The following is a 122,507-nucleotide window of genomic DNA, read 5'->3' on the forward strand; positions in this document are numbered from 1 at the left end:
GTTAACTGTTATAAAATAAAAAAACCATCATAGACTTGTTAAAAATATCTACTGCTGCGATGGATTCAGATTATTAATTATAATATAAGAATATCTAAAATTCTAAATTACCATAATATTATTATTGTGGTGCATTGATTATTTATATTGTACCTACTACTGTTGAATTCAGAAATCGAGACTAAAGTTAATAAAGTTATTTAATCCAATACAGCGATAGTTAGATTGTTTTCATACAGAATTTTTTTTAGATTGATGGCTACACATCAAACAACTAACACCGTAATAAAAATGCTTACTAGCTGCTCAACTGACTACAGGAGTACCTATTATAGGTCACTGAGACATTCTGCCAGTTCACTTCCCTACAGTATAATCCAAATAATATATAATATATATATATTACGAGTATTGCTGATATTCACTATGAAATAATACAAAATAATACAATAGGTAGGTACTTTGTATATATATATCTCAATATAACCTATTTAAAATATATCTTTCAACCGTAGTATGTATACTGGTATATAGATACTTTTTGTTGAATTAACGTAAATTATTTTATTCTTAACTGAATACGCATAATAACCATGATAGACATAATGACGTCAAATTTAATATAACTATCTAATTATATTAATACAATATTATCGGCCATGCCATAGTCTATAGTAATTACAATAAGTACTCTTGCTCATATGTCAATGCCAATGTCAATAATCAATAATTTAGCATTTGTTTATAAATTTTCTTGTGTATAAATACTTTTAGCTCCTTGAAATTTCAATCATACCATATATTGACCCAACGTCTGTTATACGTGTTTTGTTATTATGTTTGTGGATGAGATTAACATGATGGTTTAAGCTTTAAATATTTGTTGTATACTATATAATCTAACAATCTAGACATTTAATTAGTCAATAAGTGTATGATTATAAATTTCAAACAATTAAAAATTGAACGTAAATATTTGTATAAACATAACTTTTACTAACATATGGCTCCACAAAAATGTATGTAACTACGCAATGTCAAAAATATGAAAAAAAATGTAAGTTTGATAGAAATTTCTAAACACATAATTTATGATAAACATAAAATAAATGTCACAGATGTGGTTTGACAGTTCGAGTAATTTATAATAATACATACAACATATTAGATACTTGTAATAACAAATTCTTACGTCTGGTTCTATTTTTTTTTTTTCAATATGAATTAACAATAATATAATCATCATAATATACATTTTCTGTTTACTAAAATTAAAATTATATTTAATTAATGACATTCAGATTATTTCCAGTTTTTATAAATAATTAATTAAACAGCACAAATGTTTAATTGCCCTGAATGTTAAATTTAGTATTACAATATTTTTAATTCAATTTTAATAAGCCATATATTTTATATTTTACTTACCTTTATTATTTTACTTTTTTATTTGTACTTTTATTTTTATTTTATGGAGAGAATTGTTCGTACGACACCCAATTTCTCACTTTATCCATAATAATATTTACGATATTATTTTAAATCAAAAACGGTATGATATAGGCAAAAATATAATATTTTATCTGTGGATATACCTATGTTACTCGGTTCCCAGTTGTGACTTCTATTAATGATGTCCCTCAGTTTCGTCATAAAAATGATATATTAACAACGTCACAGTGGATTGATCATGTGCAATATCTTGACGCTATATCAGGACGCCAAAATTAATATCACGTCTTAAATTCACAATAACGAGTTCAATTGGGACTTGGATTTCATTGTCATTAATCGATCTGAATATTGATGATATAGTCAATCAAATTCCTTGAAATTGTTAAACTAAAAAAAATTGAAAAAATAAAATCAATAAACGTAATATTATACAGTATGTTCAACGAAAATTTGACGAGAAATATTTCGAACACATAACCATGAATTTAATTTAGGTATTTTATAAACGATTTGATATTAGACATATTTTTGAACAATAATTTTAATGTTCAACAAAATTGTTTGGCTTGGTGTGATGCGATCGTACACTCAACTGCGGAAACGCTCTGCCGGTGTTGCTAGTTCCCGGATGGGTGACCACCCGGGATTTTAGTGACAAATCCTTGCCACACATATAAAAAAACGTGTTTCCTCCCCTCTACAAATGAATAAAAATCATCCAATGGCCTTTGTTGCCCTGGATTAATTAATGAAAAAAAAAAATTGTTTATAATTTCATAACCTCTTTTTAAGTTTGTATTTGAACTAAATTAATTTTTTTAACAACCTTGATTTAAAACATGTTGACCATCTTAAAAATTAACTTATTGAAAGTGAACTGTGTTAGGTAATCAAATCAAGTTTCGATTTATGAATGTTATATTTATTATAGTTTTTAACAGTCTATCTATAATTTTATAATGTTTTTTATGATTTTGATTGATTTTTTTTCAAAGCTTAGTTGTAGTTTAGAATAAGTACGAAAATAGGTATTAATTAATATAATAATATGCAAACAAGAGTAACGGATTGAAGAGACTAGTCAATGTAGATACTTTGTCAAGAGATAGGTCAATTTTTAAGTTAAAAAAAATTGTATGAGTATAGGTCATAAAAAAAAAAAACAGTTTAATATGAATTCAAACACATACAGAGGGTGGGTGGAATTCAACCGTTTGTTTCTTGGAAGAAAATTTTGATTTTCCAAAAATAAATGTATTGTTAAGCCATATGTGTAGTAAAAATCCCCGAATGAAATTCAGAGTCATGCGTTCAAAATATTTTGTATTACCTTTATTGTTACTGTCGAACAAATGTACATTACGTTGAATACTATAATAGTCACACATAAACAGCAGAACTATATCATTTGAGAAACGCGTGAATCACTACCGATTTTGTATTAAATCGACGCGAGAAAAGCAATTCATAAATTCGAAATCTTATACCGTACACTTACACTTTTAATACCCCGGATGTTTGCTCACTTGGCGCATTACGAAAATAAACTGAATACTATAAAACAGTTTTGTGGGCCGTTTAACGATTAAAACATTTCGCCTCTCATTATCTAAACATTCGTAGCTCTTTTTTAATATATTAATGCATTTACCAACTATTCATTAGTATTTTTAATATGATATTATACTGTTACACAGACCCTAATTTATTATAGTCCTCCGATAGGGAATTTATATTCATACGACGTGTGTATATAGGCGGTATTATACCTACCCAAGTAATATAATAATGATAACATATTTTATTTTTACGGCTGTGTTAAAAACATTTAAACCATTTTATCACGCCATTGTTTACAAGGCCATCATGACGAAATGGATGATATTTCGAAAAAGTTTCAACTAAATTAATGCCTCTGTAATGCAACACAATTTAATATTTATTCGTTCTTATAACACGTATAACGTACAATACGATCCGTGATATAAAAATAAATAGTTTTCTAGGTATCGATTTCGTATTTATAATATGGATAATATCGATTATCTACCATGCTATGAGAGTAAAATTTAACTATGAATATATTTTTTATATTCAACCTGTTATCTGAATTTGAGTCGGTTTTGTGTTCTGATTATTCCAGAGCATTTCGTCTTATATTATTTGTCATAAAAAAAATCAAATCGCCTTAAAAAAGGTTAAGGTTTCTATTATTATTGTGTTAGTGTTGAATACTTTAAAACAGGCGATACCACTGTTTTGACATGGTCTTCTGCAGTTTTCTTTCCTTTGATGCTGGTTCAACAGAGTATCCATGCACATATGCGTGATATTTGTTTTTTTCTTTAATTTTAGCTTCGTTAAGTTTATATTGTATAAGGATTACGACGATACTTCTATTTTTATATTGTTTATTGTGATTAAAAGGAGTCACTAAGAATAATATACTTGTGATCTTTATTGATAATAATTATCATTTATTTGTAAGGCTTATATAATGGCTAAATTTCAGCTATGTAGCTTGAACACTCATCAGGTATTTTGTATGTAGGTTAATTATTTTATTGATTATCATACATAAGTAATTTCGATACATACCCATGACCTATGTACAATATTATTTACATGTTTATATATATATATATGTATAAATAAAAAAACTATTTTTCAATTTATATTAATGGATGGCTTCTCTCTTCGCCGATTGTCCCCTTATTTACATTTGTATTTTACTTATGTATAAAGTATCTTACCCGTATTGTCACTCACTTATTATGTTCTCACAGAAATTGTTTTATTCGACAAATCAAATTGATCTCAGAGATTTTTCATTTTTATTTAACAGATTATTTCAATATCCAAATTACATGGTATACCTAGATAGCATACCCCTGATAGCATTAGGTAAATAGAATAACACGTATCATCTAAAATTTGTGAAGAAGGTACACTAATTGTATTAATTGATTACACAAATAACTAAGACGTAGTGATGGCAGTCAGAGGCTTTTTTCACAATTTTAACGATAATTTAGTGATTAGTCAAATAATTACAATTAGGTACCTTTACTAAAAGGAACGCGGAATGGGAGAACATTTTAGAAACTGAAAGCTGGAACAAGATAGCAAAACAGGGGAATGAATTTTATCTTTTTTTTATTACCACATAGGATGGAAAAATTGAGACGCTGCAGCACTAAATAACTAAGGCCCTACATTAAGAATTTATATAAAAAATATATATTTATTAATATTAAATATAAATTAATAATATATTTTATGCCAATACTTTATCTATAAAGGTACTTTTACCATAATTAAAACTATTAACAATAATGAATCACCTCAATGAGAAAAAATGTAACGTTGTGTTTTTACTAGCCGTTTGTCACAAAACCGTTGGGTGTGGTGCCTAACTGCATATTAAAATGTTATTTTTTACTAATAACGACTAACGTATAAAAATGTCACTGAATGTGATCCAAATTTTCGACCATAAAAATGAATGAAACGTGATTATTTTAAATTGCCAGTGATTTAAAAATAAGAAATGAAATAAAATTTATTATGAATATCAAGTGTTACAAATTAATTAATATTTTAATAAACCGATAAATAATTTTCCAACATTATAATAATCGTAATATAATATACAAATTTTGTATTCAGTAAACACAACAATTCAATTATGATAAATTTAATACTACGAGAATAATAAATAAATATAAATATAAATTAATAATAATATAATTTGTTTTGTTCGTTTTCTTTTTACTTATCCTATACAGTATTACTGTCTTATAAATATAAACTTACGTGCTTATAATTTCGTCTAAAACTCTGTTTCGTATTATACTACGATAAACAGTTCAAATATAATAATGTGTTTGGTCACAAATAATGTATACGCGCGCAGAATGTTGTTTCGGAGGTATTATAACATGTATAAATGTTATAAAATTTAGTTTTATGATTCAGAGTTATAATATTTATTTCAAATATTTGAATTTTTATGCCTACATCAGATTTCTAGCATAATCCACCGAGATTTTTCCCGTCAATACAATTTTTTTTTCGATCCAATATATTTAGTAAATACTGAATTGAATTAATAATTGGATTATTTTTCATTTATAACCATTTTTTTTCTCATAATATTTAAAAACTGTATTGGCCAGGTCTATTTAAAAAAGATTATTTTAAAAACTTGAATATAATAATGTACAGGGTCATATAATACGGAGCATTTGAGCAACTATACCCTATCATCTCGATAAAGTTATATATAACATGTGTAGGTACAGTGTAACACCATTGCAGTGGTAATATAGTTAATGTGTATCTAGTCTGTATAATAATGTTTTATAGCATTATTTTATTGTGGGCAGCCAATAGATGTCCAGCAAAAAATGTCGTTTACGCAATGGCTCTTCGTCAATTTAATAATATTACAATATTACTTAATTGATACTATAAATTTATTATACGTTAGATTTGACTAATTGTAGTACAACGTTATTTCATTTTTATTACTTATTACTAAGGTTCGGAAGTTTAAGAGCTAAAAAAGACAAAATATGCATGAAACAATGTTATAAATATACAAAAAATTATTTAAACATATAATTTCTTTATTACTTATTGACTATTGTTACTACTTAATAATATACAAATATATATATATATATAATATTATGGCGCGTAACTGGTTGGCATTTTGAATTTTATTGAACTGAAAAAATAGTATAAAAAATATATTATGATTATTCATGATGTTTTTTATAAAATATTAAATATGCACATGAACATCAAGAAATATGCACTTTTTTCTTTAAAATTGATAAAATATGCAAAATATGCATTTTTAATTTTCAATTTTTAACTTAACATTGTATAGCTCGTATTTCTAGTTTGGTCTGCTACAAATCGAGAACAATATGCAACTCCGATGACTTCCGAATTCTATACATATTAATTATTTACCCAAAAATATGATTGTATTGTATGGATTATGATTAAACTGTTTATCGATGATATAACGAGACAGGTTAGGCTTAGACAAACCCACTAATTAGGATTAATTTATTAAATATATATTAATTATTTGTTAGTCTTAATTTATTGAATATTATTCCGAACACATTCGCCATTTTTGTTGGAATTTATTTTCATCAGTAGAGCTTTATTTCATTTTCACGATTCGTTTCACCAGCAGGTACTACACAATACTTTAAAATTAATTTATCTCGGGGAAACGATAATTATCTACCTATATATTTGGTCATTAACATAATAACTAGTGATTGGTGAATAATGTTATTTTGCGTTTAACGTTATTTATCGTCATGTATACATTATTATATATAGTGAAATTGTTTATTATACATGATTTTTAGTTGTTACACATATAATAAATTGATACCTAACCAACACAATCATATAAGTTTAACGCATAATAATATATGATATGGTGTAATTGTATTTACTTTATTCTGATGAAATAAATTAACAAATGCTAATTAATATAATTAAGTACCTCCCACTAACTTAAGACTATTATTCTTATTTAACACATTAATTAAAAATATCGAAAAAAATAATGAAGAGCTGAATAATTTTACAAAACCGGAGTAGGGATGGAGGGAGATAAAGGTACTGGCTTTATTATATTGTCCAGTATTACGTGAACATGAATGATGATCACATAAAATATTTAAATTTTAAACCGTCGCATAATGCATAAACTATATAACCCGTCTATAAAATATGAAACATCGTAACAGGACCATAATATTGTATAGACTGTACATGGGAATTATAAAAAAATTAAAACAAAAACGTCCGATCCGGAAATCGGAAATCGAGATTCACCTACGGCCGCGTATACCATTCGTATATAATAAATGTATGATATACGTATAATAATATATTATATTACAGTGTAATATCGTCATATAATATACTATATAAAGTTATCGCCATATCATTATTGTATACGTGTAATGGCGACGAGATGAATTTTCGATTTTTTTTTTTTCGACAATGATGTAATTCTCGCGGCCTCAGATCTTGTCGCTCCGGTCCTCGGCCGTGCACTCCGCTTTTGCCGCGTCGCTGCTGCACTCCTGCGCCTGGTCGTTGCTCACGCTCGTGCCGTTTTCCTCGTCCTCGCTGTTCAGCGTGATGTCGCGGATCGACGGTCTCGGGCCGCGGCGCCACTGCTCGTTGCTAGGCTTGGCCTTGGTCAGCAGCTTGGGACCGGACAGCGAGACGATGATCGCGCCCGCCGGGGCGGTCAACAGGATGGAGATTATGCACACCATCACGATCGTCCGGGAGTACCCGATGTGTTCCGAGTTTTTGTTGTTGGTAGCAACTTCCAGTATGGCCGGTCCCAGAGCGGCCTGAAAACGACACCGCGAGCGTTTTAGAAAAAAAAAAATGAAAAAAAGAAAATAGGTTACCACTTTGATGTGTTTAGGATAAAGTCACTGTATAATGTACATAATATTATGCGTTAAATTTAAATTTAATGATAAATCATTCCATACGGCCTGTCACGCTATATATACTGTATTTTAAAATGTCATGGTGTGTATAAAATATAATAATAAAAGTTTAAGTACCCACGAATAATATTATTAAATTACAACACATTAATTAAAAACCTATGATTATAAACTTTTTACATTCATTGGTCACAGTGTATGATTTACTTCTAAGAAATCTTGTATAATAATATGATGTTCTATCTTTGACTATAAAAATTGAACATTTTATAATATTTTTAAAATTAAAATTTTAAAGATAAAACAATGGATTATTGTAGATGTGACCTATTTGAACTCGATTTCACTAAAATGGGTATAAACAAAAAATAGTTGATTTTTTTTATATAATAATACAATATTATGGTTTGAGGGTGTGTTTTTATTTTTTATTTATTCACTTTTTCACTTGAAATTAATTTGCAATACATTTTTTTTCTCAAAATTTTCTATTATGCCAACAGTTAGAACAATAAGGTTCAATGATAAATAAGATAAAATAGTGACAGAAAGACAGGAAAAAAAGACCCCACAGTGAAGATACTCAACGTGAATATATTTTTAATAATTAAAATTAAATTACCTTCTAGCTTTCGGTAATAATTCAGTTTATTTTTGAATTGTGAATATCTTAGTTCGATGAGCTAATATTAGATCAACACTACAAAATAAAATAAACCATTATTTACTTGAACAGATGCTTTGGCCATCCACGATAACGCGATAAACAGTTTTTCTTTAAAATTCAAAGAACTCCCGGACGCTGCTATGATCGTTATAAAAATCCGTGACTGAAACGAATAATGAAATGCCATGATTATAAATTATTTGGCCCGATTTCGTATAGTGTGCAAAATATAGAATAAAAATAATAATAATAAGACCTATTTTTGTTATTTATTATATTGAATGAAACGATAAAAACTCGTGTGTCACATTCAATTTTAGGTATTAATATTAGTTGCAATAAATAGTATTAATACACGGTCGACGACCACTTTATTTTTACGTACCACAAAAGCGATGGCGACACACATAACCGTTACTGTTACGAATTTCAGGTCGAGTTCATTGAGTACAATTTGTGTGCCTGTCAATCCAAACAGTATTGGTTCGCAAATCATCCAAAATATTTCAAAAGCCGTGGCCACTGGGTTCTAGTATAGGAATAATCAACAATGTTATTACGTTAAATATTACTTGACAATAATAAATCAATTAATTTAAAGAAATCTCAATTTAAATCCGACTAACGGTCAACTATATTATACTATGTACAAAGCCACATCTTGTGCAGTCATACAGATAATATTTTACATTTAGTTAACGTTTAATAAACATTTTAGTGTTTATGCAACTACTTGACATTATGCATTTGCAGCGAATAAATAGTTTACATTTAGTTATTTAAAACGATTAAAACTATTAGTTTTTGTACTGCATCGACTGCCTGAGTAATATTATCTATGTACAATATACATTGGCCTTGATTTATACAAATATTATACAGAATAATGTTAAACTATTAATATTCAAAAATTGTTTATACTACAATACAGTACTTTTTAAATATTTACCTACACGATGAACAGAATAGTCAATTTTTTTTTAAAATCGGGAAACTTGCTTTACTGCAAAGTAGAATTTGAATAGGTACGTATATTTGATCATTGATTAAGCTCAATGCAATGTATAATGAATTCATCGAGTTAAATAATTGGAATCATACCTAAATCATTGCATATGCGAAAAAATATTCTGAGTTATATGTGATCTATCAGTATCTACCAGCTCTACCCACTATTTCTTAGGATATTTTTGTATTTATTTATATATATATATATTATATATATATACATATATAATAAACGGGAAATAACCGTTTTTTTGTGAGCAATATCAGTTTTACATTTTTTAAGTATTATAATACAATAAGAATTAAAATTAAAACAATAATAATGAAAATACAAATACAAAATAATAATAATTTGACAGCGGTAAATGATAATAGTACCTAACAAAGAAACAAACACTAAATTAATAATAACATAACAATGGTAATTAATTTACAAATGAGTTTAAACCGTTTAAGGTTAAGTATATATTTCAATTAAAAACAATACATGACACGAAGAAAATATCTATCAATAATATTATAGGTATAATAGGCTATAGTTGGCATATTATATTCTGCATTTAATAAATAAAATATTTTTGTGTTTGAAATATCTAATATTGCATGTTCTTTAACTCCATTCTTAGTTTTTTCTTCTAGTTATTCTGTAGTTATAATTTTGAAGTGACATAGTTAATATTATATCAGTTTAGCCAGTTTAGGTCATAATTGGAAATTTATTTCATTTTATTAGTGTGTGGGAAGAAAAAAACTTTATGCCGTCAACTTTGATGATTTATAATTAACACATAAAATATTTTGCAATAGAAGTAGACCAAAAATATTTTTAAATTATTTATGATATGTATTTTTTGGCAAAAAAGTGAAATTGTATATTAATATTCCTTTATAATCTACAAACCATAATGATTTTCCATTCACTGTACAGACGCAGAATGGTAGTATAGGTACTTGTAAAAATAATATCAATTTTGTATGTGTGTCTATTGATTTTTATAGTTTAACTGCATAAATATTTCAACTATTTAAATTAAACGGAAGATAATTTGTCGCGAAATACGCTATTTTTGTATATTGTAAGTTAGGTATTAATATTATAAATTGCATATTAGTGTCGAGTATAGAAGTATTTATAAATCCATTCAAATTGGAGAAATTATTTTCTTAAATATTTTCATCATGATTTGTACTTCAATTAATAACATATTATTTATTTATATAATATATATATTATTATATATATTATGAGTGATTCTTTTATCAAACAACACTCATTGTTTCAAAAAGTATTAATGTTTTTGAAAATATTTTTTTACATAGTTTCAAATTGTCACCCGCAAAATGTTTGTCCACTACTCCGCTTGTCTAAACTTTAAATAAGTATAACTCATAAACTACTCACACTAAAATCGATTTTTTTATAATAAAATACTCAAAAAATTATGCTTTGGAATATGAAATTAAAAATCTGTGTTGTCATTCAAAAAGTAAAAAACTTAAAAAATTATAAGGATATAAAATATTTAAAAATATATTTTTTTAATAAAACATTGTTTTTTTTAACAATTTGTAACTATGTAAAAAAATATTTTCAAAAACATTAATACTTTTTGAAATAATGAGTGTTGTTTGATAAAAGAATCTCCCTGTATATATTTAAATATCAAAAAAAATCCCGTGGTTTAAGATTATCTAATTTTTATTATTAGTATTAATGTAGATATTTTTCCCAAAAACATCATGTAAAATAAAACAAATTGTTACTATATTTCTTATACCATATATATTTTTATTAGTTTATAAAAATATCACGGATGTAAATGTCCTAAAAATTATCGAAAATACTTTTTAAACGCAATAATACCCTTAAACAATACACACATTTTTCTGATATACGTAATGAGAAAAACGCCATGGATAAACTTTCAAATATTTTTAAAATTCTTTAAATAAACTAACAGTAACGCTACAACAAAATACGTAAATTTTAACTTAATACTCTATATCATATTGTCACAATGTCACCAATGGTTATTAATTACTTTTTAATTACTAATTATTAATGAATTTCTAGATGTTTATAATTTTTTAAACCATTATCATTAGTTATTACCTATCCAATTTTTAAATTATATTGTTTTGTACAAACATAAACTTTTATATATACAGAGTGTCCCGCGAGGATTTACCCATTCCAATATCTCCTGAAACAATGGAGATATCATAATTCTGATTTTTTAATAAGATTCACAGGGACAAGAATTACAAATATTTCATGTTTTAATTTACTTTTATGTTTTGGTAAAAAAGTTAAAAAATATATTTTCTTATTTAATTATTTTAAAAAAAAGTTGAAAATAGCCATTTTGTAGAGTTTTTTTTCTGAAAATATTGATGTTTTAACATTTCAATTTCATCAATTTCCTGGTTTTTAATATTTTTTCTAGTTTCGAAAAAACTGCGAAGTATTTAATACGATAGTGCCATACTGGTATCATTGTATCAAACATGTGACCCGCGTGCTCGTACGGCTGGCGAACGGGTTTCAGTGTGGCTCGCAATAAACGTCATATTTTATTTCTTCAACATTGTTAAGTTTTTAAATAAAGTTAATAACTATTGTACAAAACATCAATATGTACATTTTTGTTATACCAAGTATTAAGTACGTTTATATTATAATAATTATAATAAATAGATAAAACAAATGTATTTTGTTTACTTTAAATTTAGTAAAAAAAGGTGTTTTGTCCGCCAACGTATAAATACGTAATAGTTAATATTTTATGGCTTGTTGGTAATTTGAGTATGGCATAGTCCACAATTTAAATACCTAATTTAATGTTTTGATATTATTATCTTGCCCCATTTTTCGGCAAGACATAAACATAATAATAATTTTGCAGTTTTTTCGAAACTAGAAAAAATATTAAAAATCAGGAAATTGATGAAATTAAAATGTTAAAACGTCAATATTTTCAGAAAAAAAAACTCTACAAAATGGCTATCTTCAATTTTTTTTAAATAAGAAAATAAGAAAATACATTTTTTAACTTTTTTTCCAAAACAAAAATAAATTAAAACATGAAATATTTGTAGTTCTTGTCCCTGTGAATCTTATTAAAAAACCATAATTATGATATCTCTATTATTTCAGGAGATATCGCAATGAGTAAATCCTCGCGGGACACCCTGTACGTTATTTCAAAACTATTATTAATTTTACTTAACCATTAACATACATCCTCAATATTCCACCCTTGTTTAGTCCAAAAATAAATTGAAGTGAACGATGAGATGATCACAGCTAATGGACCGGCGCCTTCTAAACTTGTACGTTCAAAACCCAATACAGCTAACAATCCACCTCCAGACAACATTAAAATGCGCAATGGTACCACAAAAGGCTGTATAAACAAAACAATAATTACAGACAATAAATTAATTAGTCAAGGAAAAATTAAACTTATTATTTGTACATTTATAAATAATAATATACTTATACAGTTATTAAAATAATACTATTGATTGATATAAAACAAAACAAAGTACTAGTAAAGTATTAGAAAAAATACCATATATTATTGTTCACAATTTTATTTGTTACAAAATAAATAGATAGGTACCAAGCTCTGTCCTAATCTCTTGTTTAATTAATAATTTATAAATACGTCACAAGGAGGAAACATTACACGAACAAAAACATTTAAAATTAATTTATTATTCTCTCTACTTCTAAAGGCTTTAGCGACTCTAAAAAATCAGTAAAACTATTATTTGATGTATTTTTAACAATATTTGCAGTAATAATACTTACATCAGTTCGTTCTGGAACGTATTTAACAATAAAACCCCAAACTAAACCGTACAATATACCAGCTGCTATTGACACCGGACTTAACAATAAATCATAAGTAACTGAATCTGAAAAACATAAACATTTATTAGGTAATAGTATTTAAGAATAACGAGGAAAAAAATTGTAGCACAGTTATATTTTTGTATAAAAATAACATTTTAAATAGCAAAATGTAAATTACGAGTTTACTTTAAATAGCATGGAATGTGAAACCATAAACAAAATATATTGATATACAGGCACACGCGATATACACATATGACATATAATGAGCAATGTCTAAATTAGATTTAACAATTAAATGATAATATTTTACATTTTTACAAGAAAAATAAAATTTATAAAAAGGCTATAAATTGCTTAAAACATATTTTCCAAGCTGGTACCTACAGCGAGTTAATGAATTTCAGTTATTAAATATATTATGAATTTAAATTAGTTAATTACATAGAAAATAAATAATATTGTGACAGTTTATCCAGTATATTATCATTGCAATTATTTCATAGATGTACGTACTTGATCCAAAAAGCATACTGGTACCCACTCCAAAAGCTATGACGGATGCGGCGTCGTCAATCCCAGCGACTGCTATGATCAACGTCGGGATTCCTTTGGCCACACCGTAGCCCTTCGTTCTCAGACGAAAAAGGCAAGGGACCACTACTGCTGGAGCCACGGCAGCGATAATCGATCTACGACAGTGGAAAGGTGCCAAAAGTCGTGTTATAATTTACTATTTAGGTAATACGATCAGTATGCGATTACTGTGTCATCGTGTTGAAATAGATAGGTACGCATAGAACAGAAATATTTAACCGAATATAATAACGTATAATAATATATGATACTCACCCGCAAAGTATAGCGAACTGCCACGGAAGATCCAATAGATAGTGAACGGTGACCGCGATTACGGCTGCTTCGGTACACCACGGGATGAGAGCAAGGAACAACACTCTACAGTATAGTTTTTTCAATGCTACCGGGTCCAAGTCCAATCCTGCTCTCGTGAATATCACCACTAATGCAATTTTTCTGCAAACGAAATTCCACGTTACAGTCTACACATGTATTTATCTTTCTACACATCGTGTGGGTGTGTCAATGTATGAGACATGCAGCTTCAGCAGTAAGATTGGGTGGCGAACAAACAAAATCATCACAATCGAGCCCAGTGGCGCAACTAACGTGAACGTAAAATACAATTGATAAACATTTTTAAAAACATTGAAGGCGTTTTAGACAATCACCCTACTAGTCACCTACCTAAATTGCGTGTCGTCGTTCAAAAACGAACACTAGCTTTTCATAATCACACATTTTATACAGTTCAATTCCATACACATTTTTTCTGTTGTTAAAATAACAATTTGGAAGGCTAATAATTCAAAACCACACACGTTCGATTGATAGTTAAAAATTAAAAATGTATTTTTATTAAACGAATCATTGTAAAAATAATTCAATATATGACATCTAATAATTTTAATATCAATTAAAAGTAATTCAATAAAATAAATTAAAGTACGTTTAGTATAGATAATACTTAGATTGGAATAATGTTTAAAGTATTCTATTAAATTACTTGAATTTTTTTAAGAGTTGTGTGATTTTAACGACCACCGAATTTTGCTACTGATTGAGCGTAAACTATATAATATATTATCATATTAGTGTAACTTAACTAGGATAATAACGGTAATAGCTTTAATTAGGAGTACAGTACTAAAAAACAAGCCCGGATTAGGTCCACTATGAAGTCCCAGGGGCCGGGTACCTACTTGGTTACGTGGGCTCACGCCGATGAAAAAACAAAAAACACAGTCCTGTTCTTATCGAGGATTTGAACATTGCATAACATTGGAGTTCCTACACATAAATTTATTATTATTATATATTAATGAAGTAAAACTATACTTAGTACTAGTGGAAAAAAATCATCATCTTCACAATTTAGTTGAGTGAATTTACAACACAAGAATTTTGTATACGATCGAATTCATTATTAATTAAAATTTGAGTGGTGAGATATTTAAAACAATATTAAATTATTAACGAATCAAAATCAAAAACTTAAAAAACGTTTTTAATCTCTGAATATTAGTAGACTCACAATAATTATTACAGGATAATGTTTGCACTAATAAACGTATAAACGATCACTTAATAATATGAGATGAAAATATTCACGTATGGATTAACGATTACTGATTATTGAGTATATAATATGTGTAACGGCACTTTTATTCAGTACAATCGTTTTCTTATTTATTTATTACGTTTCGAAAAAACCGCAGTGTGTTTGTGTTTTTTGACCTATTTCAAATGATTTAAGCCGTTAGGCACAAATAATTTTGTGAAATCGGTTTGTTTGTCCATCACATTTCGTTACTAACTCAACGCCCACAACAACAACAAATCTTTGTAGGTGACCCGATGGTCCGAAATAACGGAGGCACAATTCGAGCGGGTCACGGTATTTTATACACGTACCTCAACATGGACACGAGCTCCGTGTAGTGACCTTCTATGTGGATGAGACCGACGTTCTTGTAGACGATGCCGACCAGGAGCATGCCGACGAGTGCGGGCAAGGTGAGCATGCGGAACACCCATCCGCCCAGGTACGCGAACACCACTAGCACGGCGATGCTGAACAGTTGTCCGCCCGGTTTGGCGTCCAAGCCCATTACGGTCAGCACCACGCCCCAGAAGAGCGCGACGGTGACGAGCAGTGCGAGGATCCGGGCCACGTGCCGGAACGACGGGCAGTACGGATGCGGGCACGTCTTCGACCAGCATCCCGGCTCCCATCCGGGCCCCACTTCCTTCTGACGGCATTTCAGACAGAATATGTACCACCAGGAGCTGAAACGACAACAAGACCATCATGACACCGTAAATTATTGTATACCGGGTGATTGCAATGGATCACGCGTTAACGTGACGCTTAATCGACCGTAAGGGCGACTATACATGCCACACCGGGATTCCCGAAAAAATATCGTTTTAAAACGTATGATAATTTCTTTATACGGTGAAACGTGTAACGAAGTCGAATAAACAACAACAAGAAAATCGTAATATAGAGGAATCCGTAAAATATTAGCAATATAAAAAAAAAAATAGTTCTTAAACGTTTTTCGTTAAACAGAAAATGTTGTAAAATGGAAGTTCGTTATATGAAATTTTCACAAAATGGACATAATATGGCGTGGTGGTGTAGCTAATTTGCCGATACGAAACGCCGCGTGATTATTAGATTGTATTTTTTATTTTTTTATAATGTTATATAAAAATCGAGGTGATATATTATGTCTATTTGTACAATTACTGGAAACCATTAATAAAAAAATATTAATAGAAGTTCACACTCGATTTTTTCACACCTCCAGGCTCTGTCCAAAATAGCCTCCTCGGAAAATATAATAAAACAAACGTATCTTTGTCTAAAATTATTAATAAATTCTCAGCTCCGCTCAAAATCTAAAATTATTATAATCATAAATATATTTTTCATAATACATATAATTGCTGATAACTATCATGTAATCTTATGCGTTTAGACACAAATTAAAAAAAAAAAATTATAAACATAATAAATCATTCTTACCGTATGATATTATGTAGGATTGTTTTCAAAAGTGTATTGCCTATATAACGGCTATAACTGAAATTTTTATATCATCTACTATAAAATCATTGACGAAGAATGACAAAAAATAACTTTAACAATTTAACTTCATATTCTACAATAATATTTACTAATCAAAATCAAACCAGCTCACATAATTTCACACTCTTTAATTAGGTCGTTTCGATGACATTGTCTAGTGTCTATCAGTATGAGTAGTTATCAATATTCGTTTCATATATGCCAAAAAATATTTTATAAAATTATGACAATAATTTATCAATACAAATGGCCACTATTCTATTGTCAAAAGTTGTTTTATTGTTTTATTATACTCAATGTTCACCTAAATCATTTCTAAACATATTAATCAAGATGGTATAATAATATATAACATAATATCTTTTTTTATACTATCACGATATTATCTAATAAGCTGTCACGAATATAATATTCTAAATATATGATTGATTTGTTTATTTTCATCAAATTCATAGAAAATAACATAAATATCGATCAAAATTCTGGTGTCTTTCACTAGATGAGAAAAGACCTTTTCTTGTTAAATACTATTGAATTTATTTGAATTGTTAAGTCTTTTTATTGCAAATTTATGGATTTTAGAAATTGAAAAAAAATAATGTAAGCATTCAATATTGACGATGTTACTAACCATTTTGCGTCCACGCATCAATACCATCTAATTATTTCAAACGACCTCATTAAATAAATATCCTTCATATGACTAATCAATTGATAATATTGATAAATTGTTATTCTTAATATTATAATGATTTAAAAATAGAAATAAATAAACTGAATTTAAACTCATTAAATAAACGAATAATTAAAATTGTAAATAAAATATAATTATGAAGTGTTTACTATAATTTGTCGTTGGGTACAGTTCGATACTATCGTGGTCGACGCTCGTTTACGCGAGTTTGTGAATACATTACAATAATAAGTATTTGATATTTGAAATATTTCTCCTTACAGTGAATGATATCACAAATATATGAAATCATATAGGTTTCCTTTTTCCTATTTTTGTAACTTGAAAGTATTCAAGGATACAAAATCTAGTTCATGTCATATTTTTTATTACCTATTAATAGCTTATTAATTTGTGATTGTATTATTTATATAAACTACATATTATAAAAAAAATTAAAATGTATTGTAATATCAAATAATTATGTATAATATAAACTATAATACATTTGTTTATATTAATTTTTTATTATCTATGTATTAAGTTATTTTATAAATTAAAAAACAAATGAATATAGATATTGAATGTTTGATTATAAATTATGTTACTATTACATTGTCTTACCAATAAATAATAGTGTGTAAAATATATCCTAAAATTGAATATAATATTCCAAGGAGAACGATTAATGTTTTGATTTTACAATGTGTGTGTGTGTGTATCTAGAGACACATTTTATAGTAGAAAAAATACTTCCAATTTCAACTTTAATATCTTTATAGTAAGGTAAAGTAGAGACCACTTTTACGCAAAATCAATTTTCTTATTTTGTTGTAATTTAAAAACAAATAGTTAAATTTTAATATTACCATTTTTTATACGTCATATAATTTTTTAAATAGCTTGATTCTTTATTAATTATAATTTATACCACAAAGTCATATGTATATTGATCAAAAGTAAATGTAATTTTTTAATAAGTAAATGATACATTTCTCAACATTTGAATTTTTGTTTTGTAACTTAATTAATATGAATATAATATTATTTAGTCATACATTTTTAGATTTAGTAAAAATATAACTATAACTTATAATAGTTACTAGATACAGGGTTCTAGTTACAAGGATAATATTATTTCATATAATATATATTCGTAATATATATTATATTATATTTTATATTGTTTATGACAATAATAATAATATTAATAATAATACAGTTTATTTTTAAATAATATTAATGATTATTTTTTTTCTCTGTGATATGTATATTTATGTTGTTAATATATACGTTTGATGATAAGATTGCAAAATTACAAAACTTATTTCATTGAAGAAATAAATAAACAATTTAAAACTATCTCTGTAGGAACAACCTTATTTACAATAAAATACCCTTATACAGCTTTTCAAATTGTAAGTAGGTATAAATCGAACACAAATTATTACCAATCTAGCTACTTAATAATTACAATAGATTTTTTAAATTAAATTAAAAAGAAATATTTTTATTTTGCTGTAGTAATTCTAGTGTATGTACCGGAATGAATTATTTACGAGCCCATTCTACTAAAAACTAATTTTAATAATTAAATAAACATAAAATTGCAATTATTAAGTTATTTTTTTAGTATATGCTATACGATTTGGCATTTTTCAGTTTATACAAATAAATAAAAAAAATTTGCTTTGACTCAAATCATGCTATTAAAATTGAAACATAATTTTTTTTAATTGCCATAAAAAATATATCTCAGTTCTAAGAATATCAAATGTGTATTTTTATTATTATTATACTATTAATACCTTATGTTATGACTGTAAAATATATTTTAAGTTCATTCTTACGAATAAGGCCTAGTCATACAAAGTTTTTCGAATTTCGTAAACGGTAAAAACACTGAAAACAGTTTTGATACTCTTGCTAATATCTCATCAAATATAAATTGTATATAAAAAATGTTTCGGTAAATTTAACAGTAAAGTCGAGGATTAAAGAAAAATTAGTTTTTGTCCCGATCCAATTCAAAGGCCATAATCGCCATGTCTTACGGTACCTACTTAGTTTTTGCTACACCACAACTGACATATTACGTATGATTGTAAAAATATAATAGTAAAATGTCTTATGAGTTATAACTAATCATTAAATGTATGAATACCTACTAAAATTATTTGATAAGCCAATAATCCATACAATTGTATATACTATAAATGAAATAACTTGACACAGCGATAATTGACGAGATATTATCGAGATTGCTATTATATAATCTATCACAGTAATTTTGATATTATACAAAACAGGAAAAGTAAACAATAGTTTCATAACGTAACATAACCTATATAAAAATATTTAAGCAACGTACTAAATTAACAAGAAACTCAGGTTTGATTAAATTACAATTTGTTTTTCTTATGTATAATTTAAGTAACTATTGTTGTTATTAATAGTAAATTTGGTATTGCCAATTCATTACGGCCAATGTTTTACACTGTCGGGCAAAACATTATTGTAAATGGTTGTAGGACACTTTGTACGGTCACCCGGGAAAATGAAAACCGCGGACAGTTTGTACTATTTCAGAAAGTAATAAAATGTATATGGCGGACAGTTTGTACTATTACAGGTAAAAAAAAATGTTGAGACATAAAATGTTAGACATAATTTGTTATTACAAAACACAGGTAGTTAACAAAGTTAACATACATAAATAATAATAATAATAATCAGGGCTAGGATTTGTATGCGATAAAAAATTGTAAAATATGCATTTAAATTGTTATAAGATAAACACAAAAATAAAGTTACAAAAAAAATATTTATTTTTTGAAATACATCAGTGATTGGCTGTTTGTCTTAATATTATTAAGATTATTATTATAATTATAATTTATAAATAAAATTTATAATTCATATTCAATAGTGGAAATATTTTTAATTTTATGTTTGAAAAATTTGAAAATTTATGTTTGACAAAAATACCAAGTTTTATACTTTAATCAGCAGGGCTAGAATTAAATACGTAATATTAGTATTAAATTATAAATATTAATCACGAATTATTCTATAAAAACATGCATTTTTTGCAATAATATTCATTTTATTTAATAAATGCATATTATTTTATCCAAAGTATGCAAAAACATGCAAAATAAAAACATCACCGTTTACATATCGTACAAAACGTCCGCGATCGAATTTTACCAATTTTTTATCACCGTACAAAATGTCCGCGATATGCAACTTAAACAATAGATAGTACAGACTGTCCGTTTGCCATTTTAATTAGTTGTCCAGTCATAACGAGCAAAATATACATAGACCGAGAAATTACACGATTTAGCATATATTGCGAGTAGGTAACAAGCATGTTATGTATTATTAAAATGTATTTAACAAAATAATATACAAAATAATTTGCTAAAATATGCATATCATAAGCATTTGCGAAAAAAATGTATATACAAGAATATAATGGTGTTTTATTTATCATAAAATTGTCATTAATATATCATAATATAACTATTACAGTAATAATTTACTCATTTTTAAGCACACAACACATGACGGCGAGGACGTTTCATTTCATTTTCATTAAACAAAATAAATATGTGTTTATTTCAGTTTGTTAGTTTACTATAGCTAGTTATATCAGATAATTAATGTGAACTCAGCACTGTGTTATGTTATATAATTTCGTATAATTCATTAATTTTCGTTTAAACATAATATTGTTATAACCATATCGTGCATATCTACAGTTGCACACACATTACATGAAATGTACCTACATTATATAGGGTGCATCATCTCATACTGTTATACGAATGGTTTTTTAATGATTATACGAATCAATAACATTGAATAACCTAAAAAAATAAAAACACGTGTTTTTTTTATTTATGACAAAAAAAAATTTTTAAGAAAATTTAAACATGCGTTTATACTAACAGCAAAAACACTTAAATGATTTTATTTTTAATGAATTCTAGTGCTTAGTGTTTTTCTTCTGAATATTTTAACGGTTTAACTAAATTAATGGAATACATATTTAATATTTATTCATTGATCATCCATCTAAAATGTATCCAAATTGTTGATTCCATTTTGATTAAAATTAGGTATGTAATAAATTATTAACTATTTAAAATATAAATATTATGTATATTTAAATCTAGTCTAATTTATTCCAGTGATTTTAATCAAAACTATTAAAGAATTTAATTATGACTCAAACATAAGAATTTTTGGAAAATAATGACTACCAAAATCCATCAAAAATAGTTTTGAATATTAAAAAAAAAAATGAGTTAATTTTGTTGTTAGTGCCTTTGTACGCAAAAAAATGTTAACCATCATCAAAAATAAAAAAAAAAACAAATATATTAATTTTTTTAATTCTATGTTATTGATACGTAATCACTATATTATAATTATTTCAAATCTATGTATACGTGGACTTAAAATAATAATATACATAATATAATATAATAACATAATATTATACATCCTATATATGATAAACTGATACTAAACATAGGCACAATGGTACATATTGTTTTAAAGTATAAAATATATAACTTATCTATACATGTTTTAATACTCGTATTTTTACCTACATAAAAAATGCAATCAAAATTACTTATTTATTACTTTCATATATTTAATATCAATGAAATAAAATCAAAGAAGAAGTGTTGAACGAAACAAAAATATAAAAAGTGAATTACCCACAGACATTAAATAACTACCTACTATTATATACTTAGTGTCGATAGTAATCATATGCATATTATACTATTATATGCAAAAAAAATAAAAATTAAGAACTTTTCAAGAAAAAAATAAACATTTTAGGCAAAAATAAATTCTTACGAAAAAATAAAATACCATTGTATTTAATAAATTTAAAAAATAATAAATAAACGTCTTTTATATAAATTATCAATTACATTTTATGAGTTTTAAAAAACAAAGTACCTTAATATACGCTAATACTCTTCGTTAAATAATTTCACTGTTGAGTCTTTATTATTTATACTCATGGCTTAAGAAAATATGTGAAATAAAATGCAGAAGATTACTTTTTTTCTCTGTCGTTATTTGTGCTGAAATTGAACTTGTAAACTTCTTCACTGGTTTGCTTTACATTAATAGCAGATATGTATTCCGTACTATGTTTAGGGGAATTCATTTAAAAAAACAAACTTAATTTATTTAATTATAAAAGTAAACAAATAAAATTATTAAACTTATTGTTTTAATTATTGCATTAAACTAAAAAGCAGCGTAAGTGTAATAATATACATGAACTGAAAACGGGTGTAACACTGTTTTGCGTTGAACGCACACAATATTACTAATACCGTGTGTAAGTGTAATAAACCAATCATTTCACATTTTTTTTTTATTCCAGTCAACTGACTTTATTTTTGTATTTTTTTTTTTTTTTTTTTTTTAAATAAATTATACAACAAAACACCTGTTTGTTTTATTGAAATTGCTTCACGTAGTGCGGAAAAATAACAAATGGGTGTTTGTAATTATCATAAAATATTACCTGTTTCTTGTCATGTACACTACTGTTACAGTCTAACACATTTTTGGCATTCGTTTAGTGAATTTTTCATTTTAACATTATTGCTGCCAGTTCTGAGTATATTTCTTAGTTTAGCAGTTTTATGGTGTTCAGTTAACTAACTCTAATCAAACGATATAGTTACACTATATAGTTATCGTTTCACTACAATTGTACAACCATTGAACGTTTTAATGACAATTTAAAAATAATACAATAATTAAACATAATTTAATACATGCATTAACAAATATCTAAAATATTTTCACTTATATAGACATTAACTTCGATACTACTGATAAGAAACTGATAAATTTAAATAATATGATAAATTAATGGCTAATGAATAAATTTCGAAGACCCGCTCGCAGATGATGGTTATTCTTCTAAAATGTATCACAAAAAAATAATTAATCAAGTGAACTTTCGAAATATCAAAAATATAATTTATGCGCGTTTGATGATGATACGAGTATTAATCAAGTAACCTCACCATATGCTTCAAGTTGTTGTTAAAATTATGAACATAATATCCAGTCATAAATATTATTATTATTATGTGCAAAAATTATGAAAACTTAAAAAAAAACCTTAGAACTCTAAAGACTCAAATTTACTAGATTTCCTGGTGAAATCTAGGATAAATAGAATAAAATAAATATATGAGGATATCCCGCAGACCACAGAAAAAATTAAATAGTTATATAATATAAAACCTATACGAGAAACTAAATATCCATATAATTTTAATGTCAATGTTAATCTAGCAAGTCTTATAACAAAATTAATTAATTCAAAAGATAATATGATTTAAGATTTATCAAGCATTGTTATATATTAAGCAATTCATTATGCATTGTAAGTCGTAAGATGCTCACTCTGACGCATTTGTAGTCTTTTTCAATCTTCGAGATAAATAGTACATTTTTCATAAATATAATTTTAAAGTTAATTGATAATTCACATGTTCACATAACTTTCCCGAACACTGGTATTATAATATATAGATTATATATTAGATAATAGATGACTAGCACAATAGCACATAGTAGGTACATTATAGTTTTTATTTGAACACATATTATAGTAGCAGTTAATATTTTGTTTGCATAAATTATTTAGTTAGATTATTGTCAGTGTGGTTTTAATTCAGCATCTGGGTACACTAATCTTCGTAATTTATGTAATATACCTGCATCATACAAATTACAGTATAATGTTTGCACTATATAGGATACTATGATAATAATTTATAATTGTATAACATACCTACTATAATATTTTACTTATTATACCGATATTTAATTAATTACATTATTTTTAAAGATATATTATACCAAATAATATGGCCCCCCTCCCGTAATATTGTATTTTATGTGTGCATATTATATATAATATGCTATATAACTATGGACACCTATAAATATTATGATTTAAAAGATATCTAAACATATATACGATACCTATTGTTTATTTTTAGTCACCATATTCACTCGTGAGTTAAATAATAGTTAAACGGTATATTTTATTTTTTTTTAGTACCTTAATGTTTCTATGGAAGCTATATTCTTTTGAAAAATATTATGCCACGACGTTTATTTTTGAAATATATTTTCTTTAGACCATATTTATTTGGATAATTATTTCACTGGAAAGTTTATTTCAGAAACCATATGAGCTTGAAAAAATATTTTGACGGAAATTATTTCTGATGTATTTACTTGGAAAAATATTTCATTGATAAGCATATTATATGCGAATATAAATATTGTCGGAACCCTATTTTTTATTTGGAATCATATGAGTACGTTTCCGGAAAACATTTCCAACGTTTTATGGTTCATGGAAAATATAAATATCAAATTTCTATAAAAAACTATGACTGTATTTTTGATTTTTAGCACTCCGCTGATGTGTGTTTTATTTTTAGTGTATGTATGTGTACATGATAATTAATCGATAAAATGATTTGATTTTCTGGTAGCGGATTAGATCTAGTTTTTACTTTAAACAAGTCAAAATAAAAAATTCCCAGTACTTTTTTTATAATTGGGAAAAATAAAAACCAAAATCCCAAAAACGGGAATTTTTACGTAAATTTAATTTTTGACAAAATCAAATTTGTTTTTTTGGATAAATATTGCTTAAGAACGAATAACCGTAGATGCTTGAAATTTTCATTAAAAATTTGTATTACTATTTTATATTTAGGTAAGATCAAATATTACAAAAAATATATATAATATTTTAAAAATATTTCAAAAATTGCAAAATTAACAAATTATTTCGTAATAAGAAATTAATAAAAAATGTTGTGTTCTATGATTTGAAAATATAATATAAGTTTCTTTATAACTTTATAATCTATGTAAAAAAAAAAAAAAAACAAGAAAGCCGAATTTTTATGAGCATTTCAAGTTTAAATATTTACAACATTCGATATTTAGGTACCCGTAAAATATTTATTTTTCCTTGCCCAATTGTGGATATTATATTGCACTTCAAAAAAAAAAATAGATACTTGAAAATTTCATCAAATTTTTATATTATCGTTTTCACTATATGATAAATTTTCCAAAATTGTTTAACTTTTCTGCGTTATTTAAAAAATTTGCAATAATTTTTTAAGTTTTTTTATAAATTGTTAATAAAAAATTATGCACTGAATTAAAAATGTTAAAAATATTAAAAATTTAATACTAGATCAAACATAAATAATTTTCATATCTGTAAAAAAATATTAAAAATATATACATTTTTTTATACTTTTGAAGTTAAAATTTTAACAAAATTCATCAAAATCGTAAAAAAAATAACTATTATTTTGTATTTAGAAAACTTTTCTTTTTATATCTATGTTTTGTAATGCAATGCTTCCCTCATGATTAAACCATAAAATCTAAAACATATACAAACACAATTATTGTTTATTGATATTTTAAGTTCAAATTTGAATGAAATCACTTATTTAAGCAATAAATAATGACGTTGATTATTTTGTCATAATTATTTAAAAACATTTTTTACAATACGCGATGACCTTTTTATTTTTTTTTTTTATTCCCCCGGGTACCTTTTAGATCTAATGTTCTATCAAAAACTATCCTCAAAGTTGAAAATTAAAGTATTTTTACTGGTCTTAAAGGTGACGTATGATATATATATATATATATATATATATATATATATATAAATGTTTGTATACATACATATATATATATATATATAAATAAGCGCACATCATTACAATCAATACATTCATTGCTTGCTCAGAATCTAAAACAACTATAAATATTTATTATAGTCGATTATATGACCGAGTATACAATTTGTATAGGTAGGTACTATTACTACATATTATACAATGCAATATTTCGTAATTAAAACATTTCATACATATTTAGGCATAGGTAATTTTCATTTTAAACGGTTGACCTAGTTTTAAAGTATATTATAACTAAATTATATTTTGTTGTAAAGTTTTTAGTAGTCATAACTCATTAATGCATAACCAATACCAATATTATTATGTACCTACAGCACTCTCAGCACTCACTTGAGCTTAAAAAAATCTACTTGTTAAAAATTTAAAATACCTTATACCTACCGAACTGGTTGAAATTAAATATCTTGTGCTATACTTACAGCTGTATACTTGATGGTGACTCGTTATTGTTTTGAAATGTTATTGATTTTCTACTTTCGCCGATCACAGAGATAAATTCTGTAATAATAAAATCATAAAATGTATAAGTCGCAGCCTAAAAGTAATATTTATACAATATGAAAATGTTATTTAAATTTAAAAATAATATAAATGCAACTATATATATATATATATATATAATATATAATTAAATATTAAGTATAAGTAATTTCTGTAAGGCATGAACCAATAACGCCTAACACAAAATTTGTGTTTAAGGTCAGTATACCAATTACTTGTATAACACATATAGATACTAAAATACTTGAAAATTAAAACTTATTTATTGATCAATTGATTACTGGTTAAAGTGACTGAGTATAATACATTTTATAACAGTATCGGGAATTTTATGAAACGAATTATAATGTAATGTAACAGGTATTTAATTTTGAATAACTGACGATCAAAAGATAACCTGTAAAATGCGAAAAAAATTATTTATTTATTTATATTATATTATGTAAATATACTCACAAAAAAATTGCAGTTTAGTGTTTTCAATTATTATAAATAAATAATAACTAATACATTTTCCTTAGGTATTGTAAAATGTGTTGAGCGCAATTGGTCTATCGATCGTAAAATGTTTAAAGCCCAATTATTGGTAAATAAAAAAATAATTTTAGGTGCAATTGTTAACTGCCTTTCAGCAAAACTTTTGTTTCAAGAGTAATTAAAATGTTTAAATTGTAAACAGATACGAATTTAAGGTGCTAAAGTAGTGCCAGACTCTAAATTTCAAAGAACTAAAAAAATGTTAAGATATCATAAAATAATAAAAATAGTATTAAACGTTTATACCTATCATGATTTAACGATTTAACCTATTTTGGAGGAATCGAAACCGTTTCAAATTTTAACGGTTACAGTTTCCGTTTTTGAGAACGATTTTGGTTTTTGAATTGGTTTTTTGAGTTTTTTCAAATTTTCATTATATTTTCCTGTATCTAATAGCTGAACAACCAATTTTTATTATCTATTAACTATTAAGGGCTCCGGGTTTAAAACCGAATTCGATTCCTGCTATTTTGTCATTATTATTTTTTTATAATTGATAAATTATCACGTCATTTTACTCGTATTTTTACACTTTACATGGACTTGTATAATTTTATTTTCAATTTTTTTTTCTCATTAAACGCGTTTTTTTAATCTTGCATTCTGACCAGTCTCTGATACTCTCTCTATGCATCTTAATCCTCGTGGCCACCAATATTCATTCTAGTCACCAACAGATATTTTTCCAAACAAAGTTGCTTATCGCATTGCAATCTAAAAAATATTAATAATAGACTTCAAAATTTTACTCATTACTTAAGTATAGTACTATTGTATCATTTCTCATACAAAATTATATTTTAAAAATAATTTTAACTATTAACTTTAAATGTTTATTGTACCTTAAACAGACTGAATCTGTTCACTCTGTTCTGTGGTAATTTGGTTACACGTATTTTAATTAACATGCATTCGAAATAAGTTGAAAATCAACACAAAAATTATTTTAACATGTTTTATTATCATTAAATTGTTACAATATTATGATAATTATTTTAATATTATCAATAATACATATTAATTTATTATTTTTATTTATATATTTTATTATTTTTATATGTAATGCATGAACATAATTTTGATTTTCTGAAATACCTTGTTCCGTGGAGGACCGTGGATAATCGATTATTTACTATATAATGTAAATTATCCCTAGATGATATACCCATTAAGATTGGTCTACTCATTTCCTTCGTTCGAAATCATTTTTACGTATAGACCATAGATAAATATCTTTAAATTTAAATTAAACTTATTCATTACAAATACCTACTCAGTGACAAGATATCTACATTCAAAGCCTATTATTATACAGCAGAAACAAGTTTGCCAATATTATTTTACGATAACTAGTTATAAACAAATAATGTGATTTACCTATAAAATTTTATGTAAATTAATGATTGGGGATGAAGGAAATTTGTATGGCCCCAAGTCGCTAAAATCCTTAATTCGTCTTTACATATAGTAACGAATATACATTCAACATAATGACGACCATATAGATTTAATCAATTCCACCTTCTTTTATTTGGGAGAAATATACACCGATTCCATCAATTTGAAGTTATGAGTTAAGTAACTCAGAATTTTTAAAAAAACATTTCCAACTTATTAAACTAGGAAAGTATAGGGAAATATAAGCTTTCTGAAGTAAAATTACAAATTATGATTTCATTGGTCATTTTTAAATTGACATTGAGAAAATATCCAAGACACTTAATTGTATTATATTATAATAATATAATATTATTCACAGCTTTACCTATTTATATATATATATAATATACTATATTACTATATTTATTTCTAAATAAAATTTCTTAGGCTTCTTGACTTTTGACTATTAAATTCGACTCTATGAGCAAGTATATACCTAATTGTATTAAATTAACTATAATGTAAGTACTTATTTTGTAAATACTTAGATTTTCATTAAACACATGCTTTTAACTATTTTTTTTTATTTTTAACAAGAAAATAACCATGGTATGGTTTTAAGGGGCTTGGAAGTATAGTGGAAGTATAGTATCTCTGTTTATCACAATAAGCTTTATACATAAATTCAGGCTTACTATTCCCGAGATATACAGATAATTTAGACTAAAGCGAAGTAATTTAAAGTTCTCGATATTCATTTCATTTTTCCAGTGTAGTCAGAGTAATATCCATTTGTACCTTAGAAAATTTCTACAGGAGATAAAGGATAACATTAGAAAATTTTTTCTTGGCCGCTTTGTTTATGTATCAACAAAGACTCTGGGAGCCAGAAGGACTCTGACTTAGCCAGTATGTTATTTTCAAGCTTACATACTTGATATATTATTACGTAATTTAAAAATACTCGTACGGAAAAATTATAACTTCATTTATATTGATTTCGAAGCAAAAACATTAATACCTATCAAAGTTTAAAATAAATAATACTTCTGAGACAGCTAAATATCTGTTTTTCGAGACAATTGTTATTTTTCTATAACCAAATAACCAATAATGTATACAACAGTGTAAACTATTTTTTACCAAAAACAAATCACATGAGTAGTGTAAATAGTTTAATAACAATTAACAATTATGATGTAGTTTTATAAAGTATTACTAAATATTATTCTTATATAAGTGAATACTAACGTACCACACAACGGCGTGAATAGCTTTATGGTATAAAAAACTTAAAAGTAATTTAAATAATTTTAAACTTTTTGTGTATAGTAAATAATACGTAATTCCAAAAGTTTCAAGTTCAAATTTCGTCAAAATTCTAATTTTAAATATGTACCTATAAAAAAAATATTGTGACAATATATTTTAAATATTTTTTAATTGGTAAATAAACAACTTATGAAAAATCACGTATTACATTTTAAAGCTTTTACTCAACGAAAAATTTTTATCAACAATAATTCAAAAAATACTTCGATAATTGGAATTGTAAATAAATAAAAATATCATATAAATATTTGGTAAAAAGTATTTACAGTTATTCATTTTTGACAAAATTCTAAAAAATCCAGTTTTTCTTTAAATTGTTATTTGTTTTTCCCTAATATTTTGATATATAATAGAAATATTAAATTTTGACCTCTTAAAAGAACAAATTAAATCTAATTTTCTATCATAATTCACCCTCAAAGTTGATGACACACAAAAAAAAACCCATCTCATAGTACAATTAATTTGTTCATTACTCTGCTCAGAGTCTTAAACTAAAAAAGGTGAAATTTTAAAATATTTTTAAATAGCTCAAAAAGAATAGAAATATTTTGAAAATTGTACTATGTCTAGAAATTACTAATTTAAATATTTGCTAAACCTTACAAATATCTATGATTATTCGTTTTTAAATTAGAATAATAGGGGAAAATATACGTATCAATCGACTGGTACGCTAGAAATAGCAAAAACATTTTTAAATTCCTAAATCACGTGTATGAACTATAAAGAGCTAATATACAATAGTATAACTATATATAATACAAAAGCCAGTAAATTACTGTTAACCATCCACCTTAGGTGGTTGGAAATGTTGGAATGGAAGTATTTTAAATAACGATTTAAACTTAATTCCTAACAAAAATCGCGTCAGACTTCGTTCCATGGCATTCGGAGGATAACCATATTTTCTCATACAAGTAAAATATAAACTATACTTAATTGGCTATCAAAAATCAATTGTCTTATAATTATTACTTTCTAAATACTTTGATTATAAACCACGATTTAAAATGATAAAAAAATATGCACAAATGGAAATTTTACAAATATTTTAAATTAATTTTGATTTGTTACAAATTACAAGTTGGAGTATAATAGTATAGAGTATGTGAGATAAACCAAAATATAGGGGGTACTAGCTCCTGTTTCCCCCTGGTCACGGTGTAGCACTAACACAGGAGGTCATCATGGAAATCAATGGCGGCGTTTAAATTAAAATTGCGTTAAAGTAATCGTATTGATAATTATTATAATTTATTATACTTATACATATATACGCTCTTTACACAACAATATATTTTAACAAGGGTCGGCAATAGGTGGCCCGTGGGCCAAATCCGAACGTGGAGGGGAAATATCTGAATCGCCAAAAATAATATTTTTTTAATGCTGGTTTTCCGCACATAATAGATATTTGATCAATATTTTTAGTATGCATTTTTTGAAGATTACAAAGAAGTTTATCGCCGTTTAAACTGTTGTCTACAATAATAGTCATTATAAAGCAACAATAATTATCAACTAATTTTTTAAGTTTTTCTGTCCCTCTTAAATTTTTTTTCAAATTTTCTGGACCACCCCCCCAAAGAATTTAATTACCGACCCCTGCACTACACTATATAGATTATCAATATCAATCTACCTTGTTGAAAATGGTGAGTTGACTGCAGGTCGTCGTCGTGTACGGGACAGTTGTGCCTGGACTTGGTGAACTGGACGACTGCCCCGGGCTCAGCCGGCAGCGGATTATTGCCAAGCGGATCGACGCTGCTGCAGGGACCGTTCACTTGGTACGAGTCGGACCGCCATGGAAATGCCGCCACCGCTGGAATCTGCTGATTTCGCGAATGCGCGGCCAACGACGATGACGGCGAGTCGACGACGACACTTCCGTGTCTCCGGATGTACATGCTGGCCATTTTACCGTATCGTACACAAATATATTATTAAGACAACTGTAGCAATCTCGCGGCGGGTGAGACGGCGAGAATACGCGGCGATTTCGCAGACTTATACAACCATCGGAATCGAGAAGACGGTATTAAAAGTTAGGTAACGACTGGCGAGTATTTTGAAGACGGTTTTTTTAGTAGTTCGGTGCAGATTCGGCAATAATGACGGCGATTCGACCCTATTGGATCCAGCTGTCACACGGTTCGTGAAATATTACCATAATCAGTGTACCTACGAGTAAATACTTATATGGATATAATATAGGTACAGACAGAAAACATGCAGACTTATACAACCATCGGGATCGAGAAGACGGTATTAAAAGTTAGGTAACGACTGGCGAGTATTTTGGAGACGGTTTTTTTAGTAGTTCGGTGCAGATTCGACAACAATGACGGCGATTCGACCCTATTGGATCCAGCTGTCACACGGTTCGTGAAATATTACCATAATCAGTGTACCTACGAGTAAATACCTATATGGATATAATATAGGTACAGACCGAAAACATGCCGAGTTTTTATACATAATATATTTATTATTATGTAACGGAGCTGACGTAGTACTTTATTCTATAAGAATATAAGAATTGTAATTATTATAAGTACTATATTTACCGTCGGTCGTAGTGACTAATGTGCTTATTCACAGCGTGATCCATTCCACTGACTGCGATCTTAAGTAATCATTTATAAGTTTTAACATTACCTATATTATGTCTTTTCAAAAAATATATATATAATATTTTTCTATTTCTCATTAGACTTTTAAGTTCCTTAATGACAACTTATTATTTTAATTTTTTTAAAAGAATCAAAATAATTTTCTAAAAGTATTGAGATATAAAATAAATATAACGCTGATCAAGTATAATTAATTGGAGTGTTAGACCATAACTATTTCCATTTTATTTCACTCGTAGGTACATACATTTTAAATACCTATTATTAAAAAAAAACTATTTATTCAATGTTTAATATTATACAAAATCGTTTTTTTAAATTATTCTGCTTATGATTTAAAAATAAAAATGTAGGTTGGCATCAAAAATTTAAAAAGGAAAACACACAAAATGGCTTAGTAAATTAGTTTAGCCACATAAATAGATTAACCTGTATGCATACGCGTGACGGCCGAATGCATTAACACGCTTAAAAATATTTGACAGTAAAATATATAATATGTCTTAATTTCGATTTGTTTGAGTACAATGCCTACCGAAATCAGTTAATGTTGAATGACGATGTATATATTTATGTATATTGTATATAGTATTTTTTTTTTTTTTCATAAAAACATATTGCATCTTTAAAACTATTATACTTCATATTATACATTAATAACTATTACAACTACCTAAATTGTCTATTTTTAAAACTATACCTTTTATAACCGCCTAATTGTAATCTTGGTCAAAATTAAAACTAAAATTCGTAATAATATGAATATTCGGCCACGCGATTGTCGACAGACATGACAGACATGACAACGTACTAAATAACCACAATCCATCCAAAACGTACAAATATAGAACAAAATTAATGTATAAAAAAACCTTCATCAAAGCTTCTGGAAATACTTTCTAACAATAACCAATTTATTTGATACGTTTAAAAAATATTAACAATATACCTAATTATTTTTTTCCATCTAGATTTATTGTATTAACTGTTAGAATATGTAAAAATGTAAATTTATCGTAACTAATCGACAATGCAGTCGAAGTTTTTAAGATCGATAACGAAACCACACTTAGATAAAAAATTTAACGATGCCAAAGGAATATTTTCATATAAAAAATATTCCATAAAATACAACATAGGCATAAATATTTATAATTAAGCAATTAATGTATTATTTTTTCAGTGTCAAACTCATCCTAAATATGCCGATCACATGATCAAATAATAAAACAAAATAAAAATTTAAATAACTCAACTTATTTTTAAGCTTAAGTTTTTCTAAGTTAATTTTACTAATCCTAAATACATATGCCATCCGTCATAAAGTAAATATAACCTACCGACTACCATGCTAATACCTCAAGTCTTTAGAGCTCACTTTCCCGGCAAATTTGAGCACGGGTGCCCATTTTCATTAGGAATTATCATAGATCATTTGAGCTTGCTTTGTATTGTTATTTGAAAATGGATTTTTAGTGATTGGTGTAAAATAAATATTGCTATAATTGTAAAATAAAAAATAATGATAATAAATTATTTTGTTCACTTATATCTGTGTATAATATAAACCAATATTTTTATTTCTGAATAAAACAATCAAACGTAGGTAATATTTATTTAACGTGTTTAAACGGACACCATACCCACATATGTTGTCTTCGTCTAATAAACATACAACACAAGACATGTATGTTCAGTACTTTAAATGTTATGTAATAATGTTTAGTTAGTAAGTTATGAGATTTTTAGAATTTTAATATTTTACATACTAATAAATTGCTAAAAAAAAAAATTAAAATATCGTAAAACAACTCATGAGAAAATATAGATTAATAATAATGTTCTTACCTTTAAGTTTGATAATAGGTCAATTCATTCTATTTTTAATGGTTATAATAAAAAATGAGAACTGCTCAACACGAATTTGATATTTTGCGTACTCCCATATATTTCACAAACGGAGATAATACAATTTTAATTAATCCAAAATTGTATCAATTAAACACTTTTTCCTGTTGTTACTATACATTACTTTTTGCACTTCTATCGCGAACTTTATTAATACCTAAAATGAAGAAAAAACCTGTGGCGACTGTGTTTAAACTACCAACAACTTTGATATGTTTAAATTAAACAAATTATACTCATAATATGTAAACATTGTTACAATATGAATATTAAGATAAACGATAAGCATATTTAAAATACAAAATTATAAACTTAAATTCATCAAAATATTTTATAATCGTGTTCATTTGAACTGTGGGACTTACCCAGTATCTACCCAAATAAAACCACTATAGCGCTTTAAATGGTAATTGTAATTGCACTCACACGTCCTAATAGATATGATCTGAACACGCTCAAATGTTCCACTCCCCTAAATACTGATAAGCACCAGTGCTCAGAACATCACCCTAATTGTTCTAATGATAAATTTATAAAAAAAAAAATGTGAACATGACCCTCGACTACAGTAGATACGTTACAAATTATAATGCTGTAATAAGTACACATATAATTAATAATATTATTAAAAGGCACAATAATTAATTAGTACTATTAGTAAGTTAATTATATTTCCATCTATTTTTTCGAGTTGGTTGATATAACAATTTTAAATTTAATTAATTATAATGACTTAAATGCTTAAAACAACTATTACACAATTATTAGCTTATTTTTATTGTAAATGATACTACATAAATACGTAGTATACTCATAAAATACATTTTAAATACAATAAATGTTTAACCATTTAATAAATTTATAATAAATGGAGAAAAAAGCATTTATATTAGATATACCATGTAGGTACGTCCTGCAGGAACTACATGAAATAGAATTTAAACTTGGTATGACATTTTCAGTACATTATGCAAAACATAAATTTATATCTAAAAAGTAATAGGTTTCTCATTTCACACATTAATAAATAAAAACCCAAGTATTACCTCACTATAGGTACTTAAATAAACTATCGAAATAAATGTTTATTATTATTATTTTCTACTCGCAACTGAAAATTGTATTTCAATTTATACGCATAATAACATAATATATAAATCAATATTAATTATAATTAACATCTTAAAAAATTGTCATTGGTAACTATGAATAAAAAAAAAAACAATATTATATGTCTAATTATTAATCATAATAAAACAATATGTAGACTACAATCTGCAAGGCGTACTGGAGCTTAGAGTGCATCAAAATATTACTAGAAAATATAATAATAAGTACTTAAAATTTTTTCTAAGAAATTAGAAAACTTTTTTTATATAATAATTACTTTAAAATTAAAAATAATAGTAAAATAATTTCAATGGTCAATGAAAACGAGCGCCTTGACAGACACTTATGTCTACAATACGTCTATTATGTAGGTATATAATGATTTCAATCGTGTTTTTAATAAACTGAAACTTCAAACTATTGCTAATATCGAATATTCATCCCACTCTCAACATATTTCATTCACTTTGAACAGAATTAAGTTGTGTGGAATTACCGTTTTCCATAAATCGTTTAAGTCGATATTTAAAATAGGATAATGTGATTAATTTTTACGGTTTTTTTTTTTTTTGAGTTAGACTAAACTGTATAAAGCTTAACCTGCTTAACTTGATAGTCAAGAGATAGTTAAAAGTGTTTTAAATGCATTAGAATAGTACTTTATTGGTACTGACTACTATAACTCTGATTAAACATTACAATTTATAATAAATAATAATAATAATAATACTTCAGTATTTAAGTTTCAAATATCTTACATAACATGGTCTCAAGTAACAGAAGATGCGTCAAGAAATAAAATTCAGATTACATCAAGCACAATGTGCATTTCAAAAATAGAAGGGCCTACTTACTTCCAGGAACATGGATTTAAAAATAAGAAAAAATCTACTGAAAGCTTATGTCTGGAGCGTAGCACTTTACGACAGTAAAATATAGATATTAAAAGTTTGAAAAAAAGAAATTACTAGCATTCGAAGCTTGGTGCTACAGGAGAATTTTTAAAATAAGTTAGGTAGATCGTAAAAAAGTAATAATAAAGAAATTTTTCGTAGAGAAAGAAAAAGAATATGTTTTTTTAAAAAAGACTGGGAGATTAGAAGAACAAAACTAATTGGAAATTCGCTACGACATTATAATTTACTAAAAAGAATAATATAGGGATCCATATTCCATGGAATTGAAGAATAGTATAGGAAGATCGCTACTAAAATATATAAGACAATTAGTGAAGGATATATTAATGTGGGAAACATACTATAACTTAAAGAGAAAAGCCGAAAAGTCACCAAAAATTGAAAAATGCTTCCAACCAGCCCCTGGGCTATTAACAAGAGAGATGTTCTCTAATTTTTTACAACAATAGCAATACATCATAAACATGTAGTAATATTAGGTATCCACTTTTTATAAAATTAACAAATTAGATATTTTAACAAATACAAATCCAAATTTTTCATCTAATTTTCTATTGATCAAATATTGTGTTGTAAAAATGGTAATTATATAATATTACATTATATATATTGAATATGTATATTATGCATATTTATGTAAATTTTCTATAAAAACTTTCAAACCCTACTTTAAGTATTAAAACAAATATGTAAAAATTAAAAATAAAGATTTTATCAAATTAATTTTAAATATTATTTAAAATGTATGAATTAAGAATTTTTAAATGTGTTGTCTTCGTTTAAACTTTTTTTGGTTTTTAATGCATACTACACAGTTATATTCTTACACCATTATCACAACTTAAATTATATTATAATAAAATAAATATTTATTTTTATTTACGTATATTTATTTACCATTTTATCAATGAAATATTCGAGAATATATTTGTTTATTGTTTATTTTTAAGTTCCAATAATCCCCTATCATGGGATGCATTACTGAAAAATATTAAAAATTATAAACCAATCCATAATAGTTTCTATATCATTTTATTATGTTTTAATTATACATTTATATGTATTCATTTGAAATTTATTACAGCTACTAAAAAATTGTATTTTATACGCACTCACCTAAATGTACGTGGTCAAATTTATAAACGAAAAAAAAACATTTAATTTATTGATGTCCAACATGATATAATAAAATTATGATTCTTTAAACTTTTAGTTATGATAGAAGTATTAAAAATAACATGTTCAAAGTTAAGTATTAAGCTAGTTTGTTCGTGAAACTATAAAAACTGATTGAAAAATAAATATACAAAAGTGAAGATTTACAAAATTCTTGAACAATATGTATGACGTACATATATTATTCAAAAATGAAGTAGTAATAAATAATATATTATTATACTACTTTTAGATATGTATCTCAATATTATCATAAAACGGGCGCAATGTTCTATTAATACATATTTTACTTGTATTATCCATTGCACCAATCATAATATGTCAATACTATAATGTAAGTATTATACTAAATATTCTAAAAATATAAAAAATGGAAAAAAGAAAAGAAAATTATTTTTACATAATTTTTAGTATTATTATAATTATTATTGTAGTAACGATGGCAATCGTTATATTCACAAGTAACTCCTTAGAAATAATATATAGTAGGTACTATAGTATTTTGTTTGTGCATATTCTTGCACATATATATATATAGTTGCTTCTATTTACTGTTGTAATTAGTATTTAATAGTAGGAACAAAAACTTTATTATATTTCTAATTAAATACAAGATATTATTTCTTATATTTTTTCACTACGGATAAGTTATTTTGAACACAATTTTATGATTTAAATTAAGTAAAAGAGATAACTTTATAACTTTTACGAAAATGTATGCTTTTTATCAAAAACGCGTTTTCGGATTCTGTATAGTGTATACTATAAAAATGTAATACAGCAAGTCAATAATATTGTACTTGTATGAAGTAACTTTTTTACAAAAAAAGAGGTGAAGAAAATGAGAAATCAACTACTTTATATTGGTATTAACTATTAAAATTATAAAATTTAAGTGCATTACGATAATATTGTAATATAAGCTAGTACTTACCAAAAACAGTAGAGACAACTTCACTGTCGTGTAGATAGGTAAGTGAATTATTCAAAATTACGTAAATGTTCAATAAAAAAATAATATTTATATCTTATATTGCATAATCATTAATTTTAGGTGCCTATATAAGTACCTATAATCTGTATAATAAAACACATTTCGAAAAATAGGTATATACCTACCTATAATATAATACCTATAGTTTTAACACCTATGATATAAATATAATATAATGTAGGTAAAAATTTTAACTTTTCCATCATAAATGTGTTTAATACAAATATTAAACAACTACTGTTCCAAAAATTGATTCTATTCAAAGTTTTGGTCATAGTTCAAGGGCTACAACCTGCGTACGATGCTCATTCATAAAATGTATATAGGCATGTTATACCTATAGGTGCGTAATGTGTGTAGTTCCTTCCTATTTACAACGATTTGTTACAGACCTTTTCATTGAAAATTAACACTGTACAACATATTATACAACGATTTTTTTATTGTAAAAATCAGAACCACATTCTTGATTTATAGTAAAAAGTAAATATGAATACCTACATACATTTATTAAAATAGTGAATAGGTACAATGCAATAAATTAGAAATATAAAATTTTAAGGTTAAAAAGTATTTTTTGAATTTGTATTTAAACAGTTCCTTATTGTTTCGTAAAATTTTGTTTGAGCGGCAATACAACGAACTCATTAATTTTACTAAATTATAATTTTTAATATGTATATATGTATCTACAACAACCAGATATATTAAATTTTAAATCACACCGTCATCTTAAGCACATAAATAAACTTAGGATTCTGAAATACTATTTTAAGTTATTAAAATCATTGTGTAGATCAAACTACTTTTACACGTATAACATAGGCGGTTGTTCAGTCGTCGACTCTATGACGTCTCTATAATCATTTTTTTAACTTCGGATTTTTATCAAAACGTTTTCCATTATGTTGACTACAATAATACACCAATAAACTTAAAATTAAAAAAAAAATTATTGTTATGAATTATGATTATAGTAGCAGGTACAAAATTACAAAGATATTAGTACTTGGGAGATGGTAAACTGCGACAAAATGAATAATATACATTATACAAACTGTGACAATTTATTTCATATATATATATATATATATATGTGTGTGTATAGATAATATGCACATAATAACCGATACGATAATATACGTTAATTATTTAATTATATATATGAATATATGATATAGCTATAGATTATGTACTAAAAATGATTTTTCTTGTAGAGTAATAGATATTCTCGTTGTTTAAGACCAATTTGACTCTGCATGTTTTTTTTGAGCAAATCCATGTTGAATAACCACTTATTTTGGAATTGTATTTAAATTTAAATTTTAAATTGTTTACACCAATAATTGTTTGCCGTTTTGGCTAAACATTTTTGTAAGTTCCATTTTAAATACAATATTACACGACACAGCACGTACTAACTTAACATGTGATAATTTTGTACTCATGAAGGAACCAATATTTAGTATATTGCGCTTAAGCTTAAAAATAAATTTAGATTTTCCTTACAAATTTGTCGTAATATATTAATTGAATTACAAATGTACATAATAGTACTTAGGTATGTATGAATATATGATGCATTTATATACCTATATATGTTATTATTGTATCTATCTATATATATATATATATATATATATATAGGTATATAAAGTAAATTGTAGCAGTTTGTATAATGTATCTTATCGGTTTTGTCGCAAATTGTATAATGTTAATTTTTTATTTGTCGCAGATTACATATCGACTTTTAGAAAAGCAGGAAAAGGTGTAATTTTGTCGCAACTTACATACAGCCAGTACTGGTCAGTACTTGGGTCAAACGATAACGATTTATTACTTGAACTATAGGTCTTTGCAAATAATATAATTGTGTTCTAATCAATGCCTCTCAGTCGTAAAAACCTGTAGGACGAAGACCTGAAAACCTCAAACCACCCAACTTAGATTAAATGAAAAATAATAATTTTAACGTTAAAATTCATAAAAAAAATAGTCCTACTATTTTATGACATTTTAAATATAGGTTACTTTTGAAAATCAAAAGTTCATAGTGATTTTACTATTAAATATAAGGGTTAAAAAAATTATAATATTATATAGTTTTAAAAAAGCATGAAACTAAAAATTTTGAAAAAAAATCAACACGTTTTAAAATAATGAGTTTTTAATGATAAAAGAACCACACTGTATTTTATTTTACCCACCCTTCTACAAAACTATAGTCTATAGTCTGTGTGATAAATATCTATTTTTCATATTCATAATAAACCGTGTGTCCCAGAAAACAGTGTACTCTGTTATCGCTCATTACTTTTTAAATATTTTTCAATTCTGTTTGCAGAACGTTAAGCTAGACAAATGAATTATAAATTCCTATGATTTACAATTTTTTAACTTATGTATTTAGCGCATGCACAACACAACTTCATTTTTTTTTTAAATGACAACCTCTATTTTTAATATAATTTTCGAAATGATCAATTTTTTTCAAGAAATTTTGATCTATCAACATGTATTCTAAACCCAAGATTGAAAAGTTAGAGTTATGAAAATACATGTTTCTTTTAAGCCAAGGACTTTCGTTTGTACTATGTTGTTATATATGTAAATATAATGGTAGTACTGACTACCGATTATTACAAATCAAAGGTTATTGAGCAATAATAACCGTTGTATAATGTATATAAGATACTTAACTACCTATGTATATTTCACTAGATATATTATAATATGACCAATGACCATACAATGTTAAAGTAAGTTTTCTATAATTATTTTATCAACCTATTAATTTACAACGCATAGGAAATTAACACAATACCTATATAGCTTCTTTCCCACAGTCATACGGAACTGTATGGGAAAATAAATTTCTTTTTTCACAACAGAACGGTAGCTATTTGAAGTGTATTGTAGCTAATCGTTTGTTAAGTCATCGAAGCGTATTTTGATTTTAGACGACTACGAAAGTGGTTTAACTTAATACCTACCGTGTATAAAAATACTGCAGGTGAGTATTTATCAACTATATATTATTTCAATTTTCAATGAACGTTTCAGACTATATATTATACATTTTTTGTAATATTACTTGTTGGATTTTCAGGTACCAATTCAAATTTTTGCATCCACGGTAAATTTACGAAAAATCATATCAAGTAGGTACTGCAGTCTACGAGATTGTGAGTATGACCATTTTAACGTCATAATCTATATGAATATAAGAGGAATAATATAATACCTGTTCAAAATTTTGTTTAGTGAATTGTGCATGATAGTACATTTTTTAATTATTTTTTTTGTTTTATAGAAATTGACCAATTATTGTCGACGTTATGATGAATAATTCGATGAAGTCAAATAACAAGAAACATAAGTTATCGAGTAGTGAGTACATTTTATTATGTTAAGTGTGACATATTGATTTCATTGACTAAAATAAATTTATACTAAAATCTAAATAGATACCCTACAATTTTTATTTACCTATTTATTTATTTTTTTAAATAATATATAAAAATATTATATTGGCATAATTTATCAATAGTTTATGCCCGTGATTTAAGAGCCCATAATATATAGGTACCTACCTGTAACCGAACTATTATAGATGTAAGATTCAAGTCATTAATTATTATTTTTGGAGGGCTAAATTATAGGAATTTAGGGAAATGTTTGGAATCATCAAATTACAACATAAAAATTAATTATTATTAAACTACCAAAAGCATCGAAGTGCCTATATATGCAAAATAAAAAATCCAATTGAAAATTATTATTACCTACAATGGATTCACCGGAATAAATTGTATCACTTGCGATATTCGTGTTATGCGAACACTCGGAGGAGAAATCTAACCACAAGTCCAGAATCCTGGTGGCGCCATTGCCCAGATTTAAAATCCAGCATACGTCTACGCCATTGTAACTGCCGTATACCTGGATAATGAAGTGCAAACTCTTGTACTCTAGTCTCGAGACTCGGGTCCCACTCTAATGACGAAATAACTCAGATCACTACTAAAATTATGTTATATTAGTTATATTATTATATTCCGTATTCGTCATAGACGATAGACATATTAATAATAATATTATAGCCTACAGCCGGCTATAGGTATGTGATATGACGTATTAATTATAATATACAGTCATCAATGTTATCACACAGCTGGTGTTTTCTTATCAAAAATGTGACATAATTTTTCGATAAATAAATAGTTACTTCTTAAATTTATTACGATAATAATTTGGATTTTTAAAACTTTTCTGGCGTCTTCGGTGAATGCGATGTCATGACATAGTTATACGATACTATAACATTACCGGCGATACAAACGCTTGTGTGCGGACGACTGGACACTGTACGAAGTGATTGAACGACGCGTTGATCATTCACCAATAATATACCTATTAAATTAATCTTTTTCCGCGTAATCTTAAAATTTTCGTGTAATTAATTTTTATTTGCATAAATAGTCTAGTATTTTAGTCAGCTTTGTCTGTTGTCTGCCATTCAGACATCCAAATCACTCTGGTCATCTTACAGTTTGTAAACGTTTCGCCGAGAACTCAATATTATATTGTTAGTACTTAGTAATTATCATGTAGAAAACGCCACATTACAGTAGTCCTCTTTTCTTTTCAAGTATGGACTCGATTGTCTCTAACAGTAGCGGGTACGATCAATCCGTTGACTGGGTACCATTGTCTTTGACATTTGTTGAATATCCAAAGGGTGAGTGAATTAAATAGTAATTGTACACTGCATAAACTGTACTTACTGATCATAATATATGTTCACACTGATCCTGGTAAATTTTTCGTATCTCTAATTAGTGTTACAGAGATAAAACTCAATACTTCTGTCACTAAGTTATTTAATTTATTTAAGTCCTTTAGAAATGTTTATACTGCGAGTCATTGTAATAGAGAAGCCAAGTCACAAAAGTATAATTAAAACTACACAGTCAACTTGAATTTATTTAAATTTGAACATCTTACATTAGGGTAATGGTTTTAAAACCAAATATAAACATTAAATTTTATTAATTAATAAATAACCAATATCATTGGGAAATTAGCAAGTATAATACTAATTTAAAAGTACTGTTTCTTACATAATAAAACTGTTATTATAAAAATAAATTAAAGGTTGTTTACAAAAACTGCTTGAGTACTTTTTACAAAATATTTTCAACATAATGAAAAAATTAAATAAATTAAAATATAATTATTTAATAATTGATTTAATATATATAAAGCCTAAACCTATATAGTAGATTTTTTTTTCATGTTCAGCACAAAATAAACTTAAAATACACTGAAATTAAATTACTTTTGACTCATTTACAATTAAAATTGCAATACATTTATAGATAAAATAAACTACTTGAAGAAAGTATATTAAGTATAAACTTAGCAACAATATAAGTAAAAAAATAAATCAAAACAGAACTATACCTATTATTTTGAAATGTATAACAATCATTTGTTAGCTTGCAAGATTTTTGTGATTTCCTTATGTTTCAAAAATATTAATTTGTATAATCTATAACTATTTGTATTTTTTTTTTTTTTTATTTACCTACTTTTATCCTTATTTATTTACAAATTCATTTTATGTGAATAGTACCTACCTACCTAACAATTTTCTTTTTATATTTAAGGGGATGTATTTGGAAAATTATTGGCACTTTTTAGTTTGACACCATTTGTAATTCTGTCTGGCTTTATTTCATTAATTTTATTTCGTCGAGATTTACACACAGTAAGTAAACATTTAAATTAAAACTATTATTGCTAATATTTTGTTTATAGAAAATTTTTATTTTTAGATAACTTTTTTCATTGGTGTGTTACTCAATGAGATATGCAATACAATTCTGAAACATATATTACGTGAACCTAGACCCTTAGCTAGAAATACAAATTTATTGTACTCAGAATATGGCATGCCTTCATCTCATTCTCAGTTTATGTGGTTTTTTGCATCATACATGTTTTACTTCACATTTATAAGGTATATTAATAATAAATATTAATAGTAACAACTATTAATAATGTACATATTATAAATGTTAACTGTATAGGTTACAGTATGCTAACAACAAGGCATTTAAAGAGTTTTTCTGGAAAGTTGCTGGAGCTGTATCATGTATTGCTATTGCCTGTATAGTTTCTTATAGCAGGTATTTAGACGACTATTATATTATATCTTTACAATTATATTTTTTTTAGTTCATGAGAAAGAAGAAGCTTTTATTAAATTGATAGCTGCATGACTTATTAGTTATTTGATAATATTATCATTAAAACAACAATGGTTGTTGTAACGTTTTTTAATAATTATTATTTATATCATTACTCGTACTTTATATTTTATTAAATATCATGACCAAAAAGAACATTTTCTACCAATTACCTCTGAAGCTGAATATTAGAACTCAGACCACGGTCTTGTATGTTTACTGACCTCTTAATAGTAAAACAAATAAACTTAGGAATATAAAACAATTTTTTTAACAATGAATTCCTTTTTTTTTTGTATTGATAAAAAAGCTTATATTTCCCTTGTCCCTTAATTATAACTCCATTCTAACATATTGTTATTTTATGTTTTATATTATAATTTTTTCATTTACTTAATGATCTTTCAAAAATGTTAATAACCAGAGTTTGGACCTTGTAACACTAAATTACACTAAATATGCACTTATATGACCCAATAAACTGAAAAATTAAAAAAAAAAAAACACTTAAAGAATAATTAACAAAAAGAATATCAGGTATGAAAAAAAAAATGTTAATATTATTATTATTAATTTATACCTATAAATTAAGTTTCTTAAAAATTGTTATGAACATTCTGAAAAAAAATATGCATATATAATAACTATAATATAGGTAAATATTTACTAAAATTTTATTGTAATTAATAAAATTTTTATCTTTATGATCGCATTGAACTATTAGATGTTTTCAAACATCTTCAAACATAAAAGCTCATTATCAGGATAATCCCACTTGGATAACTACATTGTTTTTGATCGTATCAAATTTCTTTTTTTGAGTATTTATAAATCACATTAATGTGTAACAGTTTTGTGATAATTAACTACTCAATAGTATTAGTGCTCAAAACAAATTTTTGTAATTAATCATACAACATTTTAAATAATTATATTATCCACAAATTGTTACAAGTTGTTGAATATGCGTCAATATAGTAAAATAATTAAAAACAAGCAAAATAAAATTTTATATGTGAATAAATTCTTCATACTATAAAATAAATTGTATTTATATATCACTGCTATGTTTTACTAGTTTTTACTATATTTATGATGGATATTAAAATGCTAAGTACTAATCTGGCTAATCCATATTATTAACAATTATAAATTTTAAATGATAATACATTTTATGATTTGTGTTATGAAATATGTGTATTTAATATGATGTTTCTTGTTAAATAATATTTTAATATGTTTTTATTATCACCAATATAATAATGGTTTTACTTTTTTAGAATATTTCTACAATATCATACATGGAAGCAAGTAATATATGGAGCACTGTTTGGTATTATTATAGGTACTGTTTGGTTTACCATAATTAATGTGGTATTGACTCCTTATTTTCCAACAGTTATATCATGGTATGTTTAATAATACATTTTTCATATTATATGATTTTTTTTTTTAATTAAAAAATATAAAAATATGTTTATTTATTTAATGTTTTATACAAAATAACACTAGTGATTTTTTTTGTAAAAATTATAGACATATCCTCAATATGTTCATTCTGGAGTATGGATTCTACTACTGTGTCCAACATTAGTTTAATTTATTATAATTATTAATTTGCTTCAGCTTTGAGGCTTGAGTTCTATGAAGTGCTAAGATAATTTTTGTTTGTTTTGCTTTGAAATATTTCACCTATCTACATCTTTATCAGCACATATTATGATATTAAATAGTTTTAAATGATACATTTAAATTTAAATCATATTCTACCATTCAAAAATGTATTGAATGTCGTCTAATTGTTTTGTTGCTAAAGTTTAGTATTGAATAACACAAGCATTATACATACTAAAAGCTTTTTCATAGACATCTTGTAAAAAAGTTAAATTTAAAAGAAAAATGATTAGGTAAATAAATATGATAGGTAAATACTATTTATTACATTAGAGTAATGAAGCATTGTCAATAAATAGTGTAAATTAGTTAAGATATAATTTTTAAATAATATTATGATCATATAAGATTTATATTATTAACTATTAAGTAAAATATAAGTGCTTTTGTTTTATCCTTTAAAAAAAAAAAAAAAAACAAACCAAATAATAAAATGCATATAGTTAAAATCAAATACTTTAATTAATTAATGAAAAAAAGTTCATTATATTTAAAATTCATCAAGATATATTACTCTAATAGTTTTGTAGTAAATTATAAAAATAAATAAAAAATATGAATTAATAATAATGAAAATTACGATTTGTGATCCTATTAGGTAAGATTAGGTTGGATTGTATAACAATTTTCATATTTTTACTGGTCTATCCTACTATAATTAACTATATGCTAAGTAAGCATAAAAATTGTTTCATGAAATAGTAAAGTACAAATAAATTTAGATTATATTTCAACATTTTACCGTTTTTAGTGAATATTTCATAATTTTAAGGTTACCTTTAATCTTTTTATGATAAATTGCACTACTTTGTTACTTAATAAGTTAAAACTTTCCATCCGATTTTGAGTAAAGAAAAAACTGCCAATTCAGTAGAAGCTAAAAATATGAATTCAAAGTTTACCTATTCAGTTATTATTAATTTAGTTAGTGTATTATTATTTTGGAAATTATTATAAGGTATAGATTATAGAATAATAAATTAATTGATAATTAAACCTTAATGTAATTTGTTTTACATTAATTTATAGTAAAAACCATAGTTTGCTTTGAAAAAAATATATGGTCTTATGAGCATATTTAGTGTATAAACTCATATTTTCTAGAACATATACTATATTTTTTTAATACATTTAAATCCAAAACCTATTTATTTATATAAAAAAAAAAAAAAACAATTAAAAGTTAGAGGCAGTAATGGAAGAAAATTAAATAAGTAAATAATATAATATTTAAAATTTTCTGAATGGATTAAATGTTGTTTTTCAAATGTACTACCAAACTTGTGATATTTATGTCTTCTTTATTTTTAATAATTAAATGAAAATGAAAAATAAAAAATTCATATAAATACTTGATACAATAAAAATAAATTTTTTACTATATTCCTAAAAACCACTTAACTATCAAATAACTTTCAACATTTGAATATTGATAAGTTAACCATATTCTCTGTAAGTCAAACTATTAAAAATATTTGAAGTTTATAATAATAATAATAATATAGTGTTTATATTTATTCACAAATATTTCTAAATACTAATAATAATTACTTATAATTTAATATCATAATATTGCATAGTCTGTTTATGTATTCATGTATAAATAAAATTTTAAAAATTATTATTGAATTTTAATATAACCAATATTATAATATTTAAAACTAATTTGAACATATTTAAACCGTATTAACCATTTTTCTTGGTTTGTAATTCAATAAATTATGTATAAATGTACTATGCTACTTATATTAAATTATTTGTATCACACAAATAATAACCAATGATGCTCTTTTTATATCTTAAATTATTTTTTTTTATTTAATAAATAAAAACCATTTATCTTTTATTCTTAACGTGCCTTATTGTTTTTATTGTATTTAATAGAGCGTCTATTATCTGAAAAAATTTATTTTATTTTATTATATTCAAAATTAATTAATGTATTATGAACAAATTAAATACCTACAAAATCCCTTATTAGTTTCAATTAGGTTAGATAATTGGCGCTCCGCTATTGCTTGTATTAGTGGTTTAAAAAGAATGAAAACTAGATTTAAAAGTTTCCTATCTTTTTAATACACTATATAACAATGTGTGTGTGCAATATTGAATGAACATTTTTAATTTTATTGATTGATTTATTTTCTTCTTCTGGTAATATGGGTAAAACTATGCTTTAGTGTGTTGTTGTTAAATATTTAAGTATTTGTTACAATAATATAATATTATTTTTTTAGGAAAATATCAGAACTCTTTTTGTTAAGAGATACTACTTTGATTCCCAACGTTTTATGGTTTGAATACACAAATATTCGTCATGAAGCAGGAGCTAGAGCCAGACGCCGAAAATCGATTTCTGCAAAATCTCAATGACTAATATTTTAAAATTATTAAAATAATAATTATATAACTAACCTGTCCAAGCATTTATAATTATATAAAAAAACAAATACATAATATACTGTATTTTTATCCAGTATAATGTTTGTGATGTGTCTAAGTGTGATTATAACAGCTATATAATTTTTCATTTATATTTTATAATGTCTAATACTGTTTTATTAATATCATAATGAATGAATTGTTTAAAATCTTTATACCGGGTTGCATAGAACAATCACTGAAGATTTAATGAATCAATAGTATGCTAATTGCCCCTTAAACATTTAATGATTTGGCCCGTGATAAGTCCAATAAATTTTATTAAACCATTAAATTATTCAATTTTTTATGCAACTAAACTTGGCATTAGTGTGTTTATTTTAAATAATATGCACACAATAAATACAATATTATTAATTTTAATATAAAAATAACTCACATAAGTACAAAAATGTATTTCAATTATTTCAAATGTTCTGTTATTTATTTTATTGTAGGATGATTGAATACATTTAACTATTAACTAATTTATTTTATTTTATGTTTTTAAAAAAGCAAGTTAAACTATAAATGTTAATTCAAACTGGTTTAATTTGATTTAATTCACATTTCAATACTGAATAGTCTAAAACTACAATTAATAGCATTACTTTCAATTTCAATTGTTGATAATGTGTAATATATTAATATATACATACTATATTTAAGTTTGTTACTTATTTTAATGTATTTATATATGCAATATTATTTTAGCGTAATTAAGTTTAAAATGTACTATAGTAAATTTTTGATTAATCACATTAATGTATTGTAATTGAAGAAAAATCTGGTTATTACTTTGTGTGGATAATCAAATAATGATTAAAAATGTACTATCTTTATTTAATTAAAATGTTTTATTTATACACATTTACAGTATATTAATATATTCTATGTTTGGTATACGTCAACATATATATGATTAAGTATATTATTTAAGTACATAATAATGTAAGTGTTTTGAAATTAAATGTTTTTATTCAATAAATTGAAAACTTATTAATTAAAGTAACAAAATATATATTGAGTTTGATATGTCTAGTCAACATTATATTTTATTACATTTAATGATATAAAAGATTATGGATAATAATGCAATAATATATATCATAACTAGTAATAAATGTGATATGTATTTATATACATATATATTAAGAGATCACTGTAAAAACAGTCCCCTTATTGGCAGTTCAAAATGAAAAACTATAGATACCTGTGTTAAAGACATTTTTAACTAACTAGTTGATTAAGAATATTCTATTTTCAATAAAAAGTTATTATGTTAACAACAATATATTATGATTTATGAATAAAATAGAAATAAATATACCTAAGGTTAACTATTTTATTTTAAGCTCTACATTTTTTTGTGTTAAAGATGTGTAATTTTTATTTTATAATCAGATTTGAACTTAAATAGTTTAACTCATCTTGTATGTGATTGGGTCTAGGTGAAATCTTAAATATTAATTTAAAAAAGTTTGAACTAATGTTAAACCATGTTAAATATAAAACAAAAACTGAAATGATGAAATATCTTTTTAGCTATCTATATATATATATATATATAATTATAATAATTTACTTAAACTTTAATCATTTAACTTTTTCTTCTTTACTATTTATCTTTATCTCTATTACTTGATAAAGACCATATTTGTATTTACATAGGTAACATGAACCACAAACTACCACTGTACAACTCTGTAGCTACTTTATTTTATATGAGTGTCCGGTCCTATGTTGTAGTCCGTGATCAACTATTTTAAGAATATTTTATAATATCACTATGTATGTTTAAATATGTGCAGTGATTTACACAGTGACAATCATTTAATGAAAGTATTTCAACTGCTGCAAAAGGCAAGGATAAACAATTTTAAAATCAAAATATACACAGATATGGATTTAAATATATAAGGCACGCATCACACAGCATTGTGAAACAAAAAGTCAAAAATATTCTTCGATCCGTTTAAAACTGAATACATGTAGATATGAATAATAATTATTATACATTTAAGTAGGTATTGTAATTAGTAATTACCTATTAATACTCTCAACTCTGTATTATTAGTGTAATGAGCAATTACTGTGTTTTAATTCATAAACTTTTAGACTGTAGCGTCATTTTGCATTCTTATAAACAATTTTCTATAAGAAAGTAAATACAAGGTGATTCATAAAGCGTAAAACATGATCTCAAAAAATATTCACTTTTTTCCAAAATTTTAGTTCTATACTGTTCTAGAAGTATATAGTTGTTTAATATTTTTCACCCTTATATTTATTAGGTAAACCACCATCAACTTTTGATTTTCAAATGGCAACCCATACTAAAAATGTCATAATTTAGTTAAGCTTTTTTTTCTTATGAACTATCACGTTCAACATTTTCATTTTTCCTTAATTCGTTGACGAGATAGAGTTCCTCAAAGTTGGATGGATTTGGGAGGTATTTGTGTGTAAATGTGTATTACCTAGTCGGAAGATACCTTACTAATTAGGATTGTAATACCTTGGGGTAAAAGATATTACATTTTTTTATATCAATTCAGTAAGTACTGTAAACTTAAGTTGTGCCCCTAAATGTATTTTATAATGCCTATTTGGCAAGGTTCACGCAGATCACCCCACTGAAGGTGTTTGTGGCACTGGTTATAATAACACTTATCAATTACAAAGATCAGGAGCTATAAGCATGAACATTAAATTTAAATTTCTTGAAAATTTTTTTACATCTCTAATGTTCATGGCTATAAGTAACAAATTTGATATTGATCAACCAGACGCCGGTATGTCGGTGTGTCAGTGATAACTGATAATCGGTACCTACTTGCTACAATCAAGGTGGATATATCCACCTTGGCTACAATAACTTATTGTCATAGTATCATATTGTAAGTAATTGGACCATTACTGTCGCATCAAGATAATATATTATCTTTAAACCTTGCTGTCGCATGACGCATGCTTGCGTGTAATCCCCTTGTGCCCACTACAAAATACCAACGGGCACGGAACCATAGACATAATACAGATGGACTGCGCGTTTAGCCCTTATCGTGTCAACAATAATAAACTTACGTAGAAGGTAAATAATAATGGAATAATGTTTATCTCCACATCTCTACATAGGTATATTTACATTTTACAAATATTATCTTTTTTTTTTTAAATCCCAATAATATATGTTTTTTCCATGATATTTTACCTTCTCCGTTCATATTATTATGGCTGAATTTATTGATGGTGAGAGGGTAGGAACGCGCAGCCCGCCTATATTATGTCTATGCGCGGAACAATATAAGTAGTCCTTGGTCTTAAACCGTGGTTCCAACGCTACCGATGACGTTGCATCGATCTTATGTTTACGTACACCGTTATTGATAAGAACAATCAAAACGTGTTATTACTCATTAATAAGTAATATCCAACGAGTAATGTGAAACAATCAACGTAGCACATATTACATTGTGAACTCTTCGTGAAACGACCCCATTTATTCACATTTCACTTCTCGAATTCTCTTCTGTGCTGTCACTCGTCGTTATCACAAGTATACTAAACGCAGGTATATGATTGTCGTCCGGTATACTAACAGAAGTTTTGTTTAATTCACAGAGTACACGCAGAAGAAAATATGGATCAAGTTAAAAAAGTGTTGGAACCCGGACGTCAATTTTCCAAAGACTCGGTTAGACTGATAAAAAGATGTATTAAACCTAACCGAAAAGGTAAACGCAATTTTCATTCCATTCAATTGTTCTTTGTGCTTTACGTAACTAACTTTTATTTTACAGAGTTTCAAAAAATAACAATTGCTACGGCCATTGGTTTTTGTACTATGGGTTTCATCGGTTTCTTTGTTAAACTTATTCACATACCCATCAACAATATCATTGTGTAAGTACTGCTTCTTCAAAGAATTATTCACAGTTAATTTTACATTATTATGGGTTTTTCTATTATTGAGTTAAAAAAACTCGCATACCTGTGATAATTTGTTATTGACCATTTGATTTCATTTATTTAGATAATGAAAATACCCTACAATATTGAAAAATATAATAATGTCATTATTCAATATCTGCATGTCTTATCCGTTTTACGTATGGACAACATAACAAGTTTGCGTTCAGTAGAAATCCTTTTTTTGTTATTAATTCAAATTCTATATTAACCTATATTATTAAATTTAAATGTGAGAATATTATCAATGTTCTCTTTGTTTTTTTATATCTAAGTGAATTTATAAAATGTAAAGTATTTAATTGTTTTACTTTAAAATTTAAATCCAAAAAAAAGAATTATTCTATCTTTAAATGTATAGGCTAATTAAAACTAACATAAACTAAATTTTACTGAAGACTGACTCAAATTTATTAAGCTGTACGTTTGGAAGATTGAAACAATATATGTGTGTATCACATGCTCTTAATATGTATTTATATGATAAACAATAAACATGAATTAAATAGGATCATATTAAAATTTTCTCACATTTTTAGGAATTATATATTTTTATATTGTTTACAATTATCAATAAAGTAGAACTAGATTTCTATTATAAACCAATGTATTTATTTTTATTTTTAATGAACTATCAATTAATTATTAACTAGTTTAAATCTTAATTATAATTCAGTATTCACCCAACTTAATTTAAATTATTGATCTGAAAATTGAGAAAAGCAAGGAATAATTTTATTTTAATGAACGTATGAAAATTAAAAATAAATATACTAACAAAGATGATATAAATAATTATTTATTTGTTTTAGTTGTAATATATGTTAATATATCTTATAAATATTAATATAATATTTGTTATATTTCATTAATTTTTTTTTTTAATTTTTTTACAGAGGATCATGAAGTATTGACAACTCAACTTCTCTACTTCCTGAAAACCTTTTTTTGAGAAGATATACATAATTCACAATTTTGTTTTTATATTGTGTATTAAATATTTGTGAACATCATTTGTGTTTCCCTTATTCATTTTAGTACATAGAATTTATATATTTATTTAATGTTTCTAAATATGAATATCAAAATTCACAGAATATTAATATAAAATAAAATTAGTTCAGAGCTAATTTATTTATCATAGTTAATGTAATATTTACCTGTTAAAAATAATATTTATATGTGTTTGTATAAGATGGGGAAAAAACTATAGGTACAGTATAAATTAAATATTATTAATTTCCTTTGTCCAACTTGTTCACAACATCTTGTAAATTATTATTTATTATTTCATATGCATACATTGCAATTACCTACTTAATTATATTATATATTTATTATTGGATCAACGGTTAAATAAGATTTGGCAACACGATAGTGCTCCAGCTTATGTTAGCCACCACATTCTCTGGATATGACTGTCTTTGATTTTGATTTTTGGGGGTTCTTTAAAAATGACGCATATAAAAAGGAATCAAATAACATCAATGTTTAAAAAACAATATTATTAAAATATGTAATAAAATACTTGCATCAATTAAAAAAAAAAAATTACAACACTTCAACTTACAACTAGTGAGTGATAAAACGGTTATAATTTTATTTAGATATATGGATGTCATCATTTTGAACACATAATAAAATATCAATAGTTATTTAAAATGTATTATTTTAATAGGTATTTATGTACTTATATATTTGAAAATGTAATTATAATTAGTACCTAACTGAATTTAACTTACAAATAAAACTGTTTAAGTATACTCTAACATGGTCTGCATATACTTAAGTTTTAGTAACATGTTTATAATTTCAAACATGTTCACATTGTTTAAACAAGAAACTAAGAATTAACTAGAATTATTCTCTGTCCATGTTCATAATTTATAATAATTATTATTATCAATTAGGTATCACGCACTACCCTAACTTTAAAAAAAAATAATAATAATGAAATCCGTTGGTCCACACCTATCAATATTTAGTAATACTAATAACTATACTTATTAACAGCTGAATTCATATCATAAGGTTGTCATCATCACAACTGAACATTTAACTTAACAGCTGATTTAAATAAGAAACTGTAGTGTTAATCTACAGATTAGGGGTACTATCGTAATGGGGATTACATGCGACGAGACGTGACAGTCTAATAATCCAATTACTTATAAATTAAGATATATAACTATAATGATAAAAGTTATTGTCGGAAAAGGGTACACTGATAATCATGTATCACCTTCCTTGGGGTCGAACGGTATCGAATTTATTACTTATAACTTCTAATCTTCATAAATGATAAGTAATATCAATAATATTATGACCAGTGACACTAATAGTCTGGGTGAGAACTGTAGAACATACTGCTAAATGAAGTATTTTGGGGCACAACTTAAGCTTACCTATTGTACTTACTGAATTGATTTGAAAACTGAAAAGTGTATTATCTTTTACGCTGGAGCACAAAAATCCCAATTACTACAGCATGCGGTACTGACTGGGTATATTACATTTATTACATACATAAAACATAAACCTCTCTAAACCATCCAACTTTGAGGAGCTCTATCTCGTCAACGAATTAACCAAAATTGAATGTTTGAACGTGATAATTCATAAGATAAAAAGCCTTACTAAATTATGAAATTTTGCCATTTGATAATCAAAAGTTGATGGTGGTTTACCTAATAAATATAACGGTGAAAAATATTAAACAATTATATAATTTTTGAACAGCATAGATCTAAAATTTTGAAAAAAAAAATTCGAAAAAAATGATTACTTTTTGAGATAATGAGTGTTTTACGCTTTAGGAATCACCCTGTATGCTGAATAGAATATTAGAAATAATACATTAGAGAACGGTTAACGTTACATAATATTAATATTGATATAAAACCATTATACTATAACTTTATTCGGCAGTACTTAAATAATTTTAAATTGAGAAGGCCGTTGCTTGTAAAAGTAATGTTTTATGTAATAAAAAATAGCATCAATAGCTAGGAGAGGCATCAGAATTCCAATGAGATCCTCTAGAGAAGGTCTCATTGGCGCAACACGATTAATCAGAATAGATCATATAGTTGCTTCATCATATGAAATGTAATGGTTAAGTTGTAACCACTACTGATGCAAATGTACAACGCGTCGCCAGCGTATTTATGCTATAATGTTCTGGACACTAACACCAGTCTTGCGTTTATGGTCATGGTCACTTTGACGTCCTAAGGTGATCGGCAGACGGCGGTCCGTGATTTAAGCCGATCGACAAGTCGTAAAAAGACGTATCGTCACACGGTGTAATGGGTGGCTGAGACGGAAGTCAACGGTTCGCTTTCGATGGGTCATCGATACACCGTCGTTTAGCCAACGCCATGTATCGGTGCTGATGATCGTCGCTCGAAACGATTCAGTGTCGCGAAATGACGCGACGTCGCGACGTGCCATGGTACTCGCATTCGTGCGTGGATATAGTAATTGTATTATTTAATATAATACAGTAAAAACTCTTTATAACCAAATTCTTTACAACGAAAAACTCTATACAACGTAAACATTACATAATAATGGTTGGTTTGCTTTATAACCCATCAGTCAATTCATTCTCTATAAAATAATATAGTCACTCTCAATAACGAAACAATATTTTATGTTTCACAACACAATTTACCTGTTGTATTATAAATTATAAAATTAATCGGCAAAAATGCCGAAATTTCCAAGAACGGTTACATTCTTTCATTATATACTTTGAATATCGTAATGATACCGTTATTATCGATATCGAATATATTAATTTTATTATCGACGTAATTTCTAACCAAAATTTTGTTTTTTTTTTTTTTTTACACTCTCTTTAACGAAAGAAATCTCTTGGTCCCTTCTGATTCGTCATAAAGAGTTTTCACTGTATTCGAAAGCGTACGGATGTCGACGGTCGATTACCTACTCGCTTTTTAAACAAAAAAACGAATCGATTCCATAATCAATAATCATGTAGTAGTCCGTGTGTTACTGTGTTAGTAACCAAAGTTGTTTCATTTATAAAATGTATACACGTGATATATTTTTTTAATAATTTAATTGTGTAATATTAATGGAAGAATATTTTTCTAGTCGTAAGTTAGTTTTTATCATTGACTAGGTACAAAGTCCATGGTTTTTATTCATATATTTATTTTGTGTAAGCAAAAAAACTGTAGTTCTACCCATAGACGTATTAATATATTTATTAATTTGTCTATGGTTAAACTGGTTCGACACTGTCAGTAGTCACTACTAAAAGTAGCGATATTGTTTACGGATTTCATAATAACTATGGTACGAACGAAATGTATAATCTGAAATATAAGTAATATTTGTAGTAATTTAGTACTTTTACAATAATTGATAAAATAAATTACCTAGTTAATATAGAAATATGAATTTAAGTGATAACGTGATGAAGTATTATAAATTATAATTTATAAGTTTACCAGAACTATACATACATATTATACAGTATAAGTTATAACTAAAAACCGGATTTTTGTGTAGAGAACGCCTTAAAAACGTGCAATTAAAATTTTAAATTGTGCAAAATCGTGCAAAAACAAAGTTTTCATTATAGGTATTAGGTACTTCAAATTTTATTTTTAATACTACTTTTTTTTTATAATTGTATTATTTATTAGTTAGTATTAATTATCATATTAAAATATAAAAATAAGATTTAAAAAAAAATGTAATTTAAATAATAAAATAATAATAAACTGACATTACAATATTTGATTAAAATGTATAATGATGTATATTTCTAAATTTTTTTCGGTAAAATTATGTCTTTGCTCACTTAATATGTGTTTTAACTGTGAAATACACGTTCTTCGTCGACAATTGTTATCGGGCATTGGCGCATTGTTAATAGCAGCTTATAATGGCAGGATCTTCTTTTAAATTTACGTCATTTCCATTTATTGAATCGTTGTATAGCTTTAAAATATTGTATTTTGGATTTTTATCAAATACTGATTTGAATTTTTCATAGAGTATTTGTCGCCTTTCATTCTCAATTGTCTTAAGTTCATCTCTTACTGTTTCAACTACATCTATATGATTATTTAAAGTAGAATTTTGTTTTTTAAGTTCTATAATTGAATTTGGCAATTGGGACAAATGTGATCGAATAAATAATAAATTAGATATAATAGATGTAGTATTTAAAATGGATTTTACTTTTTTGACAGATTGGACGTCATTTTCTATAGTGGATACCAATTCTTTAAATTAAAAAAAATCCGAAATGTACAATTTTGTGCAAAAACCCAAAAACGTGCAACTTTATGCAACATAAAACTTTCTTTAAATTAATTTACATCTCCCGATTTCGATTTGTAGCTTGTTTCTATAGAATTTAAAACACGCCATAAAAAGATAGAATTGTACGGGAATCCGGTCTTTAGTTATAATATAACAATCACACTATTTTATTTTTACCTAACAAATGTTTTATAACTTACTTTTTTTCGAGATTTTTACTTTTAACATATATTTTTAGTGCGTACTATTATTGATTATAAATATTATATACTATAATATAGTATTTATAATCAATGGTACTATGTATAATATAATATTACACGTTTTTAATTTTTTTTTAAAAATACCTATAAATGTGTTGATATTTTATTTTTAATTATAGGTACCTAATCTATTCTTATAATCTATACAACTAATATTTAAAGTATATTCATTTAAAAAAAATTAATTGTTATTAAAGAGAGGCCTGAATTTAGTCTGTATATACCATAAGTCTATGGTCTTATGTTGCCTACATGTCTGTGACATCAACTATACTACTACTATGTGTTAAATGTTTAATCCTTAGATATACTGAAAAATGAAAAAATTTTCAGAAGTTTTACCTATGAAATAATTAGATACTTGACGTTTTCAATATACTGAGAATTTTCAATTTTCACGTCTTAAAAGTACTATCTAGACGTCTAGATCTAATTCGTTATAAAAGTAAACCTCCGTCAAAGGGCGCTGGCTCTAGAATTCGTGGTACAAAGCATCAGCGATTTTCGACTATGGCTCAACTGCTTATTTCTCGGTAAATTTAGTTGCCTATTTGCGCCTGTACGTCACGGCCCGTATCCTTCGACTAATTAGATGATTACAAAAAAATATCGTTAAATCGTTTTTACTTCGTAATTGTCGCGACTCGTGCAGTAAGATTTACGATATTATTATCGCTGCTGCCGTCGCTGGTAATCTCATAATCTGTCCACGGCACACGTATCCATCTAATATTAGATGATTGCGTCTGACCGTATGGGGTTTCCATAACATTATTATTATCGAATATCGTTGCGTTGCCTCTACTCCGCATAACGACTGAAACAGCAACAGCCATAATAAATTCCGATAAAAATGATAAAATATTATTACTTTCTCCGCGAAACGATTTGCAACAACACCTCAACAGTCAATTACCGAAGATCGCAGTGCTAATGTCTATTTGAGTTTCGTCAAAAACATATTATTATTATTCAACTATATATATAAGTGCATATATATTATATATATATATATATACATAAATATTCATAAACCAATATTATTTTATATACATATATAATATATTGTATACATAATAATATCGATTATTATTTATTACTCGTTGTAGTCGGGTCCGTCGAAAAATAATCCGCGCTCGCTCGATATTATAATAATATTAATTAATGTAACACGTTTCTGACGGAATAAAATCGACCGATCGGCATAATCGTAGTACACGGATCGTTATTGTTAATGTTACACCGATAAACGTGTTTTTATGTTTTTCGATTTATATTAAACCGTTAAGAAAAGTGTGCGAAACGATTAAAATATTCATATAATAGGTGTTTGTTCTGTGATAATACTATAATACCATGTCGAGTCTGGATAACCCGACAGCGACGTCGGTTTACGACGATTGCGGCAACACGACCTTGGCAGTCGAGAACGATTTTTCGCGTCGGCCGTCCTGCAGAAACGACCAGGTAAAAGAGGTTTCGAGTTTCCGCTGTTACCAGAATTAATAAAATTCGTGTTGGGTACTTGGAAATGAAAACGTAATCGGTTACACGAGCTATTAATAAATAATAAAAAAAAACCATTTAACGTTTTTAACGTCAAGTCCAACCTGATCCGTAATCAAAATTATATAATCCTATTATTAATTCACAATGATAAATATTTTTACATCGCCGTGATTATGAGTTCTGATCAATATCTCCAAATAGAATGAATATTATTTAAATTTACCAAACCTGTTGTCTCAGTCTTACAAAATATGTTCCCGTGACAAAACAAATTTACATTCAATCGAATCAATTTTGTCTTGTTAACTTTAATACTAAAGCGAATAGATCTTAGGCTTTAATCAAAATTCAAAAGTAAAAACATTCATGTTTGTACAATGGCGTTTTATAATATTACTATTTTTCAACGAGTTACGAGTAAACATATATAATATTAATATTATAATATTTAAAAAAATCTTAATTCTAACGACTAACTAGTAGATAATAGATATCTACTCATAGAAAATGTGCCGAGTAGTTCGACAATTTTGCGGTTGTTATTTGTTGGTACAATGGTACGGCGTACGTTTGTAAGACAACGATAACACATGCACGTATAGATGTGTAGTGAAATCTTCTTAGCAAATAATAATTAGAGATGTTTTTTAATTTAAGTAAATCATAAAGTTTGATATAGGTATCTAAAAACTAAAAAGATTAAAGTCCTCGCAAAACTAATAAGCGTTTTGCGCAGATATGGGTAATTTTAATACGCTATTTATTGAGCGAATTAATATTATGTTGTTTTTATTTAATCGTTAATTTTGATGATGGTAATTATCTTGTATTTAATAATTATTTACATTAGATTAGTTTTTATTCATTTCCGGTTTTTTTTTTTTAATATATTAATTTATGTACATATGACAATGGTTCGATTGAAAAGTGTTTACTGATTAGGTATAAACATGTAGACTGTAGTGTCATATAACTATTATAATTATATTGTTTATACAAGGTGTGTCTAATTTCGTTATTGCTTTTTAATAATTATGGATCGATAATATAGAAATTCGTAAAAAGGAAAAAAGACGTTTCTTATGTTTTTAACTGGCAATTTTTAAACTCTCAGTTATACTAACAGCAAAATCATTAATTTTTTTTAATGGTTACAACTATATTTTTAATAAATTCCATCAAAGCTTTTTCTAAAATCTAATGGGCAATTTAATATTTATCAATTTTGTTAGCTAGTTTATTAACTACGATATCGACCACGATCCTCTAAAGCTTAGTAAATTCATTAATAGTTTTAATTGAAATAATTAGTCTAAATTTAATTTACTATACCTCATTAATTTTCTTTTTATAGTTGTGTACTCTTTAATCGGTTAACTAACACAGTTAGTAATCGAACCACAAGAAAAATAATGAAATTAATTTTGGACAAATGTCTACAAGATAATTGGCAAATAAAATTCATTATTTTTTATTAATATTCTATCTCAAAATAAATGCTATTGATGTATAATAATAATAAATGGTTACTTTATATTACACATTTTAAGTCAGTACCTAAACATAATGTGTGTGCTGTCATAAATTATTCATTACACGCACAAAAATTGTGTAGGTACTATAATAGTATATACTAAATTACTACATTATTACAAAAATAAACCCCGATAAGATATGTATAGTGTCCCATGCAGAATAAAATATAAAGTTTGATAAAATAAAGTACTTATTTTTCTAGATTCTGAGCGGAGTAATGAATATATTAATTTCTCAATGACGTGTATTGTTTATATGTTTTTTTTTGTCTGTTACATGATAAGTATTTTATATAAGTCTATTTGCACTTTTATTGTAGTTTCGGATAGAAAATTGGATCTTGTTTGTATTTTAAAAAGTCAAAATTAAAAATTCTTAGTATTTTTACTATTAAATACATTAAGATATATTATTATTAAAAAAAATTAAGGAAAATGGGAATTTATGTAAAATCTGAAAAAAAAATTTAGAAGTGTTTGAAATTTACATTTTTAAGATATATGAGATACATGGGATTCAACCGTAAAATAACAATTTCTCCTTAAACAATTATTGATATTTTGTCGTACATTATTATGGAGATTATTATATTTTAAACACAATAAAATTTTCAACAAATATTTTATGTTCAATGATGTATCATCATTGGCGGAAATCGGGGAGGGGGGGCTTGAGGAGGTAAAGCCCACCAAGCCCCCTCAAACATTCTTGCAAACATAAAAATTTTGTATTTTCATTTTTATATTATATATTTGTTTGTATAATATTTTACATAATATTTTAAACGAAAATTAAAATTATAAGTTGGAACACTGTCCTAAAGTGATTTTTTTTATCGTCGGTCGAATACTCGAATATAACAAAATATATAAAATTATATTAATTTGAAAATACAATATACAGTGATTCTTTTATCATAAAACACTCATTATTTCAAAAAGTATTCATATTTTAGAAAACATTTTTTTATCCTTACATTTTTTAAGTTATTTACTTTTTTGAATGACAAAATAGAGTTTTAATTACAATTTTCATAATCCAAAGCAGAATAATTTTCTGAATATTTTGATACATAAAAATCGCTTTTAGGGTGAGTAGTTAATGAGTTATACGTATTTAAAGTTTAGACAAGCGGAGTAGTGGACCAACATTTTGCGGGATAACTCCGTACCACTCCATTCCACGCATATAAACTTTAAATACTTATAACTCATAAACTACTCGCCCTAAATTCGATTTTTATGTATCAAAATACTCAGAAAATTATTCTGCTTTGAAATGTGAAAATAAAACTCTATGTTGTCATTCAAAAAAGTAAAAAACTTAAAAAAAATATTTAAAAATATAATTTTTTAATAAAAACGTTGTTTTTTAAAAAAATTGAAACTATGTAAAAAAGTGTTTTCAAAAACATGAATACTTTTTGAAATAATGAGTGTTTTATGATAAAAGAATCACCGTGTATAATAATTTTTCACAGTTAAAAAAAATGTTATTTTTGCTAGATTTTCATTTAGAGTGGTAGATTACTGAAACTGTAGAACGGGTTTTGTTATTTGGGGTCTTGTTAGATTCACTTAGTCTAGGAGAAGTGCTGTGAAGATTTTCAGAACTTTATCTTCAATCGTTAACTCATTACAAAACTATAAAGCTGAAAAACATAAAAAAACTCCCAATAAAATGTGTTTTAATTTTTTTTTTTTTTGAAGCTCTGTAATGAATTAATTATAAAATATAAAGTTCAATGCACTTCTCCTAGCCAATATGAATCTAACAAGACCCCAAACAACAGAATTCGCTCTCCAGTTTTAGAGATCTATCTCTAAATCCATTATACATACATATTGCATACAATTAATACATTTCTAACGGCTTTGGTTTATGAGAAAAATCGTAGCCCTCCCAACTTATTCAATGAATTTCCGCCTATGTGTATCATTATTAAATTTAAATTTAACTCATCAATTACTTAGATTTCACCCGACACCACCATATAGCAAAGCAGAATAGATACTAGACCAGTGGTGGACTGGGAGAAAAAAACAGGCCGGGAAAATAATAATTTTAGCGACCCTCACTAACGGCCCTATATATATATATATATAATTATTATATACTTTTGTAAACACAATTTAGCTTTTACATTTTTAAATATTTTAATTAATTGATATAAAATGAATAACTATTTTTGATTCCATTTTTTAAACTTGTTACAATAAGTTGTCAACAAACACGGACTGGCCGAACACAAGCCAGTCCAGCATTTTAAAATAATCAGAAATCTGGCTTTTTATGTTTAATAATATTACATACTTATTACTTATTAGGTAATATTTTAATTTATAATTTCAGAATAACAATATTAATAAATATATATTTTATACGAGTAGTAGCGGCCCACCGAGAAATTTCCCGGTATCACAGTCGTTCAGTATTGGACGGTGGCGTCCACCAGTCGGTATTACCTTGTCTACATTTTTTTATTTCTATGTACAAATAATAATATATTATACATTTATTATAAATAGGTAATTATAAAAATAATTATACCTAAATGTCTAATCAGTTTGCTCGACTTACAATATTTACACAGTGAATAATTTTAAATTGGATAACCTTATAATTCATTAGTACGCTCATATTTATATTATATTAATAATGAAAAAACAATTTTTGATATTTTAAAATGTTAAAACGAACAGACTAACAGATAATTAAAATGTTTGATCTTAGAGTTAGCAAAGTTAGATAATAATGATAAACTTGATATACATAAATAAATAATAAGTATAATTATTTACGCAAGTACGTTGTACGTATGTGTACCTAGGTACTTTATACATTTTTAAATTAAAACTTGTTTCAATGTTTCATCTGTCTTATTTTCTATATTATTTCTATTTCCACCATTATTTTTAACATTTTGACGACGTTTTAGTATTTCTTCGATTTTTTTAATGGTCTTCAATTCTCCATTGATGCTTTGTTGATTGTTCATTATCAGCATTCTATAAAACGCCTTCAGTTCGCACGTATAGCGCAAACACTTTTTAATTCATATGACTCTAAAATATCAAAACTGTTCACAACATCCGATATTTAATGATCTAGTTCTTTGAAACTAAGTTTTGTATGATTCTTTTGACAGACAGAAAATAAGATTCTGTCAGAAGAACCTTAAGAAATTTAATTTGTTCGGCACTTTCCTGTTTCATGTTTGTCCTCCAATCTGTTCAGTGTGGAATGTGGAAATGATCGGTTTCAACTGATGCTAAGTCTCTCTGATACAGCTCATTATGTTAAGTCGATGTTAAACTTAGAAGTCGTTAGTGATGTAGATGAAAATATTTCTTTTTAAAATGACCAAATTGAAATAAACGGTGAAGTGTACATGTTGAAAAATATTACTTTTGTTATTATTATTAATATTGTTTAAAATTAATGATACTGAAAAAATAATATAGGTAGTATAAACAACTATAAAATAATAATAAGGTAGGTTAACTAATAATTTATATCTTTTGATTCTACTAAATTGACTGACTTAACAAAAAAATATTTTATTTTCTCGATATTGTAAAATTTTAACTTAAGTACAAAATATTACAACTTGTGATAAAATAAAACCTTAAAATTTGTATTATCTACCTATGAACTGTAAAATATTTAAAAAGTCACAACTGTTTATGCTATAAAATAATTTTTTGAATCACTCATTCATAAAACATATTTTGTTATTTTTCTATAGTACAAACAACCAGTAAAATTATTTAAATGTACATAAATTCAAACCTTACTTATAAGCAGGGCTCGATACTTATAGCACTTAAAATCATTAAAATAAGCACTTAAATAAGCATTTAAAAAATTTAAATTTGAGCAAAAATATTTAAAAAATAAAAATAACTTTTTTTACATGATAAAGTAGGTACTAGACATAATTTGTAACTGTGCTAAAAAATAATATAATTAAATATTGTAAAAATATTGAAACAAAATAATTGGGAAAAGTTTCTAACTAAAAAATCAAAAATTCATTTAAATGTTATAAATATTTATTTTTCAATATTATTTAATCTTGCATTTAATAATATTTCAATATGGATACTATTTAAAAAAAATAAAATTATAATTAACATAAATGATTCACTTCATCGTTGGATATATTATTTATTTATTTATTAAAAACATTAACTGATCAAATTAATATTCTAGACTCAATATTATGTAGTTAAATTTATTATCATTAAATAAATAATATACAATTATCATCAAGTAAATATATCTGTTAATAAATAATATCCAGTTCAAAACTACTTAATATACTTAGTATGAAAAACATAAAACATAAGACATAAATTGTGTAATATAAATGACTTAAAAAAAAAATGATTGGGTTATTTCATATGAAACGTAGGTACCTATTTAATATTTATGCACAAGAATTTACATGAAAAAAATATATTTACTGTAAATTTAAGCAATAATACTATTTAGTATTTACTAAGTATATTCGATAATAAACTAATAAGATCATGAGACATAATTATATTTTTTTAGTATCTATTTAAAAAGATAGAATAGAATATATTTGTATAAGAATTAATTGCTTCCTCACATTGAAAAAATTATATGATAAATATATTATAATTTCATATTCATTTACAATTCTTCAATTTGTTTAGTCTTCTGGAAGAAAAAAGCTAACCTTAACACCAGAACTAAGAAAATTATCATTTGATTTTATAAAGACACAATGTACTTACAGGTTTGTTTTGTGTATATAATAATATATTTAGAAATCATTAAATGGTTTTGAAAGCAAATCATTTTAACTTTCAACTATTGTTTTTTAGTGATTCTAGATTTATTCGTTTAAATAGCTTACAATATTTGAAAAATAAAGAGATTACCTTAGAAGAAAACATGGAGCTCATTAGTGAAAATATATTAGTAGAAAGGAAATATTTCCAAGATGTTGTTGACAGTTTACTAAGTCAAGTGGTACAGCTGGAAGAAAATATTGACTTGAAAACAATCAAGATCGAAAACTTGCAACTGTACAACTCGGAAAAATTGAAAATTATTAACTCACTTACAACAGCACTTAATGAAACCAAGTGGAAGCGTGACACGATGCAACAGTTATGTGAAGAACATGCGCCAAACATTCTTTACAAAAGTATGTTGCTTGTCAGTAGTATTTTGGATAAAATATCTATTTTTAAATCTAATCAGGATAAACTACATTCATGTTTGACCAACTTGGAAGAAAATTGTCCATTAGTTAAAGCAGTGAAACAGCTAAAATCTGGTTGTGATAAATGTATCAGTATTATTGAGAAAGCTACTATCAAAGAACTATCTTACGCATTAATGAACGAGAATGACTTTAATAACACTATAAAACACACCATTTCCAATCTACAACATTTCCAATCCAATATACCACTTGACTATAATTCTACTATTGAAAATATTGGTTTATTGAAAATCTCTCAGGATAGTGAACTTAAATTAAAGGATATGATCAGCTTATGGGAATTAGTTAAGAATTTGTTCCAGAAACATCAGTATCTGACAAATAAAATCATTTCACTCAACATGCAAAAAATTGGTTTGCAGTTACAACTTGATGAAATGGAGAATAATAGGAAAGAGCTCGAACTAAAAGCTATGACAGAAATTGAAGTAGTGGAAAAAAAAGAAGAATTATTAAATCAAAATGAATCAATAATTCAACAACATTGGGATGAAATAGATACTAGTCAAGAAATAGTAATACAAACTCAAAGAGCTCAAGACATTGATCAAGAATTAGAAGATCTTCAAATAGAATACCTCAGGTAAATTGATTTTTTTTATTGTATGTATTTACTATTTAGATAACCTTTATATGTTATTATAGACAAAGTGTCAAAGTGGATACAAACTATAAAATTCAGTAAAATGTAAATAATATAATAACAAGTTGTAGTTTAAAATAATTTGATATGTAAAAAATGAATTAAGATATTTTAAATATGTATGAAAGACTTAAATTGGGTTTATCTAAGATTTTTACTAATTTTTTTTTCTAAATTATTTATAGTTTTAATTTTTTGTGTTAGTTAAATTGTTTTGTTATATTAATTGTTTATACTGATGTTTTGATTTTTTTTGCTTTAGTCACGACAATGATAATAGACAGTTAAAAACAGATTTGTGTCATCTTGAAAATGAATTTTCCGAATATCAGCTCAAATGTAAACAATTGGAAATTGAGAACAAGCAAATTGAAATCGAAAAAAGTGAAATTTTAGATGCATATGCCAAATCATGGGGACATTACAATGAAAAACAAAAGATCAAATACACTGGGAGGCTTATTAAAGACATAGATTCCATTACGCAGGTAATTAATATCTAATTAAGTACTAAAATATAAACAAATACACAATTAAAAAGACACTCTCCCACACATTTTTAGTTTAAAAATATACTTATAGAGATTAGTAATTAATTACTCATTCTATTATGATTTTAGAATAAAAATTACAATTTAATTTTTAAAGTTTACAATATTTTGAAGATTATAAGTTATAATAATTATACTAAAAATCGTTAAAAAATGCTCTAAAAAATGCATTTTACCAGGAAAATGCCCTCAAATAAAAGATTTATAAATTTTCCGAGTCCAGATGATAAATAAAGATAAGATAGACAATATTGTATTTATAGAACGGTTTATAAATTGTAAAAAAAAAATCGTAAAACATAAGTAATAATTCGAATTAGGTACATTTAGATAATTAAATCGTATCATAGATTTAATATTGTAAGTATATTTAATATATGGCCGTAATATGTATAAATACTATATATTATACTCATATACTGTACAAATATGCATTAAATACAAAAAAATACTAAAATATATTCTAAAAACTAAAAAATATTGAAATATGAAAAAAAAGTGCAAAATAAAAATTTCCCCTTTTGAAGTCTGTTACATAATCAAATTATTAACTTGGAAAGCATTGTCTAAGATTAACCAAAAAAATGATGCATTTTGCATTGAAATTCGGGACCTAGTTATAACATACTTGTATAATATTATAGTCTTTTAAAATAGTATAGGTACCTATAATAAAGAATTTATAGCTGTTCAAAAAAGATAAAATAAATACTAATTAATATATATTTAAAATCGATAAGTATTATGTTATATTATACAATATATAGATTAGGCAGGTTGGCATATAATGTAATCTGCCAATCTATATTAACATGTTAGGATTAATTATTTTTTACGATTTCACAATTATTATGCAATAACAACAATGGGACTGACAAAGCACCTGTAAGTCTGAGAAATATACAGAATTAGTGTTTAAATATATTTTTATTTAAAAAAAAAAAACTAAAACGTCCACTCAAATATAATTTATGATAACTGAATGGAAATACATTCATGAATAAAGAAATATAGTTTTTAAACATTTTATGTATGTATAGGAATACTTTCCTTTATTAATTTAAAATATTTATTTACTTGACTTCTCAATGATTTTATGGTTTTATTTAGCTTATTATTTTTTTAACGACACTAAATTAATATTAATTTCATGCACTTTTATGTGTAGTTCAAAATGATCAAAACATTTGTGGTAGTCTTAAAATAGATGGTTATTTATAAAATGTCGTTTGATAGATGTTAAGTATTATAGGCAATAAACTTTTACCCATTATGAAATATAAAAATAATTAAGACTAAACAATTTAATTTCATTGTTTAAAGGAAATTAAATCATTAGAACTGGAATTTGAAAAACAAGTACATAATGTTACATCTACTGTCCGAACTCCAGTTTTTAGTAAAACTCAATCAAAGTCCGAAAAAATCACACGGTCATTTGGAGTTATTGATACACACAAACGTCAAAACAAAAGCTTGTTTCGGGAAGGTGTTGTCCGTAATTTACGTTACTAATGATCAAATTAGTTTACCTCAATAATGTAAGACAGTATTTTAAAATATTTTATTAAAAGTAATAATATTCTTTATAATTTATCAAAAAAAAAAAAAAATGTATGCTGTTAATTTCTTCTAGATTTTAAACAAAATATATTTTATAGTAGAATTAACAGTCATAAAAATGATTGTAATATTGACATAGCTCATTTTACCATACTTAATATATTTCGTTACAACAATTAAAATTCAATTTAGGGATTATAAATAATATTATTAATTATTTTGCTTTAGGCCTTAAGTATTAGAAACAAATTTTAAGAATGCATTAAATTGTTTAAAAACTGTAAACACTGATACCATTTTATATATGTTTTAGCCAAAGAATTGTATTATAAGTTTATAACCAATGGTTATATTAATATCAATATATAATATTTTGTTGATGTTAAATATTGGCCATTGTAAATAATATTACAATCTCAGACCATTTAGTACCTACTACCTAAATTGTATTTTAATATCAATTTATTCAATGTAAATAATGTATATTAATTAATTTTAATGAGGTTTAATTTGTTTCAATTTGTTTTCAGATAGTGCTGTCAACTGCGTTTTCACTATTTTACGACTGATTTTATTTTATTATTTTTTCAACCAATTACATATGTTAATTAAATTAATTATTTTTTAGGTATTATATATTTTTTTTAATTTTAACATTCATATTTGATGTACTAGATATTGTGATATTTGTTTTAAAAACATATTTTTTTTTTTTTACATTTTTTTGAACTGTTACTATTGTATGAAATTTAGTTGTTTTAATAATTGTAATAAATAGGTAACGATTTAGTTTTTGGTAAGCATTATACCTCATAAAAATATATTCAAACGGTAGGACTTAAATGTCACTAGCTAATTAATAAATATGTTGGTATTGATTAATTGCTGGACAACATATGATCAATATGAAATTGTTAATTAATTACAAACCGATATTATTTAGAGTTATAAAAATATTGTTTTTTCTTTTCAATTATTTTATTTGACAATAAAACAAAAATTATTAACAAAATATTATTTTAATTGTTTTAACTTGGCGAGCTAAACTAATTTTTGCCAACTACAATGCACATAACCAATGTACCATAGGACGATGATTCAAGTTATAAATATTCAATTTCAAATTAGTCTAAATATCTTGAAAATATTTAAAATGTATAAAAAATAATGCTATATTTATGTAATGTTGAAAAATTTAAAGTCTCTAAAATAATTTTGTTCGCATCCATTGACTAATTTATTTTTCGAATTTAGTTTTTTTATGTTTTGATGTTCGAAGTATTGGATGCAAAATGACTTATTAGCTAGGTCTCCTGTAATATCACATTCAGTTTCTAAGAGTACAGAGTACCGAGTACCTAATCCGAGAATTATAACCAGGATTATTTTTTTTTTTGATACTTATTTTTTTTACCTTGAGAATTTTTAATGTTTGTTTGAGCTGATGATGTTCATTCAACATTCTCTGTCAGGATTTTTATTTCACCAATATCGATAGCTTTCAGTTAATATTCGTGACCAGCTATTTCTTCACGAGTTAAATTGCTAAGTTTTGTATTTAATTAACGCGATAGCATCACCGACTACAATTATTGGTATTTGGTGGTGGTTTTTATTAGTATTTTAACACTTTTTAAACGACATTATTGTCTATCAACTTGGCGCTATATCTTGGCTACATTAGCTCTTGTACTAGGGCTCGTTTTTCACGTACCAGTCTGTATTGTATTATCTTTTATAACAGCCTTAAGAGGAAGTCGGCGCACTAAGTACCTATTGATTTTCTTTCTCTAACTCATAGGAAATTTGCGTTCAGTAGAACTAACCTTTAGTATTTTAACCTATTATCAAACTTAAAGTAGACACCTAAAGAATGTTTTCTATGTTCTTAAGTTGGCTTTTTTACGGTATTTAAATTTTTATGCAAGTTATTATTAAGTACGTAAAATGTTACGAAAAAATGTTAATTATGTTAATGTTAATATCTTAATATAAATTAAAATATCGAATTGCGGGAAATAAGCACAAAAAATAAACATATCAAGGAAAAATAATATTATAAAAAGTTAATAAAAAACAAATGGCAATATAATATATATAATATATTAAGTATCTTGTATCTAGAAATTATTAAATAATTATTTTGTTATAATTCAATTTATATTAATATTATACATACACAATATTTATATTTAAATGTTTTACTATTACGAGTTTTTTATTATATTTATAAAAAGTTAAGCTAAAATAATTTAACATAAGTCATTTTCAGACATTATTTATATTTTTATTGAATAAATAGGTTAAAAAAAGAAATAACCGTATATAAAATTGCCTATATTGGTCCCTTTTATACAATTAACAAACATGATAATAGGTAATTTATGACATTATTTTCACTATAATATATTGTATTTTACATATGTTCACATTTAATTTTTTGTCTGGTCTTTTTTTCTTTGTGTATTTATTTTTTTGTGCTTTTATTCCGTGGACTTTTTCCGCTTACCTGAAATATTATAAGAAGAGCCAATGTTATCAACCATAATAATATGTTGTAAATAATACAAAACAAACAGTTATATTGTTATTAAATATGTAGGTATTTCGTTTTTTTTAGCTACCTAGCAACTATGGTCTATGATATTGATATACAATATATATTTTAAAAATAAAAGCTTATTATATTATAATTTGTGTTTTTGAATAATTCTATTTATATTATATTATATTTAATACTTACCATAATCAAGTATAAACTATATAATTAGCTGATATAGTATTTACATTGTGTATTTATACAATATTGTAACCGTATTACTCGACTTCCGTTTTGCTTCAGTTGAAATGTATAGATAATACAAACAATTACAAACATTAATTTTTATGATTTTTCACGTTTTAATTATGGACATATTTTTGATGTTAACTTAAACACTGTTGACAGATTTAACGAAAGCTAAGTAGCTAAGTTTAAATGTATGTGAATCTTATATCATTAAGATTGTTAGGTACCTACCTAAGTAATCGATATTCGCCCTTATGTGTTTAAAATGTTTAAATCAAAACTTTTCCCAGAATTAAGAATCGCATTGTAATTTGTAATTGTATTCATAAGTACCTATTTGATAATAATATTTGTTTTATTTTTAAATATATTTATACAAGTTTGTCCATATTTACTATAATTGTCATATTTGTACTATAGTTTTAATAGCAATGTAATCTGTAATTATAAGAGCAACTGAAATTTGAACTTGGGAGTGCCCTTAAAAAAAATATTCTGTATTTGTATTCTGGAGATAAGTTTCTACACGAATAACTTATGAGAAATCTTGAAATCAATTTTCAAGTCATAACTATTAAAATTGAAAGCTTTATTCATTTTTAACTATACCTACAAAATAATTTACAAATGTTCAAGTTATTGACGAAATGAAGTTAAAATTTGAATACCAATCAAACATTAAACGCTAATAAAAATAAAATTGTGTATTTAGGTATATACCATACCTTTTACAAGATTAAAAACGCACATTACATTTAAGTGTTTATTTTGGCCAAATGTAAGTTCCTACGCGAGACCCAGCAGGTAAAAAAAATACATAATATGTTAGTTCCTAGTGTTCCTACTCGATAGAATAAGGTACATATTATGTAAGTTCTCTACAACGCGTATATTATTATATATAAAAATTTATAATTGGATAACTGGAAAAAAAAATATACTGCATTCTATATAATATAAAATATTATAATTTATAAGTTATCAATCTAATATCAGTTATATCATATGATATTGTCATACATTTTAATATAATAAAACAATAATAAAAAAATATATATATTTTATGTAATTTTATATAAAATTTAAATGTTTAACATAGTCGTATTGATTAACTTTTTTATTTTCTAATCTACTATGTTTTGATTTATAAAATTTTCTTTTTCGGCATGTTTTTGACTAGGAAATTTTTATTTTTGTTTCACTATCAGCAGTTCTTATTTTTATGTATGTATTAACTTGAAATAATTTGAGAATTTCAATAATTTAAAAAATCTGCGGATGTTGATGATAAAAATTTGAATTAAAATCTGAATGAAAACTTTCATATGCGTTTGTCGTTGTCGTATGTATTCTATCAGAAGATTGTTTCGCTCATATTTGCGGATGAAAAATACTATTATTTGATTTATAATTGTCAATTAAATAATCACAAATCTTCTAAATTATATTATTTTCATATCATCAATTTGATAACTTATAGTTATAATATTATATAAAATGCAGTATATATATATATATATATATTTTTTTTTACTATTGAAATGTATGTAAATAAAATTTATTATGATTTATGATATATTTTTTATTTTTTTAAGACAGTATAATCAGTTTGATAGCTTATAATATTATATAAAATAGAGTATATTTTTTTTACTTATGTACCTAACTTCCGTCGTGTAGAAACTAACATAGATACCTACGTACTTTTTTTCTGTGTAGGAACTTACACATCACATATTTTTACCTATGTAAGAAAAGGAATTAACGAACGTAATTTTTTTAATTACTGCACTCGTGTAGAAATCATGCAGTTAGGGCAGACAAGAAAACAAAAACTATCATTGTTACAAAGAAATAGGTAATCTAAAGTGTGCATATGATGGATCCTAATTCTTTTTTCTAAAAAATATTATTTTTGTTATTGAACTTTTTCTCTATCACTATTAATGGCCAATATCAGTTGCGTCATTTGAATCGCGCAGGGTATACATTTACGTATTTAAAATCCAATATTGTAGCAATTTGGCCCACTTTATAAATTGATTAGTCTGAATAATTGATAGTGGCTTGTATTTAAGTGGACTGCTCTATACGTCATTCGTATTAACAAAAAAAAATTGAAATGACGCCACTAGCCAATAGATAGAGATTTTCAACTGTTATAAATTGTATGCTAACATTTTCTAACTATGTTGTCTACCAGATCTCTCTCTCTCTCTCTCTCTCTATGATCAGTCTATTTTTAAATTTTTTTATATGTCTATGATAATGAAGGTCACTTAAATGGCTAAAAAATTAAAGTCATTTTTATTTGATTAAATCACACTGTGATACATAATGATATATAACACGTTTTTATGAGTACGAAACGCCTACGGAACGTCTGAAAAATATAATACATATAATAATAAATTTATATTGTATATATTTTTTTCTTTATCCAACATAAAATAAAACGCTTTTACCAAAAACTAATACTGAGACTTTTGAATTATAGTTAACAGTAAAAAAGTGTAAGGAAAAAATATCATTCATTATCTATAGTCCTATAGGCTATAGGTACAATTATATGTATTTATAATTTCCATAACTATTATTGTAAAATTATTTGCGATCAGTTAAAATTAAAGTTGTCAAAAAAATATTAAAAAACAATATTTTATTTATTTTTATATTTTACTTTTTAATTTTATCTAATAACAATAAATTTCACTTTGTACGATTGTACGCTTTAATTCAATTTAACAGAGACAGCTTTACACACAATTTATACATATATTAATATTTTTACGAACTATAATTTTAACAGAATAATTTTTTAATAATAATAGTTATAAATTATGATAATGGATTTATTCCCCGGATTTAAGGTACTATAGCAGTATATAACTATTATATTTTGTACGTATTATGATGTACATATTATGTTTATAATATAAATTAAGGTCAAAACAGCAAACTGAGCCAAAAGGTTATCTTTTATACAAATGGAAAAAAATAATAATACAGCTATACATAACCAATGAGTTTTGGGTCCAGCGTTTGTCGATATCGTACGTTAATTAGCCATGTACAATGTACAAAATATTGTTAATATATTGAATTAATTGTAAGACCGTGTAGCTGATCTGTTCGTGCCACATAGAATATTTACCTATGATAAGAATGTATTTTTAAAATATTTTAGATAATTTGTTTTGTGTTTATTTGATATTGTAGTTTAATAAAAAAATGTATAAGCAACAAAATAAATATAGATATCTATGACTTTTATCAAATAATTATTTGCAATTGATTTTTGTTACCCACGTACCTTTGTTGAATCTTAATTATTTATTGTAATAGATATAGCATATATGTAAATATAAATTAAAATAAATATAACGGTAATTAATAAGTAAAGTAGGTAAGTACTACTAATAAGTTAGTAAACATATATTGTTGATTCTATGACTTATTTATAATAACAGGCATCCTGTACCCGTTTATTTGTTAAGATTTATCTGTATAATATTATGTACGTGTATCAAAGGTCTAAAATCTAAATAATCATCATAATATGGCGTGTTCTTGTTTGATAGATATTAATTGTACTTATATAGTTTTTTTTAGTTTTGTATACATGTTATCCATAGTCCATAATAATATAAATTAGTAGGTAATATAAATTTAACGATGGTAAAAAAATACAATAAGTTCATTTTTATAATAATTATTTCTAGTGGCACTTTTCGTCAACCACTAAAATCCCGATGTTTCAATGCTGCTCTGTCTGGCGCGACTTTTGTCTTTTAGCGCATCTCAATAGTGAGACGAGCGTCGGCGATGAAAGCCTGCAGATCAGTTTCGTTGTATAATCGCAATAATCGCATATAGGATTTCCTTAATCAATACCTGTTAAAATAGTTAATAAACGATGTTTACATAAAACATTATCATAAATAGGTACATTTATTACGCCAACATCATAAATCTACATCTGTATTTAATGAGATTTTGTGTGGAATATCTTTATGTACATTTAAAATTTAAACGTACCTACAATAAATTAATGTTACCTAACTTAATTGTTTCCTATTGTTATTTACGTGTTTAAAGCTTAGAAGTCAAGTAACAAAAATATATCTTCAGGGTCCGTGGAACGTTTTAGTATTATAGACAGTCACGTCTCATAAAGGTTTAAAAAAATTATGTTCTTACACGGTAGGTATACAAACACTTGTCCTATACTTTTAGAGACTATGTGATTTGAGATTTCTCTATATGCAGTACACTTGTTGATTTCTATATCTTATAGGTGGTTTTCATGTTTTTAACATTTTTAACCGTTGCATTACCTGCTAATTACTATTATTATATTATAAAGACTATTACATATTTGACTAGCAGCGGTCAGTTTGGAGGTAACCAGGAGAACACGTACGGTCATATCTGGTATACGGGACGGGTAGTTTGCCATCATAAACGTTCAGGTACGACGTGTTCATCTGCAGTAGGGCGGATGTGGGATGGTTAACGCAAATCGCGCACGTACAAGATCTTATAAAATACCTATACGCAATATAGTATTGTATATAGTCCAGAGAAAATAAAAATCACCTGCGCCCTACGGTGCGGCTCCGCAACCGGGTTTTGTCCGTGAACATTGTCTGACGGGGGAGTGGTGAAGGGGAAGAGGCAATCGACAGGTGGGCAGGCGGACGCAACGCAGCGCACCGGCTAGGCGCCCCGCTGCGAACCGACGCGCTGCAAGCGAAAAATTTCTCGCGTTCCTCGTGTTGGTGCGCGCCGAGTTATCGTCACCGGCCATCACCCACAGTCCACAACGTGCTCGTTTGTTTACAGCGGTGATAACGTGTGCGTACGCCGACCGTCATGATAATGTTATTACAACAGGTCAACAACATTAAGTATTCATAACAAAACGAACAATAACAATAATAAATTAATAAACATTCTAATAGTACGCCGGTACGTCGCGATCGGCCGTACCTCGGCGAGTTGTTCGAGCTGTTCGTTCGGTTTTGTTTCGAATTTTTTTTTTATTCTCGCCACCCCCGCCGGACATCGCACCTCCCCCCTCCGCCGGTCCCTTCGGGTGCAAGTATTTTCTTTTCTCTCCCCGTAGCGCCTGCCCGCCCGCACGCACAGGAACGCGATCGCGCGCACGCGCAAGAGCACACGTAAGGCGCGCGCGTTTTTACCCGCCGCTTTTCTAACGCTGCGTCCGCCGAAAATATGATAGTAGTGACGACGACGACGACGACGACAACGACAATATTATCGCACCGACACGCCGATGCCGACGACGAGGCCGGACGCGCAACAGCGATCCGTCGGCCGAGTTGCTGATCAGTCGCCTCCACCACAGCGAAGACGATGCGCATCACGACCATTGTCCCGTCGGACGACCGCCCGTCGTGAACCTTGTGCCGTTGCTGCCGCCGCCGCCGCCGCCGCCGTCATTACCGATCACAACACCGGCACGAACGCTAGGAGCACGATCGCCACTGTTTTAACCGAGACGTCCTGGACACCAGTCACCAGGAAATGCGCCAGGATGACGTCGCCGTGGATTTTTGTGATGCTGTACTGCACCGCGATGATGTCGCTCGTCAACGGTAAGTACCTGTGCAGTGTTTTTTGTGAAATTATCTCATCGCCGCGGGACGCGACCGTCGTCGTCGTTGTTGTTGTTTATATTATTACCGTGTTATTTTCCCGACCTTTTGTGGACTTGTAATACCGGCGTTTGAGTGCTATACGAATCGCGTTCGCCATCAACTGACTAGTTTCGTTAACATCTATGATACGCCTCTTTCTAGTTCGTTTTTTTTCGAATTCCTAGCGTAACGACAGGTATTGCACCTATAGTTGCACACATTGCGTTAAATCAAACAGTACACCGATCGTTAATAGGTACTCGCCACTCGGATACCATGTAGAATGTAGACTCCGCAGGTGGTTCTCGTGGATATTATTGTTAGAGCCGAATAGTCCCATCACATATCGATCGTACTTTGTTTGATGTTGTACAATATTGTTACATATTATTTTTAATCAGTTTAGTTCCAGACACTTGTTTTACATACTTTCTCACATTTTCCATACCATGTGAATGTAAGCCCCACAAGTAGTTCTAGTAACGTTCTTGGTAATGGATAAATAATCACGTTGCATTTCAAATATACTTCGTTTAACGTTGCACAATATTGTTACACATTATAACATTATATTTAATCAGTTATAGTCAAAACACTTGTTCAATTACATATTTTTTCACATTTTGCATAGGTACCAATTTGTCAATTAATAAATATTTCAAGTTTGATTTACAGTGTTAATAATTTGTATTTTATTATGATATTTTTGTTGTTCTAATGTATTTTATATTGAAATTATAAAGTAACGTAAAGGCCCTGAGATTTTGTGGAACTGCGTGTGATGTAAATACACTCACCTGCTGTAACTAAAATTTATTATTTCGGGTCTTATATATATTTAAATCTTAATTGTATATTTTCTATTAAATTTATTTTCATTAATAATAATATGATTATTTTTCAAGTGATGTAATATACCTAATGCCTATAATGTAATTCATATAATTTAATAATTTTATGTATTGATCCTAAATTTTTAGAAATATAATTACTGCAAAAAATTAAAAATAGTATACCTATTAACTATATCTGAACACTTGAATTCAATCATTATATCAAAAATAATATTTATAAAATTAATTTTTATTTTAGCTTATCCAAATTTGATATACACCACATCTAAGGATATCCGAATGGCTAATATGTCAAAAATGACTAGAATTAATGTTATTGTTAAAGTAAGTTCCTCGTTATATTTACAATATTTAGTTGTTTAAATTATTTTGAATTATGATCTGGTCAGTTTAACTTTAATAGTTAGATACCATTATATTTAAATGTATAACTATTATGTTAACCATTATTTATTTATTCAGGATCTCATCGAAGGAAGTGCACTTGATTTCTATTATAAAGGATCTTTGATATGCTGGGCTGATCATGGTCAAGAATCTATTCAATGTGTTTCTTACAACGGAACTCATGCCACTAACAAAGTAAACATTTTTTATTTTAATTTAATTCATAATTTTAAACAAAATCTGTTATGAATTATTTACTTTTAAATTATTTACACAAAAGTAATAACATTTCATATCTCTTTTCATATACATATATCAAAAAAAAATATATACTCTGTAGTAGTGTAGTCCGTGTTTATAAAAGTATCCTCGGGCAGTGATTGATTTTCACGTAGTACGATCAGATAACTCTTCTTATTTAATCTTTTTTTATCATCAGCTTTTGTTTTTGACACTTGGTTGCAGTTTAAAACTAGCTTAACTGTAATGATCCAGGCAAAATGGCTGCCCAGACAGATATTGAAATAATTAAACCTTAATGTAAATTAGCCATACCCAGTGTCGCCCATTTGAGGTTACTCTTATATATACATATCTGTTCAGTTTAAAAATACACTAGTTTGTATATATGAAACTGATTGCTTTACTTTGCCGGATCCACCTCATTGATCGTATGTTAAAAATCGTTACCAATCAAATGGCTGTCATTGTTCATTGGCATGACAAAAAAACAGGTAGTAGTAGTAGTAGCGGATGATTAAAGGGCAGACACTCGGCACCAATAACTGGAGAACATTTTTATTTGTCTCCCGTTGCACTATTAAACTTAATAGAGTATAATATAAGAGAATATTATTATTATATTATATGTTAATACATTAAAAAAATCTTTTTTTACTTTATAATATCATAGTTATATCTTTTTTTATAAAATAGGTGGCAATATTGAACACTGGTATTATTACACCAGATGGTTTAGCTTGTGACTGGCTTACTAAAAAAATATATTGGACTGACGGAGATACTAATAGAATTGAAGTTGCATCATTAGATGGAAAATATAGAAAAGTACTTTATTGGGAAGACATTGATCAACCACGTGCTGTAGCTTTAGTTCCTATGGATGGGTATGTTACATCTTACATACATTTCTTTATTTATTGTGTTATTATTTTTTTTATTCCAGTATAATGTTTTGGACCGATTGGGGTGAAGTTCCAAAAATTGAACGTGCAGGAATGAATGGAGATTTATCTACAAGAAAAGTCATAGTTAGTGATAATATATTTTGGCCAAATGGCTTAACTATAGATTTTTATACCAAACACATCTACTGGGTTGATGGGAAACTTGGTTTTATTGATGTAAGTATTTTCACTTTATTTTCAATACTTAAATAATATTTGTTTGTTTTAATATTTTTTATTTAGATAATGGATTATGATGGTAGAAATAGGAAGACTATTCTTGAAAAAGGAATACCATATCCATATGGTATTGCTCTATATCAAGATAGATTATATTGGACTGATTGGAAGACATGGTTTGTTTAAGATATATTTTTTTATAAATAAATTGTTTATCTATATTTAAAGCATACATTTATAACTTAAGTATATCAATTAAGTAATTAACATAATGTATAAATATATCATTAAGCTCCTTTTAGAACATCATTCATGTATGGTTTTCTCAATGATCCATAGAATGATTGTATTTTTTTTACTAATGAGCAAAAGTTGAATAGGAAGAATAATTAATTAATTTTCAGCGTTAATCTTTATTTTTTTATTTTCATGATTTATTGTTGTTAAAAATTTAAAACTTATAAAATTGGTTTAATATACAATAGTTTTATTAATCATTTTTTTATTTTGATAGGTCGATTCATGTAGTAAATCGTAGTGGGGGTGGTAATAGCCGTGAAATTATACATAGTAATAATGTACCAATGGATATCCGTGTGTGGAACCCAGCCCGACAGCCGGAAAAAATTACCCTCTGTGATAAGAATAACGGAGGTTGTTCAGATCTGTGTCTTCTCTCTCCAAATTCTCCTGGATATTCATGTGCTTGTTCCACAGGAATAAAGCTTATAGATTATCATAATTGTGCAGAAGGTTTGTTAAATTATATTAATTAAATAATAACTTTACTTTGATGTTTCATATATTATTTTTAACCATTATTTTTTGTAGGTGTCCAAGAAGTCTTATTTCTTGTACAAAAAACTGATATCTGTCAAATATCATTAGATTCTCCAGATCATACTATTATGTCTATACCTCTTACTGGTTTGGCTCATGCAATTGCCATAGATTACGACCCTGTTGATGGGTATATTTATTGGACTGACGATGAAGTACTTATCATTTCAAATTTAATGTTTTTATTAATACAAATAATTATAAAATATCTCTTATTATAGATAAAAATGATTCAACGAGCAAAAATGAATGGTAGTAACCAAGGAGTTGTCATTTCCAATGAAATATATCATCCAGATGGAGTAGCCATTGACTGGGTTGCAAGAAACATATATTGGACTGATACTGGAACAGATAGAATTGAAGTTGCAAGATTAAATGGAAAACACAGAAGAGTAATTAATTTTTAATACTTATATATATATATAAATCATATCCTAAAACAATGTTTTTTTTTTGTACTCTAGGTTATAATTGCTAATGATTTGGTTGAACCTAGAGGTATAGCTGTAGCACCTGAATTAGGTTGGCTATTTTGGTCTGATTGGTATGACAAAAGACCCAAAATTGAACGTTCCAATTTAGATGGAAATGATAGAATTATTTTACTTAAAGATGATTTAGGGTGGCCAAATGGAATAACATTGGATATTAAAGCAAGAACTCTTTATTTTTGTGATGCAAAAACTGATAGAATAGAAGTGAGTTAATACATTTTTACTGTAATAGTACGAGTCAAAAACAAAATAACTTTCATACAAAATAGTTAATTCAGTTTGTGAATAGTCTTGTATGTTTTTATTCAAATTATTATATAAAACAGGAATAAAATATATAAAATTAAAACATTCTATGTACTTATAAATCTATTGTTTAAGATATTTTAATATTACCCTAATGCTGGTTGAGTAATAACTTATAACATAATATACATTAATCATTACTGCAACGTAATTTTTGTTATGTTAGTATTTAGTAATTTTTATTTTTTTTACAAAAAACTAAGTTAATTATTTTTAAGTAAGTACCTGTAAAATAATTGATTCCATTATAGTTAACAATATACATTATTATTGTTTTTTTTTTTTTATTTAATTCAAGTATGTTAAATGTAACATAATTATAACTAGTTACTTTTGAATGTAAAAGAATAATGTTAAAAACTAGTAACGAAGACTTATAATCAACAGAGTAATTTAGTTTTCTTTTTATTTTGTAACTTGGTTACTTTTAGTAATTAATTTACTCCAACACTGGAACTAACTTATATCACCATATCTCACCTTGTGTTGTATTGATGTAACTATTTAACCTATATTTTAATTTATAGGTTGTTGGTATGAATGGGGAAGACCGTAAAGAACTTGTGAGTGAAAATTTGCCGCATGTATTTGGTTTGACACAATTGGGTGACTACCTTTATTGGACTGATTGGCAACGTCGTACAATTGACAGAGTGAATAAAAATACTGGATCTGACCGTAAAATCATTATAGATCAACTACCAAATTTAATGGGTGTAAAAGCTATAAATTTAAAAGAACCTCTTAATGACAATCCATGCGGTGATAATAATGGAAATTGTAGTCAATTTTGCTTCTATAAACCTAAAGGCTACTACATTTGTGCATGTGAAATAGGTGATTATTATACAATGATGAAAAAATTGATAATTATTATTTTATAGTAACCATTAATATATTTTACTTTATTAATTAGATTATGAATTGGCCATGGATGGAAAAACTTGCATATTGTCTGAATCGTTTCTAATATTTGCTCGATCTGAACATATTGGAATATTAAGTACTGAAAATAGTCATTATTCAGATATTATTCCTATAGCTGGAATGAAAGAAGCCAGGTATTTTTTTTTTTTTTAAAATACACTAAAACTAAAACATTATATGGTATATATTATTACTTATTAGTTGGTTATGAGTTCATTCACAAAATGTATGTATAGTAATACAGACATACAGTAGTATAGTAAATAATATAAAGTATCTCAAATGCTCTGCATTAGCCTTTTGTGGCAACTCTTTTAAAACTTTTTATCCTTTGGACACATTCACTGGCTTATTTTATTATTGTAATTCAATATTATATTTTAAAATAAAATTCATATTTCATTAACTTAGGCCATAAGAAAAGGCAGATTATGTTATAAAATCGATTTATTTGATGAGCTAGAAAATAGCATTACATCTATTATAACTTTTAATAGAATCTTGCAATTTAATATTAAGTACAACATATATTTTATTGTTAAACTAAGAAATCTATTTTTTGTTTATTTTTGGACCATTGGGTAATTTTTGGTAATTAATTATTTTATGAACTTACAGTGCTGTTGATGTCGACATAAAGAATAAACGAGTTTATTGGACTGACATTAAATTAAAAACAATTAATAGAGTTTACTTAAATGGGTCAATGGCAGAAAGAATTATTACGTTTGGCCTACAATCTCCAGAAGGTAATTTTTTAATTTATTGTAGTATTTAGTAATATAACAAATATTTTCAACTATAAAATAAATTGAAATATAAGTATTATAATTTATAAATTATTGTGCACAGATTATTCAAATAAAAGTTATTTATGTTTTATAGGATTAGCCGTTGATTGGATTGGTGGTAACTTATATTGGTGTGATTCAGGCACTAAGCGAATTGAAGTATCAAGATTAGATGGAACCATGCGTAAAGTTTTGCTTTGGAATGATATTAAAAATCCAAAAAATTTATTACTTAATCCTAAAAAAGGGTTAGTTTTATAATATAGTATCTTTAATTTATTAAATTAATTTTTATTTAATTCATATATTTTGTTATTTATTAGATTTATGTATTGGAGTGAATTAGATGGCATTACTGGCTCAATTCATAAAGCATCAATGAATGGTGAAGGGAAACATTGTTTGATAAATAAGATTGGTAGAGTCATAAGTATTACTTCAGATTATGATAGTGGTTTGATTTATTGGACAACGTTGACACCAAATAGTGGATCCATCGAAAGCATTGATTTTAATGGAAGACGTCAAAGTAAAATTGTGTCTATTCCTTTTGGTGGTTATCTTTCTGCCATAACATATTTCAGGGTAAAAAATAGTTACATAACTTCTTTAAAACGGTTATTATTTTAGTCTAAATCATGGTATTAATTATTGAAAACAATTTAGGGTTCTTTATATTGGTTGGATTGGTCAAATGGAACTTATTTCCAAGTCGATATTCAAAGTGGTACAATTTTAAAGCAGACTAAAATAAATTTAGATCATGTTACGGATTTGATAACCTTTGATAAAGCAAGTCAAACTGGAACAAATCCATGCGCTATAAATAATGGGGGATGCCAACAATTATGTCTCGTAAAAGGATCAACAAGAGATCATGAACCATTATCATATCACTGTTCATGTGAAACACATTTCACATTATTTAAAAATAACACTTGCTCAGGTAAATACAATTTATTGAATAATATATTTTATTTCTAACTATAAAAATCTTATTTATAAATATATTTTTTTAAATCTTATTCTTAGCTTTTGATTCTATTAAAAACTAATTAATTTCATTCATTATTTAGCACCAAATAGTTTCTTGATTGTGGCACAGAAAACAACATTTTATAGAGTGGTAATGGATATAGACGATTCTTCAGATTCTTCACTCCCCGTCATAGGATTGAAACATGTAAAAGCGGTTGAATATGATCCAATATCACACATGATTTATTGGGTAAAATTATTTATTATTATTTATTTCCGAAGAACCTTCACTTATATTTAATAATTTTATATTTTTTAGATTGATGGTAGAACACAAATGATAAAACGTTGCCACGAAAATGGTTCAAATCCGAGTATGTTTATTGGAAACAATGGAAATACATACAATTTATATGATCTCGCTTTGGAACCATACAACAGATTGTTGTTTTGGACTTGTACAGTAACAGATACTATAAACGTTACTCGTTTAACAAATAGCAGCTTCCAAGGTTCTATCTTTAAAAGTTTTGATGGAGAAAAACCAAGAAATTTGGCAATACATCCCGAGAAAGGGTAATTTATTATTTTTATTTTCAGATTTGTACTCTAATTAAATAATTCGTTTAAAATTTCCAGTTATATTTATTGGACTGATTTGGGAAGTCAACACAGAGTAATAAGATCCCGTATTGATGGCCATAATAGAGTTATTATCGCCTCTGATTTGTTATCTCTTGAAGCACTTACTGTTGACAGAGTACAAAATATGGTTTATTTTTCCTATTCAAGTAAAGTAGACGTTTGTGATCTTCATGGTTATCAAAGGTAAGCTAACAATAAATATGATGTATAAATTTATATAATTTCAATGAAGTTATTTGTATACTAGAACAAATTCAAATTTATTTATTTATTTAGGCTATAAAAAAAGAAGTACGTAATATATCCTTAGCAAAATTGTAAATTTTAAGCTTGTTTTTTTTTTGTGGGTGGGGGAGAAGTCAGCATGGTTCTTGCCCGTAACCTACACTTTTATGAGTGCTTCGTGGCTAGACACCTGCACTTTTATTTTTATAAATTTCTTAGTTTTATACAACCCACAATTACTAATAATCTATTAAGAATAACAATTAACAGAAATATTTTTATCACTAACATTTTTATGTTATATACATGAAAATATATTATAAATGTTTTATATATAAAAAAAAAGTACTTAAGTAAAACCATTTATAATTTGTAGCATATTTTGATTAGGGCCTCACAAATCCTAACGCTACACTGGAGGAATGATAATATCTTATTCAATATAACATTATTTCCACCTTACTTTTCTCTACATAGTATTGAATTGATTTTAAAAGTTAGGTGTTTGATACAACAAGAGATATTTTCTGTTAAGCTCAAGAAAAAAGTTAATGTTCCTTTATTAATATTATGGTTATTGCCACTAACTATAATTAACATAAAAATTATTTTTAATTTGCAAATATGAGTTTATTAATATACTTCAGTTATTATTACAAACCACGATTAAAGATAATATACTGGTTACACAACTGATATGTAAAATAATACAAATTTGTGCTCCTTCCATTATGTCACGATAAGGCTTCCAACTAATGTATGTAGAATTAATGCCTGGCAATTCCAGCGGAAATGTACGTTAACTAACAGTTATCATACATTCAATATTATCACGATTATAGTGATATTATCATAGACATATAATATGTCTATGGGTATTGTACAGAAATAATGTAATTGTTTCAACTTTTTTATACCAGGAGCACTTAATCTTAATTCTACATGCATTTTCATGACTGAACGGGAAGAGCCATTTTTGTTCGACTAGTTGTGAAACCAGTATATCTTTAATTGTGTTCTAAACTTGTATATACTAGATTATTTTAGAGAACATGTTAAGATTTAATTTTAATTTGTAATTTATAATTTTAGGAAAACGTTGATTTCATTTGATGGAGCACTTATCACCAATATAGCTGTTCTTGGACCATATTTGTATTGGATCGATAAAGAAAAACAGGTGATAGAAAGAGTTAATAAATCCACTGGTGTTGTTAGTGAAGGCAGCACTGTCATGAATCAAAATCCACATTTAGTAGACATAATTTCGATATACATCCCTACACCTGAGGTAATGAAATATTTATTTTATCTTTTTTTATAATTTAAAAAATCATCTAATTCACTATAAAGTATGCTTATCTTAAACTCACATTTTAATCCTGAATCTTAAAACCTTAAATTAGTTATCATCACACTTGCTTATAATCATTTTGTTAAATCATATAGAATAATTTATTTTAGATTGTATCTTTATCATGATATGAACTATTGTTAATATTGTTCATTAATAATTTATAACTTTATATTTTAGATTTTAGCATCGCATCCATGTAGTGCAATGAACAAACACGGTATGTGTTCACACTTATGCATTGTCACTGGAGTCAATGAGAGTACATCCAGCAACCATCAATGCTCTTGTCCTCTAGGTCTGATAATGAGTGACCGCCAATGTGTGAATGTACCAGTTTGTGGCCCCGAACAATTTATATGCAATTCTCTAAGTCCTGAATGTATGCCTTTGATATGGCGTTGTGACGGCCAAACAGACTGTCATGATGGTTCGGATGAAGTCAATTGTTCAGAATGTAGTAGACAACAATTCAAATGTTTAGATGGTCGTTGTATTGGTGTGTACACATACGAAAATATAAATTCATTACAGAGCAAGAATGTTTTAACATTGTAATACGTTTAATTGTTCACAGATAAAAACTGGGTGTGTGATGGTACTAAACAATGTTCTGATGGTTCAGATGAATCTCGGTGCTGTGAATCTGGATTGCTTTCAAATGATAGATATCAATGCATTTCTAATGGAGCATGTATACCAGTTAAGGAAGTTTGTGATGGTTGGAAACATTGTATCGATGGATCTGATGAAACTTATTTGGCTTGCTCGTTGATTAGAAATGTGGGACATACCACAAGCCCCACAAGTGACAAATCATTCAAAGACACTTTGTTTTTCACAATAATTTTCTTTGTAACAGTATTTAGTTTGTTGTTGGTCATTATTTATCGTTGTGCTAAAAGGTATGTAAAATTTAATTTCCTTATCTTGCAAATATATTCATTATTCATTTATAAATATTCCATTTGTTATTTGTTTTCAGTGATCTAGATCATAGTCCAAGTCTCACTAGTAATAATATAGTCACGTACACTGCTATACCAATTCCCAGACAATATTCTTCAACATCTGCTTATACGGCAATGCAAAATGGAACGCATATTGATTTGATCTCACCATCAAACTGCAGCCCCCTGAATCCACCACCGAGTCCTACAACCACGCTTACAATGCAAACAAATGATTACATCAGAACAAATCAATACCTGCGATATGATGATCGTTACGAACCTCCTTGCCCCACATTGTGTTCACAAACTGACTTGCCCACCGATATTTATGATGATTCTGATTTTGCAATGCCTCTCGAACCTTGTCCCCCACCCCCTACTCCTCGATCCCATTCGCCATCATCAAGCACTTATTTTAGCCCAAATGCACCACCGCCATCACCTAATAGCTGTAAAAGGCTTTGTTGAATATTTATTTTTGATAAAAATTGAATTTTATTTTGATTGTGTATATTGTTGTTTTATTCATTGTTTGTAACAATTTTTATAATACAATATTTTTGTTCTATTTATCATACGTGGTATGATAAATTGATGTCCTACTTAGGTTAAGTTTTTGAAATATTATTATAAGCGTTTTTAAGTAATTAAGTTTATTTGTACATGTGTATTTATATTTTGTGACCTGAGCTTTGCCATAACAATTAATTATTTAAGATAAATTATTAAAGACTTATGGTATTTATGTACTTATACATTATTGCTGATTTTTAGATCAGAAAAAATACTATTTTACTATTATTTTTATATATATATATGTGTATAAATATAATTGAATCAATTAATTCTATTTTTGTATGTTTTTTCATAAAAAAAAAAATTATTGTGACATGAATTCTCATTAAAATAAATGTATTTTTAGTAAAAAACAACATATTTTTTTTACACTTAAAAAAAATTTAAATACATTTTTCAGAAGTACTATATTACGTGTTAAATATATTATATAATATTTATTACAGAAACAAACTATGTATGTATAGTTAATGATTTTTATGGTTCGAAAGCTCTGCAAGCTGAAAAAAAAAATACGTATAGATTAAAATATAGCTAAACCACCCGTCAATAAAATGGAAACCGTAAAATAATGGATTATTTTTCCTTCCACCATATAAATAGTAAATAAAACGTGCAATTTGATTGCAGAACGATTAAAATATTATTTAATCGTGTTTGTTTAAAATAGTGGTTTCACAATAAAAGCAAACGCTATTCATCTTGATAAAAATTGTTTTTTACCTCACGTTCATCATCGATATCTTCGTCGTCTGATCCGTGCAGTGAAGCGCCTGGTGTAGTCGGTCGGCTACTCGATGGTGACGGCGGTTCAGAATAAGGACGAGGATAGTTATATCGGCGTCTCGATGCTTCCGTGATGCATAACATTTCTGTTTCTTTATCAAACATATCCGGAAACACTTGACATAATGCTTTCAACCTGGCTTGACGATAGTACTGAAAACCAATGTAATTATTAACGTCAAATGTCAGCATAGCCTAAACGTTTATCGTCGCAATTTGCGAACCCATGAGACTCCGTTTTATAACATCAAATAATTGTTATTGTTTTAAAATGTTCACTTACAATACCCAAATTACGCCAATCGAGCAAATCGCTTAATCGTTCGGTACGGTTCCGCTGGATCACCCGTTGTCTACGACTCATTCTCGCAAAATCATACATATACTGTGCCAGTTGTCTGACAGATTCTTCGATGCTGATGTTTTGACGGTCCACGATGTAAATTCCGTAACTCAAAGGATCAGCGATGTGCTGGGCCATAAAACAACCGAAACCTGAAAATATGGAACCACAAAATTACAAAATTGCATTTAATTTTCTACGTAGAGCATGTTAGTATACGCAAACGATGCAATATATAATATAATGGGGGCCCGGGGCCGTATGTAAATTTCACCGATTATATATACCACAAATTATGTTTATAGGTTAGATTAAAAATAGCCTATTAATATATACTAAAAAAATTAATTTTTACCAAAAAGTGTACAATCGGTGAAATTCACAATCACCGTATGTCGTACGACTCGTAGATAATAATAATAGTTTAGCAATTACCTGACAAATTTGTAGTTATTGACGGGATTCCCATGACCGTGCATTCGGCGGGAGTGTATCCCCACGGCTCGTAGTAGCTAGGGAATACTCCCAAGTGACAACCGCGCACGAATTCTTCATAATCCAATCCGAACAGCGGGTTAGTCGAAGACAAGAATTCTGGATGGAACACAATCTATAAAACCGCACGAGATGAATATAACGAGAGCTTTTTGTTTATTTTCGTGCAGGTGCGTCATTTGGGGAACCTATTTCAGGGTAATATGCTTATGCATATCTAAAATTTATCAAAATTGTATTTTGGTCTGACTATGGTAAAAAATAATGATTTTTTTTTTGTAATTGGTCTTATTTGTTAGACATCAGCATACTATGGCTATAAACTGTAGTAGGTATGTTACGCAGCATTATTATGTAATATTCAAATACCATAGTAAAAATGAAAGAAAGAAGATACCCGCACTATAATACCAATAGAAAATATAAATAAATATAAATTTTTTTTTAAATGTATTATTTTAATAAAAATATATATAAACATATTTTGGTTTATACTAAATAATTTATTTGTAACTGAGGATTATAGCATTTGTTTTATATTTTTATACACCTAAAATATTTTAAGTACAATATTGTGTAATGTGTATGAATACTATAAATAATAAAATTAAAATAATTGAAATAAAAAGTTAGTATTTTTAGGTATATCGCATTACCGCCGCATACAATATTCATAAAATCATAACATATTAGATCATCAGAAGTAAATATAAAGATTTAATTAATGAAGAAAAGTGAGAAAAAAATGTTTTTGTAATAATTCTATAATATAGTATAATATAATATATTGGCCTGTCTAGTTGTTAGCATACCTTTAAAAGCGTTTTAAAAAGTTTTAATGATGCCCTTGTTTTTGTGTACTGAATGTACAGTACCTATAGTATATTAGTGGTTGCTCCACTGGGTATGTATGTGTATATATATATATTTGTATACATAGGCACACTGCAGATCACAGTATAATGTTATCTTACTTTAACTTTGTCGGATGTGGTGTTGAACAGCTTACATCTTCGTATCGTATTCAATACGGGATCGCACCAATCATTGACTACATTATGAGTGGTTACAGGTGGCAGATCGTCCCTCTGTAAAGCGTACAGACACCGTTTCAATCTCACTGTGTCTTCTTTGTTCAACAATTCATCTTCGACGGGCATTCGACCTCTGTAAAACAAAATATTAATACGTTAACATCGTATTTTGCGCTTAAATTTTATCGTAAGAAAACCTTAAACATGTTTCGTAAATCCTCCGACCGATTTTTGTTTGTATTTCTAGTATAGTGTCTCTTAAGCTTTTGGTAACGGCATGGCCACGGAGACTTTCCACGTTGAAGTTATCTGTCCGCGCGGGAAATATTAAGAAGGCTACGACAGTCATATCTGAATTGGCATTCTACAATTGAAAATCATTTTTTATTTCTCATTGATTAAATAAGATTGATATTCGTTAATAACCTATACACGGTGATTCTTTTATCATTAAACATTTATTATTTCGACAAGTAATGAATTTTTTAATTTTTTTTTTTCAAAATATTTTGTTTCGTGGTTTTCTCAAAATGTGTAAAATGTTTATTATTTTCACCCTTGTATTTAATAGTGAAACCACTGTCGACTTTTGATTTTCAAATGGCAACCTATATTTAAAATGTAATAAATTAATAGGACAGTTTTTTTTATGAATTTTAACATTCAAATTATTATTTTTCGTTAATTTTTAGCAATATATAGTTTTTTAAAGATGAACGGTTTTCGGTTTTTATAATATTTCTTGTTTCATAAGTAATAAACTTGTTATCGACTATCGACGCAGTGATGAACTTTGTACCTGTAGTTACCAACGCTTCACAACCACGATAACTTTTAAGACGAACACTTAAAAACCTCAAACCACCCAACTTTGAGTAGCTATAACTCACTAACGGTTAAATGAAAAATAATAATTTTAACATTATAATGTATACAAAAAAATAGCCCTACTATGACATTGTATTATTTTAAATTAAGGTTGCCATTTAAAAATCAAATGTGATTTCACTATATTAAATAAAGGGTGAACAAAATAAAAATGTTTTATAGTTTTAGAAAAGCATGAAACTAAATATTTTGAAAAAAAAAATTGAAAAAAGTGTTTTTGAAATAATAAGTGTTTAATGTTAAAAGAATCGCCCTGTAAACTATTATATTTTATAAACTTACTTTCAAATAATGATTTAAACGAGCTAATGCTTCGATAAATATGTCTGCTCCTTTGTTAGAAAATTCATACCTTCCAGCTGTAAAGAAATATAATGTCTTCTCCAGATCGAAATTATAATGTCTGTTATTAAGATAAATCGATGTAATTAGCACATGAAATAAATACAATTACATAAAATATAATATAGATAGATAAATACATTTGTAAAATAAATATTAAGTGGTGGTCACTGGTCATACGGAAATCTATAAACCCTCAGTAATCCAAATATATTATTTGGTAGAGATAATGGTAATAAATATTTATTATAGTTCAGAAGTGAATTTATAGAAAAATATATTGTTTTTAGCTTCACATAAAGTTTGAATTAAACTCAATAGTATCAATAGATATGATACTAATGAATTCAATTTTAAAATTTTTATTTTTCATTTTTAGTTCTCTTTCTTTTTTTACCTATTATTTAGATAATTTTTCATATTTTATTACTTTTTTCGATTTTAATTTTTGTCTTATAACTATTTTTAACATTTTGTACGCAATCAGTACTTAATTAATAATATTTTTTATTTCAAATGTTTTACACTTGACAGATTTTTATACTTTTTAATTTTTAGTATATTTATAGTGAAATTTATACTACATTTTTTTAGTTTTTTAGTGGATTTTTTAAGATTTTTAATTACATTAAATTCACAGTCATCATTGCAAGTTAATACTCAATATTTTAAAGATAAAAAAAATATCGTATTAATTAATACACAAGTAAATAACGAGAAAATTATTCAACATTTTACTACAAGTATATGTACACGAAAATATTTTTTATTAATTGTAGATATTTGTAAGTTGTAACAGCTGTTACATTAGTGTGCAGATCACATTAAAAACGAAAGGAGTGGTGAAAAAATTAATAGAATTTTATTGGTACTGTTTAGGAAATAAATATTAATCTGTAAATAAACATCATAAATCATTATCGATCGGTGGTAATGCTCCAAAAGTTTCAAGTAGTCGTATTTCATTTAATTTTTATCAACGATTAACGAACGTTAATATAAACGAAACTAATTTGTAATTTTATCGAAATATTTCTTTAATTTTTCAAGTATTTTGTTTTTTTTATTTGAAAGGGATATAATCATTAACATGGTTGTTTTAAAATTGAATAAACCAACAGAGATGACATATGAGACAACCTTCCACCCCAATTAAACACTAACTACTTGTGTATTAGCATTTTATTTTTAAATATAATCGATTATTATTTTTTTCTGGATATCCAAGATTTAACACAAACAATAGATATTTAGAAAATACACTTCTATTTATAGTTTGTATTATAAATATATAATACATAAAAAAGAAAAATATTTTTATAATAAGTACCCATAGAAATGGCCGCGGACAAAATCGTGAATTTTTTCTTTGGATAGTGAATGAAGATTTTGAAATTCATGTAATGCCGAAAATTTGACAACGTTCAACCCGTTAGGAGTTATAATATCAGGTTTCCGGGAGAGTAAATACTCAGATTCTTTTCCAGTAATATCAGATACTGTGGTAAAAACGTGTGCAACATGTGCTGCTGCTCGTTCCATACAATAACGATGATAAATTTGTCTTTTACCAGCTTCTTCATCGAGATTGAACTAAAAAATAAAACGTAAATATAAACAGATTTTTTTTTTAATTTAAGAAAATTATTGAAAATATTTAAATCACTTTTCAAATATTATGAATAAAATATGAATTCAATTTTTCACTGATATTCTTGAACTATAGGTATAAGTGATAAATTATAAATATAATAAATTATTGTATAATTGCATTTTAATCTTTATAATTTAATTTAATTATAAAATTGTCGTATGCATATATCTAATGTTTTTTAAATAATATACGAGGATATACCGCAAATACATTCAGCAAATGTGTAAATATTAAACAGTCATGTAAACTCGGAAAATATTGCATTTGCATGTTTTTGTGGGCTTATATATTAGGTATAAAGTAAGTTCTAAATTGATTTCATGAAAATCAAATAAATCAAATATTTTTAGACACTCAGTTGATAAAAAATTTAATTTAACAAAAACATTTTTAAAGCTATTTATTTGTATTAGTCATTTTAGAAATTATGTTTTAAAAATTTAATAATATAAATTTACTGATATAACTATAGGTATTTATTTTTATCGTTTTGTATTGTATAACTGTAAAGGTACGTCATTATATTTTATTTTATTTTATAAAAAATATTAACTTTGGATTTTACTTAAAAGATTAACAAGAAATAAAATTAATTAAATAAAAGCACAGTTAATTGAACCTATTAAATTGCACTAATAAATAGGTACATTGTATTTTTTCAGAGCAAGTTCTAGGCCCTAAACATAATATAAGCTAATAAAACATCATACTTTGTCTAAATTATTGTAGAAATCAGTATTTCCCGCACAGAGATATCGGCCTAATAATGTAGCATGAGTTGTGAATACTGTAGCAATTGGTTCTTTTTTTGTGCGTAATGCAATTAATCCTATGCCAGCTTGCCATTCGTGGAAATGAGCAACCACCAACGGTGTTGAATCAATGTATGCTGCTGCTGCCGCTCGGAACTGAAAATGAAATTATTTATTAAAATATTTTTAGATCCTTAACTGTATTTATACTTAATATACCTAAATGTCCTAAACATGTTTCCTTTTTTTAGGTTTATAAAATATATATGTAAATAGATAGAATAATAGATCACTATAATAGTTCTAAAATTATATTATATTTTTAAATTACACTCGCAAATTCATAATTTTTTTCACCTATGACAAGTATAATTTCTTTAAGATTTTAGTACATGAAATACCTATGTACTACATTATTATTGCTATTTATTATTCTGTATTCATTAAAATATTATTATAATATTTAACTGTTTTATTAACCTATGTTCATAAAGTAGTTTATCATCTATAAAATATGGATTTTAAAAACAATTGTATTAATAAAAAATAGTTAATAATGAATCGTTAATTAATATTAATATTCAAGCAAAATAAGACATTTTTTTATTAAAACAGAAAATTTATAATATGTACTATAGCAAATATGATATAATGGGGAATAGTTTACATGCTGACATGGTATGAGGAGGGAGGTTGTCCAGTGACAAACTGACAAAACACTCAGAAATACAAATTAAATAAAAGTACCCAAATTTGATATGGATAAATTTTAACTCCAAACACACATAAAAAGTTGTACTAACTATTGTGTTGGAATGCATCAGTAATGACTAATGATCTACTACATATTTGAAGGAACTCTAAGTAAAGTTTTTAGATTTTAAAAACATACAAATCTATACTTCTATAGATAAATATTATTAGCTGAAGGCTTCTATATACACAATGTATAAATTAGTATAATGTATTAAATTTTAATGAGTAGGTATATACTTACTTCTGAAAGAAATTCAGATATTAAATATCCTAAAATTACTGCATCATTAGCTTCTATGTCTAAATGTGGAATTCCTATATTGCATGTATCCCATAAAGTTTGCTTGTATTCATCTAATTTCCAAGCAGCTGAACCAATATCAAACAATATAACTTGTGGACTACCATCGACTAACCATCGACCTGTCAACAACTGTTTTTATTTATTTTATTAGGATAACAATACTTAATATAAATATTAAATTCACTCTTTCAAAAGAAACAAAAGTAAGCTTAATCAATTCCTATAGTCACTAGCTAATTAAACTAATTTAATTAAATTTAATAATTTTAATCTGCAAGAAAATAATTTACTTTTAACTACATAGTTAAAAATATTCTTTATCAATCATGTTGTAAGACTAGGTATACATAACATATTCTTCTGCTTCACACTTCTCTCACAACTATGGGGTCAGAAACCTTCGTCCTATACATGCAACTACACCTTTACAAGGCTCTGTTATCAAACTATTATTAACTCATACCAGCTATTTTTTTATCATTCTCAATTCTTCGAGTATCTATTAATTTCTTTTTCAATCGTTTTCAATACTATTTTTCCTACTATGTTTATTTCCACATAACATTAGATATGTACAATCTCAACATAATCTCCCTAATTTTGTCGCTATTTTCAAAATAATATATAACATTTTTAGAACATAAAAGTTTTATGCATAAATTGATATTTTTATATTAATCACTGAACAATAAATAAAAAATAGCATTCATAAGTACTATTTTTTTTTTATATATTTCTTAAAATGTTTGAATATGTTAAGTTAAAATCGTAATTAATTCGTAATGCAATTATTTATTACCTATTAGGTACTTAAAATATATAGAGAGTGCTACACACGCATGTGTTGTATCCGTCTTACAAATGTAAAACGTAGTAAAAACTGTTTTGCGAGGGAAGGAACCGAAAAAGCTACAGTAATAACTAAGAAACGACATTTTCACCACATAAAAAGGAGAACTTTGGCTAAAAAAAGATATTAAAAAATAAAAACGATAATTCACAGATAATGTTCTTAACTTTATTATAATTTATCAACTTGGAGTCTTAACTATCACTACAGCACTAGTAATAAATTCTATCCCGCGAAAAATACCTTTTTGCTGTTTTACATGTATAAGACGGAGACAACACATGCGGGTGTAGTATCCTCTTAATATATATTTGAATATTAAATACTAAAATATACGAAAATCGGCCGATCATATAGGTCATCTGACATTTCGAGTATAGGTACCTCATCGACAATCACCGAGGAAGTGATAAATTAGAATTTAATGATAAAACCACTCTGAGCGAAGACTGTGTCTGACTCATTACTAAGGATATTTTAAAATTTACTTAATTTTCTATTAGTAATAGGGTAGGTACCTAACTTAAACTAATGTTTAAAAACTCATTGCATATATTATATTATTAATTATTATAATATAAATTTTAAACACTTTAAAAAAAATAACGGAGCTTTAAGCTCCACTTTTATTTTTTGATTCCATCAATAAAAACCTATGAGGAATCTTGCATATTTTCAATTATGTTGACTTACAGACAAAAATATTATCAATATAAATAAAAAACTAAGTAGGAAATTAAAAATGTTTATAAATATTAAATAGCTCAAGAATATCCAAAATATTTTAAAAATTATGTCTTGGATAGAAAATACAATCATAAATATTTGGTGGATATTTCCAGTAAATTTGACATAACATTTTTGAATTACGATAAAAAAAATAAAATAGATTTTGTCAAAATCAAGTGTTGCGGTGATATTCTCGTTTTTCCTTTATTTTTCACGATTATTTTATAAAGAATAAGATATTTTTTACTTTTGCCTTCCTAAAGTACAAATTAAATCCAATTACTACCAAAAAGCCATTCTCAATTTTTAATATTTAACATTCAGCTACAAACTGTATCATTGTACACATTTAAAACCAATACTACATTATACGCTCCGCTCAGAATCTAAAAGAGTTGATATCGCTGGAATGATAATATGAAATAGAAAATGTAAATATGAATAGATTACAACAAGATATAAACATCAAAATTAAAAACATTTATCACTTTAGGTAAGTTTTACCTTAAATCCTTGATCTCTCATTTTTGTTACTGCTGTGTGATAAGGAGATCCTCCTTCAAATTCTAGTTCTTCAACAGCTGTCCGAGCATAGTTTTCTTTATAAGGACCTAATAAACAATACTGTTCTCCCATTTCTTCAGTTGAAACGAATGCTTTAGATCTAATAACTGTATAAATACCGCCAACTGAAATAACAAAAAACATAACCAAACGTTAAGTATAAATTAATAATATTAATAAATATTAAGTATTTATTTTCCAACGAGAGGACTTAAACAATACCTAAATTAATACCGAGTACATTATGTCATAATATGATTAACAATAAATGATTTTCAATTAATTAGGAGTTCGATAAAAAGGATTTTATAAAGTCTTGTAAAAAATGGCAATTTAATCAAAAAATCTGTAATAACTTCAATTTTATTTATAAAAATTCCGTTTTATCTACTTTAAACTTTTTTAGTTTATAGGTACATATATATTTTTGTTATTATACGTTTGTATAAAATACCTGAGTTAGCATTTATATATCTAATTTTATTTTACTAATTTTTTTAAATGTTTTAAGAAACGTAATGTAATATCTGAAGAAAATATTAAAAAATATTAAAACAAAAAAGTGCATAAAAGAAATATATTTTAAATTTTTTTAAAATTAATCAGTAGGTAAATAATGTATATTATGAAATACAAAAATGTTATTATTTATTACTCTTATTTTTTTTCACAACTACGTAGGTAAATCAAAAACAAATAGTGTCGAAATATTTTAATAAAATATGCCAATCTTTATAATTAATAATAAGTTAAACTAAGTCCAAAATAAATATATTTATGAAATATCTACTTTCTTATATTATGAAACACTCAAACACTGCATAAAAATTGAGTTAAATATCAATATTACAGAGAAATATATAATAAGTATGAAGCATATTTTTAGTATTTTTTTCTGAATTTGTTTAATGTAGCCGTAAATTCACCGATAAACCATATACTATAGGTATAAATGTATAATGACAGCTGAAAATTTATTTTAGTTGCATTCATTAGTTATTGTAAACAAAATTCTATTAGACATTAAGACATTTTATAATGTAATTTAACAAATAATTGTATTGATCAAGTATATTGTATTATATATATTCTTGTGGTTCTGCCAACCCCTTCATAAGTAATCGCAAAATTAATAGTAAAACGATGTACATATTTGAATACAATATGTAGTACGAATAATATATTATTTTAACTAATAGATATTATTATTATTATTTACAAGCTTTAGATTATTATAAATGAATGAAATGGGTATGTCAAAAGTGATTTATCATTGAATAAAAATTATATATATATATATATATATATATATTGTATAATATGTAATTGTTTGACATATGTATAGGTGTAATTTTACTGGTATAATTTACAAACCTTTATTGCAGACTTCCCAAGCTGTTTCAAAAACCCATCGGTTTTCGTAAGCAGCTGTTTGGCCACGATCCATAAATGCAGTAAAATCATAATTACTGTCCACACGATAAAAACGTTTACTTGCTTGGTCTTTAGTCATGATACCTGGAAAAAAATTGTGTTGAACGCGAGAAATAAATTTAAACGTTTGTAATGATAAAAATGATTATCAATATCTTTTACTGTGAGTAAGAACTGTCAGTAAAACCTAGTTCAAGGACAAGCCTTTGGCAACATACTGATTTTGGCAAACAACCATACATAAACATGTATGTTGCCAGTAAACTGGGACTTCCAAAATTAAAAATTTCCGATTTTAAGTAAAAAAAAAAAACCAAATTAAAATTATCCAAACTAATGAATAATAATATAATAAGATAATAGTATAATATATACAAAGCAATTTAATATCATTATTTTCGTTCCTAAAAACAACAAACATGAAATTATATACCTAACATAATACTTTAGATTAGTAAATAATATATTATTTATAAAATTATAATAAAACAAAATAAAATGCGTTTGAAAAGTATTAATTGATACTCATTGAATTTTACAAGTAAATAAAAATGATTTTATTAAATGTATTTCAAATTGAATTAATATTTAATGGGTACAGTTATTACTTATTACACAATTAAAAGCCTACACATTTAATCTTAGTATACAGATACACGACAGATAACTTTCAGATAATATTATGTAATTTAATTATAAATAACAAAATGTATAATTAAAAATATTCATTGGTATATAAATATATTCATATCAATCCACAGGTTAAAAATCAATAATTAAAAGAGTTTAAAGTCCGGAAACAAGAAATTTCGTGTACCTACTATCAAAATTAACTTTTTCAATGATACAACGAATAGGTAGAATTTAAGTTTCGACATAACGACACTAGATTTTCTGATAAAGTCAAGTTCGAAATGTCTTACGTTTATAATACATAGACATAATTTAAGGGGATTTTAATCATAGGTATATTATTTGTTATCTCACACTGATCTATGAGCCACGAGTAACAGATATCTTACGTCAAATAAAATTAATCTCGTATTTTTAGGTTTGATATAAGAGCAAATTAACCAATTATATCAAACTTAAAGATAATAATATTATTTAGCCTATTTAGGAAATTTAATGGCCTCGTATTTTTATTTTAAAGTATTTAACTGTATAAAATAGTACATTATTCTCATAACTAGATTTAAAAATTAAAATATAAATAAGTCTTTGTGGTGCTCTAGATAATATTATTACCTTTAAATTTGATGATAAGTTAATGAACCTATATTCTAATATTAAACAAGTAACTACTCAACATTGATTCTGTTAAACGTAAATGTGCTATGCTGTACGTGGGCTAAAATGTATTAATATTATATTTTCATAACGAAACGACGAAACATGACGTCAAAAGGCAATATGGCAGTTGTCGTGATCAGCACAATAAAAATAAATAAGCCAGGTAAAAATTTAATTTTTTGACTATTTTATAGTCCAACGACCATGTTTTAACGGTTGTTGCATTAAGTGAAATTAAAATTTAAAAAATTAATTATTCAATTAAATCAAGTAATTGAAAATTGGTATTTTAACTACTGTAACTTTTTATCATTTTTTATCAAAAATGCATTAAATAAATATTATAAAAGGCACTGCATGATGCATTCTCATCCGATTATTCAATCGATTAATGACAAGTCAACAACAAGTGTCTATTTTTTCAATAAAAAAATGACTTAGATTTTTATCATTTTTATTTATTCGATTATATTACGATAATATATATAGTACGAATTGGAAAAAAATTCTATAAAATTAATTTTAAACCAATATTTAAAAAAAGATTAAATTATAAGATTTATTTGAAACAGTATAAAATATATAAAAGTGACCATAATAGTATAATATTGTACATACCAATAAATATATATAATAATGTTTCTATGGCGTATAATAAAATATGCTATAGAAATATAAAAGCTTTTTTTTAAATTTTATATACATAATATTTAGAATATTGTTGTGACTTGTATTAAATCAATCTCAATAATAAGTTTTCAATTATACATTCACGAATAGCCATATAATTCACAGTTATGGTTATAAGATAAAAATTCATAATTGTTTAAAGTCATCAAAATTAAATTAAAACTAGGCCAATTAGATAATTACACGAGTATTAACATATTAATTTTTTTTTCGTACACAAGGTGATCACTTATGTTTTAGCATCTAGTGTGATACTCATAATATTTTGAACAACTATAATATTTTTAATTAATATTGTTTCTAAAAAATTTTATGTCATTGCAAAACAACATTTAAAATTATTATATTTATATAATTTACGTTAATCAATTCACGTTTAGTATTAATAATAACATTAATTGACCCATAAAATATTGCCATTAAAAAATGCTCGTCCCATAAAAACTAAAATATTTTAATAAGTTGTAACGCAAACAAATATCATGTTCTTACTTTTACGTTCGATAATATATTAATTGATAGGTACTCATTAAAACAAATGGAACTAAACGTAAACTGCTGAACGTAAATATTTGCTGTGTTACGCATTTGTAAGACAAATACAACAAATGCAAGTGTAAGTTAAAAATTGTGGTAAAAATAACTTAAACCTAATTTCGTGTAATAGTAAAATTGTGACTATTCCTTATGATCAATGATTAAATCAGCGAAAAAAATTGTACTTGTACCTATAGATATCTATGCAGTTAATTATATTTGTATTTAAATTAAACTAAATTTTTTTTCACTTTATCGTTGTTATAAATTATACTGTTACATACTTTGCTTTAAGATTAATATTAGAATTTGTATTGAGCTCATCCCGTTTCATCATAATAAATAAATAAATAAATAAATAGGTACTATACACACTATGGGTCTTGGCAATGATTCTATTGAACGAAAATTCAAATTTATATTTCAACAGTTATACAAATTAAATTATAATATCCTATATATTTTACTGTCGATAATAAAAGCATAATATTATGTAAGTACTTACTAATGTATTTTCATCAAAAACCAATAAATTTATTAAATTCAATGATTTTCAAGATATTTTTTTACGTTATTCACGCTAAAGAAAAATACAGCACGGTAAGACTGTATAGTAACTTACAACTGTACAAGGAAACACAAACACCGTATACTGATTAGTAATCGGTAATCACTAACATAAAATAAGTAAAATGCCGTCTACAGCTGAGAACGAGAAACAAACCAGGCCTATACAATATGCTGATAAAATGTAATAACCAATTGACCACTAGAACATGAACTATCAGAAGCTATTAATGTTTAACAGCGTAAACATTACATCTGTGTATACTATACATGTATATTTATGTAAATTTTTTTAAATAGAGATACTGTCTTGAACTTTGTATAGTTAAACATGCACACGTCACACAGATATTATACTTAAATATAATATAATGTTCTATATTGCCATTTAGTAGGTATATATTATACTAAACACAATTTTCAGTATGAATTTGAAATACGATACCAATTTGAATTATTTGTTTTACAGTTTCATTTTCATAATTAAAATATATATGTTTTATGAAAACATTTTTCAGTTTTTATCTTAAAAAAACACCAGGGAGGAAAATCGTTCAAAGCTCCCCTACTCGTGTTTACATATGAATAGGTTTATAAGAAAATTAATTTTTATATTTTATTTATAATTTATAGTTATGTATATATATATATATAATATGTATATGTAATGTATAGTATGTATGTATATTGTATGATGTATACCAGCGGTTCCCAAACTATTTTTTTACTTACCTACCCCTGAGCTAATTATTTGGCTAGATTATACCCTCATATAACTTTTAAGCTTTTTTCACATAACTGCTTTAAAATTTTAAGTATACAGTATAGGTACATTAAACAAAATTACAATGATGTAATAAGTATATTATTTTGGATTTTTGTAATAAAAAATTAATTATTTTACTGATTAGTGAAGTTCTTGTTCTTTTTTGAGTTAGGTACCTACAAACCTCGTTTTTCAATCAAGTTGAAAAAAATACAAGGTATAATTTTATATCTGGAGCAATATTAATGCAGTTTATTTCGAGGTTTGTTCTATATTTATTTTTGATAACGATGTACAAAGAAAAAGCTTTATCGGACAGGCTGTATCCAAGTTCTGTCCCAAGACCTTTTTTTTATACCAATTCCGTCTTTAATAAAAAAGAATGTTAACTACAATATTAATTGTAAGTAAACAATTATTTTATTATAATATAAAATTACATACAAAAGGAACTGTACTGGAGTAGCTAAATGTTTGACATAATACAGAAATATATACCCATTAAAAAAAAACCCGGGACGGATGAACTAGTATATATTTAAATTTCATATATGGGACGGAACTTGGATGCAGCCGCCAGGTCTGTACTAGTTTCTCAAAAAAATATGATCAGAAACATTATTCTATTAATTCAGCGTTGTTTAATATTTTTCATACCTGGCACTTTTTTTCTGTCCACTTTTAACCCCCAACTTTTTTTCAGTAGTTTTAGTGAAAATTTGTATACAACAATTATTTGTAATAAAAATTACAATTATTTCATATTATAATAATATTTATTTGATTCAAAAAATATCTTTAGAATTAACTTAGTTTTTAAAATAATAGACAAACAGGACTTTAAACTTAAATTTTAATGAGATGACTGAAATTGTTAATTATTATTACAAATATACTTAAACTTAATATATTAGGTTTTATTGATTTTTGTCGATACATATTAATTAAGCTGAGATCGCCGTTTTAATCGTTTTATACGTATAAATGGTTGCAAAAGGTAAAAGTGACAACACGGTGTATTTTATAAACATATTTTTCTGTAATTGTCAATTGACTATTAGTTATTATTAAAATATATTTAAAAAATCTGCATGACTAAGAAAACTTAGGTTGAGAACTACTGTTGTACTTGTCAGTTGAAAAAATAAAAATAATAAAATATGTATAACATCAGTACAAGTGGTACAACATACATAATACACGCATAATTAAAAGTGAGCTATAACTTTAAAAATATATTGGTATGGTTATATTATAATATAACTATGTCGTCTACATCAATGTCCATACATCATGAATGCAGATAAAAATATTACTTGTCTAAACGCCCTAAACGGTATAAAAATACAAAATCTGATGTGTAAATATTATTTTTCTACGAAGACAATTTAAAAAATAAATTAAAATATATTTGTTATTGTATGTTAGTATTTTTACATTTATATTCAAGTATATATTATATATTTATTTATTAATTAATAATACAATTTGTAGTTAGAACACTAATAAGTTATAAGTATAACCCATGGCTTGTGCTAATCTTGTATGTCAAATGTAAAATTACTTAAAGAATAATTTTTACATGTTTATTCAAAATATTTATTCAATTTATTTAAATTATAACATATGTACATTGTTGGCTATAAAAACTTGTTTGGTCTTATATCAAATTTAATTTTAATTTTGAAACTCCAATAGAATGATAACAAGTTTACAACAAAATAAAAAAATGATTATAGTAAGTAATAAAATCGTCTTTATAAACACTCGTGAACGACGTGAACTAAATAAATTTGAAATATTTGCATTAACCAATATTTAAGTGTAAAATGTGTATACCTATATTATATTTAAATAAAATAAGAATGCGTATTTCAGTTTTTAACTATGAATTACTTTGACGCACAAAATACATTCAAATTGCATAAACGTGATTTGATGTTTCGTGTGTAAGGTACAACATTATGACGTAGATAAATGAATAAACCAAAGTTCAAATGATAAAATGTAAGCTGATAAACACATTTTTTTAATTTAGATTTATACAAACAAGAGATTTATAAAATAATAATAATATAAAATAAATAAATAATCTTAGGTACTTCAAATCAATTAAAAAGTCATTTGTTGAATTTAGTACATTTGTTGTTATATTGTTGATTTTTAATAATAAATATCCGCTTTATTTTATTTTATTTTTTACCACAATATTTTTACGATATTTTAATTCATTTTGAAATTGTAATATTTGTAGGTAGTAGGTACACCGTACACATAACCATGGGCGCCGGATTTTCTAATTTTTATGGGGAGCCCAAAATCCCAAAATTATTTAACTTATAAGCAAAATGGAAAAAAAATATTCAACAAAGCATTACATAAAAATGATCGTTTATATTTATATTTCTATAAATGTATAATATTAACGTATTGAATATTTATGTTTTATTTATGTCATGGGGTGCTCCAGCACCGTAACACCTCAATAGTCGGCGCCCATGCACATAAACCTCTTTAAAATAGAAATAATGAAAAAATTAAAAACCCGACGTTCAAACATAGATTTTCATCTTTAGCTTTGATCAAAAATTTGTTTCTGTTGAATTCAACTTTTTTATAATGTACTTTGCACATATGTACATTTGTTTGTAAAATGGAAATGCAAATACCAGCGTGTAATGTCTAAGAAAAATGTAAGTTTATTTTTATGTAATTTCTTTCATATAAATTTATAATACGGGAATTAGATATCTGACTACGCAATCATTTAGACTTAGAATTAACATTCACAAACTATATAATATTCATTGTCATAATGTGTTTTATGATAAAAGTTTATCTTACATTTATAAATATAATATAGAGTATAGACCCTGACCTATAAGACATATTTTGTTTATTGCTATATATAGTTAATATTATAAGCGACTATAGATTGGAAATATACTGGCAATATCCCTGAGATGCATCAGCAAAAATGTTAGTTGAATTTATGAAAAAAATGATTTTAACAAAAATAGCTTTTCTAAAATTAATATAAAACATTCAACGGTAATTATTTATTACCAATTAAAATGTAAGTATAAATTATTTATAATTATACCTATTCAAATTGAACACGTAAATAAGGAGGTATTCTGATTTTCTATCCATACCATACAAATTGGGTTTATATAAATGACTAAATTTTGTGATGTACGAAGAACGAGTATTTTTATGTTCGTATTATATCTTTTTTTTGGGATATAATTTTACTAAAAACATTTCATTAAACTCCCTAATCTATACATTGGATATTCATCGTCTATAAAAAAACAATTATGTTTATATATTTTTAAGAGTTCTTTGCTTAGAGAATGACCTAAGGTTTAGATTCTAAACCGTATATTAAATTTTCAATTCTTAGCTATAAAAATTGAATAAAATATTTAGAGTCGAAATATTTAGAAATATTATACCATGTGAATGAAATGTTAATATAAACATTTGATATGAACTTATTACAAGTAGACTAAGTAGAGTATTTACAGTTATTCGGTTTTGAGTTACACCGAAAATATAATATCAATTTTATCGAAAACTAGTTTTGCGGAAATGCGAAAACTTTAAGTTTGTCCTTATAATGTTCTCTGATTATTAATCAGGATTTTAGATTCTTCGCGAAACGATGACTGTAATTATATGTGATTATTTTGTGTCTATCATCAATTTATCCTTTTTGGTTTCTGGTAGAAAATTTTATCTAGTTTGTACTTTGAGGAGTCTAAAGTAAAAAATAGGTTGATTTTACAAATTTGATTTTAAAATATCCCACAAAAATGGTTCCTATATTTGTGTAAAATTATTAAAAATACATACATATATTTTTTTTATATGCATTTGAAATTATAATTTTAACAAAATTTGTTAAAATCAAAAAAAATTGCTAACTTCTTTGTAATAAAAAATTCATAAAAACATTTATTTTTATAATTAAGTTTTAACTTTTTAATACAAAACTCCTCATAAGTAGTTCATACTGGAATCATAAAAATATAATAAGGCAATTATTTTGTATAGACATGTTAAGTTCAAATTTGGACAAAACTACTTATTTAAACGATAAGGTATTAATTATTTTGTGAAACTTAAAACTTGAAATTTATAATGTATAGGCTATGAAATTTTTGATTTATTTTGAGATATTATTTACTTATATTATGAATTTATTTTTACTGTTTTACAGTATTTACAGCGATATGTTATTAGGTACATTTAGGGTTATATAAGTTGATATAACTTGGTACAAATATATATTACTATAATAATTAAATACCAATAATAAAATAAAACATAAATTCAATATTTTGAGAAAAAATTATATCAGCCTACTGTAGTAAATTAATAAAATAATTGACTTTATAATAGCTATATAAAAAAAAAACAGTATCACTTGATGATATAAGCTGATAGACCATTTCCTCATAATCGTTTTTGTATACAAGGATATACCATTAAATTCAAATTTAACACGGCGTATTACCTAATACTGTATGCTTGACACCTGTCACCTAATGCACAGCAAAGCGGTACCCACTTGTCTAGCTTTTTTGTGTTTAAATTGATTGAAAATTATACCAAAATAGTTTTGTATAACTGGAAAACCAACAAAAAAATAATGCTATTCATTTGAACTAAAAATAACATATAGAAAACTCCGTGAACGATAAAATTTAAATATCATTAAAATTAATTGGCCGCGTATCGGGACTCATGACTTAAAGGATCACCAACACTGCTCATTGCAGCTTACGTGTTATTACAAGCAGTCGCAGAAGACATAGTAGTTTCTACTTATTAGTACCATTCAGTATCATTAACAAAAAAAATCATTTATCCTGCTTTACTATGCTGCTACTTGTTTTAATTTTAGTTTTAAGTTACAAAATTATTAATACATTATTGTTATTTGTTTATCTATACGCATACGGTATATGTATTAAAAGTTTAATATAGACAACAGGTAAAATAGGTTAGTCGGTAGTATAAATAGTATAATACACAATGTTACTAAATAGGACTATATTTTGTTTTAGAGAAAAAAACACTTACCAATTTTCTAAAAAAAAATGTTGAGATATACAAATAAAAGAGTTAATAAATATTTTTTGAAAAAAGTGAAATAAAAATTCATGCAACTAGTGGATACCACGTTATAGTTTTAAGTTGTAAAAGTGTTCTTTATTGAACGCATTTTTGTTGAGAGAAAAAACAAATATATCTAAATGAATATCGAAAGCGCGTGCTCGACCACTCTGAAAACACTATTACGTATGAATGTCGATACACGAGCTGATACTGCTTATGCTTATACAGCAATACCTATACGGCTATTAAACCTACTAAATTACCAAACCTTTTAATCTGAAAACAATAACACGAGATTAGATAAGACATATTATAACAACGGTAGATGTACGTAAATATGAACGCATGTCGCCTATGATATACTTATTCTGTGCGTGTATAGGTATAATATACGCTATGTACCTGCGTAAGTATTATAGGAACACTCGATAAACGATAATGTAGATTATATAATTTATAACATACATATTATTGTATACTATTGACCATACCTATTGATAGGACGATGGCCCAATCAGAAATTTCCGGTGTATGTAGAGGTGGCTCCTCGTAACATATTTACCTATATTATTTTTGTTTTTTTTTTAACATTAATGCAATTTAAATGAAATGTATTAATACAATCTATATAAATAGGTGTACACATCTATTTAATATCATTTGACGTGAACAGTAAATGTAACCTTAAGTGGAGCCAGTGGAGGGCTCCATAATCCATTTAGTACAGAATTCCAGACCCGGGACTCTGGTTACACTTACGTCAATGACCTATATATAATGTAATCTTTAAATATTATATGCACGTGGCGGTAATATTAGTGGGTTTTTTTTTAATATTATAAGAGAGCCGGACATTAAAAAAATAAAACAATGCCGATCACTGGCACAAATCTTACCGATTTCGCAGCAGAAAGCCGCAAGTGTGTATGTTATATGGTGGTTATATGGTTCAGTGACAAAAATATAACAGACGATCGCCGCCGCGTAGCTGGCAGTAAAACAAATAATAATACGTGTGGTGCATAAGCGTGTCGCGTGCGTGTACACCAAAAACGAAACTGAACCGAAGATAATGCGACGGTGTGTACGTATAAACCGTATTATTATAACATAATATGATTTTTCTTAAATGTTCAATAATTGTCGGGCACGGTAAACAACAGACATCGGGCGGACGAGACGACGAAGTAAATAATAAGGATCGACGGCGGCGGTTTAAAAATAATATTATTTCGTTCACCGTTTTTCACACTGACGGGCGCGAGTTCAACAATATAAATATTTTTGTTCGAATGGAAATAATATTAATATTGAAATAAGAGCGTAGTGTAGTCGGTCGTCGGCGGCGACGGCATGACTATACACTAGAGACGAGTGACGGCCCGAAATTGTCGTAACTCACGTATCATAATGCCTCGGTTTGAAATGTAAAATATTATATAGTATAATACGGTCGTCGGTGGTCGGTTATATTATTGTTACGCTTTTAATCGGGCAATAACCACCGCCACTGCCGCCCAGGAGGCCTTATATCGCATTACGGTCACAGGCGATGGTTTCTATTTTTTCCTCGTTTCCTTCTCTCCGACGGACGGACGTCAGAAACCGGTCGTTGTCGTCGTCGTCATCGCCGCTACCATACATCGCACATGGCATTATGGCAGTATAGCACACGCGCAGCCGTTGCGATAACGGCGCGAGTGCCGAGACTCGAGAGAAAAACGAAAATAAAACCAATTAAGCAATAACTATCTAGACACAACACATTGGCATTAAGCTAATATTATTAATACCTTCTACGTCTTAGTAAAACTTTCTGAGTCCGTCTTCACTAAATGTCCGCGACAATGACGTAACGCCCAGTATCTTACATTAAGTATAATATTATGCGTGATTATTCATGCGAACTCGGATCAGTTCTGTTCTCATCGAAGATTATTAAAGATTATTGTAACATTGACGACGCACCTATAAAAAAGTACCCATGAATTTCGATGAATACTTTTACTAAGCTTTAGTAAATAATAGATATCTAAGAATAGAAAGAGGGGGGATGGCACTATACTCAAAGTCTCAAAATATAACCACCTTGACCTTTAGTCATAACTAATTAACTAGATATAGAACTTATTCATAGTTTTAAAAATATATAAATCATAAAATATAATAGGTACTGTTAAGTAATAGAAACAAAAGTAGCAAAACATCCGAATTGCGAATAAACAAAGAGGTATATTGTAATGTGTAGGGCTCGGATTTATATGTATTTATGAAACCAAAATATGTACATAAATATGTGCTAAAAAAATCAAAATATGTATTTTACTAATATGATTTATTTATTAATATTTAATAATATAATATATCCATATGAGTTTCTAATGAAACAAATTATATTTTAAATAGTAAAAATATTTTAAAAAAGGTGTTACAAATTATAAAATAGAAATAAAAAAAGCTAAAAAAAAATAAAAATTTTAATTATCTTGATTACAATTTATGATAACAGCCATTTTGAAATTTTGAAATTCAAAAGATCTTCGATTTGGACGTAAAATTGCCTTATACTGACTAAATGATCTTTCGGCTTCCACTAATGTTATTGGACTATATTGCATTTTGACTATTTTTGAAGGAGTAATAGTTATATCTACCGTAGATTAAGTTCAATAATTGGTATTATTTTGTTACTATGTTGTACTTTTGAAAATTTGGAAAATTGTTTGTATTAAAAAATACAATCGTACATAATCAATAATTATAAAAAAAATCGTAAATGAACAAATTGTCAAAATATGTAGGAAAAATGGAATTATTGAAAAATATGTAAAAATATGTACTTATGGCAAAATATGTATAAATATGTAAAATAAAATATAGTTAATTTCATTGGAAATCCCTTGAAATGAATTTATCACTCACTTAAATTAATTTATCAAGGCACAGTAAAAATATGTAGTATATGTTATTTTTTAATAACATTTAAAGTAAAAATGTTGATGATATACATTAAAATCGTGAAAATATTTCTCATTATTTTGTAGTTTTAAATGAATAAAATATAAAAATGTTCTTTCATATCTAAGATTTGAAAATGCAATGTACGATTTCTTATAGGTTTTTATACTTTAAATTAAAACAAGCTTATAGGAAAGTCTAATCACTTTTTCATGAGCGCTTTGATATATTTTTTTAATTAAACAACAAATAATTGTAGATACTAAATGCTCACCAACTGTATTAATTGTTATTTTTAATATATGGTATAATTTTCTAAATATTTTGATACTCTTTGAGAATATAAATATTTTCAATTTTAAATTTTTAAATATTTAAACATTTTTCTACATAAATTATTAAACAAAAAATGCTTGCTGAGTCAAAAAGCTTGCAAAATTTAATACAAAGTTCTTCATACATTTTGATTAGACATTTATACCCATTTAAAAATACTAAAAATACATTGGTACAACTTATTTTTATGAGCATTTGAAGTTAAAATGTTGACAAAATCAGAAAAATTTACAAATAACTTTGTAGGTAGTTAAAAAAGTATGTAAGTGTAAGTCGTAAGTGAATACCGGCGTACCGCTCTACTGTTATAATAAGTATTAGGTGTCGATAGTAAAAGATATGTTAAATTTGAAATCAATGATAAATTAAAAATTGTACAAAAAAAAACAATTTTAAGCGGAGATCGTCAGTTAACCTATATCAATATAAGAACATTTCATGATTTATTTTTTAATACTACTGAAGTAATTTATATAATATACATGTACTACAATTATTAGTATTACGGTAGGTTTATTCCATTTTTGGCGAAAACAATGCATTTGTTATATTACTCATATTTAATAATAAAATATATTATTTATACAAATTATATTATTGTTATTAACTTTTGAGTCAATACCACCTTCCATAAGCGGAAATTTAATGAAATTACTGGGGCCTAATTTAGTCCCCTCACCCCCTCTCGATTTCCACCTATGCAGCTTTCAATATAACAAATAACAATGTGATTACTGATTAGATACCTACATTGGTAGTTTAATACATAATACGAATAGGTAATATTTTAAAATTAATCTACATATATTTTGAAAAAAATCATGGAGTAAAGTAAAATGTATAATGTAAGTACATATAAGTTTTAGGTCTATAAATAATATTATTAAATTATAAAAATCAATATTCGTCGTTTAAATATGTTACTTCGTTTAAATTTTAATTTCAATTAATATCTATAAAAAAAATTATGTTTTTACATTTTTCAGATTTTAAGTTCCAATATGAACTACTCATGAACAATATTGTAATACATTTTCAAACCTTAGCTATAAAAATTGAAAATTTTGTATACTTTTTACTACAAAATACTTGTAGGTTGAAAATTTTCGTGATTCTAACGAAGTTTGTAAAATTCGATCTTCAATGAATGGTTATACATATAAAAATTACTAACTATATGTATTTTTAACATTTTTATAAAAAAATAAGTTAATAAGAAGCAAGAACAACTTATATGAAATTCTGTTCTATATTTTCAAGAGTCTTAGTCGCATAAGAGCAATTTGATGGGCTGGGGGGCTAAGCCCCTTCAAAATCAACCATAGCCCCCCAAAATGGTTTGTATATATCCCCTTCTACCTTATATATCATAGGGAGAATACACATAGTACATATACATATAAATTATAATAGCCCCCCAAATTTAAAACTCAAATTGCGCCTATGCTTAGTCGGATGAATACTTTTTATCGACACTTAAAGAAAAAAATTTAAAAAAATTCTCATGCATATAAATAATTCAGTCAAAATATTTTGAAAATTATACCATGTATAGAATATACATTTATTTATTTCGGTTAACAAGTAAATAACAAACATTGTTTGAAGAGAAATAGTTATTTTACGAGTGAATTTGCAATGTAAAAATTTCAAATGCTCTCATAAAAATTAATTTTTCAGTACAAAACCTTCTTTTCTTAATCGTAGTTGAAAAACTTATATAGAATCTTGTATTGAATTTTAAAACCTGAGATATAAAAAGAAATTTTTTTAAGAATTTCTACCTACAAAATAACTTACTAATTTTTGCGTCGAAATTTCTGAAGAGATTTATTTAATAAAAATTGCGTGTGGGTAAAAGTTTACATTCATCTTTTTTTTAAATTACTATTTGCATATATAAACATGAGGAATCTTGTATTGAATTTTTAAGATTTTTTACAGAATCTAATAGCTTTCAAAATATTTTGAAAATTATAATTTAAAAATTTGGTAAAAATTTCAAGTTTCAAGCCATAATTTATTATTGAATAATAACAAAATAAGGAAATTAAAAATTTCCGTTTTTCCTTCTTTTCTTTTGTTCTGGATGGACTGTGGTAAATTTTACCCCACAAAATATCAACTAAATTCAATTTTTTACTAGAAACCATTCACAAATTGAAAACCAATGCATTTTGAATGACCCAAAAAGTGATGACACTATGACAGGTACAAGAAAAATTTCACATCATATGTATTATATATTACCAATATATTGGTTTTATAGTTAAAGATTGAAATTTAAATACATATTGAATAATTTTCCAAATCATATGGCCCTATTTGAGCTATTTATAACCATTTGAAATTCGTGTGCCTTGTATCTGTCTATCATATGCACCTTTAATAGTTTCATATAATTGTGCGCAAATTATTATTCATATAAATACTTTTTATTTTAAGAAACATAGATTTTTTTTATTAATTAATTACTTATAGTTAACTGTTAATTTTTTAAAAACAACATTTCTTAAATTATAATAAAAATAAAAAAATTTCATAAAACTATTATTCGTTAGGTTATAACGTCAAAAAATGCCTAGTAAAAATTTAACTTAATTTATGCTACGCGCAGAATCATCTTAACTCACCAATCTCGCCACAAATGACAGCTGTTAATCAACCCATTGATGACATACAGAAAAAGTTGCCAACTATATCAACTATATACAGGAAAGCCGAAAGTGTAAAAGAAAAAACTTCCCGAACAAACATTAATTAAAATCTTAATTTGAATAACTTTATTAATAATTTTTGAATTCACTTAAACAGGCAAATAGAAAATACTCCTAATAAGTAATATTATAATATACTTATATAGCTGTCATTACAATTCATTTGAAAAAATATAACTGAGTGATTTAACACGTAAACGTCTTCATAAATTATAAATTGACAATTGGGAAACAACGATGTTAAACGAATTCCTTTTCCAATAACCATGTTATATGAAATAATATTTTTATTTTTTAAAAATGAATTTTACTCAACATTAAAAAAAAAATAATTTATCATAATATAACTCATTTATGTAAGTCTTTTAGATTCTGAACCGAGTGATTATGAATGTATTGATTTTACTATAATAATAATGATTATAAATTATTTAAAAATAATAATATTAAATAGTTTCTTATATAACAATATTATACCTAATATCGAATCGTACCTGTTAGATGTTACGTTCATGTTCATGTAGGTACTAGGTATATATTTATATAAATTTATCGCGTTATACCTATAAAAATAAAGCGCGATAACAAGACATGCATATAGAATTCTCTGGACGACGAAATTAAGCGTGTAACTATTAAAATATAACAATAATTATTGTGCTCTAATAGAAATAATGTGAAAACACTGAAAACTTACTTTCCGTCCGTCCCGCCAGCTCATAGACGAAATCATGATAACCGTAGAGCCGGCAAGGGCAACGTACTGCTTTTCATCATCGTTATCAGCCAATAGCCATCAAGTTAATGTATGACGTAATATATTTTTACGCAATTACTGCACGCAAGAGAAACAATATTAATATATTTATATAAATATATTATATATATTATATATATCATGATACATACAGAACTAGGTATAAAGCAAATTATGTTTATGATGTGTTTTCCACACGTGCGGCTATTCATCAGTGACGATTAAATAATTGCTTGGCCGTCAAGTACGTGTTGAGAAAAAATATTTTACATATTTCTGACAACATCAGTGACCTAAGTTAAAAAAAAATTTGACCTCTAATAAATGTATAATAATATGTATATACATGGAAAACGCCGAAAAGTTGTACACACGAGCCCATAACTTTGTCCGTGGTAACGTGCACTCGATATTAATGATTTAAATTAATTTATTATTTCATTAATTATTAACACAATGACACTAACAAACACACATTAATCTTAGAATAGGTATTATAAGGATAACAGTTAACAAGGCTAATGTAAATTGAACGACTGCATTTTTGTAAATCAATAAATTCCATTCGAAATTCAAAATAACCTTACACATTTGATGAAAAACATTATTAAATTACCATTCTAAATACAACATATACATATTACCTAGCATATTTATGAATTTTGTGCATATAAATGCATACTACTGGTTTTTTTAAATATTTATAATTATTTTCTTGAATTCATTCAAATAAAATTTTTTTTTTTTAATTTTCTCATTTATTTATATTTTAAAAATATTTTTTTTATTTAAACCTTTTGTATTATAAGATATTTTAAGTCATAAATATAATTGTTAATTTATTTTGAATATTTTTGAATTTTTGACACTTATTTATGTAGTACTTTTGTTGTTAAAAAAACATAATAGTGATGAACTAGAGTAAAATTACACAAGAATATATACAAACTTTATATTGTAACAAATAAAAGTATCATTTAACAATTTTATTTGATCTTAATTTTGTTGTCATAAATTAAATAAATTATAATACAACATAAAATGTATGTATTCTACTAGTCATGTTCAGAGAAATTTGTTATAGTTAAATTTTTTTTTTTAGTTTAGTTTTGTCAAACTAATATTTAGTGTATAATATTAAATAGATTTAAACACTGTAGAGGACACCATAGTGGCATTAGATAAATAAATGTTTAAACTAATTGAACTTCTGATTAAAATAATAAGTACATACAATTTCCCTGGATTATTTCTATATTAATAGCTGTTGAAAGACAATTTATGTAGAGTAGAGGATTTTTTTTCAAATTCACATTGAAATAATAAAAACCAACTAGAATTTTACTAAATAAGTAATAACACATTAAGGTAAAACCTTAATATAATACAGTTCTTTGTTAACTTTGAACAATAATTGATCAAATATCAAACAAAAATTTACTTAAACAGTATGAGTATTTGAGAAATAAAATATTTTGTCACAAATAATCTAAACCTTATAGTTACAGTTTACAACAACTGGGCACTGGAATTTGCTGCTATGTCTAATAATTTCCAAGCAGCTCTTGGATTTACTTCATTTACATCTCTACACATTGCCCAAGTATACATCACTCTGATAACAGTATGAGGATCTCCATCGATGATTAACCCATTCACATCTTTAATATACATGATTTGTTGGGCACTAAATGATATTATTAATACGGGACCGTGTTCCATTAATTTTCCAGTTACAACATCCACATTATGTACATCTAGTACTTTGCAGTATGTTTGATGACCTTTTTGTCGATGCTCATTAATAGGATGTGATAATACTCTATAAGGAGCTTCAAAACACCAGTCTTTAAGAATAACTAAATCTTCCCGTGCTATAGCTTCTAGTACATTTGGTATAATATCAGTTTCACATTGTCGAATAAAGTTTACTAGACTGAAATCAGGTTCAACACGACACAATTCTGTGACTACATCTGACATTTCAGCATTATGAAACACCGATGATAAAGTATCAGTTACTGAACGTGTTGCACGTGCTAAAACATGATCACTGTCATCATAGCGTTCTTTTAAGTCAGATAACTTTTGCATGAATGCATTTTCAGATTTGAATTTTTTCCAACTTTCATATAACCTAAAACCAAAACAAAATTTCATTAATAATAATAATAACCCTTGAGGAAAACCTATAATGTACTATATATTTTTATTGTAATTCATAATATAATATTATATTATAATAATTATATATTAATGATTACTAACTTTTTGGGTTATTGTTTTATTCATAAACTAAGATTTAATGAATTGGTATCGCTAAGGTGATGGGAAAGAGTCTATCAACATTTCGATTCATGCAACACGAATGACTTACAACTGCTTTATAAAATCTACCTTTTATATGTTATTTGTGTAAATAAAATTTGCCATATGATGTATGAAACATTAAAGTATTGAAATAAAAATTTGAATTTGAATATTATAATATTAAATAATAAATTTATCAATCTTGATTAGTTTTTTTATGATAGCCTAAGCAAAAATTATTAGATGGAGTTGATACAATAATAAGAAAAGATATCTGAAGAATATCTACATTTATTCTTGGACCACATTTGAGGTCCGCTGAAATTGTTTCGATGCCAGTCCATTATAATTTTAGTACGTAGTTTTATTCAACAGTTTTTTTTATAAAATTAATTATGTAATTTGCTTGAGAAATTTTACCTAAATATAATCAAAATGACATATGAAATAAATATTTTATAGAACCATAGTATATATACGATATATAAATTAAATGTGTGAATTTTTAGGTACATTATTGTAACACCCCGAAGTTAGTTTATTTTCTGTTAGGCAAATCCGCGTTATTCGGGTTGAGAAAGTTTAAGTCTATTTCCAATTTTATAAATTAATTTACAGTCAAGTTAATAATTTTTAAAATAAAGTAGAGTCTTGCTAATCCGGACAATTTATGTTTCGTATTTAGTACTCATATATATATTTCGGAATACCCATAATTAAGATATGACATCTAATAATATGCGTCTAAGACATTGTAAAGCAAAATTACGTCAATCTTCATTAAAACAAAAAAATATCACAGAGTTTTTCAAGTCTTAATAATAAAAATAATAATGTGTACCTAATGTAAAATTGTATATCAATAAATTTTGAATTCGTATAAATAAATGAGGTGTTTTTTGACAGTATATTTATTGTGTTTATTAATTAATAAGTTAAAAAAAAAAGTCATCTCGTTTAATCTGGATTTTCGATAATCCGGAGAGAGTCTGGTCCCATCTAGTCCGGATTAGCGAGACTCTACTGTAAAAATAAAATATGTATATAAAGGTATAAAAGGTACGCTATTTCATCTACCAACAATAAGTATTATGAATTAAACAAAGTTTGAATCATACAAGAAGTGCCATTTTAATGGGCAATGAAGTACACAAGGGCAGCTACCTAATATAATATTTAACTTATATACTATACACATATACACACCGCATATGAATGTAATTCTAATTTTGTTATAGTTAGAACTTTTTTATTGTCCATGAAACTTCATAATATAGAAGTAAAATATGTCATGAATTTTCATAAAAAAAAAAATACCCAAAAACAATTACAATTCAATTTTTGAAAAATTATCCTTAAGTTAGCCATCTCAGATATATTAAATATATTTTAATGATAACTATCTTATAAAAATACTTAAGTAAAATGTATTTACATTGAATCTTTATGAACAGTAATGCCAGTCTCTGTTTCATTAGGAACAACTGTTCCTTGATTGCCCAAGTCGGAACGTTTTCTCAAAGTTTTTGGTGCTTTGTAGACCTAATTAAGTGGTAAAACAATATAATTACACAAATATTGAATATTAAAAATAAAAACACTTACATGTGAATTTAATGAAGTATCACTTTCAATTTGTGCCGAAATAGCTTCAGCGGTACTTGAAAAAGTCTTAACAGGACCAGACTGACCAATTTTAGATCCTTTTTCCAATACTGTTTTGCTTATACTTCCGCTTAATAGCCCTTAATTTATAATTAATGAATAATAATAAAAACATTTAAACATATGCACATAAAATATTTTAATTTATGAAATATTTTAATAATATACCTGCTTTTTTTGCCAAATCAGACTCACTAGCTTCATTTACTTTTTTCTTTACAGAAGCCATAACAATATTAGCAACAGATTTGGCTTGTTGAGTTACTTTGAATGTTTCTGATTCTATTGTGTTTAATTTTTGTCTAAAATGTTTATAAATTAATTACCAAAATAATAATAGAACAGTCATAATTATATTACCTAGCTTTAATTAAATTATCAGATTCTTCTAATTTCTTTTTTTCAGCTCGAAATTGTTTTAAGTTTTGTTTCATCTCTTTGCTTTTAGACATCTCATCTTTTATATTATTTAATAGTTGCATGAAAAAATTTGGTTTTTGTGGAGGCGACATTGAATAATACTTCACACAATGCTATAATATAAAATAAGTTTTATAAAATTTATGTATTGTATAAAAATTTCTAAAATAAGTGATTAGTAAAAACATAATTAAGTAGTGGCGACCACATAGAGTATTAACTACTAAGTAGTGCAATTTTACTGGTTTCACATGGGTTCCCAGACCTACATAAAAAAAAAATGTTGGGCATAAAGTTACAATATTTTTAAATTTATTTACATAAGAAATTGAGAAGTGTTATGCATTAAACATTAGAACTTATAAACTATAGCATTTGGAAAAAAAATATTTGAATCAAGTGAATACGAATATGGACGAAAAAAATTTGGGAGCCCTATAATTATAATTTTACTGAATTATGAGAAACTTGTGGCCTTGTGGATACTACTTTAATTAGGTATAATATTTTTTCATTATCATTTATAACTATAGTAATCTTGTTTAAATAATATGAGCTTATGACCTAAAGAACATGGAAACCCATAAGAATGTCATAAACAGAACATTTAGAATATAATATATATTAATATAAAATATTATATAATAAATTGAAGAAATAAATATAATATTTAGAGGAATTATTTTTTTATAAATGTGTTGGTTAATATATTAACTTGAGTTTAATAAGAAACCAAGTTTAAATCAATAACTACATTATGTATAATATCATAGTGAATTGGTGACATTTACATGCAGGTAATTATTTTGTTTAGTAATTGTAGTAAGAAATATAAGCAATTAAACATAATAATTTTCACAGAAAATCACATTTACCCTAATTTATTTTTCAATACTCGTAGTACAAGATTTTTATTTCGTTTCCCAATTTATCATATGCCTAATGTACTTACTGTATTTCTGTAGACATATTGATACTGTCGCCAAACAGAATACATGGTTGAAGTTTTTAACGTTTGTATTTATTAATATAAATCCTTAAAAGTCACACATTTGGGTAAAAAAAAAATGTTTTTTATTTACGAAACATGGATCGCCGGACCGGATGGACGACGGTAAAGTGAATTGGAGTGAGATGATAATGAACGAAAAATGATAAGGAACATTAAAACATGATTTCCAGACGATTACGAATGGGGCGTGACATTATCGAAGTTATATCGTAAATAATTTTTGAAAACGGCAAAGGTGTAAAAAATAATATGGACAAAGTCGATAGCACGAATTTTCGAGTTTTTTGAAAAAAATCCCTATGAAACTTATGAAAATAAAAAAAAAACGATGTACACGGAATAAAAAAAAAGTTTACGACAATTTGATGCATCGTCTAACTGTGCGAATTGTGAACGGCCTAATGTCCGCCACAGCGCTACTCCCACAAACCATCAACCGGGCGGCCAGAATCTGACGGTATCTTCTATAACCACGTTCGCCCCTCCGTTCACGAAATAATGATTACTTTTCGGCTAAGCAAACCGTTTGCTCCATGAACTCGGACGTTGGTTACAAAACCGTAATAAAAATTATAAAATTCCCATTTTTTATAATTTTTTTATTCGGGTCGGCAAAATACGAACGTATGAACCGAGTGTGGAATTCTTATTTATTTTTATAACTCGCTATTTAGACGAGCTCAAAATGTGAGAATTATGCGATTTCGATGGGCTAGCAATAAATTTTATATTTTCATGGCATGTACAGTTTCGATTGTTGACGGAAGACGTGTCTAATCAATATTTTACAACACGACAACGCGACGACTATGATAACGAATAATCACAAAAATCAAGATAATGATGATTACAACTTAAGAAATTCGAGTTAATATTCGTATTAAAAAGAATCATTTTGGGACGGTTTTCAATGTTTTGTACTCGGTAGTACAGACACCTGGAACCGTGCTCACAGAATTTCCGTGTTGATTGTTGACTAGACGCTATTGTTAAAACAAAATTTAACGCGAAAATACCTACCACCTATTCAACACTCAATGCATTAGAACACTGAACAATGTGGTCCGATACATTTCTCATCGTATTTATTTCAATTTGTACGGCTCTATTAGGAGAAGGTAAATTTAGTTTTATCAATTGTAGGTATATCGATTATCGCG

At 26.2% G+C, this 122,507-nt stretch overlaps 8 protein-coding genes across 19 annotated transcripts in view; 5 read left to right on the forward strand and 3 right to left on the reverse strand.

Annotated features, from left to right (window-relative positions):
* Positions 1 to 6,758: 6,758 nt before the first annotated feature.
* Positions 6,759 to 32,547, reverse strand: LOC113559843 (sodium/hydrogen exchanger 9B1). 3 transcript variants are annotated; one of them, XM_026965618.1, is made up of 10 exons: positions 32,059 to 32,547; positions 27,080 to 27,158; positions 15,995 to 16,369; positions 14,354 to 14,536; positions 14,018 to 14,193; positions 13,457 to 13,563; positions 12,882 to 13,046; positions 9,017 to 9,160; positions 8,693 to 8,794; positions 6,759 to 7,859 (listed from the first exon to the last, which is right to left on the reverse strand). In XM_026965618.1, the coding sequence occupies exons 1-10, from the start codon at positions 32,333 to 32,335 to the stop codon at positions 7,518 to 7,520; spliced, it is 1,950 nt and encodes a 649-aa protein (XP_026821419.1). In that variant the 5' UTR covers positions 32,336 to 32,547; the 3' UTR covers positions 6,759 to 7,517. The 3 variants fall into 3 exon arrangements, with proteins under 3 accessions (XP_026821419.1, XP_026821421.1, XP_026821420.1); XM_026965620.1 differs by lacking the exons at positions 27,080 to 27,158; positions 32,059 to 32,547 and adding an exon at positions 24,313 to 24,466; XM_026965619.1 differs by lacking the exons at positions 27,080 to 27,158; positions 32,059 to 32,547 and adding an exon at positions 22,941 to 23,211.
* Positions 32,548 to 43,367: 10,820 nt separating this feature from the next.
* LOC113559813 (dolichyldiphosphatase 1-like) lies at positions 43,368 to 49,865 on the forward strand. 2 transcript variants are annotated; one of them, XM_026965575.1, is made up of 7 exons: positions 43,368 to 43,745; positions 43,810 to 43,898; positions 44,830 to 44,930; positions 44,998 to 45,182; positions 45,253 to 45,351; positions 46,692 to 46,820; positions 49,323 to 49,458. In XM_026965575.1, the coding sequence occupies exons 2-7, from the start codon at positions 43,811 to 43,813 to the stop codon at positions 49,456 to 49,458; spliced, it is 738 nt and encodes a 245-aa protein (XP_026821376.1). In that variant the 5' UTR covers positions 43,368 to 43,745; position 43,810. The 2 variants fall into 2 exon arrangements, with proteins under 2 accessions (XP_026821376.1, XP_026821375.1); XM_026965574.1 differs by having other exon boundaries at positions 43,368 to 43,898; positions 49,323 to 49,865.
* Positions 49,866 to 52,951: 3,086 nt separating this feature from the next.
* Positions 52,952 to 54,501, forward strand: LOC113559906 (protein transport protein Sec61 subunit gamma-like). The gene is made up of 4 exons (XM_026965687.1): positions 52,952 to 53,065; positions 53,131 to 53,243; positions 53,310 to 53,412; positions 54,375 to 54,501. Exons 2-4 carry the CDS (start codon positions 53,150 to 53,152, stop codon positions 54,382 to 54,384), a joined length of 207 nt encoding a protein of 68 aa, XP_026821488.1. The 5' UTR covers positions 52,952 to 53,065; positions 53,131 to 53,149; the 3' UTR covers positions 54,385 to 54,501.
* A 5,548-nt stretch (positions 54,502 to 60,049) lies between these two features.
* On the forward strand, positions 60,050 to 70,777 carry LOC113559882 (desmoplakin-like). Of its 3 annotated transcripts, none has more exons than XM_026965661.1 (6): positions 60,050 to 60,512; positions 66,776 to 66,858; positions 66,947 to 67,936; positions 68,259 to 68,484; positions 69,871 to 70,088; positions 70,641 to 70,777. In XM_026965661.1, the coding sequence occupies exons 1-5, from the start codon at positions 60,402 to 60,404 to the stop codon at positions 70,060 to 70,062; spliced, it is 1,602 nt and encodes a 533-aa protein (XP_026821462.1). In that variant the 5' UTR covers positions 60,050 to 60,401; the 3' UTR covers positions 70,063 to 70,088; positions 70,641 to 70,777. The 3 variants fall into 3 exon arrangements, with proteins under 3 accessions (XP_026821462.1, XP_026821463.1, XP_026821465.1); XM_026965662.1 differs by having other exon boundaries at positions 66,974 to 67,936; XM_026965664.1 differs by lacking the exon at positions 69,871 to 70,088 and having other exon boundaries at positions 70,641 to 70,724.
* Positions 70,778 to 78,197: 7,420 nt separating this feature from the next.
* On the forward strand, positions 78,198 to 89,377 carry LOC113559798 (low-density lipoprotein receptor-related protein 6-like). Its single transcript, XM_026965556.1, has 23 exons — positions 78,198 to 78,519; positions 79,654 to 79,739; positions 79,878 to 79,997; positions 80,739 to 80,929; positions 80,989 to 81,166; positions 81,233 to 81,345; positions 81,684 to 81,922; positions 82,001 to 82,164; positions 82,231 to 82,404; positions 82,477 to 82,710; positions 83,340 to 83,649; positions 83,729 to 83,873; positions 84,358 to 84,488; positions 84,625 to 84,778; positions 84,854 to 85,115; positions 85,197 to 85,476; positions 85,607 to 85,758; positions 85,828 to 86,084; positions 86,148 to 86,336; positions 87,471 to 87,669; positions 87,913 to 88,231; positions 88,310 to 88,637; positions 88,718 to 89,377. Exons 1-23 carry the CDS (start codon positions 78,198 to 78,200, stop codon positions 89,151 to 89,153), a joined length of 4,983 nt encoding a protein of 1,660 aa, XP_026821357.1. The 3' UTR covers positions 89,154 to 89,377.
* Positions 89,378 to 89,701: 324 nt separating this feature from the next.
* Positions 89,702 to 111,101, reverse strand: LOC113559601 (glycogen [starch] synthase). 6 transcript variants are annotated; one of them, XM_026965338.1, is made up of 14 exons: positions 109,234 to 109,339; positions 109,137 to 109,143; positions 100,133 to 100,276; positions 98,699 to 98,883; positions 96,553 to 96,744; positions 95,514 to 95,711; positions 94,480 to 94,742; positions 93,090 to 93,210; positions 92,117 to 92,283; positions 91,860 to 92,052; positions 90,826 to 91,000; positions 90,331 to 90,542; positions 89,985 to 90,200; positions 89,729 to 89,761 (listed from the first exon to the last, which is right to left on the reverse strand). In XM_026965338.1, exons 3-14 carry the CDS (start codon positions 100,269 to 100,271, stop codon positions 89,729 to 89,731), a joined length of 2,094 nt encoding a protein of 697 aa, XP_026821139.1. In that variant the 5' UTR covers positions 100,272 to 100,276; positions 109,137 to 109,143; positions 109,234 to 109,339. The 6 variants fall into 6 exon arrangements, with proteins under 6 accessions (XP_026821136.1, XP_026821139.1, XP_026821140.1 ...); XM_026965339.1 differs by lacking the exons at positions 109,137 to 109,143; positions 109,234 to 109,339 and adding an exon at positions 110,966 to 111,101; XM_026965340.1 differs by lacking the exons at positions 109,137 to 109,143; positions 109,234 to 109,339 and adding an exon at positions 110,069 to 110,223.
* A 6,159-nt stretch (positions 111,102 to 117,260) lies between these two features.
* On the reverse strand, positions 117,261 to 121,632 carry LOC113559803 (mitochondrial import inner membrane translocase subunit TIM44). Its single transcript, XM_026965563.1, has 6 exons — positions 121,288 to 121,632; positions 120,276 to 120,448; positions 120,084 to 120,217; positions 119,856 to 119,995; positions 119,686 to 119,792; positions 117,261 to 118,077 (listed from the first exon to the last, which is right to left on the reverse strand). Exons 1-6 carry the CDS (start codon positions 121,330 to 121,332, stop codon positions 117,450 to 117,452), a joined length of 1,227 nt encoding a protein of 408 aa, XP_026821364.1. The 5' UTR covers positions 121,333 to 121,632; the 3' UTR covers positions 117,261 to 117,449.
* A 544-nt stretch (positions 121,633 to 122,176) lies between these two features.
* The window catches only part of LOC113559644 (calcium load-activated calcium channel), a 22,513-nt gene continuing 22,182 nt past the window's right edge, over positions 122,177 to 122,507 (forward strand). The window contains exon 1 of one of the 2 annotated variants that reach the window (XM_026965398.1): positions 122,177 to 122,465. In XM_026965398.1, the coding sequence (XP_026821199.1) occupies positions 122,405 to 122,465 (61 nt within the window). In that variant the 5' untranslated portion in view covers positions 122,177 to 122,404. The remainder of the gene's footprint in view (positions 122,466 to 122,507) is intronic. The other variant, XM_026965397.1, reaches the window with a different exon arrangement.

Source organism: Rhopalosiphum maidis, chromosome 3 (assembly GCF_003676215.2).
Source record: "Rhopalosiphum maidis isolate BTI-1 chromosome 3, ASM367621v3, whole genome shotgun sequence".
NCBI classification, from domain to species: Eukaryota; Metazoa; Arthropoda; class Insecta; order Hemiptera; family Aphididae; genus Rhopalosiphum; species Rhopalosiphum maidis.

Bases quoted from the DNA above. Each gene is read 5' to 3' on its own strand.
- LOC113559798 (XM_026965556.1), top strand. From the start codon at position 78,198: ATGCCGACGACGAGGCCGGACGCGCAACAGCGATCCGTCGGCCGAGTT. The intron at 81,346-81,683 runs GTTTGTTTAAGA...TTATTTTGATAG, and splicing joins TGGACTGATTGGAAGACATG to GTCGATTCATGTAGTAAATC. The intron at 82,165-82,230 runs GTACTTATCATT...CTCTTATTATAG, and splicing joins TTTATTGGACTGACGATGAA to ATAAAAATGATTCAACGAGC.
- LOC113559601 (XM_026965335.1), bottom strand. From the start codon at position 100,271: ATGACTAAAGACCAAGCAAGTAAACGTTTTTATCGTGTGGACAGTAAT. The intron at 94,743-95,513 runs GTATGATGTTTT...TTTATTTTTTAG, and splicing joins TCTACAATAATTTAGACAAA to TTCAATCTCGATGAAGAAGC. The intron at 90,543-90,825 runs GTAATTGCTAAA...CCATATTTTCAG, and splicing joins AATAACTACAAATTTGTCAG to GTTTCGGTTGTTTTATGGCC.
- LOC113559813 (XM_026965574.1), top strand. From the start codon at position 43,811: ATGGACTCGATTGTCTCTAACAGTAGCGGGTACGATCAATCCGTTGAC. The intron at 44,931-44,997 runs GTAAGTAAACAT...TTTTATTTTTAG, and splicing joins TTCGTCGAGATTTACACACA to ATAACTTTTTTCATTGGTGT. The intron at 45,183-45,252 runs GTATATTAATAA...TTAACTGTATAG, and splicing joins TTTTACTTCACATTTATAAG to GTTACAGTATGCTAACAACA.
- LOC113559906 (XM_026965687.1), top strand. From the start codon at position 53,150: ATGGATCAAGTTAAAAAAGTGTTGGAACCCGGACGTCAATTTTCCAAA. The intron at 53,244-53,309 runs GTAAACGCAATT...TTTATTTTACAG, and splicing joins TATTAAACCTAACCGAAAAG to AGTTTCAAAAAATAACAATT.
- LOC113559882 (XM_026965661.1), top strand. From the start codon at position 60,402: ATGTCGAGTCTGGATAACCCGACAGCGACGTCGGTTTACGACGATTGC. The intron at 66,859-66,946 runs GTTTGTTTTGTG...ATTGTTTTTTAG, and splicing joins AAGACACAATGTACTTACAG to TGATTCTAGATTTATTCGTT. The intron at 68,485-69,870 runs GTAATTAATATC...CATTGTTTAAAG, and splicing joins ACATAGATTCCATTACGCAG to GAAATTAAATCATTAGAACT.
- LOC113559843 (XM_026965618.1), bottom strand. From the start codon at position 32,335: ATGGCCAGCATGTACATCCGGAGACACGGAAGTGTCGTCGTCGACTCG. The intron at 14,537-15,994 runs GTACGTGTATAA...TTTCGTTTGCAG, and splicing joins GAGCTCGTGTCCATGTTGAG to AAAAATTGCATTAGTGGTGA. The intron at 13,047-13,456 runs GTAAGTATTATT...TTGTTTATACAG, and splicing joins ACGTTCCAGAACGAACTGAT to CCTTTTGTGGTACCATTGCG.
- LOC113559803 (XM_026965563.1), bottom strand. From the start codon at position 121,332: ATGTATTCTGTTTGGCGACAGTATCAATATGTCTACAGAAATACA. The intron at 120,449-121,287 runs GTAAGTACATTA...TTTATATTATAG, and splicing joins AATATGTCTACAGAAATACA to CATTGTGTGAAGTATTATTC. The intron at 118,078-119,685 runs GTAAATACATTT...TTTTGGTTTTAG, and splicing joins ACTGTTCATAAAGATTCAAT to GTTATATGAAAGTTGGAAAA.